Source organism: Peromyscus californicus, unplaced genomic scaffold, assembly GCF_007827085.1.
Source record: "Peromyscus californicus insignis strain IS unplaced genomic scaffold, ASM782708v3 Scaffold_1__1_contigs__length_55948999, whole genome shotgun sequence".
NCBI classification, from domain to species: Eukaryota; Metazoa; Chordata; class Mammalia; order Rodentia; family Cricetidae; genus Peromyscus; species Peromyscus californicus.
Genome location: NW_026294492.1, coordinates 45,918,074 through 46,062,252, shown reverse-complemented (window position 1 = coordinate 46,062,252; position 144,179 = coordinate 45,918,074). Strand labels below are relative to the sequence as shown.

Below are 144,179 nucleotides of genomic sequence, written 5' to 3'. Positions count from 1 at the left end.
TCAGCTTAGTAATGTTATTATTGTTCACGTGGAATTGTTGTTGTTGTGGGGCCCCATCTTCTTCCTGGAGACTTCAGTTGATGTTAGGCCTAGCCGTGATTTCCTGCAGAAAACTGATAAGAGACTTGAACACAAAGACATATATACGCAGCTAATTGAAGCCTTTTTTCTTTTTAGAATTAGTCAGTACTCTTTATGACCATTCATATCTTAACAAAGTTTAAAATGTATATCTATCTATCTATCTATCTTAATCTTGCAAATTTTGATATAAAATTTATACTTTAAGAAAAGTTTAAAGAATCAGAATAGAATCAAAGAGTTGAGATTAGTAGTAGAATAGTCCCTTAATTAATTTGGCTTTTCTCCTGTCCCATAGCAGATGGCTCTTTTCTTCTGGCATGATACAGGGAGTTTGCATTTTCCTTTTAACAACATGATTGGGTTTAAAGAAGGGAAGAGCCATTCTCCAACTCCAAAGTTAGCTTTAGATTTTAATTGAACTGGGACTATTAGAAGACCAATAGTGTTAAATCTTTAGAGAAAAGCAGAAACAAACATTTAGGAAGACTTATAAAATTTTTTAGATGACATACTTATGTGCCATTTGACTCTGTTTCCTGGGATAGATGATTTGTCCCTTTTCTTCAGTTGTCCCATTTGTCCAGTGTTTTTCAGATTCCTTGCTGTGGGATGTTCTGTATGGCAAATGTGTTGTTAATTAGTCAATAAATAAAACACTGATTGGCCGTTGGCTAGGCAGGAAGTGTAGGCGGGACAAGGAGGAGAATAAAGCTGGGAACTGGAAGGCTGAGTCAGAGAGACACTGCCAGCTGCCACGATGAGAAACAGCATGTGAAGATACCGGTAAGCCACGAGCCACGTGGCAAGGTATAGATTAATAGAAATGGGTTAATTTAAGCTGTAAGAACAGTTAGCAAGAAGCCTGCCACGGCCATACAGTTTGTAAGCAAAATAAGCCTCTGTGTTTACTTGGTTGGGTTTGAAAGGCTGTGGGACTGGCAGGTGAGAGAGATTTGTTCTGACTGTGGGCCAGGCAGGAAAACTCTACCTACAATTCCTTAACCTTCACTCTCTTAAAAGACAAAAACAAAAACCTTTCCCCAAGGTTTTTTTTGGGATGTTCCTTTTTGGCAAGTTATTATCTGATTAAATGAAAAGGCATGTGTTACTGGTATAAGTTAGTTTAAATTGGATGTTCATGCTGGTTGATGAACTATCATCTCCTCTAATTAAGCGGTCTTTCTTGTTCAAATCGAACCTTTATCAATTTTGATTGTACCCACAGCTTATCTTCTCCTGTAGAAACAAAAGCAAAACCTTGTTCCCAATGTAACACATATCCTGGTTTCCATTCTGAGGTCAGCACATCCTTAAAGTATATAGGCTGATTTAATTCTGTAGTTGTTTCTATTATCCAATGTCTCTCTGCAGCTGTTGTTCCTTTCTCATTGGCATTGAGAAAATTCAAAGTTAATAGAGCATTATGTAGTCTATTTCTGGGGGTTTTTGTTACCCCTTTCTGTCTATTCAGCATATCCTTTAGAGTTCTGTTTGATCTTTCTATAACTGCTTGACCTGTAGGATTATGTGGTATACCTGTAATATGCTCTATATTGTAATAAGCAAAAAACTGTTTCATTTTAACAGAGACATATGCTGGAGCATTGTCAGTTTTAATTTGTGCATGTATACCCATGATGGCCATAACTTCTAGCAAATGAGTGATTACAGAATCAGCTTTTTCAGAACTCAAAGCAGTTGCCCACTGAAATCCTGAATAAGTATTGATGGTGTGGTGTACATATTTCAGTTTTCCAAATTCTGCAAAGTGAAACACGTCCATCTGCCAGATTTCATTCCTCTAGTACCCTTTGGGTTACATCCTGCTAATAATGGCATTTGATTGTAGAAGGAACAAGTAGAACATTTCTTTACTATCTCTGGCTTGTTGCCAGGTTATGGAAAAATTCTTTTTAAACCTTTACTATTTACATGATGTTTTTTAAAATGAAATTCTGAGGCCTCCAGGACATTTCCTATCAATAATTTATCAATCTCATCATTGCCTTGTGCTAGAGGGCTTGGCAGACCAGTATGGGATCAGATGTGAGTTATATATAAAGGATGACTCCTTTTCCTGATTGTATCTTGTAATTGAATAAACAGTGAAGTTAATTCTGAAGCATCAGGGATAAATTCTGCAGTCTCAATATGTAATACTACTCGGTATTTTACTTGTACTGAAATGTGATTTTAATTGTATGTTAATTAATAAAGTTGCCTGGGGGTCAGAGCTATTAGAGCCATAGCAAGTTCGTGGCAGCGGTGGTGCATGCCTTTAAGGACCTGGAGGGCGGTACATACAGGCAGTGATGAGGCAGTCACGTGTTTGGGTTTACAACCAATGAGAAGGCAGAACAGTTAGACTATATAAAGACATACACACAGGAAGTAGGTCCTTTTCGGAGAGCTCTCTTGGCTGAAGAGGATCGCTGAATCAGGAAGGGTGAGGCTCTTAGCTCTGAGCTCTTGGCTTTCTTCTCTGAATCGGCTCTGTGTTTCTTATTTAATAAGATGGTTGGTTACATCTACATTTGGCACCCAATGTGACAAGAATCCATTAAAAACCGCTTAACTTGGCTTGGCGGCAGGTCCGGTTTCCCGCCAGGGCGGCCTGCTCCCTAACCCGGGCCCAGGTCAGCTTGGCCTCAGGCCGGACTAACCTTGAGCTACTTGCTTACCGGTGCTACAAAAAACTCAGGCCTGCCCTGCCGAACAGGGCCCCTGCCTGTAAAGCCAACGCACATGGTAGGAGCTTAAGGTAGCCAGAGCCAAGGCTTGACTAGGCTCAAGCGGGAACACGTGGCTGGATTCAAGCTCTTAGGCAGAACTTGCAGCTACAGTTCTTGCATGTTCTCTCTCTCTCTCTCTCTCTCTCTCTCTCTCTCTCTCTCTCTCTCTCTCTCTAGATTCACACCTCGGACACTAGGTGGTTCTTTTGAAATTCCCTCGGATTTGTACTGTTCTACTAGGACTTGGTAAGTCACTTAACATATCAGATATTTTAAAGGAAACTATTTAAAAGAGAATTTTTTTCTACATTAAAAAAATGGGTTTTCTGTGTTCATTGGATGAAAATTGGGCTTTGTTTGCAATTTTAGGCAGTCTGACAATGGAACAGCTATATGAGAAGATTAATGTTGATTGAATTATGCATTTTATTACTATGTTTATCCTCATTTTACTATTTAAGAAGATAGTCAATTTAAGTGCCAGGGTGACAGCTTTAGAAAAACTTGTTAAACCTGTAAAAACTCAGACAGAAGAAACTAACAGTGAAGTTGCTTCAAGATTGGATCATAGGGTTACAGAAAGAAAGCCTGTTTTCACACAGTCACCCTTAGTTTGTCCAGTAACCATACAGCAGTTGCCTGATCAAATGACTACACAAAATATTTGGGCTCCAATTGAAATGTTAGATTTACGAAGGTTTAAGGAGGCAATAGTATCTTATGGCATGCATTCCCCATATGTAAAGCAAAGGTTAAACTCTTGGTCAACATATAATAGGATTGTACCACAGGACTGGCAGGAGCTGGCACAAGCTGTTCTTGAACCCAGTCAAAGGCTTCAGTGGCTAACTTGGTTCAAGGATGAAGCTCAAAACATAGAAAAACAGTGGAGGGATAAAGGAATACAAGTCTGCCAGGATCAGCTTATTGGAGAAGGTCAATATGCTTCAGCACAAACACAATGTTTATATGATGTCCAAACCCTAATTTTATGTCGAACAGCAGCCTTGAATGCATGGGACAGAGTTGAGGAACCAGGAAAAAAACTGAGTCATTTACAAAGGTTGTAAAAAGTCCAAAAGAATCTTTCACAGATTTTTTACAAAGACTGGCTTTAGCAGTAAAGAGAATGGTCCCGGATTCAGAAGCTAGTAAGATAATAATTGAATCTTTGGCCTTTGAGAATGCAAATGCAGCATGCAAAACAATAATCAGGCCGTTAAAGGCAAGATCTGCACCTTTGGAAGATTGGATTAGAGACACGGTTAATGTTGAAGCTCATGAGCATGATGATACGTGGGTAGGAGAAGCAATTTCAAAAGGTTTGAGGAATGTTAGATGTTTTGGATGTGGAAAGCAAGGACATTTGGAAAGGGACTGTAAACAGGTCATTCCTAGAAACAATGTTTCTTCAAGGAACACTGACAACAGAATGCCCCTTCCTTCTGGAGTATGCAGAAGGTGTGGTAAGGGAAAACACTGGACCAACGAGTGTAGATCAACAAGGGACAGACAGGGTACTCCTTTGCCTCAGTCTTCGGGAAACTCCCAGAGGGGTCTCATGCAGGCCCCAATAGCAAATCCAGTTCAAACCTTTCCTGCAGTCATAGAGGAAACCCCTACTCAGAGCAATTAAATAACCAAATGCCTATTAGAACAAGTCATGCTGGTCAGGATGATGAAACAGAGAGAATAGAAAATTCAGGAGAAAACATAAAGAAAAATTTTTGGCAAACTTCTATTAATGATCAAAGACCAAAATTATCGATAAAAATAAATGGTGTTTTGTTGTCTGGTCTGGTAGACACAGGTGCGGACGTTACCATAATAGCACCAGAATTTTGGCATCCAACTTGGCCTCTTCAGGAGGTAAACGTTCAACTGTTAGGAATTGGGACATTATCTCAGGTGAAACAGAATGCAAGATGGCTCAAATGTATAGGTCCAGAAGGACAGAGAGGAAAATTAAAACCATATGTGGCTAACATAGCTATAAACCCGTGGGGTCGAGACTTGTTGCAACAATGGAATACTCAGATTAACATCCCTCCAATCTCAGAAAAAAATCATAAATTAGCACACGTTTCTGAGAGAAATATTAGAAGGCATTATTCTGAGTGGTCACCAGCCATCCATATTATACAAGAACAGGGCACAACAACTGATAATCTTCCAAAGTCATCAACAGCTCTACCTTTAAAATGGTCAACAGACAAGCCTGTATGGGTCCAGAAATGGCCTTTAACAACAGAGAAACTCCAGGCTTTAGAAGAGCTGGTAGAAGAACAGTTAAATGCTCAGCATATTGAAGAATCAACCAGCCCTTGGAATTCTCCTGTATTTGTTATTAAAAAGAAATCTGGTAAATGGAGAATGGTAACATACCTTAGAGCAATTAAGAAAGTAATTCAGCCAATGGGCTCTCTACAATCTGGAATTCCTTTGCCTACTCTGTTACCAAAAGGATGGCCTCTCATAGTTATTGATTTAAAAGACTGTTTCTTTTCAATACCCTTACAAGAAAAAGATAGAGAAAGATTTGTTTTCACAGTGCCTACTTAAAATAATTCTCAACCGGTTAAAAGATTTCAGTGGAGGGGACTCCCACAAGGAATGTTGAATAGCCCAACTCTGTGCCAGTATTTTGTACAACAGCCTTTGGAAGTGATACGCAATAAATTTCCTAAATCTATAATTTATCATTATATGGATGATATTTTACTAGCTGACTCAAATGCAGATAGTTTAGAAAGAATGTTTGAACAAGTAAAGAAAATTTTGCCTTGCTGGACATTAAAAATTGCTCCTGAAAAGATACAAAGAGGAGATTCTATTAATTATTTAGGATATAAAATAGAGCTACAAAAAATTAGACCCCAAAAGGTGCAAATGAGGAGAGATAGACTACAGACTCTTGATGAATTTCAAAGATTATTTGGAGATATTTCTCATCTAAGAACTATTGTTGGGGTAAAAAATGATGAACTGCATAATTCGTTCAAAACCTTAGAAGGTGACAAGGACTTAAATAGTCCAAGAGAATTATCACCTGAAGCTGAGAAAGAATTGGCTTTGGTAGAAAAGAAAGTACATGAAGGACACGTGGATCGTATTGATCCAAAGCTGGATTGCATTTTGGTTATTTTACCTTCTAGGCATTCTCCTACAGGAATATTAATGCAGAGGGAAGATATTATATTAGAATGGATATTTTTACCAAATAAACCAAATAAAAAATTAAAAACTTATGTGGAAAAAATCTCTGACTTGATTTGGAAAGGAAAATTGAGACTTCGTCAATTAGCAGCAATAGACCCAGCAGAAATTGTCATACCTTTAACTAAGGAGGACATTGAAAAATTATGGACAGAAAGTGAACCTTGTCAAAGAGCTTGCAGTAATTTTTTGGGAGAAATTAGCAGCAAATATCCCAAAATCGATAGAATTGGTCTTATAAAGAGAGCTGACTGGATCTTGCCTCGAATTGTATGGGAAAAACCCATATCTGGAGTTTGTACATTTTATACAGATGCCAACAAACAAGGAAAGGCAGGTTACAAATCAGAAAATTTAAGTAAAGTGGTTCAAAGTCCTTATAATTCAGTTCAAAAATCAGAATTGTATGCTATTCTGTTGATATTAATGGAATTTTCAGAACCTCTCAACATAGTAACTAACTCTCAGTATGCTGAAAGAGTAGTATTACATATTGAGACTGCAGAATTTATCCCTGATGCTTCAGAATTAACTTCACTATTTATTCAATTACAAGATAGAATCAGAAAAAGGGGTCATCCTTCATATATAACTCACATCTGATCCCATACTGGTCTGCCAGGCCCTCTAGCACAAGGCAATGATGAGATTGATAAATTATTGATAGGAAATGTGCTGGAGGCCTCAGAATTTCATAAAAACATCATGTCAATAGTAAAGGTTTAAAAAAGGATTTTTCCATAACCTGGCAACAAGCCAAAGAAATAGTAAAGAAATGTCCTACTTGTTCCTTCTACAATCAAATGCCATTACCAGCTGGATGTAACCCAAAAGGTACTCAAAGGAATGAAATCTGGCAGATGGACGTGTTTCACTTTGCAGAATTTGGAAAACTGAAATATGCACACCACACTATCGATACTTATTCAGGATTTCAATGGGCAACTGCTTTGAGTTCTGAAAAAGCTGATTCTGTAATCACTCATTTGCTAGAAGTTATGGCCATCATGGGTATACCTGCACAAATCAAAACTGATAATGCTCCATCATATGTCTCTGTTAAAATTAAACAGTTTTTTGCTTATTACAATATAAAGCATATTACAGGCATACCACATAATCCTACAGGTCAAGCAATTGTAGAAAGATCAAACAGAACTCTAAAGGATATGCTAAATAAACAGAAAGGGGTAACAAAAACCCCCAGAAACAGACTGCATAATGCTCTATTAACTTTGAATTTTATTAATGCCAATGGGAAAGGAACAACAGCTGCAGAGAGACATTGGATAATAGTAAAAACTACAGAATTAAATCAGCCTATATACTTTAAGGATGTGCTGACCTCAGAATGGAAACCAGGGTATGTGTTACGTTGGGGACAAGGTTTTGCTTTTGTTTCTACAGGAGAAGATAAGTTGTGGGTACCATCAAAATTGATAAAGGTTCGATTTGAACAAGAGAAACCTCTTAATTAGAGGAGGTGATAGTTCTTTAACAAGCATGAACATCCAATTTAAACTAACTTATACCAGTAACACATGTCTTTTCATTTAATCAGATAATAACTTGCCAAAAAGGAACATCCCCAAAATTAGTCTTGGGGAAAGGTTTTTGTTTTTGTCTTTTAGGAGAATGAAGGTTAAGGAATCTGAAGAACACTGGACTAATGAGACAACTGAAGAAAAGGGACAAATCATCTATCCCAGGAAACAGAGTGAAATGGCGTATGGGTATATATTATCTAAAAAATTTTATGTCTTCCTAAATGTTTGTTTCTGCTTTTCTCTATAAATTTAACACTATTGGTCTTCTAATAGTCCCAGTTCAATTAAAATTTAAAGCTGACTTTGGAGTTGGAGAATGGCTCTCTCCTTCTTTAAACTCAAGCATGTTGTTAAAAGGAAAATACAAACTCCCTGTATCATGCCAGAAGAAAAGAGCCATCTTCTGCTATGGGACAGGAGAAAAGCCAAATTAACTAAGGGACTATTCTATTACTAATCTCAACTCTTTGATTCTATTCTGAATCTTTAAAACTTTTCTTAAAGTATAAATTTTATATCAAAATTTACAAGATTAATATATATAGATATATAGATATATATACATTTTAACCTTTGTTAAGATATGAATGGTCATATAGTGTATTAATTAATTCTAGAAAAAAGGGTTCAATTAGCTGCATATATATGTGTTTGTGTTCGAGTCTCTTATCAGTTTTCTGCAGGAAATCACGGCCAGGCCTAACATCAACTGAAGTCTCCAGGAAGAAGATGGGGCCCCACAACAACATCAATTCCACGTGGACAATAATAACATCACTAAGCTGACAAACATCATCTACAGATCAGCTTTGAACTACAAGGTTCTCAGAGCAATTTTGAGATGACTAGCTGAGATGATCCAGTCTCAAAGACTACTTGAATAAGGACTTGAGATAAACCCTGAACTTTGGCATTATACACAGACTGGATAACGAAGGACATAGTTACCTTTCCTAGAATTTGACAATTAACCTAAAATTTTTCTTTCAGGATAAAGATAACTTTGCCCATACCCAGCAGGAAGCAATTTTAAGAATACGACGCCCACATTCCCAAAGAGGTGGTGTGGGGCGGGTGGTTTTTTTGGTCTTTTTAATGGGTTTTTTGTCTGGGATAATTTTCATTGTTTAGGGGGGTTGGTTACAAGTTTTTGTCAAGGGTTAGGACAAAGGCTAAGCAGATTAGATTTAAGGTTCTTGTTTAAAAAAAAAGAGAAAGAAAGAAGAAGAAAAAGACAATTACTAGTTTTAAATACTTTAGATTGGATTGGATTGTTTTATATTGTATACAAATTATATATATTGAAATTGGTATTGTTAGAAAATGCTATATGTATATTTCTAATTGTACTTATACCGTTCATTTAACAATGCAATTTTTTGATCCTTGAATGTTATTATTACCAACTATTAGGATATAAAGAAATGAAAGTTAGTAGTTAGACATTACAATAGAACTTGTAGTCATATTAGATATGTTTTAAAAATTGAGCAGATATATTTTAGACAGGTCATCTTCAAACCCTTCAGAGATCTACAAAATATGGCATTTAAAATGTTTTAATAACTTAGAAAATTTTTCTTTTTTGTTATGATTATGATACATGTCGGCTCCTGGCAGTACCAATCTACTTCAGAGAAAATATGGGCATTGAAGAAACTGCATATGGAGTTAACTTTCATTGTGGCAAAAGTTAGCCACTGGACAACAAAGTATCCTCGAGTCAACTGCTGACAAAATGGACAGACAGGACATGAAACAAAGGACGACTGATTCTTGTCAAAACAAGTGTGGTTATGGCTTTATCAAAAGGCATCTTCTGAGGCCAGGACAATATGGCACCATCCCTGAAGTGGCCTTCACAATTTGGAAAAGGTACAGTATCCTTTTCTTCGAAGGCAGCTGAACAGGCAGTGGGCCGATGGCTTCTGATGTGCAATGGAACAGCAGCTGAAACAGTTATTCTTGAAGAGTAACTAAGCTCACGCCTCTCAATAGTAGACTGGCATTTGATAGAGGGATGTGGAGAAGAACGGGATGCTGAGATGAAGCCATATATACACAGCCAAGAAGAATGGACAGCTGAATTAAAAAACCATCAACAATTTCCAGAATTTAAAATCCTGAATCATGACATGACACTAGTGGAATTCAGGTGTTTCTGGTACATGGACTGCTCTCACCCAATGTGAGGTTGAACTGTTGATCTTGTGTACATCCTACTTCACAAATGAGTCTGTCAGATACGCTAAGCCTATAGGCTGAAGATGATGCCCCAGCACTGCGGAGAACCCTCAGGTGACTGTCCAGGGAGCTGGCTGTTTCTGTCAACTCACAAATTTTTTGGAAGTTGCTTGTATGCACTTCCTGTTTTTATTTTGTTAGCTAATATTATTTTCTTCTTGGGTCTCTGAGGGAGTTGAAAATTAGTTAGTTATAGTTGAAGGTTATTTAGTTATAGTTGAAGATTAATTAGGATAGAAAGTGAATTAGATACATTTTGGACTTAACAAAATAGGATAGACAATGAAATTATTTTCTCTGAATTTGTCAAATACAAATGGACTAGACATTGTTTAGACATTTATTACTTGTATATATTGTTTATAGTCATTGTACTTTTGTATATAGTTTTTCTTTTGTTAGTTATTACCTTTTTCTTTTTTTTCCTTTTTATTAAAATAGAAAAGGGGAAATGTGGTGGTATTTTACTTGTACTGAAATGTGATTTTAATTGTATGTTAATAAATAAAGTTGCCTGGGGGTCAGAGCTATTAGAGCCATAGCAAGTTTGTGGCAGTGGTGGCGCATGCCTTTAAGAACCTGGAGGGCGGTACATACAGGCAGTGACGAGGCAGTCACGTGTTTGGGTTTACAATCAATGAGAAGGCAGAACAGCTAGACTATATAAAGACATACACACAGGAAGTAGGTCCTTTTCAGAGAGCTCTCTTGGCTGAAGAGGATCGCTGAATCAGAAAGGGTGAGGCTCTTAGCTCTGACCTCTTGGCTTTCTTCTCTGAATTGGCTCTGTGTTTCTTATTTAATAAGACAGTTGGTTACATCTACAGAGAGTCAGTTACTACATTGAGAGGTTCTGAAAAATCCATTAATACTAACAGAATAGCATACAATTCTGATTTTTGAACTGAATTATAAGGACTTTGAACCACTTTACTTAAATTTTCTGATTTGTAACCTGCCTTTCCTTGTTTGTTGGCATCTGTATAAAATGTATGAACTCCAGATATGGGTTTTTCCCATACAATTCGAGGTAAGATCCAATCAGCTCTCTTTATAAGATCAATTCTATCACTTTTGGGATATTTGCTGTTAATTTCTCCCAAAAAATTACTGCAAGCTCTTTGACAAGGTTCACTTTCTGTCCATAATTTTTCAATGCCCTCCTTAGTTAAAGGTACAATTTCTCCTGGGTCTATTGCTGCTAATTGACAAAGTTTCAATTTTCCTTTCCAAATCAAGTCAGAGATTTTTTCCACATAAGTTTTTAATTTTTTATTTGTTTTATTTGGTAAAAATATCCATTCTAATATAATATCTTCCCTCTGCATTAATATTCCTGTAAGATAATGTCTAGAAGGTAAAGTAACCAAAATGCAATCCAGCTTTGGATCAATATGATCCACATGCCCTTCATGTACTTTCTTTTCTACCAAAGCCAATTCTTTCTCAGCTTCAGGTGATAATTCTCTTGGACTATTTAAGTCCTTGTCACCTTCTAAGGTTTTAAACACATTATTCTGCTCATTATTTTTTACCCCAACAATAGTTCTTAGATGAGAAATGTCTCCAAATAATCTTTGAAATTCATCAAGAGTCTGTAGTCTATCTCTCCTAATTTGTACCTTTTGGGGTCTAATTTTTTGTGGCTCTATTTTATATCCTAAATAATTAATAGAATCTCCTCTTTGTATCTTTTCAGGAGCAATTTTTAATGTCCAGCAAGGCAAAATTTTCTTTACTTGTTCAAACATTCTTTCTAAAGTATCTGCATTTGAGTCAGCTAGTAAAGTATCATCCATATAATGATAAATTATAGATTTAGGAAATTTATTGTGTATCACTTCCAAAGGCTGTTGTACAAAATATTGGCACAGAGTTGGGCTATTCAACATTCCTTGTGGGAGGCCCCTCCACTGAAATCTTTTAACCGGTTGAGAATTATTATAAGTAGGCACTGTGAAAGCAAATCTTTCTCTGTCTTTTTCTTGTAAGGGTATTGAAAAGAAACAGTCTTTTAAATCAATAACTATGAGAGGCCATCCTTTTGGTAACAGAGTAGGCAAAGGAATTCCAGATTGTAGAGAGCCCATTGGCTGAATTACTTTGTTAATTGCTCTAAGGTCTGTTACCATTCTCCATTTACCAGATTTCTTTTTAATAACAAATACAGGAGAATTCCAAGGGCTGGTTGATTCTTCAATATGCTGAGCATTTAACTGTTCTTCTACCAGCTCTTCTAAAGCCTGGAGTTTCTCTGTTGTTAAAGGCCATTGCTGAACCCATACAGGCTTGTCTGTTGACCATTTTAAAGGTAGAGCTGTTGGTGATTTTGGAAGATTATCAGTTGTTGTGCCCTGTTTTTTTTAATGATTTTTTTAGATTTATTTATTTATTATGTATACAGCATGTATGACTGCAGGCCAGAAGAGGGCACCAGATCTCATTACAGATGGTTGTGAACCACCATGTGGTTGCTGGGAATTGAACTCAGAACCTCTGGAAGAGCAGTCAGTGTTCTTATCCTCTGAGCTGTCTCTCCAGCCCCAGTTTAATTAAAATTTAAAGCTGACTATGGAGTTGGAGAATGGCTCTCCCCTTCTTTAAACTCAAGCATGTTGTTAAAAGGAAAATGCAAATTCCCTATCATGCCAGAAGATTTACCTTTATATCTGACTCTGCATTTTTATTATTAAGACCAATTAGAATTTGTGCTACATCTGGCATCCAACTTTTGGGACATGAATTCACAAAAATGCTCCTTTCCTGTCACTGGTACATGCCAGAGCTGCATGTGTGGGTTCCCAGTAGAGTCACTACCTCACTAGCTAGGTTCTGCTCTCTTTTTCTCTAAGCCTGTGAGTGGATTTGGGATTTTTCTGTTGTAGCTTCTCTGCAGCAAACTCCATAGGCATTTGGGCTCCTAGTGCCAGAGGAGTTAGCTGCTTTCACATGTTTCCCCATGCAGATGGCTGGGCCTTTGGCTTCTTTTCTCCCAGTGAGTTGTGGGCTTTCCCTGGACCACTCCTTGTACTGCTGCCAAACTAAGTAGCTGCCTTAAAACCCACTCAAGCTTCTACTGTTCTACAAAGAAACAGTAGCCTCACATCTTCATCATCATTGTCAGCAGATTTGGTGTGACATTTGGGAATTTTTAAAGGGAGGAATTACTTAGGAGAGTTTTTTTCTCACATAAAAAAATGGGAAACACTATTATGATGGAAAGAGTTAGGTCTCTGCATAATTATACATGTTAAATTCAGTTCAGTCATTTCTTGACAACATGGAGGAAACTTCTTGCCAGAGCAATCAAAGAACCTAGTGTCTATTGTAAAATACAAAAAACATACTGCTCTGGATGATAGAACAGGTATAGAAGAGAAAACAAAAAACTCAGGAAAAACTATAAAGTCAATATGTTGGCAAACTTCTATAAAGGAACAAAGACCAAAAGTAAAAATATGAATAAATGACATCATCATTTAAAGTCTTGTAAACATAGGTACAAATGTAACAATAATTGCAGCAGAATCTTGAAATCCAAATTGGCCTCTTCAGGAGGTAAATGTTCAGTTTTAAGGGATTGGAACATTATCTCAGGTAAAACAGAGCTTGAGATGTGTTGAATGCATAGGGACAGAAGGACAGAGAGGCAATTTAAAGCCATATGTAGCTAACATAGAAATGAATTTATGAGGATGAGATTTGTTACAGCAATGGAATACTCAGACTAACATTCCTCCCATTTCAGAAACAAACAATAAATTAACATGTCTCTCTGGGAAAATATTATGTGGTATTATAAAGAGCAGTCACTGACCATTCAGGTTGTACAAGAACAGGGCAAAACAGCTGGTGATCTTTCAAAGGCACCAACAGCCTTCTTTGTACAATGGTTGATGGACAAAACTGTAGGGGTTGAGTAATGGCTTTTAACATCAGATAAACTGCCGGCCATAGCAAAGCTGGTACAGGAGTATGCTAATGCTCATCATATTGAAGAATCAACCAGCCCTTGGAATTTTCTTTTTTGTTATTAAAACGAAATCTGGAAAATGGAGAATGGTAACAGATCTAAGAGCTGATAATAAAGTGACTCAGTGAATGGGCTCTCTACAGTTTGAAATCCCTTTGCCTTCTCAGTTATAATTATCAAACTTAAAGAAAGTTTCTTCACTATACATTTACAAGAAAAAGACAGAGAAAAATATGCTTTCACAGTGTCTACTTGTAACAATTACCAGCCTGTTAAGAGATACCAATGTAAGGTTTTTCAACAGGGAATGATAAGTAGCTCTACCCTGTGCCATTATTCCATAAGTAAGCCATTGCAAATGATATAAAAGCAGTTTTCTCAATCTATTGTTTATCATTCCATGAACTTTATCTTACTAGCAGATTCAAATGTAGTTACTTTAGAAAGAATGTCTGTAGAAGTAAAGAAAAATTTTTCCTTTTTTTCAGATTACAAATTGTTCTTGCAAAAATACAAAAAGGAGATTCTATTAATTATTTTGGATATAAAATACATCTACAAAAAATTGGACCCCAAAGGTGCAGATTAGGAGAAATCAATTGTGGACTCTTAATGATGTTCAAAGATTGCTAGGAGACATTTTCAATCTGTGCCCCACTATTTGAGTATCCAAGAACTGAGTAATGTGTTTCAAACCTGAGAAGATAACAAGGACTTAAATAGTCCAAGAGAATTACTAGCTGAAGCAGAGAGAGAATTGGCTTTGGTGGAAAATAAACTACAGAATGAACATGTGGATTGTTTGGATACAGAGCTTGACTGCATTCTGGTTATTTTACCCTCTACACATTCTTCTACAGGAATAGTGAAGCAAAGAGAAAATATTATCTTAGAATGGATATTTTTACCACATAAACAGAGTAAAAAATTAAAAACTTATTCGGAAAATGTCTCTGAGTTGATTCTAAAAGGAAATTGAGACTTGGTCAGTTAGCAGGAATAGACAAGGCAAAAACTGTAGTACCTTTTACTAATAATAAAATTGGCAAATTATGGGCAGAAAATAAACCTTGGTAAAGAGCTTGCAATTTATTTTTTGGGGTAGATTAATAACAAATATCCCAAAAACAAGAGAATTAAATTTATAAAAAGAAATAATTGGATCCTTCCTTATATTGTATGGGGAACTCCAATATCTGAAGCTTCTACATTTGCTGATCCAAATAAATCAGCAAAAGCTGGTTACAAATAGAAACATTTAAGTAAAGTGGCTCAAAGCCTCTATGATTCCCTTCAAAAGTTGAAACTATATGCTATTCTGATGGTATTTCTCAATTGTACAGAACATTTTGAAATAGTTACTGATTCTCAATATGGAGAAAGAGTTGTTTCCCACATTGAAACTGCTGAATTTATTCCTGACTAATGAGAATTAACTTTGTTATTTATACAACTAAAGAAATAATCAGTAATACAAGTCATCCCTTATATATAACACAGATCTGAACCCATACGGGTTGCTAGCCCCTTTAGTACAAGGTAATGTTGAAATTAAACAACTATTGATAGGAAATGAGCTAAAGGTGTCAGAATTTTATAAAAAACACCCTATCAATACTAAAGGCTTGAAAAAGGATTTTTCCATCACTTGGCAACAAGCCAAGGAAATTATAAGGAAATGTCCTACTTGTTCTTTACACAACCAAACTCCACTAACTGCAGGAAATAACCCAAAGAAAACTAAAAAAATGAAATCTGGCAGATGGATAGGTTTCATTTTGTAGAATTTGAAATTTTAAAATATATACATACCACACCATTGATACCTATTCAGGATATCAATGGGCAACTGTTTTGAGTTTTGAAAAGGTTTATTCAGAAAAAATTTTAATCACACATTTGCTAGCAGTTATGACTATCATGGGAATACCTGTATAAGTTAAGACTGATAATGCTCCAGCATATGTCTCTAGTATAATGAAACAGTTTTTCTCTTATTACAATATAAAGTATATTATAGGTATACCACACAATCCTACAGGTAAAGCAGTTACAGAAAAATCAAACTGAATTCTAAAGGATATGCTAATAAACAGAAAGAGGTGATAAACACCCCCAGAAATAGATTGCATAATGCTTTCTTAACTTTAAATTTTTAAAATGTTAATGAGGAAGGAATGACAGCTGTGAAGAGACATTGGATAACAACAACAACAAAAACAACTATAGAATTAAATCCACCTGTATACTTTAAAGATTTGTTGACCTCAGAATGGAAACCAAGATATGTTTTACATTTGGGAAGAGATTTTGCTTTTGTTTTTTTAGGAGAAGAAAAGCTATGGATACTATCAAAATTGATAAAAGTTCAAATTGAATGAGAGACCTTTTTATTAGAAGAGGTGATAGTTCATCAAACAGCATAGTTGTTTATCTAAACTAAATTATAAGATTAACAAATGCTTCTCAATTGATCATATATAATTTGACAAATAAGAACCTCCCAAAAATTAGAGTTGGGGAAGGGTTTTGTTTTTGTCTTTACAGGAGAAGAAGGCATCCAGCCAAGGAATCTGAAGACCAGTGGAAAAATGAGACATCTGAAGAAAAAAGACAAATCATTCAGAAAAAAAAATCTCAAGAAAAAGAGTAAATTGACATATTGATATATAACATATCCAACAGGACAAAATTTCATAAAATTTCCCAAATGTTTTTTCCTACTGTTCTCTACAGATACATAATGTCTGTGTTCTTTTTGTAGTCCCAGTGCAATTAATAATTAAACCTGGCTTTGGAAATGTAGTGTGGCTCTCTCCTTCTCTAAGCCCAAGCATGCTTGTTAAAGGAAAATCCAAAATCTTTTTCTCATGCCAGAAGAGCCACCTGATATGGGACAGAAGAAAAACCAATATTAGGGACTATTCTGTTACCAATTATTGCATAATGCTTTAGTTTATTCTTGACTCTTTAAAACTTTTTCATAACGCATGAATATTATCTCAAAATTTATAAGGTTTACATATATTTTAAAAATTTTGTCATGTTGTTAATGGTCATAAAGAGTACTGACTAAATCTAGAAAAAGAATTCATCTAGCTTCCTGTACATGATTTCAGGATTGAGTATGTATTAGGTAACTAGGAATTCAGTTTTTGTACTCTGGATGTGCATAGCAAATATCAATCCTTTAACCTCTTTAAGATCTGCTGCATGTGATATTTAAAATGTTTAAGTTTTTGCAGTGAACCTACCTTTGGAGTCTACAAAAGAATGATGGGACCCCACAATGATTATTCCACATGGACTATGATAACGCCACTAAGCTGACAAATCCCAACCAAAGATTGACTTTTGACTACAAACTTCTCAAGATAATTTTTTGGTGGCTAGTTGAGATGATCCAGTTACACATACTATTTTAGCCAGAACTTGAAACAAGCCATGCACTTTCCCATTATGCAAAGACTGGACAACAAATGATACAGCTACCTATCCTAGGACTTGTCAATTACCCCAATTTTTTGTTTTTAGGATACCCTAAAAATGCTGTCACCCTCAAACAGCAGGAAGTAAATTCAAGTCCATGATGCCCACATTTCAAAGATGGAAGAGGTGAGCTATATTTTGTTTTGTAATGGGTTATGGATATTTGTCATTGTTTGGGATGGTTGGTTACAAGTTGTCATTGATAATGGTTAAAAAAAGTTGAATAAGGGCTAGAGAGATGTCTTAGAGGTTAAGAACATTGGCCATTCTTCCAGAGGTCCTGAGTTCAATTCCCAGCAACCATATGCTGGCTCACAACCATCAATAATTGGATCTGGGGCCCTTCTGACATGCAGGCAATGCAGGCAGAATGCTGTGTATATAATAAATAAATAAACCTTTAAAATAAAAAAAAAGAAAAAGAAGCTGAACAAAGGAAATTTAGATTCAGTGTTCTAGTTTTGAAAAAAAAAGATGATATGATGAAAGGGTAGATTATTAAATCTACTCTGAAAAGTAGGAGGATATGGGAAAGTTAGGATAAAAGATAGATTGTTAAATCTACTCTGAAAAGCAAAAGTGGGATATAGAAATCATAGGATAAAGGGTAAATTATTGAATCTACTCTGAATAGAAAGAAGGGGGACATAGATATGATAGGATAAAATAGTAGACAATGAATCTACTTTTAAAAAGCAACTACTTGTTTTAAATATTTTACATTGATATTGATCTTTGTATATTGATAAAATTTTGAGATTATTTTTGTTAGAATATACTATACATTTCTAGTCTTATTAAAGTTATCATATCTATGTAACTCATTTAACAATGTAATGTAAATATTTAGTCCCTAAAAGTTATTATTACCAACTAATTAGGACATAAGAAAATGCAAGCTAGTAGTTAGTCATTACAATGAAAAATGTAGTCACATTAGGTATGCTATCAAGGTCAAAAAGAGATATATTTTTGATAGACAAATTGTCTTCAAACACTTCAGAGATCTACAGAATATGGCATTTAATATGTTTTAGTAGCATAGGTTCATTTTTTTTATGACAGTGAGACATGTCTGCTCCTGGAAGCACCAATCTACTTCAGAGAAGATACTGGGCATTGAAGAAACTCCATATGGAATTTACTTTCTCGGTGGTAAAAGTTAGTGGGCAAGAAAGTGCTCTTGCCTTGGCTGCTGACAGTATGCTATCCAAACTGGACAAAAAAAGGACACAAAGAAAGTGACTGCCAAACTTGCCATGACAAGGTAGAAAAGCCCTTTAGAGTATCTTACTTCACAGAAAAGTGTCAGATATGCTAGGGCAGTAGAGTAGGCTAAATACGTATGGCCCAACATTACAGAGGAACCTTGGGTGGCTGGCCAGTCAGCCAGCTGTTTCTGTCATTTCTAAATTTTTTGCAAGTTGCTTGCTTTCACTTCCTTTTTACTCAGGTTATTTCCTTCTTGCTGCTCTCATGAGTTGAAGACTTTATAGTTATAGTTTTCCTTGTTACCAGATTCAGAATAGAAATTCACTAAAGAGTTGTAAAGTGTATAAGGTTGAGAGACATTAAAAGATAGTTTTGGTAATGCAAATTAGGATAGAAAGTGAAAGAAGTGGACTCACCAAGATAGGATAGATAATGGAGTATTTTCTCTGAATTTGTCAAATGTTATTGGATTGGACATTGTTAATGTAATTATTGCTTGTATATATTGTATATAGTTATTTTACTTATTATATATAGTTTTTCTTACATTAGTTGTAACCTCTTTTTATTTTTTGACAAAAAAGGGGAACATGTTGATACTGTTTGTGCTCTAACAAATAAGCTTGCCTGGAGATCAGAGTGCAGAGCTAGCCACTAGATGCCAGGCAGTGGTGGCATACATCTTTAATCCCAACATTTCAGATCTCATGCCTTTGATCCCAGTACTTGGGAGACACACACCTTTAATCCCAGTACTTGGGAGGAGGAAACAGGAATTGATATGGCTGGGTGGAGTTACAAGTGATAAGCAGGCTGGAGACAGGAGCTTGGCCTTTCCAGGCTGAGAAGTCATGGAGGTAAGAAGTGGCTGTGGCTTGCTCCTTTGTCTCTCTGATCTTTCACCATTTACTCCTATATCTGATTCCAGGTTTTTACTATTAAGAACAATTAGAATTTGTGCCACAATCACCCTCATAATGACCCACTTCCTCTAAAAAGGCCATACTCCACAAAGCCATAGCTTTTAGGGTTGCCAATCCCTATGAGTTTATGGTGCCTGATTACATTCAAACTATCACATTTTACTCTCTGGCCCCTATATACTTTTAACAATATCATAATGCAAAATACATTATTTCAACTTCAAAAGTCCCTATAGTCTTTCAGTCTCAACCATGTTTAAAAGTCTAAAGTTCAGATACTCTTCTGAGATTCTCCCATGCAATCTCTTAACTTTTAAATTATAATCCTCTATATAATTAAATTAACAACCAGATCACATACTTATAGCATATAATGTACAAGAATATTCCTTACCATTCCAATACATACCAAACATAATGGGAAATACTGGACAAAAACAAGGCAGAAAAACAGATGGGCAAACTTCAAACTCTGCATCTCCATGGCTGTTGTCAAAATGCTCTTCTGACCTCCAACTCCTTTCAGCTTTGTTGACTGCAACACACTTCTTTTTCTTTGGCTGGTTTCAATCCCTGCTAGCAGCACTCCTTGGCAAGTATCCCATGGCTCTGGCATCTCTAACATGTTGGGATCTCCAAGGCAACCAAGGCTTCAACTTCACACCTTCAAACAATATCTCTAAGCCTTCATTTGTGGGTATCCCTGTTACATGCCTGACCTCTGTGGTTTTCCTATGTCTCAGGGGCAAATTCCAAAACCCCTTTCTTTAATCCTTATCTCCAGAACCATGTAGTCAAAGCTGCCAAGTTCTGCTGCTTACTGGAGCTGGAACATGGTCCTCTGGTGTAATTACATCCTGGATACTTTTCTGTCCTTCACTGTTTAAGCTTGCCTGTCCTGAAACTGAATCTAGGCCAAGCTGGCCTCAAACTCAGAAATCCACCAGCCTCTGCCTTCCAAGTGTTGAGATTAAATGTATGCACAACCACAACTAGCTCTAAGATTTCCTTAGTTCCTTTTCACAACTAGGAAACTTAGCTGGGTGGGAACTTGCACTGAGGTCATCACCCTGCCTTTTATTCCATTTCTTAATCTATGTATCTTATTAAACACAGCATTTAGCTCTATTCCACTTCTTGGTACCACTTTTCTCAATATGTACATTTTGTACTCTTATTTGCTCAGCTTGCTTCTTTTTATTTTTAATCTTCATAAGAGTTAGTGCTAATAACCATATGGCAGAATTTATGCTAGGCTATTTTGAGATTTTCTCTGACAATGGCATTAATTCAAAATTATTCACTTTAGCTTAAGGCAGACTCTTCAGACAAGGGCAAAAGCAGCCACACGTTTCACCAAAATATCACAAGAATGATCTCTAGGCCACATATTAAAATTCTTCTCTTCTGAAATGACTTGAGCCAGCCTCCAAGAGTTCAAATAACTCTTAGTATGACTGTCTTCGATGTTCCTACTAGTATTGCCCATTAATCACTGTTTAAAGCATTCCACTCCTTTCTTAACTCAAAATATTAAAGTACAAATTCCTCCAAACAAAATGATTTTCAGGCATATCACTAGAATAACACAGTCCCTGGTACTAATTTCTGCTTTAGTTATGGTCTCTATTACTAAAAAGAGACATCATGACAATGTCAACACTTATAAGGACAACATTTAATTGTGGTGGCTTACTTACACTTTCAGAGGTTAAGCCCATTATCACTATGGCAGGGAACATGGTGGCATGCAGGCAGATAGGGTGCCAGCTACATCTTGATCAGAAGGCAACAGGAAGTGGAATTAGACACTGGGCAATATCTTGAGCATAAGAAACCTCAAACTCTGCCCCAACACTGAATCACTTCCTCCAACATGTACTCCACATGTACTCCACCAAAACCATACCTCCTAATAGTGCCACACCCTATGAGCATATTAGGGTCAATCACATTCAAATTACCCCACTCCATGATAAAATCCAGGAGAAACTAGGGATACAGGGGTCATATCTCAGCATAATGGAGTTTATTTACAGCGAACACACAGCCAAGACAAACAAATGGACAGAAACTAAAAGTGTTTCAGATAAAATCAGAAACAATAAAATTATGCCCATTCACTTGATATCTATTCAATATAGGACTTGAGTTTTAGATAGGGTAATAAGATAGCTGAAGAAGATCAAGTAGATACAAATAGGAAGGAAAAAAATCAAGTGTCTTTATTTTCAGATGATATGATTGTATACATTATTGACCCTAAAAACTCCCTTGGAAAAATTCTACAGCTGAAAAATATTTTTAGCTAAGTATGAACATCCCAAATTAACACACACAATTAGTAGCCTTTCTATATACAAGTGGAAAATAGAGAAAAACATCAGGGAACTAATTCCTTACACAATACTCTCAAAAACTCCTGGTAACTCCAACCAAATTATTCAAAGACTTGCATAATAAAAACTTTAAAACACTGAGGACATTGAAGAATATATCAGAAGACAGAAAGATCTACAAAGCTTGTGGATCTGTAGGATTAATATAGTAAAAATTGCCATCCTATCAGAAACAGCTACATATTCAATGCAATCAGCATCCAACTTCCTATCCAATTCTTCACAGAAATTGGGAGGACACGTTTCAGCTTCTTATGGAAGCACAAAAAATCTAGGATACCTAAATCTATCATGAATAATAAATATCTGTTGAAGGCATCACCTTCTCTAATTTCAAATTATACTATAGAACTCTATTAAAAAACAGCATGGTCTTGTCATGAAAACAAACTTATGTATCAATGGAAAAAAATTAAAGAACCAGACAAAATCCACAAACCTATGGAAGGCTAACTTTTTTAAAATAAGAAAAGCCAGGAATACACAATGGAAAAAAGACAACATCTCCAAATAATGGTACTGGTCAAACTGGCTGGCTACCTGTAGAAGAAAGTAAATAGATAGATATCACCCCACACAAAACTCAACTCCAAATGGATCAAGACATCAATATGAGTGTAGAGACATTGAATCTGTTAGAGTGTATAATAGTCTTGAATTCATTGGGACATGAAAAATCTTTCTGAACAGGATACAGGCACTAAGATAAAAAATAAATAAGTGGTATCCAATGAGAATGAAAATCTTCTGTATGGTCAAGGGTACCATCATTCAGAAAAAAATGGCAGTCTACAGTGTAGGAATTTTTCTTATCGACCCCACATGCAGTAGTTGGATAATAACTAAATTGTATAAAACCTAAAAGTGAGTGGTTATTAAGGAAACAAAAAACTTAATTTAAAAAATGTGTATAGACATAAACAGAGAATTCTCAAATGATGAGACAAATAGATGGGAAAGAAACACTCAAAAATTGTTCAACAACCTTACTCATCAGGGAAATACAAATCAAAACTATTTTGATATTTTATCTTACACCAGTCAAAATGGCAAAATTCAGCAAACATATGACATCTCATCCTGACATAGATGAAGGTAAAGGGAACATTCATCCATTGCTAGATAAAGTGCAAAGAGTCACTCTGAAAATGAGTGTGGTTGTTCCTCAAGAAGGTGGGACTAAATATATCTCAAGATGCAGTTATTTAACTCTTGGGCATATATATACCAAAAGACTTCTAAGTAACACTTGATATCCATTCTTGCTCTCTTTATTAGTGTTAACCAGAAAGTGGAAATAGACTACTTGTCCATCAGTGGATGAATGGACAAAAAAATGCAGTATATTTACACAGTTGGCTATTAATCAGCTGTTAAAAAAATCATGAAATTTGCAGGTAAATTGATGAAGCTAGAAAGAAAAATAGCCAGACTGATATAATATAGATTCCAATAGACAATACTGCACATTTTCACTTATTTGTGGATGCTAGCTCTTAAATAATTGATAAACAGGATGTAATCCATATAACCACATAGGTGTGTTTCAGAGTAAATGACTTGAGGGAGGGGAGGATCTTCTTTGGAATGGGAAATATAATAGTTATAGAAAGACTGGGAGAAGGACTGCAACAGGAGGACCAAAGGGGGGAAGGGAAGAGAGTAGAGGAGGATAATGGAGGGAATACAGGGAAGGACAGTTTAGGGAACATATGGAAACATACTATAGTAGAAGCTTCTTAAATTTTGTACGTATCTGAAATAAATCTAATGGAATCACAAATAATGGGAGAGACAAAGCCTAACTTGATATATCCTGCCAGCAAACGAAAGCTCCAATACAAGGAATGCCTTTTTTATACTTGATTTGTTGGCCATTGGTGCTGTGGAGCCCCCATGGGACTGGACTAGGCACTCTGGACACGGAAGACGGTTGTTTGGCTCGAACTGCTTGGGGGGCACCCAGACAGGGGGATCGGGATCTGTCCCTGGTGCATGGGCAGGCTTCTGGGAATCCGGTGTCTGTGGTGTGACACCTTACACAGCCTTGGTGCAGTGAGAAGGGACTTGGACCTGCCTAGGCTCAGCGAGCTGGGCTTTGTTGACTCCCCATGGGAGACCTCGATTTGGAGGATGTGGGGATGCTGGATGGCTTGGGAAAGAGGGCTGGGAGGTGGGAGGAGGGAGGAGGGGGGGTCTGTGGATAGCATGAGGAGTGAGTAGAAAATTTCTTAATAAAGAAAAAGAAAAGAAAATTAAAAAAAGAAAACAACTAAATAGTGCAGGCTGTTGGTTGCTCTACATATACTGATGGTAATGCCCTAATGCTGAGAACCATGCCTGGATAAACTGTTAAATAAGGAGAATTCAGGCTAGTGCTTACTTAGAGCCTTCAACCTAATGACTGATATTCATGGTACTTGGAAGGCATTTTGCCTCTTATCAGAGGAGAAAGTTATGTCACCAACCCAGCTACAACCCCTTTGATATGCAATGGGAAACAAACTGCTCTTAAGGGCAGGCTACATTCCCATTAGGAGATGGACAACCCATAAAGAATTCAATGGCATCTTTGGAGGTTCATGTCTCATAATGTTGTGGCAGAAAATCTTTCTTTTTCTTTTTTAAAATTTTACCTTATAGGTACTTTTTGTTTGTTTGTTTTTTAATAAAGACTTTTTTTATTCATTTTACATACCAATCACAGATCTCCCTCGTCCCTCCTCCCAACACTCTAGCCTCCCTGCCTCCCACATTCCCTTCTATATGAAGGTAAGGCCTCCTATGGGGAGTCAGCAGATCCTAGTCCTTTTGGTAGAGGCAGGTCAAAGCCCCTCCCCCCGGTCTCAAGACTGTGCAAGGTATCCCATCATAGGTAGTGGGCTCCAAAAAGCCAGTTCATACAACAGGGATGGATACTGATCCTACTGCTAGGGGGTTCCTTGAGCAGATCAAGGTACACAATGGTCTTGCTTATGCAGAGGGCCTAGTCCAGTCATGAAGAGGCTCCACACATGTTGGTTTAAACTTCATTAGTTCTCACTAGCTTGGTTTTGTTGTCTTGGTAGGTTTCCCCATTATGATCTTGATGCCCCTTGCTAATCGAATCCCTCTTCTCTCTCTTCAACTGGACTCCTGGAGCTTGGCCTGTTGTTTGACTGTGGATTTCTGCATCTGCTTCTATCAGTTACTGGAGAAAGGACCTATGATGATGGTTAGGGTACCCACAGATATGATAACTGGGGTAAGCCAGTTTAGGTACCTTCCCCACTATTGTCTAAACTGGGGTCATCTTTGTGGATTCCTAAGAACTTCCCTAGCATCCAGTTTGTTCCTGGATTGGAGGTTCATGTCTCATAATGTTGTGGCAGAAAATCTTTCTTTTTCTTTTTTAAAAAGAAACAAAGCCTTCTATTATGGTATCTCTTTCTATTATGGTATCTCTTTCATTGATCTCCCACTCCATCCATGTTCTAGCTCAACCATCCCATTCCCTTATGCTCTCATCCCCCACCCCCTACCCTCCATTGGCCCCCCTCATCCTTAGTTTACTCATGGAGATCTCATCTATCTTCCCTTCCCAGGGCTATCCATGGGTCCCTGTTTGGGTCATCCTTGTTAGCTAGCCTCCCTGGAGCTGTTGATTGTAGTTTGGTTATCCTTTGGCTTATATCTAGTAGCTACTTATGAGTGAGTACATACCATGTTTGTCCTTCTGAGCCTGGGTTACCTCACTCAGGATGATATTTTCCAGTTCCATCCATTTGCCTGAAAATTCCATGTTATTGTTTTGTACTACTGAGCAATACTCCATTGTGTGTATATATCAATTTTCTTAATTCATTATTTGGTTGAAAGTCATCTAGGTTATTCCAGGATCTGGCTTTATGAATAATGCTGCTATGAACATAGTTGAGCAAGTGTTCTTGTAGTATGATTGAGGATTCTTTGGATATATGTCCAAGAGTGTTATTGCTGGGTCTTGAAGAAGATTGATTCACAATATTCTGAGAAACCACTATACTGATTTTCAAAGCATCTGTACAAGTTTGCACGTCCTCCAGCAGTGGAAGAATGTCCCCCTTGCTCCACATCCTCTCCCACATAAGCTGTCATCAGTGTTTTTCATTTTAGCCATTATGACAGGTGTAAGATGGAATCTCAGATACATTTTGATTTTCATTTCCTTGATGACTAAGGATGTTGAGCAATTGCCTAGATGTCTTTCAGCCATTTGAGATTCTTTTGTTGAGTATTCTCTGTTTAGCTCTGTAGCCCATTTTTTAATTGCATTGTTTGGTATTTTGATGTCTAGTTTCTTGAATTCTTTTTATATTTTGGAGACTAGTCCTTTGTCAGATGATGGGTTGGTGAAGATCTTTTCCCATTCTGTAGGCTATTGTTTTGTCTTATTGACTGTGTTCTTTGCCTTACAGAAGCCTCTCAGTTTCAGGAGGTCCCACTTATTAATTGTTGCTCTCAATATCTATGCTGCTGGTGTTATATTTAGAAAGCAGTCTCCTGTGCCAATGCATTCTAGACTCCTTCCTACTTTGTCTTCTATCAGGTTCAGTGTAACTGGTTTTATATTGAGGTCTTTGATCCACTTGGACTTGAGCTTTGTACATGGCTATAGACATGGATCTAATTACAATCTTCTACATGTTGACATCCAGTTATGCCACCAACAGGTACTTTTTGTATACATTATGGTATCCAGTTTTGTCTTTTTCTGGGATTCTGAAATATGAGAACTGGTATGTCTCTGCATCTATATGAGTTTTTTTTTTTACTCATTTTCTTTTGTTTGTTTTGTCAAGTTATGTATAGAACACTTTTATTAATTCTTATTGTACTTTAATTTATCATTGTTTATAGGTCTCTGTGTGTTTTCTAATGTGATTGAGAGAAAGAATATCAATTTAGGTGGATAGAGATGTCTGGAGAATCTGTGAGAAGTTCATGTCGAGTAAACTGTAATCTGGACATATTTTATGAAAAAAATTCTATTTTCAATACAAGAAAAAAGAAAATCATACAGAATAAACCAATTACATGATGTGGATATAGAGATTGATCATGACAAATATTCATCCTTGTGTTCATGAAGGAAAATGTACATTACAATAAAAAACAATAAGTCAAATTTCAGAAAAAAGTGTGAGTTGACTTTTTATTGAGCTGGAGTGACTGACTCAAAAATTCATAATCATCATGAACTCCTCAGAGAAGACAAAACACATGAAAGTTTACTGAGATTTTGATATGAGTTTGGTCCTCAGATTTTCATGTGTTGTACAAAAGTTTCCTGCCTCTACTGGACACTGCTTCAGTGTGGCTGCTCCACTTTATGCATGACCTGGGTAGATGTGATACACTAATAATTTTGGCTGAGCCCTGATGTGCAAGGGCCTGCTTTCATTCTTTCATCTACTATCTAACAGGCATCTTCATTTTGAATCATCTTGAAATATTCTCCTGCCGTAGTGTCTCTGCACTAGTTTTAGAAAAAGTGTCCTGGGCTGGAGAGATGGCTCAGAGGTTAAGAGCACTGCTTGCTCTTCCAAAGGTCCTGAGTTCAACTCTCAGCAACCACATGGAGGCTCACAACCATCTGTAATGAGATCTGGCGCCTTCTTCTGACCTGCAGGGATACGTACACACAGAACACTGTGTACATAATAAATAAATAAATCTTAAAGAAAAAAAAAAAGAAAAAGTGTCCTAATGAAAAGATATAACTTATTCTATGTGGTCTTCAATATAGCACGTCACCTAGGAATGAGAATAACAATCCTCAATTGTATCTTTCAACTTGTGATTCCATTTAGAACAAGGTGCTCAGATGCAGAGCCCCAGGGTAGAAAGTGTTCCACATTCCTCTAGAGGATTTTTTTTTCTTTTTTTTTAATTTATTTTAATTTATTTTGCAATACAATTCAGTTCTACATATCGGTCACGGATTCCCTTGTTCTCCCCCCTCCCGTCCCCCTCACCTTCCCCCCAACGCCCCCCCCCATTCCCATCTCCTCCAGGGCAAAGCCTTCCCCACAGACTGAGGTCAACCTGGTAGACTCAGTCCAGGTAGGTCTAGTCCCCTCCTCCCAGGCCGAGCCAAACAATCCTGCATAGGCCCCAGGTTTCAAACAGCCAACTCATGCAATGAGCACAAGATCTGGTCCCACTGCCTGGATGCCTCCCAAACAGATCAAGCCAATCAACTGTCTCACCCATAGGATTTTAACAATGTAAGTAGAAACACATTGGCAGGGGTTTTCAATTGGACTTCTCAGACAAGATAAAAATGTGCACAAATATTGCTACAGACTTAACATGTATTCAAACTTTCCCAAAGTTTCATCTACCAACTTCAACTCCACAAAAGGCTTAGGTCTATTTAGACGTAATAATGATGATCCTGCTAGTTTTTATCTGCCTTATCTTGCTATTTCCTCATCTTATCTACTCTTATGACCCTATTAATTGTGCTTTGAAAAAGAAAGCAACTATAGTTCAAGAAGGGGACATTGTGATTACTGTACTGATCCCTTTATTTGTTTGGCAAAAAAAAATCAATGCCACAGGTCATTATCAGAATGTCAAAAGGTGAGTACCTTCTTTTATTTACTCATTTTCTGCATTGGACATCAAGGATCTGATGATGAATTCATCAATGCTTATTGTAGCCATTCTTCTGAATTCTTTTCCAAATCTATAGAACATTCTAAAATGCATTTTCTCACTATCAATTAGATTTTAAATTAATAAGGGCATTTTTTTCTGACATTTCCTTTCATCAATTGCTTTTCAAGAGTTAATGCTCTCAACTTACTCCAGCATGCCTAATCTTCCCTAGTATAGGATGTAATTGCATAGGGTCATGTAATGTACATTAAAGCATAATCTGAGCCAATTTTCTAAGATCTGTTATGAGAGGTCATAGCTCCTATCCCATCCTCAGAAGTCCAGTATATGATAATGTTCCTTTATTCACATCTTCTATTCCTACAATTTCTTCCAAGAAACCACTGCTATTTCTGATCATATACAATAATAGATTGCATTCTATAGGGTCCATTTATACATTTTATGAAATTCATACCATTGTTTCATGCTGTGCAATTTTCACAGAATCTGAAACAACAATCCAAAAAGGAAAAAGAGAACAGGCATCTGTGAGACCTTTTTATGCCTGAAATTTTTTTCTGTTTTACTTGGATACATTCATATCTATAGGTACTAAATGTACTCAATGCATTTTTGCAACAAAAATTCTAATTTCTAGATGCTGAAGTGTAAATTAATTAGAATCACAGCATTGTGTTTTTGCCTATGTGTGAACAAAGCATTATTGAAAGCAGCAACCAGTGAAGTACTGATCAGATGCTTGACTGACAGGTCTAGCTCAACATTTGTTAGCAGGGAACAGAGTTACAAACTGGAACATCTTTCCAGTTTTAAAAGACTTTCCATCCTCTTATATGAAAATGATCAGATATTTATATGGTTAACTTTATTTAATTTAAGACATTCCTAAGGTTCTATGCTCACTTTATTTCATCATTTTCTGAGATTGACTTTCTTTCTTCCTTCCTTCCTTTCTTTCTTTCTTTCTTTCTTTTGGTTTTTCGAGACAGGATTTCTCTGTGTAGCTTTGCACCTTTCCTGGAACTCACTCTGTAGCCCAGGTTGGCCTCGAACTCACAGAGATCTGCCTGGCTCTGCTTCTTGAGTGCTGGGATTAAAGGTTTGTGCCCACCGCCTGGTGACTTCCATATTTTTATTAACGTTTATCTGTAGCATTTTTATTTTTGGTAGCTATTGTGGAATATTAATGTAAATATTGACAAATTAGTAAGATTTTTAGTTCATTGTCAGAGATGTCTAGTATAAGTTTGATAAGACTAGTTAGTAAGATTTCATAAACCTGTGGTTCATAATAACCATAATGAGGAATAATTTATTTCATCAAGGGCCTATGTGGATATTTAAACTCTTAAAGAGAAAATATCTTCCATGTATGGAACAGATGTATAGGAATCTATATTACATGATGATTGTGGTGTCAGTAGTAGTAAATTTTTTAAAGAATAGACAGGAGTTATTCTCTCTTAACTAAAATTAGAGCGATATTCTAAAAGCCAGTTTGTGTGACCACTTAGTACTCTGTGAAAGATTGTTGAGAGAAATAATTAGAAATAAAATGATATATGGAATATTTTTTATCTAAGACAATTGGTCAAAATTGGACATTTCCAAGACACCAATTGAAATACAAAATTATAGCTATAGTACAGTCCTGGGAAGCATTAAATACTCTCAGAAATAAACTATTTGCCATTGAAGAAGTAAAATATGCCTACTCTATCCTATGATCTTTAAGCACAATTGTTGTTAGAGGGCAAGTTTATTTATATTTGTAGGCAGAGAAGGTACATAGACATTTTTTTTCTACTTTTCAATCTCACTACATTAGAGAGCAATGTACCCCAAGCTACTTGCTTTCTCCAAAAATGCATTGTTGAATCTAAGATGGAAGAGAATAAACTTCCAATTACCCAATAATTGATTCATTATAAATTATTATTGAATGATTTATTCAGTAGAATAGTACCTATTCAAATAATAATTTGAAACTTCAATGTGAGATGTGGCAGGAGAATGCATTGAAACCCCATGAACATTAAAATTATTCTATTCATTGTTAATTGCTAAAAACATTCACATTGTCTCCATATGGAAATTCATTTAAAAGAAACTGTCTTTCTTCCAATTTATATTCCATTATTTAAAATAATAAATATTTCCCTTTTCAGAAATTTGTATACTATATATTTTAGTTTACACAAAAGTATATTCTATAGGAAGGAAAATCATTTACTCCTAAATACAATGTAAAACTTGTGTTTGTCAGATTTTGTAGCTTCTTAAAATCAGTATGATCTTATCATATATTTTGGCTTTTGCATATGATGTTGATATAGCTTCCTTTAGGGAACCTAGAAGAATGGGAATAAAGACATCAAAGTTTAGATGTATACTTTCAAATTTTATTTATTTATCTATTTACTTCAGTCAGGGAGAGATATTATTGTAAATTACATTCTCACAAACATTATGTATCATTTTTCTATTCTGAACATTCTTGCAAGTATTTTCTCATTTTGATAATTATTTTAAAAACTGGCTTATGATGATATGTGGTTTTTATTTGCACATCCCTGACAGGTAATAAGTTTGAGTAATTATTGTCATTAATTTTGTAATCAATTGAATTCACTTACTGTTGGAAATTGATTTTTTCATACATCATATTCTGATAATTTTTTTTTAATAAAAAATAAAATGTTTATATCTTCCAGCCCTACTTCTTTTAGGAATTTTAACATGAAAATGTTGGATTTTGCTAAAGGCTTTGCTTCATCTGTTGAGATGATTATGTACTTTTTTTAAATTGTATTTTTATTTTATAATTAACTTAATTTCACATATCAGCCACGGATTCCGCCGTCCTCCCTCCTCCCACCCCCCAGCACTCCCCCCAAATCCACCCCCCACTCCCACCTCCTTCAAGGCAAGGTCTCCCCTGGAGAGTCAGCCCAGCCTGGCAGATTCAGCCAAGGCAGGTCCAGTCCCCTCCTCCCAACACCAAGGCTGAGCAGTGTCTCAGCATAGTCCCCAAGCTCCAAAAAGTCAGCCCTCCACTGCCTAGGGGCCTCCCAAGCAGTTCAAGTTAATCAACTGTCTCATTTATCCAGTTCCATGGGGGCTCCTCCACCATTGGTTCACAGTTCATGTGCTTCCACTAGTTTGGCTATTTGTCCCTGTGCTTCCTACAACCATGGTCTCAACATCTCTCGCTCATACAATCCCTCCTCTCTTTCACCAATTGGACTCCTGGAGCTCCACCTGGGGCTAGGCCACGTATCTCTGCATCTGCTTCTATCAGATACTGGATGAGAGTTCTATCATGACAGCCAGGGTGTTCAGCCATCCAATCACCAGAGCAGGTCAGCTCAGTCACTCTCTCGACCATTGCCTGTAGTCTACAGTGGAGGAATCTTTGTGGATTTCTGGAGGCCTCTCTAGCTGTCTGCTTTTTCCTATTCCCCTCTCCATTCTCTCACACTGCTCCTGATCCAGCTGGGACCTCCTGCTCCCCTAAGCTCTCTTTCCCCTGACCCTTGCCCTCCATTACTCCCACCCCCAGTTTGCTCATGTAGATCTCATCATCTATTTCTCTGTCTTTGGGTGATCCTTGTGTCTTTCTTAGGGTCCTCTTTACTAGGTAGCTTCCCTGGAGTTGTGAGTTGCAGTCTGGTTATCCTTTGCTTTACATCTAGTATCCACTTCTGAGTGAGTACATACCATGTTTGTCTTTCTGAGTCTGGGTTTACCTTACTCAGGGTGATTTTTTCTAGTTCCATCCATTTGCCTGCAAATCTCATGATGTCATTGTTTTTCTCTGCTGAGTAGTACTCCATTGTGTATATGTACCACATTTTGTTTATCCATTCTTCAGTTGAAGGGCATCAAGGTTGTTTCCAGGTTCTGGCTATTACAATAGTGCTGCTATGAACATAGTTGAGCATGTGTCCTTGTGGTATGATTGAGCATTCCTTGGGTATATGTCCAAGAGTGGTATAGTTGGGTCTTGAGGTAGATTGATTCCCAATTTTCTAAGAAAGCACCATATTGATTTCCAAAGTGGCTGTACAAGTTTGCATTCCCACCAACTGTGGAAGAGAGTTTGCCTTGCTCCCCATCCTCTCCAACATAAGCTGTCTTCAGTGTTTTTGATCTTAGCTATTCTGACGGGTGTACGATGGTATGTAAAAGTCATTTTGATTTGCATTTCCCTGATGATTAAGGATGTTGAGCAAGTTCTTAAATGTCTTTCAGCCATTTGAGCTTCTTCTCTTGAGAATTCTGTTTAGCTCTATAGCCCATTTTTTAATTGGACTGTGGGTATTTTGATGTTTAATTTATTGAGTTCTTTATATATTCTGGATATCAGCTCTCTGTCAGATGTGAGGTTGGTGAAGATCTTTGCCCATTCTGTAGGCTGTTGTTTTGTCTTATTGATCGTGTCCTTCACCCTATAAAAATTTCTCAGTTTCAAAAGGTCCCATTTATTATTTGTTTCTCTCAGTGTCTGTGCTACTGGTATTATATTTAGGAAGCAATCTCCCATGCCAATGTGTTCAAGACTACTTCCTACTTTCTCTTCTATCAGGTTCAGAGTAACTAGATCTATGTTGAGGTCTTTTAACCACTTGGATATAAGTTTTGTGCATGGTGACAGATATGGATCTATTTGCAGTCTTATACATGTTGACATCCAGTTATGCCAGCCCCATTTGTTGAAGATACTTTCTTTTTTCCACTGTACAGTTTTAGCTTCTTTGTCAAAAATCATATGTTCATAGGTGTGCAGTTTTAATGTTGAGGTCTTCATTCTGGTTCCATTGGTCCACATGTCAGTTTTTATGCCAGTACCAAGCTGTTTTTATTACTGTAGCTCTATAGTAGAGCTTGAAGTCAGGGATTGTGATGCCTCCAGAGGTTGTTTTATTATACAGAATTCTTTTGGCTATCCTGGTTTTTTTGTTTTTCCATATGAAACTGAGTATTTTTCTTTCCAGGTCTGTGAAGAATCATGTTTGGATTTTGATGGGGATTGCATTGATTCTCTAGATTGCTTTTGATAAGATTGCCATTTTTATTATGTTAATCCTGCCTATCCATGAGCATGGGAGATCTTTCCATTTTCTGACATCTTCTTCCACTTCTTTCTTCAGGGAAATAAAGTTCTTACCCAAACTAACCAAAAGGCAGAGAAAAAGCATCCAAATTAGCAAAATCAGAAATGAAAAGGGAGACATAACAACTAACATTGAGGAAATCCAGAGAATCATCAGGTCATACTTCAAAAATCTCTACTCCACAAAACTGGAGAATCTAAAAGAAATGGATCATTTTCTGGATAGGCACCATGTACCTAAGTTAAATCAAGACCAGAAAAACTATTTAAATAGACTAATAACCCCTAAGGGAATAGAAATAGTCATTAAACGTCTCCCCCCCCAAAAAAACCCCCAGGATATGGTTTCAGCGCAGAATTCTACCAGATCTTCAAAGAAGAGATAATACCAATACTTTTTAAATTGTTCCACACAATAGAAACAGAAGGAACATTACCAAACTCCTTCCATGAGGCTACAATTATCCTGCTTCCCAAGCCAAACAAAGATGCAACAAAGAAAGAGAAGTACAGAACAATCTCCCTCATGAACATTGATGTAAAAATACTTAATAAAATACTGGCAAACAGTCTCCAAGAACACATCAAAACAATCATCCACCATGATCAAGTAGGCTTCATCCCAGAGACACAAGGTTGGTTCAACATATGAAAGTCTGTCAATGTAATATACCATATAAACAAACTGAAAGAAAAAAAAACACATGATCATCTCAGTAGATGCAGAAAAGGCCTTTGACAGAATCCAACACCCCTTCATAATAAAGGTCTTGGAGAGATCAGGAATACAAGGAACATATATAAACATAATAAAGGCAATTTACAGCAAGCCAACAGCCAACATCAAATAAATGGAGAGAAACTCAAAGCGATTCTACTAAAATCAGGAACAAGACAAGGCTGTCCACTCTCCCCATACTTATTCAATATAGTACTTGAAGTACTAGTCAGAGCAATAAGACAACATAAGGAGATCAAGGGGATACAAATTGGAAAGGAAGAAGTCAAGCTTTCACTATTTGCAGATGATAAGATAGTATACACAAGTGACCCCAAAAATTCGACCAAGGAACTCATACAGCTTATAAACATCTTCAGCAATGTAGCAGGACACAAGATTAACTCAAAAAAATCAGTAGCCCTCCTATATACAAATGAAAAATGGCCTGAGAAAGAAATCAGAGATACATCACCATTTATAATAGCCACAAATGATATAAAATACCTTCGGGTAACACTAACTAAACAAGCGAAGGACCTGTATGACAAGATCATGTACTTTTCAACTCTTTGTTCAATACATGGTTTATTTTTTATTGACTTATGCATGCTTAAATGATGTGGCATTTCTGGAACAAAGCCAACTTGCTCATGGAGTATAACTTTAACATGTGCCTGTGTATGTTTTGCTAGTATTTTATTGAGAATATTTACATTTATGTTCTTCAAAGTTATTGCTCTGTGTTTATTTTCCCATTGCTGATGTTGTGTCTTTACCTGCTTTGAATATTAAAGTAATATGGGCTTTACAGAATGACTTTACGGGTTATCATTCTGTTTCTATTTTTAAAAAACAATTAAAAAGTATTATTTGTAACTCTTCTTTGAAAGTGTGGTATAATTTTGCTGTGAACCCATTTGTTCCTGGTTGTGTTTTTTTTCATGTTGGGCTTTTTTGTTTTGCAAAAGCCTTTTGTTATTGTTTCTGTCTTTTATAATAAAATTATATTAAGTTTTTCTTTTACTGAAAATAAAATCTTGGGGTTGGAGAGATGATAGAGTGGTGAGAGTACTGGTAGCTCTTCTAGAGGACCCAGGTTCAATTCCCAAGACTTACTTGGTGGCTCACAGCTGTCTGTAACTTCAGTTCCAGATGATCCTACATACTTACACAGACATATGTTCAGGCCAAACACAAATTTACATAAAATAAAAGTAAGTCATTCTTCTTAAAAACAAAAAAAAACTGGTTTATTTTCTCATATAACATATCCTGATTATAGTTCCCCCTTCCTCTACTTCTCCTGTTTGTTCATTCCTCCTCTCTTCTCTAGATTGACTCTTTTTCTCTTTCTCATCAGAAAAGAGCTGTATTGTAAGCGATAACAACCATGACAAAATAAGATATAATAGGGTGAAGCAAAACTATCATATGAATATTGGACAGGGCACTCCAACTGGAGAAAAGAGTCCTAAGATCCATCATAAACATCAGAGTCCCACTTTTTCTCATAGTTAACATTCCCTAAAAATAGTAAGTCAATAGCAATAATATATATGCTCAGCACATGGTGAAAATCATGTAGGCTCTGTGCTTGCTGCTTCACTCTCTGGGAACTCATAGGGTCCTTGCTTTGTTGATTCAGAGGGGTTGCTCTTCTGGTATTTTCTATCCCCTCTGACTCTTAGAAATTCTCGAAAAACCAAGAAAAAAAAAAGAAAGAAATTCTCTATTTCCTCTTCCACAGAATCCCTGAACTCTGAGGGGAGAGATTAGATGGAGTTCCCCAATTTAGACTCTTTCCACATAATGTCTAGCCGTGGATCTCTGTATCAGTTTCCATCCAATGCCAGAGGAATCTTTTCTGATGATAATTGGAAAAGACACTAATCTACAAGTATAGCAGAATATTATTAGGAATCATAATATTGATTTTTTTTGACAAATAGCTTGTTTTGCCATAGACTTCTGGGCTATCTAGTCTAAGGTTTTTGGTTACACAAGAAGTGATCAGTGCCATCATTGCTTTAGCACATTTTGCAGTCAATGTAGATGATAGGTCAAAGATTTTGCAGCTGGGTTGATGTGTAGATATCTTGTTTGTTAGCCTGCAAAGTACCTTCCCACACCAAAGAGACTGGAACATAGTGATGAAGGTTCCATGTAAGTACCATCTTGGCTTCTCCTTGTTCAATGAGTTGTATGGGTGTTAATCTTGACAATGGGGCCCCACTGCCAGTTTGAGGAGACCAGCCTTTTATGTTAGCATAAGCTTGGAAATTTGGGGGATTTTCATGGGATGCTCTTGGCCAACAACTCAGTTGGCAAACACTAGCCCAGTCCCACCACTGGAATCTTTACCTGACTACAAGAGATGTCCAGTTGAGACTCAGTATCCCCCATAACTAGGTGTTCTCATTAGGATTTCCTACATAGGTTATGTGAAGTTTTCACTGCCCTTGGTTTCCACAAAGTCTTCCCAGTTCCAGGCTTTTCTTCATATGCTCTCTCCTTCCACTCCATCTCCTCCCAAAGTATTTAACCTACTCCCATCCCCACCCACACCCAGCCTACCCATAAAATCCATCTCTCCCTCCTGGAAGAGCCCTGTGTTTCCCCAAATCCCTCCATTTTACCAAACTTCTCTGGGTCTACTGATTACAGTATAGTTAACATTTCCTTAAGGGCTTATGTTCACTTATAAGTGAATACATGTTATATTAGTTTTTTCTGAGTCTGGGCTAACTCATTTAGGATGAGGTTTTCTAGTTCAATCCACTTGCTTGTAAATTTCATAATGCAATTTTTTCCTTTTCATTTTTTTCTTATTCTTTTTTGTTTTCCAGGCAGAGTTTTTCTGTGTAGCCATTGCTGTCATAGAATTTGCTGTTTAGACCAGGCTGGCCTCAGACTCAGAGATCTGCCTCCAGAATGCTAGGACTAAAAGCATGTGCTATCATGAACCATCTTTGATGTCACTGTTTTTGTAACAATTGAATAATACTCTTATATTTTTGGTAGTGATCCTAGACTTCAAAGGCTGAGTCATCTTTCCAGCCACACCTTTTAAACTTTATTATTTTAGGTATGTGGTATTTTGCCTTCATGCTTATCTGTATAATGACCTTCAAGACCAGAAGTGGGTGTTGGATCCTCTTAAACTGGAGTTACAGATGGCTGCAAACCACTGTGTATTGTAGGAAGTTGAATCCAAGACCTCTGGAAGAGTAACCAGTGCTCTTAACCACTAAGCCATCTCTCAATTCTCTGTATTATTCATTAGGTAAATAAACCATATTTTCTTCATTCATTCTTTAGTTGACAGAACAAGTTGTTTCCAATTTCTGTTTTTTTTTAATATAGCCACAATGAACATAGATGAGCAAGTATCCATGTGGTAGGATGGAATGTCATTTTGCTTTTGGTATAGCTCAGTCTTGAGGTAGATCAGATTCAATTATCTGAGGAACCACCATCTTTATTCCAATAGTGGCTGTATGAGTTTGTACTACCACCAGCAATGGAGGAGTTTTCCTCTTGTTCCACATTATTGCCAGCATGAACATGTGTTATTGATCATAGTTATTCTGACAGGTGTAAGATGGAATCTCAAAATAGTTTTGATTTGCATTTCCTGATGGCTAAGTGTAGCTAGAGTTTTCCTGCCTGCCCACAGTCAGGACAAATCTCTCTCACCTGCCAGTCCCACAGCTGCTCAGACCCAACCAAGTAAACACAGAGACTTATATTGGTTACAAACTGTATGGCCGTGCCAGGCTTCTTGCTAACTGTTCTTACAGCTTAAATTAATCCATTTCTGTAAATCTATACCTTGCCACATGGCTCGTGGCTTACCGGCATCTTCACATGTTGTTTGTCATCGTGGCGGCTGGCAGTGTCTCCTTCTGCCTTCCTGTTCTTTCTTTTCTCCTCTCTGTTAGTCCCGCCTATACTTCCTACCTAGCCACTGTCCAATCAGTGTTTTATTTATTGACCAATTAGAGCAACACATTTGCCATACAGAACATCCCACAGCAGCTAAGGATTTTGATCATTTATTTAAGTGTTTCTCAGCAATTTGAGATTTTTCCATGGTAATTCTCTGTTTAGATTTTCACTGCATTTCATAATTGGATTATTTAATTTTTGAACTTTAACTCTGAGTTATTTATGTATTTTAGATATTAGTCCACTATGAGATGTGTAGTTGGGGAAAATTCCAAAGGCTGCTTCTTTGTCCGTTTGACATTGTCCTTTGTCTTATAGAAGTTTTTCTGTTTAATGAGGTCCCATTAATTAAATATTGATCTTAGTCCCTGCACTATTGATGTTCTGTTCAGAAGGCCATATCAATTGCTAATGAATTCAAGGATATTCCCCAATTTTCCTTTTATTAGGTTCATTGTACATGGTTTTATGTGGAGGTCTTTGATCAATTTGGGCTTGAGTTTTGTAGAATGAATATTTGTAGTGATGAATATTTGCATTCTTTTACATGCAAACATAAAGGTTGACAAGAATCATTGGTTTCAGATGCTTTTTTCAAGTGTGAATTTTTGGCTTCTTTATCAAAAATCATGTGTCTATGTGTCTGTGGATATATATCTCAGTCTTAAGTTCAACTCCATTGATCAATGTGTCAATTTTTATGCCAATCTCATGTGATATATACTGTTATAGTTCTGTAGTACAACTTGAAATCAGGAAGGATGGACCATACAACAGTTATTTTAATGTTTAGAATTGTTTCAGCTATGCAAGATAAATTGCTAAATGATCTTATTAATACAAAAACCAGATATTGGGGGTGAAAATTGAGAGATCAGAGAAGCAGAAAGAAGCCAGCCACATCTTACCTCTAGGAAATCCTGAGCCAAAAAGAGAACTACTGCCTGTATACTCACTTCTATATACTTTTCTGTGTCTTGCCATCTTACTTCCTCTCTCTACCCAGTTACATCACATTCCTCTTTCTGCCCCGATCTATCACTTCTTGTCTATCTGTACAGACCTCCAGTCCTCTATGGTTAACTAGTGCTGGAAATTAAAGGTGTATGCCACCATACCTGGCTATGTTCCCAGTGTGATGTTGAGCTCACAGAGATCCGATGAATCTCTGCCTTCTGAATGCTAAGATTAAAGGCGTGTGCTACTACTGACAGACTTCTATGTTTAACATAGTGGTTGGCTTTTCACTCTGATCCCCAGATAAGCTTTACTGGGATACACAAATAAAATGTCACCACACAGATACCCTGTTTTTTTTCTGTATGAAATTCTGAACTGTCCTTTCATGATCTGTGAACTGTGTTGGCAGTTTAATGGCAATTTTTTGAAGTTATAGGTTGACTTTGGTAGTATGGCCATTTTAACTACATTAATTCTACTGATCCATGAGCATTGGAGATTTTTCTACCTTCAGATATCTTGCTCAATTTATTTCTTAAAAGATTTGAAGTTTTTATCATATATATCTCTCCCTTGCTTCCTTAGACTTTCCACAAGATAGTTTTCATTATTTGAGGCTATTATGAAATACGTTGTTTCCCAGATTTATTTCTCTGTTCATTTATATATAGTAGGATATTTTTTATTTTTTAATCTTGTATTCAGAAACTTTTCTGAAAGTGTTTATCAGATCTAGTAGTTTCCTGATGGATGTTAAGTCATTTATGAATATGATCATATACTTTACAAATAATAATTCTTTGACTACTTTAAAATCTGTATCTTTTTAATCCCCCTCAGCTGTCTTGTTGCTCTACCTAAAACTTCAAGTACTATGTTGAATAGATATGAATAGAGTGGGCAACTTTGTTTCATTCCTAATTTTACTGGAATTGCTTTGTGTTTCTTTCCATTTAATTTGATAATAGTCGCAGGCTTGCTATGACTAATTATTTTTATGTATATCCCTTGTATCCTTACTCTTTCCAGGGCTTTTATAAGGAAGATGGGCTAGAAATTGTCAGAGACCTTTTATCAATGTAATGAGATTATCATATGGTATTTTATTCAGTTTGGTTATATGATGGGATTACATTTACTGACTTTGATTTTCATATATTAAACCATCCATATGTCTCTGAGATGAAGCCTACTTAATCATGATGGATGATCTTTTTGATGTGTTCTTATATTCAATTTTCAAGTATTTTGAAATTGTTCAAATTCATGTTGTTCAAATATGAACAAGCATCAATGTTCATAATTGAATTGGTCTGTAATTCTCATTTTTTGTTTAGTGTTTTTGTGATTTGGTTATTAGTGTAACTGACTTACAAAAATGAATAGGGCAATGTTCCTTCTGTTTCTGTTGTGTGGAATCATTTGAGAAGTATTGGTATTAACTGTTCTTTGAAATTCTGGTAGAATTCTTCACTAAAACATTCTGGCCCTGGGAATTTTTTGAGTCGGAGACTTATATTTTCTGCTTTAGTTTTCTGAGTGGTTATAGGTTATTACAATTATTGATCTGATCTTGATTCATGTATGGTAGGTAGTATCCATTTCTATTATATTTTCAATTTTTGTGAAGTATAGGGTTTTTTAAATTTTTTAATTTTTATTTTGCAATACAATTCAGTTTTACATATCAGCCACAGATTCCCTTGTTCTCCCTGCTCCGGCCCCCCTCACCTTCCCCCCAGCCCACCCTTCATTCCCACCTCCTCCAGGGTAAAGCCTCCCCCACGGACTGAGATCAACCTGGTAGACTCAGTCCAGGCAGGTCCAGTCATATCCCCCCCCCCCCCCCCCCCCCCCGCCCAGGCCGAGCCAAGCGACCCTGCATAGGCCCCAGGTTTCAAACAGCCAACTATGAGCACAGGACCCGGTCCCACTGTCTGGATGCCTCCCAAACAGACCAAGCCAATCAACTGTCTCATCCATTCAGAGGGCCGGATCCAGTTGGTGACCCCTCAGTCATTGGTTCATAGTTCATGTGTTTCCATTCGTTTGGCTACCTGTCCCTGCGCTTTATCCAACCTTGGTCTTGAACAATTCTCGCTCATATAAACCCTCCTCATGCTCGCCAATTGGACTCCCAGAGCTCCACCCAGAGCTCCACCCGGGGCCCAGCCATGGATCTCTGCATCCAGATCCCTCAGTAGTTGGATGGGGTTTCTAGCACGACAATTAGGGTGCTTGGCCATCCCATCACCAGAGCAGGTCAGTCCGAGCTGTCTCTCGACCATTGCCAGCAGTCTGTTGTGGGGGTGTCTTTGTGGATTTGTACTCACTCATAGGAGGATACTAGATGTAGAACAAGGATGACTGGACTGCTGCTCACATCACCAGGGAGGCTACCTGGAAAACAGGACCCCAAGAAAGACATGGGGATCGCCCAGTGACGGAGAAATGGAAGAGATCTACATGAACAGCCTGGACATGAGTGGGGGTAATGAAGGGCGAGGGTCGAGGGAAAGAGAGCTTGGGGGAGTGGGAGATCGCAGCTGGATCAACAACTGAGAGGGAGAACAAGGAATAGGAGACCATGGTAAATGAAGACCACATGAGAATAGGAAGTATAGGTTTTTAAAGAATGTACTTACGCTTTTTCAGAATTCCTCAGTGTCTGTTATTATTTACCCTCTTTCCTTTATGTTTTTGTTAATTTGAATAGACATTCTCAGCATGTTATTTAGTTTGGATAATGGCTTGATTTTCCAAAAGAATTAGCTCTTTGTTTCATTGATATTCGTGTTGTTCTCTTTGTATTTTTATTGATTTCAGCTCTCAGTTTGATTATTAATTACCTTCTACTCCTCTTGGTTTTAAATAATTCTTTTTCTTTGAGAGCTTTCAGGTGTTTTCTTAAATTGCTGGCTGAGTTATATGAATTTTTATTTTATGTAGGCACTTAATGCTAAGAATATTACTCTTATATCCACTTTCAGTGTGTTCCAAAAGTGTGGCTATGTGGTGTCTTCATTTTAAATGAATTCTAAGAAGTCTATAATTTCTTCCTTTCTTTCAGTCTTGACCCATTTTTTATTCAGTAGAGTACTGTTCAGTTTTTATGAGTTCATAAGCTTTCTGTTTTTTCTATTCAGCTTTAATCCATGATGGTCTAATAAAATTCAGGGAGATATTTAAATTTTCTTGTATCCATTGAGACATATTTTGTGACTTAGTGTGTTAACAATATGTATTGTTATATATGTGTTATATATATATATATATATATATGTGCTGATAACAATATGTATTCCTTTGTGTTTTGTGAAATGTTCTGCAAATATTATTTATTAGTACCATTTGGTTTATAATGTCTGTAAGCAACTGTGCTGCAGCTCTGGGGGAATGGTATCCTAAATGTTCAAAAATCAGGTAAAATCTTGAGCTGCTAGGACAGTTCTGCCAGCTGGTATCCCAGACATCTTGAGCTGCTAGGACAGCTCTAATAGCTGGAGCTACATTTGGACAGGTCAGCACTGGAGGGAAATGTATCTCAGATACATCAAGCTGTTAGAACAGCTCAGATCTGGATGAAATGGTATCGTGATTGCTTGGCAAAGTAAGGCCAGGATCTGTTAGGACAGCTCATCAGGGAAAGGTATCCTGACTGGGTGTCAGGCTGTACCTGGTGAGATGGGGAATGGTCAACTTGCAAGATATAGCAATCCTGCCCCTCTCCCGGAGGGTCCCTACAGCTGAGCTTTGCTCAACCTCCACTTAAAAGAGCTCCTCTTCTCCAGCCTAAGATGCTGCTTCTTTTGTTTCACTCTGCTAAAGGGGAAACCCCTACAGAAATGCAGCAATCTCGTGGCACTGGCAAAAAAACCATTGCTTTTTCTGCTCCCCCTTGCTCAGTTACCTAAGGGATATCTCATCAAGGTTCTTCTGTTCAGCTTCCCCTTGCTCAGCCCCCTAAGGGATGTCTCAGCAATCTTCTCTGCACCAAAGAATGAAGATCTTCACACCCAAGATTCTTTTGAGAAAGTGATTTATTTGGGAAGGAAGAAGCCAGGAGAGTGACTGCCTTTACCAGGGTGGAGAGAACAGTCCAGAACTCACCAGGCAGGGTGGTTTATATAGGATGTCTTGTGGGCAGAGTTTCTCCTGGGAGAAGACTTTCTGTCCAAGGACCGGTTAGTTTTTTCTGCTCAGGGATTGGTTAGTTTTGTGGGTTGGGGCACAGACGGCCCTGATCTCAGAGCCAAACTCTGTTTATTTCACTGGCCTTTCTTAGCTTTTTGGCTCTCCTTCTTAAGCCAGGGCACATTTCTTCCACTATCTCTGATGCTAGGGACAAAGAGTGTTTCTTGGTTACTGGTCTCAGAGTCAGGGCATGTTTCTTTGGTTCTGGGTTTTGGGATAAACTGTTTCTTTCTCTGGCTCAGGTCCCAGATCCAGTTTGTGTTTCTTTCCCTGGTTCTGGGCTCTAGAGTCAGGGTACTTACTTTTCTGTTCTGTGGTTGGTTGGTTTCACTGGTCAGTTGGCCAATAGCAGAGATGGCTCTGATCTCAGAGCTAAACTATGTTTCTTTCACTGGCCTTTCTTAGCTTTGGGGCTCTAACTCTAAGGCCAGAGCATATTTCTTTTACTTGCTCTGATTCTACAGACAAAGCATATTTCTTTGGTACTGGTTTCAGAGTCAGGGCACGTTTCTTTGTTTCTGGGTTTGGGGATAAAGTGTTTCTTCCTTTGGCTCAGATCCCAGATCCAGGCTGTTTCTTTCTCTGGTTCTGGGCTTCAAAGTCGTGGTAATAACTTTCCTGCTCTGTGATTGGTTGCTTTCACTTGTCCCTTTCACTGGAGGAAGATCATGATTGTCCCAAGAATCTTGATGTGCCAATTCAGCCGGAAGTAATCTAATGATAACTTTGCCCCATTTCCAAGTCCAAGTTGCTTATTACCAAACAAAAAAAGGGGTGGGGGATGTAGGGGAAAGGGGCTGACTCACTCTTACACTGGGGCCCAGAATCAGGGAAAGAAACACAGCCTGGATCTGGGACCTAAGCTGGAGAAAGAAACACTTTATCCCCAATCCCAGAACCAAAGAAACATGCCCTGACTCTGAGACCAGTAACCAAGAAACACTCTTTGTCCCTAGCATCAGAGATAGTGGAAGAAATGTGCCCTGGCTTAAGAAGGAGAGCCAAAAAGCTAAGAAAGGCCAGTGAAATAAACAGAGTTTGGCTCTGAGATCAGGGCCGTCTGTGCCCCTAACCCACAAAACTAACCAATCCCTGAGCAGAGAAAAACTAACCAATCCCTGGACAGTAATATTCTCCCTAGAGAAACTGCCCACAAGAAATCCTATATAAACTGCCTTGTCTGGTCAGTTGTGGGTTGTTCTCTCCACCCTGGTAGAGGCAGCCACTCTCCTGGAGTCCTCCTTCCCAAATAAAATCTCTTCTCAAAAGATCCTTGGGTGTGAAGATTTTCATTTCTTGGTGCAGAGAAGATTGCTGAGACATCTCTTAGGGGGCTGAGCAAGGGGGAAGCTGAAGAAAAGAACCTTGCTGAGACATTCCTTAGGGGGCTGGGAAAAAGGGAACAGAAAAAGTAACAACTTTTTCCCAGAGCCGAGGAGACTGCTACGTATCTACAGGGGTTTCCCCTTTAGCAGAGTGAAACAAAAAAAAGCAATATCTTAGGCTAGAGAAGAAATGAAACTCTACTAGGAAGCCCCCTTAAGTGGGGGCTGAGCAAAACTCAGCTGTAGGGGCCCTCCAGGAGAGGAGAAGGATTGCTATATCTTGCAAGTCGACCATTGCCCATTACACCAGGTATAGCCTGACTCCTGAACAGTCAAGATACCTTTCCCTGCTGAGCTGTCCTAATAGCTCCAGGACTGGCTTTGACAAGCAGTCAGGATACCATTCCCTCCAGAGCTGAGCTGTCTTAGCAATTCTAAGCCTGACTCTCCCAAGCAGTCCAGTTACCTTTCCCTCCAGAGTTGAGAGGTCCCATGGCAGTTCTGGCTGCCAGAGCTGTCCTAGCAATTCAAGCTATCTGGGATATCTTTCCCTCCAGGGCTGAGCTGTTCCATTTCATCTGCAGCTGTCAGAGCTATTCTAGCAGCTTGAGGTATCCAGGATACCTTTCCCTCCAGGGCTGAGCTGTCCCATTTCAGTTCCAGCTATCAGGTGTTCTAGCATCTCAAGGTATCCAGGATACCTTTCCCTCCAGGGTTGAGCTGTTCCATTGAAGCTCCATTTGCCAGAACTGTGCTAGCGGCTCAAGGTGTCACCTGACTGCTGATGAGGATACCTTTCCCCCTAGTTTCAACACAGTTGCTTACAATGTCTGTTAGATTCAGTATTACTCTGTTTAGTTTTTGTCAGAATGACCTCTCCATTGGTTACAGTAGGATATTTAATCTCCCACTATCAGTGTGTGAGGGACAATGAGGTTGCCTGTGTGTTTGAGCACATAGATGTTAATAATTGATAAGCCATCTTGGTGAATTTCCTTTGATGAGTATGTCATGTCCTTTCCCATCTCTCTTTAGTGTTTTGGCTTGAAGTCTAGTTTTGTAGATATTAAAATGGACACATCATCTAGCTTCTTAGGTCCATTTACTTGGAATAGTATTTTTAAAGTCCAGTACCCTGAGGTAATATTTATCCATGAGGTTGAGTTTTGGTTTTTGGATGTAAGATAAGGATGGATCTTATTTTCCCATCCATTCTGTTAGTCTTCATTGGGGGAATTGAGACCATTAATATTGAGAGATATCAATGACCAATGATTGTTGGGTCCTACTATTTTTGTTTTTGTTGTTTTTTTGGGGTTTGTATGTATGTTCTTCTCTTTTATTTGATTTTGTTGGGGTGAAATTATTTACTTCCTGTCATTTTATGGATGTACTTAAACTCTATAGTAAGAAGTTTTTATTTTCATACCATCTGTAAGGCTAGAAATGTAGAGTTATATTATTTACATTGGATTTAACATGGAATGTCTTAGTTTTCCCATTTATGGTGAATGAAAACTTTGCTGTGTGTAGTAGTGTGGGCTGGCATCTGTAGTCTCTTAAAATCTGCAGTACTTCTTTCCAGGCTGATTGTGCTGGCTTTTAGAGTCTCCAATGAGAAAGCAGGTATAAATTTAGTATGTCCATCTTATAGAGTATTGCTCTTTTTCCATTGCAGCTCTTAATAGTCTATTTTGTTTCTGTACATTTAGTGTCATATTATTATGTAGTGAGGAGGCTTTCTTTTCTGGTCCAATTTATTTTGTGGTATTAATGCTTCTTGTATCTTCATAGGTACCTTTTTATTTAGGTTAGGAAGGAAAATTTTCTTGTATGATTATTTTGAAAACAAATTTCTGGTCTTTTCAGCTGTGTTTCTTCTCCTCCTCTGTACATAATATTCTTAGATTTGGTATTTTCATAGTACCCCAGATTCCCTAGATGTTTTGTTTCTGGGGGTCTTTGGATTTAACTGATATACCCATTTTTCTATCATCTTTTTTGATGTCTGAGATTTTCTCTTTCATCTCTTGTGTTGTATTGATGAAGTTTGTGTTTGTAGTTTCTGTTTGAATTTCTAAAATTTTTAGTTCCAGAATTCCCTCAATCTGGGTTTTCTTTGTTGATCCTATTTACAATTTCAGGTCTTAAATAATTTTATTTATTTCTCTACTCTGTTTTTATTTTTCCTGGGTTTCTTTTTTCTTTAAAATTTTTATTGCATGTATGTATTTATTTTGCAGAGTTTGAGAGAACCATATCTGTGGATGACAGAAGGCAACTTGTAGGAGTCAGTTATGTCCTTCTGATACTTGAGTTCTGCTGATCCAACTTGAGCTGTCAGGCTTGTTGATGAGCATCTTCACTTTCTGGGCCATCTTGCTGGACCAGAAATGCAAATTCTTGAACATCATCCAAACTTCCAAAAATAGAATTGATGATAATGTCTAGTATATTTAGTACAGTTGTAACAGGTCCTTCAAAGATTCCAGTTTGAACTGAATTTGGAAACTCATAGAGTTATACATCTAATAATTAAAAGATGTAGAACCTATCTAACATATTTCTTATTGTTTCTTGATACACTGATTTTAGCTACCAAAACAGCTACCTAATTGTTGGAGCCAGTTGACGAGTTGACTAGGGTAGCTGAGTAGGGCATGAGGCTGAGGAAAAAACAGAGACAGAATAGATGGAGATAGAAAATCAGTGTCAGAAGGGTTTCTGGTCAACACGAAGAAAGCCCTGAGTTTATTTCACAGTCAGCTTATATACACACTAAAAGACTAAAGTAGAACAAAGCACAGATTAGACAGTCTATCCTGTCCTTGAATCAAGATACAGACAGTTTTGTTATCTCAAAAACATGCCACCTGCTAACATCAGCAGTCTGTCTAGAATTGAGCATTTGCTAAATAATTAGTCCTCCCACAAGCTAATCAGGACTTTCTCAAAGCCCCCTATACTTTTCCCAGGATCCTTATCAGAGCTTTCTCATAGGTTCTGAAGAAATTAAGGAAACAAGTTTTGAACTCTTTTGGGTCAAAATGGGCTTCAGCTTCAAGCTGAGTCACTGTGGGAAACTGAGTCAATATGGGCTCCCACACCAAATAATTTTGCATTTTCTTTTAACATACTAACCAAGAACTTCTAGAGTTCAAAATTACCATCGTACCTAATTAAAAATGAGAAATATCTGAAAAAATGTTGAAGTTTTCTCAGAATAATAAACTCTATTTAACTTGAATGTCACGTAGTAGAAGTTTTATTTGATTGCTTTAGTGACATATTAGCAGTTTAATAGTTGTCTAATTCCAAGTTCACTTTCACAGGAAAGAAACCTACAGCGATGGTATCTTTGGAGACTGCTTTGCTTTGTGTATTGAAGCAAAATGACTCCGTATATATCATATGGTCCACTGTGGAAATGATAAAGTAACAAGGAAGTCTGTTGAACTCAATGGGAGCCATGGATATAAAGGAGTTCTAAATTCCTTATTTTTTGGTCTCCCAATATTTAATTGATTTGAATACCCTTGCCTCACTTCCTTATAGGTTATGGATTCATTTCTTAGAAGGAAATCTATTGTGTTTTTGAAAAACAAGAGTAAATGAAATATTGGAACACACAATATTTCTATATTAAAGACTGGCTTTATTTGGTCCTAGATGGAAATTATTACTATTTATATGCTCGGTTTCAGTACATACATGTTTATTAACATTCTTATAGGGACTGTGGAACCTAGGTAATAAATAACACTATATATTACAGTTGCTAAAACATAACCCTGGCTGCCCTTGATTTTAGCATAGGGCTTAAAAATCAGCTGATTGGCAATAAATAAATAAAAATAAAAGTCTGAGAAGAAACATTAAAATTAAGACTCAAAATGCTCTTATAAAATTAACTGTGTTCAGTTCACCTAGTCCCTAAGTACAGTCATTAAAGCTATATTCAAGTACTCTCCTCCTGCAGGCTGACTTCATGGATAAACTAGATCAAAAGTGAAAACTTTGAGATTTAAGTTGGTATTCTGCAGTGCATAAGCTGGTCACAAGCCAATACTCAGTAACAACTTTGTCTATATTGGAGAAATGTGTTGCTACTTGAAAGTAGTTACAACTTTTCTCAATGAATACATGGCTCCAAGCAGTCTTCCTAGGATATCCCCTTTTATTTATCTCTAAGGTAAATTACTTAACCTTAAATAGCTGTGAGTTAGAGAGCTACCCATTCAACCACTTGTGTAGTCCAGTACAGGTGAAACAATAGACTTACCACATGAGGTTAGTTAATATATATAATTAGGGATACTGTGGGAGACAGTTAAATTATGTAGGAAAAAAACTGGTTTATCAATCAAATACATTAATAGTAGCTTTCATGTTGTGTTTTCAAATAACATAAAAAATAAGGCAAAAGGATAAAATGCCTCTTTATGCTTTGCAACTGAGATGTTTTTCATATGAGACAAGAAATAGTTGCACTAGATATTATTGATAACTAAAGAATATACTAAGAGGCTTCCTAAAGGAGCTTGTCTTCTGACATGCTGAAATGCCCCTAGGTGATTGACAGCTTAATAAAATCTGTGAGTGTTCAGCATGAAGCTGTTAGGTTATTTATTCCACTTCTATGCTACATGCATGAACTGCCACAGTCTGATGAATCACTGAAGAAAATGAGAAATGACGCACACCTCTTCCTTTAGCAGCTGGTGACACTGACAACATCAATAGAAAAATACATCAGCTGGGCGGTGGTGGTGCACGCCTTTAATCCCAGCACTTGGGAGGCAGAGGCAGTCGTATCTTTGTAAGTTCGAGGCCAGCCTGGTCTACAGAGCGAGATCCAGGAAAAGTGCAAAGCTACACAGAGAAACCCTGTCTCGAAAAACGAAAAAAAAAATACATTATGGGTTCTAAAATGCCACATGTTGGGCATTTAGATTGAATAAAACATAAAACTACTTAAAGAAAGCAGTAGAATGTGGTCATTAGGGGCAGCTGACAAAGACCTGCATGTTCTTTGAACTCTACCTAGTCATCATTCTTAATTTCATCTCTTCTTAGATGGAAAGCCCACCCACATGGGCTCAGAGCAAGGCTGGTGCTATTGCACATTTTAAAATACCATTGGTAGATTGATTTCATCAACACCCATCCTGGCTCCTGCCCATTGGGAGGAGCTCCTGTTCTCATTAGGGTCCTATAATTTCTGTGGCTAACATTGTTCTCATTCAAATAGAATGACACAGAAGATAACTGCCATGAAAATTCAGTTTTCCCTGACCATCATTTCCTCTTTTGTTTTAGTTATTCCCATTCAAATCTACAGAATGTGTACAATCTGCTGGTAATTCTCCAAGATGATTACTACTTTTGGGTATTGAATTTCCTAGCACTAGGGGGTGTTTTTGCAGGTTCCCTGGTTTACCTAATATGTACTTGGCAGCACTCCTTACTCATCCTTTGCCCAGTGGATTTTCACTCTGGGGATGTATTATTACTAGAACTTGTATCCCATACTTTTTCTTCTTTAATCGCCATTAGCCCATTTGAGATAGAACAGATAATTTGCTCAATGCTGTCTGAAATATAAATCAAGATTCTTGTCTACTTATCCAAATCAAAGGAGAAAACCCATGCAAAAATTTATAATCTCTCTAAATATTCTTTTCATTTATTTATTTATTTATTTATTTAAAAATAAGTGTTTTTTAAAATTTTACATACCAATCCCAGGTACCCTTCTATCCTCTTCTCCTGTACCTCCATCTCCTCCTATCTCAGCCCCACATCCAGTTCTCAGAGATTATAAGGCCTCCCTGTGGAGTAAACAATGTCTGGCATACTAAGTTCAGGGAGGACCAAGTCCCTCAACTCTGATCAAGGTATTCCGCACTAGGGAATATGTCCAAAAAGCCAGTTCTTGTACCCAGAATAAGTCCTGGTCTCACTGCCAGGGATTTCCCCCAAGCAGATCAAGCCACATAACTATCACCCACATTCAGACGGCCTAGTTCAGTCCCATGCATTGTCCCCAGTTGACAGACCAGAGTCCATGAGCTCCCTCCAGCTTGGGCCAGCTGTCTATGTGGATTTCCTCATCATGGTATTGACCTCACTTGCTCCTATAATCCCTCTTCTCTCTCTTCAACTGAAGTCTAGGAGCTCAGCCCGTTACTTAGCTGTAGATCATTGCATCTACTTCCATCAGTTACTGAATATGGGTACTATGATATTAATTAAGGTAGTCACTAATCTGATTATAGGGGAAGGTAAGTTAAAATATCCTCTCCATTATTGCTAGGAATCTTAGATGGTGTCATCCTTGTGAATTCCCCTAGCACCAGATTTCTCTCTCACCTCCTAATGGTTCCATCTACCAAGATATGCCCTTCATTGCTCTCTCTCTCTCAGTCTCTCCCTCCACTTGGCTATCTCAGTTCCTCCTGTTCCCATTCTCATCCCCTCCCTTCTACCTCCCCTTTTAGTTTATGTAGGAGATCTAAATTATTTTTTCTTCCTGGGGCCCTCCATTTGTTTCCCTCTTAGGGTCCTCCTTTTTACCTCGCTTCTGTGGGGTTGTGAATTGTAGCTCAATTTTCCTTAATTTGCATCTAATATAGCCTAGTTATTATTTTGTTTGCATCTAATGTCCATTTAAGATTGAGTACATACCATGTTTGTCTGTCTGGGTCTGGGTTACCTCATTCAGGATAATTCTTTCTAGTTCTATTGATTTGTTTACAAATTTCATGATGTCACTGTTTTTTTTTTTACTGTGGAATAATACTCCATTGTGTAAATGTAACACATTTTCATAATCCATTCCTTGGTTGAAGGTATCATCGTGGTTTCCAGGATCTGACTATTATGAATAATGCTGCTATGCACATGGTTAAGCAAGTGACCTTGCGGTGTGTTTGAGCATCTTTTGGGTATTTTCCCAGTAGTGGTATTGCTGGGTCTTGAGGTAGGTTTATTCCCAACTTTCTGATAAACCACCATACTGATTTCCAGAGTGGCTGTACAAATTTGCACTCCCACCAGCAGTGGAGGGGTGTTCTCCTTACTCCACATCCTCTCCAACATAAACTGTCATCAGTGGTTTTGACCTTAGTCATTCTGACATGTGTGAGATGGTATTTCAGTGTTGTTTTGATTTGCATTTCTCTGATGGCTAAGGATGTTGACCAATTCCTTAAACACTTTTAATCATTTGAGATTCTTCTGTTGAGAATTTTGTTTAGCTCTGTACTCCATTTCAATCAGATGATTTGGTATTTTGATGTCTAGTTTCTTGTATATTTTGGAGATCAGTCCTCTGTCAGATGTGGGGTTGGTGAAGATCTTTTCCCATTTTGTAAGCTGCTGTTTTGACTTGTTGACCATGTTCTTTACCTTACAGAAGCTTCTAGGTTTCAGAAGGTCCCATTTATTAATTCTTGCTCTCAGTGTCTGTGCTGCTGGTATTGTATTTAGGAAGTTGTCTCATGGGCTAATGCATTCAAGGCTACTTCCCATTTTCTTCTATCAGGTTCAGTATAGCTGGATTTATGTTGAGGTCTTTGATCCACTTGGACTTGAGATTCATGCATTATGATAGATATGGATCTATTTGCTTTTTTTCTACATGTCGACATCCAGTTATACCAGCACCATTGTTTAAGGATGGTTTCATTTTTTCCATTATATAATTTTAGCTTCTTTGTCAAAAATCAGGTGTTCATACATGTTTTGATTAATGTCAGGGTGCTTGATTTGATTCCATTGATTCATGTGTTTATTTTTTATGCCAATACCAACTTATTTTTATCACTATAGCTCTATAGTAGACCTTGAAGTCAGGAATAGTGATGCTTCCAGAAGTTCCTTTATCATACAGAATTGTTTTGGCTGTCCTGAGATTTTCATTTTTCCATATGAAGTTGATTATTGTTCTTTCAAGGTCTGTGAAGAATTGTGGTGAGATATTGATGGGGATTATATTTAATCTGTAGATTGCCTTAAGTAAGATGGCCATTTTTCCTATGTTGATCTTACCTATCCAAGAACATGGGAGATCTTCCCATTTTCTGATATTTTCTTTCTTTAAAGACTTAAAGTTCTCATCATACAGGTCTTTCACTTGTTTGGTTATAGTTACCCAAAGATATTTTCTGTTGTTTGTGGCTACTGTAAATGGTGATGTTTTTGTGATTACTTTCTCAGTCCACTTATTATTTGTATATAGGAGGGCTATTGATTTTTCTAAGTAAATCTTGTATCCTGACACAATACTGAAGGTGTTTATATCAGTTGTAGGAATTCTCTGGTAGAATTTTTGGGGTCACTTATGTAGACTATCATGTCATCTGCAAATCACGAAAGTTTGACTTCTTCCTTTCCAATTTGTATCCCTGTGATCTCATTTTGTTGTCTTATTGCTCTAGCTAGAACTTTGAGTACTATACTGAATAGATATGGAGAGAGTGGACAGCCTTGTCTTGTTCCTGATTTTCATGAAATCACTTTGAGTTTCTCTCAATTTAACTTGATGTTGGTTGTTGGCTTGCTGTATATATATTGTCTTTATTATGTTTAGGTATGTTCCTTGTATTCCTAATCTCTCCAAGACCTTTATGATGAGGGGGTATTGGGTTTTGATCATTTTTTCTTTCAGTTTGTTTTTATTGTGGATTATATTGACAGATTTTTGTATGTTGAGCCATCCCTAAATCTCTACTTGATCATGGTGAATGATTTTTTTCTGATGTGTTCTTGGATTTTGTATGCCAGTATTTTTGTATCAATGTTCCTGAGGGAGATTGGTCTATAATTCTCTTTCTTAGTTGTGTCTTTATGTGGTTTGGGAATCAGGGTATCTGTACCTTGTAAAAAGAGTTTGAAAATGTTCCTTCTGTTTCTCTTGTACGGAACAACTTGAGGAGTATTTGAATTAGCTCTTCTTTGAAATTCCTCTAGAATTCTGCACTGAACCTCTATCCAAACTAACCAAAAGGCAGAGAGAGATTGTCCAAATTAATAAAATCAGAATTGAAAGGGGGACTTAACAACAGATACTGAGGAGATCCACAGAATCATTAGGTCATATCTGAAAAAAATTGGAAAACCTAAGAGAAATGAGACAATTTTCTGGATAGGTACCACTTTATAAAATTAAATTAAGACCAGATAAACAGCTTAAACAGATTTTCAAGCCCTAAGGAATTGCAGGCAGTCATCAAATTCTCCCAACCAAAAAAATCCTAGGGCGTGATGGTTTCAGGGAAGAATTATACCAGGATTTCAAAGAAGAGCTAAAACTAGTACTCCTCAAATTGTTTCACATAATAGAAACAGAAGGAACATTTCCTGGGTTTCTTTAAGGGATTTATTCATTTCCTCTCTCTGGACCTTTATAATATTCATAAAGGCTGTTTTAAAGTCTTTTTATTTTTCTTCAGCTATGTTGTAATGTTCACAGTCTGCTTTTGGGAGGGTAGCTGGGCTCTAGTGGCAACATATTACCTGTTTGGTATTGACTGTGTTTTCACACTGGAATCGCTGGCTTCTGGATTTGGGATAATTTTTAGGTCTTGATGCTGACACCTGGATTTGTCTTTCTTGGGTAGATGTTTTGTTCCTTGGTTTCTGTTTCCTCTCTGGATATTTCAGGGAGTGTTTTGGTCGTCTCTTCCCTGATTTCCCAGCCTGTTCAACTGGCGTGTTCACAGGAATGGCTGCTGGTGTGAGAGGCTGGCACACTGAGATGATTTGGGGGAAGCATGTTTGAAGGGAATGGTATTTGTGATGCACTGGGTATGGGATCAGAGAGGAAAGTGAAAGCACATTAGTTTTCCTGCTATAAAGCTAGGGATGAGGCTGAGGAGATCAGATATCAGGAAATATAGGAAATGTATGGGTCCTGCCTTCAACCTACTTGTTGCCTTGGCTGAAGTTCCCCTTGGGAGAGTAATGGATTTCTGCCAGATTTGGGGTATCAGAAAAAGCAACAAGTTGGAGGAGGGATAATAGGAAGGGATATTCTGTGGGATCCACAAAAGATGTGGGAAGTGGGGAAATAAGGCTGCAGCTGGTATTCTGTTTGCTGTTCCAGGAACAAGACTTGGGGAGTTGGGTCTGGAGAAAGTGACAAAGAAGAGAAGGTCTGTGGGCAGCCTACCTGGTTTACTGGGCTATGGTTTCCATCTTAACTAGATCTAGATCCATTACTCTATATTTGAGTACTGATATTCTATCTTCTGATTGAGTCATTCTAATTTCAAAGCTTTTCTGTCAGCTTTTAAACTGGGATACTGAGTTTTCAATTCCACCTTCTTTCAGCTAATTTCCTCTTCAATATGTATTTTAAATTCAGTTTTTATATCCCAAATTTTCTGTCATTTCATTTATTCATTCATTCATTCATTCATTCATTCATTCATTCATTCATGTATTTTTATGTTCTTGGATGTCATTCAGTCATTACTATTATGCTCTTGGAGTTCAATGAATTGTTTGCTAGTATCCTCTTTAAAATCTTTGAATTCTTTGAATAGTTTACTACTGCTGCTTTAAATTCTTTGTCCTCTGGTTTAGCTAGGTACTTCTCACTAGAGAACACTTATATACTACTACTTAATTTGATGGTTCTTAGTACTTATTTCTCCTCCTCCTCCTCCTCCTCCTGCTCCTCCTCTTTCTTCCTTTTCCTCCTTCTTCCTCTCCCTTCCTATTCTTTGCCACTGGCATATGTACTTCTTTTCTTGTTTGTCTTAGAATGGACCAGTGCAAGAGATCTATGAACTGAGATATTCTAGATGAGGCTGGTATGTGAGCTGTTTAATTGGACTAGGCAAAAGTGGCACCCAACACATGTGTCTGAAGCTGGGTCTGTGTTTTAAGAGATGTCAGAGGGTAGAGAGAAGGATGAGGAAGAAAAGGAACTTCTCACTAGCCAATGGTGGCTCCTGAACTAAGTGAGTTCAAAAGCCATGTATATTTAATGAGGCTTGTGTGTGTGGAAATGGCTGTATGAAAAATGGAAATGGGAGAGGATGGAAGGAGAATGGGTAATGGAAGAAGGTACTTATGCAATAATATCAGCTCACAAATAATAACCAATATATATAATATTATTTTTTGGTTTCTATATTTCTCTACAAGTTTTTTCTTAAAATAGGCACAGTAATAATATTTAATATTTTTGATAGCAATTAAAATTCCCAATGTTGTTTGTTAGATTATTGAGAAACTAGCCAGGTGGTGGTGGCGCACGCCTTTAATCCCAGCACTCGGGAGGCAGAGCCAGGCGGATCTCTGTGAGTTCGAGGCCAGCCTGGGCTACCAAGTGAGTTCCAGGAAAGGCTCAAAGCTACACAGAGAAACCCTGTCTCGAAAAACCAAAAAAACAAAAAAAAACAAAAAACAAAAAACAAAAAAAAAACAAAACAAAAAAAGAGAAACTATGAGAGAGACTTTACAAATGAACAATTTCTTGGCAGTTCTAGTATGTTATTGATTTTATCACCATTCCGTAGTTCCTGTTGACATCCCACGGAAAGAGTCTCATTTTCTCAAAAGTAAGGCATTCCGCATAGCCATGTGTATTCTTTAGGCCATGATTTCACTGCATATCTTGAGGCTGGGGAAGTTCAGAAACATAATAAACAGTAATAATGTTACAAAATATTCTTCAGTGTCATTATTTTGTGTTGACTACCGAAATAAAGATTCTTTATCCACATTGAACTCATGTGGAATTCCAGTGACACTACATCAGTAGTGTGCATCATAGAGTACATAATGCCAGATCTCTTAGGTGCTAAGGAATCCAGAGCAGGGAAATTCCTGATAGGACAACAACTTTGCTATCCATCTCACCAACTTAGTATGATTTTGTCTCAGTATTTTAATTTATTATTGAATATAACTTTTTTTGCACTCTTTTTTACTTTTTTTTAAAAATTTTTCATATTAAGAAACTTTCTACTCACTCTACATACCACCCACAGATCCCATCTCCTCCCTCCTCCCATCCCCCCAGCCCTCCCTCCCAAGCCACCCCACATCCCCACATCCCCCAAATCAAGGTGTCCTATGGCGAGTCAGCAGAGCCTGGCACACTGAGCCTAGGCAGGTCCAAGCCCCTTCCCACTGTACCAAGTCTATGCAAGGCGCCACACCACAGGCATCGGATTCCCAAAAGCATTCCCATGCACCAGGGATGGATCCCAATCCCCCTGCCTAGGTGTTCCCCAAACGGTTCAAGCCAAACAACCATCTTCCATATCCAGAGGGCCTACCTAGTCCAGCCCCCTGGGGGCTTCACAGTCACTAGTCTAAAGTTCATGGGCCCCCAATAGTGTAGCTGGTCATCTCTGCGCTCCTTCTAGTCATGATCTCGACATTCCATGATAGATGAGGACATCATGGGAAAAGGAAGAGGCAGGGTGCTGGGGAGGCTCTCAGGAACCCACAAGGAACCACCTTGGACTGCTGGCAATGGTCCAGAGGGTGCCTGGACTGGTCTACTCTGGTGACTGGTCTAGCGGATACCCTATCATCACAGAGCCTTTGTCCAGTGACTGATGGAGGCCGATGCAGAGATCCATGCCCAGACACCAGGCTGAGCTCTGGAAATCCAATCGATGAGAGAGAGGAGGGATTCTGAATATAACTTTTAATACAATATATTCTGATAATGGCTTTCCCTCCCCCATCTTTTCCCAGTTCCTGTCTACAACCTTCACACACATCTGAAATCCATCCTATCTATCTATCTATCTATCTATCTATCTATCTATCTATCTATTGATCATCTCTTTAGAAAACTAATAGACATATGAAAATACAAATGAGGTTAAAATAAACAAATAGAAAAAATACAAAGAAGAAACACAAGGAAGACATACACATGAAGAGACAAATACATGATTGCAGAATCATAAAAATCAGAAAACATTATATATAAACATAAGTCCAGTAAGGTCAAAAATGCCCTAAGAAATAATTTTCCAACAAAAGAAATCTTTAAATTTATCAGAGCTTATATTGTTTTGGTCATCTCCTTCTGGCCATGGGCCTGCCTACAAGTGTGGTTTGTATACCAAGTGAGACTCCATTGGAAAAAAATATTAATTTTTCTTTTTGAGTGGTTATCAAATGGAAATAACTCCTGGGTAAAGAATGGGGGCTCAGATACCCTCTTAGTGCTGGGATCTCATCTGTACAGGACCTGTGCATGCTGTCACATATGTTCATCAGTCCTGTTGTGTGTGGAAGACAATTTTATTAGGTGGCTTGCATCTCCACTGGACCTTACAATCCTTTATCTGTTCTTTTGCATACTTCTTTGAGCCCTAATAAAAGGAATTGATGATGATATCCCATTTATGTCTGAATGCTCTAATATTTCCCCCTCTCTGAACATTGTCTAGTTATAATTCTCTGTATTTGATCCCATCTAGTGCAGCAGGAAACTTCTGTGATGATGTCTGAAACATTGATCTATGGGTATAGTGTAGTGTCTTTAGGAGTCATTTATTGTTATTTTCCTTTAGCAGAACAACAGTATTGGGTTTTCTCCTAGTTCCAGGTCCTATTTAGCATCAGTTCTTAGCTACACAAGCAGTGCCAGGAATGGATTCCATCTCATGAAGGAGAACTGGAATATAATAAGACAATATTTGGCTACTGTAGTTTTTTTTTTAATGATAATGGCTCCTATAGTATCATATATTTAAATGATTGGTCCCCATGGAACTGGTTTGGAAGGACTAGGATTTATGGCCTGGCTATATTCGGTGTGGCCTTGATGGAGGTAAAGCATTTTTGGAGGGGTTGTGTCACTGGTTCTGGGCTTTGAAGTTTCAAAAGCCCTTGCCAGGCCCAGTCTCTCACTCCCTTGGAACAATATGTGTCTTTCAGCTACTGTTCCAGTACCATACTGCCTGCCTGAGGCCATACTGCCCAACATCATGATAATGGACTAACATTATGAAGCTGTAAACTTTAAAATGTTAAATCCTACAATTAAATACTTTATACTATAGGTTGTGTTGGTCACGGGGTATCCTCATGGCAAGTAACTAAGAAAATTACTTCAACAATACTTGTGCTAATATTACACAACCATACCATGCAGGCAGCTCACCTTTGTAGATATATGTTTGTAACTGGGTTTGTATTTTTTCCTCTTCTGTTGACATACAGAGTTCTGTCTGGTGTTATAAACATTAATCAGTAGGGCTGAAGGCTCTAGGTAGGCACCAACTTGCCTTCCCTCTAATTTAAGAAGCTTCTACTATACTAGTTTTCCATACAGTCACCACAATGTTCCTTAGTTCTTCCTGCCCCTCTCTCCATTTTTTAATTCCAATTTCCTTTCCCCCTCTGCCCTTTGTATATTCTTGTTCCAGTCTCCCCAAATGTTTCTCCATAACTGTATTCTATTTCTCCTTACTTAGGAGATGGTTTACCGCTTATCTCTGTGGTCTTACATATTCCTGTGGTTACAGTATGCCTTCAGAAGGCTTAAAATCTAACATATACAGTAACTGATACATACAATATTTGTCCTTCATGCCAAGTTACATTACACAGGATTTTTGTAGCTCCTTCTATTTACCTGTTCCAGGCCCCCAACTCTCTCCCCCAGACCAACTGCTCCTCCATTTCCCTTCAGAAAAGAGCAGTCTTCCCCATGATATCAACCTAACATAACATAACAACATAAACTAACATAACAAGATGCAGTAAGAGTAAGCATAGAACCTCATATCAAGGCTGGATGAAGAAACCCAGTAGGAGCAAAATGGTCCCATAAACAGGCAAAAGAGTCTGAGACAATCTGACTCCCATTGTTAGGAGTCCAACAAAAACTGCAAGCTAACCTAATGTAACATGTATGCAGAGGGCCTTGTGTAGATTCATTCAGGTTCTGTGATTGCTGCTTCAGTCTCTGGGAAGCTGGTATGAGCACTGTTTAGTTGATCCTGTGGGCCATGTTCTCCTGGTGTTCTTGATCCCTCTGGCTCTTACTATCCTCCCTCCTTTTCTTCTGCAGGGTTCCCTAGGCTATGCTTGATGTTTGGCTGTGGGTTTCTGTATCTTATCCATATGCTTCTGGTAAAAGCCTCTTATTTCATTTGGGCTAGGCAATGATCCTATGAGTATGGGAAAATATCATCAGAAATCATTTCATTGCCTTTTTTGTCAATTGTGTTTAGTTCTACCCTAGGTCTGTTAGCCATGCAGCTTCTAAATCTTGCCCATCTAGTCAGTCTTGAGCATGGGCTTCCTGTTCTGCTGTGAGCCTCCATTTAGACCAGTCATTTGTTGGTGACTCCCTCAAACTCTGAGCCACAATTGCCCCAGACCATCTTGCAGGGAAAAACATGTTGTGGGTCATAGGTTTGGTGGTTGGGTTGATGTCCTAGTCTCACCACTGGTTGCAGAGTCTGGTTACAGAAAATACCCTGCTTCAGGCTTTATTTTCTCCAATACTAAATATCCACACTAGGATCTTCCATCCTCTGATACATGTATGTATTACCAATGAGTTCAATGTGGTTGCTACCTCCTGCCAACTTGATCCAATCAGCATACTGTCATCCATATAGTGTACTAGTGTGATATTTTGTGGAAAAGAGTGATGATCAAGATTCCTTCTAACTAAGTTATGCAAAGGGTAGACCAGTTAATAAACCCTTGAGGTAAAACTGTAAAGGTATACTGCTGCCCTTGCCAACTGAAAGCAAATAGCTTCTGATGGTCCTTACGGACAGGTACAGAGACACAGGCATTTTATAGATGAGTACCTGTATACCATGTACTAGGAAATATCTTAATTTGCTTAAGAAAGTACACTATATCTGATACAACACCTGCAATCAGAGTTACTACATGATTGAGTGTTTGATTGTTAACTGTCCTCCATCTGTCTGTCTTTCTGTGCTGGCCAGAGAGGAGAGTTAAAATAGGTGCATGCTGGGAAATACCACCCCTGCAGCTTTTGAGTCCTTGATGGTGGCACTAATTTCTGCAGTATCTCCAGGGATGTGACACTTCTTTGATTTGCTACTGTGCAGATGCAACTTTAAAGGCTTCCATTTAGCCTTTCCAATGATAGCAACCCTCACTCTACAGGTCAGAGAACCATGTGAGAATTTTGAAAACTTCTAAGAATATCTATCACAGTTACACATTCTGGACTGGGGGAAGCAACCATAGGATGACTTCAGAGATGTACTGGAACTACTGTGAGTCAGACCTCAGCTAAAACCACACTAATCACCTCCATGAGTTATGGTGGTATTTTACTTGTACTGAAAAATGATTTTAATTGTATGTTAATAAATAAAGTTGCCTGGGGGTCAGAGCTATTAGAGCCATAGCAAGAGTGTGGCGGTGGTGGCACACACCTTTAATCCCAGCACTTGGTAGACAGAGCTAGGTAGATCTCTGTGTGTTCAAGGATACAGCCAACATTGGAGACACACGCCTTTAATCTCAATACCATAGAGGACCTGGAAGGCTGTACATAAAGGCAGTGATGAAGCAGTCATGTGTTTGGGTTTACAACCAATAAGAAGGCAGAACAGACAGTCTATATAAAGACGAACAGACAGGAAGTAGCCCCCTTTTCAGACAGCTCTCTTGACTGAAGAGGATCGCTGAAGCAGGAAGGGTGAGGATCTTAGCTCTGACCTCTCGGCTTTCTTCTCTGAATCGGCTCTGTGTTTCTTATTTAATAAGATGGTTGGTTACATCTACAATGAGCCCCTATTTCAACTGGAGGGTCACAGTGTTTCTTGGGATCTCCTTCAAACAGCATCAATTCAGATCCAGTATCCAATAGATTCCATAAAGTATGATTGCTTCATTTCCTCAATATATAACTACCCTTGTAAATAGCTGTAGGTCCCTTGGCAGAATAAATGAAGAAAGGCTAACAGTAAAACTTTTAGGTATCTTTATAGATCTTATGCTGGGGGTCTGCCCCAGCAGTTGACAGGTGAGAAAGAAGGCAAAGAATAGGTGTGGAAGTATTGAGTCAAATGCAGTGGTTGGGAGAATCTTGTAGCCTTGACTGACTCATAACCAGGGTGCTTCTTTTTACATAACTCAATAAGCAGGGATAAATTTATTGTCCAATATCTGGCATAATACAATGTTTACATTGTATTTTTATAAAATTACTTCTAGAAGGGGATTGGACCTGACTCAACTAAATGTACCAGGCTCTGCTGACTCCCCATGGGAGGCCTTACCTTGTCAGAGGAGAGAATAGGAGGTGGATTGTGGGGGCAATGCTGGCAAGTGAGAGGGGAGGAAGAGAGGGAAATCTGTGGTTTGTATATAAAATTTTAAAAAAAGAAAAAAAATTTCTATGTTTAATCCTGGCATTCTCTTGTTCCTTGGTCATAATATACCACAATGGCTCTGCACCTGGTAGCTTTTCTAAGAAAGGGAGATCCTGACAGCTCATCCTTTAATCATTTTTACATACCATTTTTCATCCCCAATATAAATTGCTATGTAGAACAGTGGTAACATCAGTCATTATAACTTTGTTACTGTCTCTTTCACTTGAGGGGGATACCATATGCAGCCCTTAATCTTCTTTGCCATATAATACCTGAGCACATAGTAGGAAGAGTCTTGTAATTTTATCTACTGCCAACTCCTCTAGTCTGCCAAAACATTATCTTGGTCCAGAGTAAGTTCAGGGCCAGATGTTCCAAGAATATCTCTAAGCTTCATTAAAATATGTCTGGCCATTTTATCTGTGTGACAACCTCTAGGGCACAAGAGAGATATTCAAGTAGACCCCTAAAAGTAGAAGCAGTACTATGCTCAGGACCTTCTCATTTCTCATCAATCTGACATCCCCAAGTTTTACAAATATTAAAAGCTCCCCAAGCATTCAGCATTCAGAGATCTAAATCAAAAGTGAAACATGACATGACAACAATTATGCGGCTAAGCTTTGCTGGATTCTTGTCAAGAAGCTGTGCTGATTTTATAATGTTCACCATTCCCATCATATATGACTGTGTCAGGTTAGCTTTAGGGGAACTTGCCTACCCCTTTATTCAAGGGTTTCTGAGTCTGAAAACTGGCATAAATTTGGAAATTGATACACTGGCTGAGATTGTCTTTTGCCATGATACAATGTAGCCTTTCTTTTATTTGTTTGATAATTTTTCTGGTTATTCAAATCAAACAAAAATGCAGTAGATTTCTTATCTATTTCATGGTTAGAAACATCATGATTTTCCACTACCAAAGGTGCACCTTGCCTATCATGACAATTATGGGTTGTTCTTTTGAACATTACTTTTGTCTATGCTGCCTATTATGATAACATCACCTTTGGTGATTCAGTGCTCCCAACTGGTCCCTTCTACCTTGGGTCCCTATTAAACCCATTGCATTTAATTCATCCAATTGAGCAGCAGTATTTCTAACCCTAACGTCTGGCACAAGGAAATGTTTGACAAAAAAACTTTTCAAATTTGCTGGTGCCTCTCTCACCATTTTCATCTTATATGATTAGTGAATAGTATGTCTTCTGGGCCCTTCTGTTGTGGAGGAATAAGTTTTACACAGTATACCACCGTAGCATTGCAATTACCCTAAGCATTAAAATCCCTTCATCAACACTAAGCCAAGGGATATCAGGCATCTCCAACTCCTTTTCAGTAGGCCATCTTTGAATAAATGCCTCAGCTAGCCATTCAAAATAGTTCTTGACACCATTTTTAACTGTGTGAGCTTTCATATTAAACCTAGAGTCTCTATTCTGAGGGCCCATATCAATAAACTCAGCCTGATATATTTTTATGTACCTCCCACCATTATCCCATATCATGAAAGTTCATTCCTGTACAAATTACCCAGACTTCTGCTTGAATGAAGTAGCAAACTCATTAAGCTCTTTAGAAGTAGAGCACATGTCCCCAAGGACTACACTTTCTACCTTTCCCTTAGGAGGCTACATTACCTTGATTCTGGTTATAGGTCTAGAGGCAACTATTATTGGGACTTGAGAGACATCAGTATTGTTTTTCCAGGTATTTTCTTTTTTTTTCATTTTTCTTTATTAAGAAATTTTCTACTCACTCCACATGCTATCCACAGACCCCACCTCCTCCCTCCTCCCACTCTCCAGCCCTCTTTCCCAAGCCACCCCGCATCCCCACATCCCCCAAATCGAGGTCTCCCATGGGGAGTCAGCAGAGCCCAGCTCACTGAGCCTAAGGAGGTCCAAGCCCCTTCCCACTGCACCAAGGCTGTGCAAGGTGTCACACCACGACACCGGATTCCAGAATCCAGGCATTTTCTTAAAAGAAAAAAAGCACTGCTGGTTAGCACACAAGAAATTATTAAGTTTCTCTGTGAAAGGTGAAAGGGGCTCTATTTCAAGATGTATAGCTGAGGGTACTACTTTCTCGGGTGAGATTAACCCTTGAAAATTTGCAGGTTCAGGGACTCAACTTCAGTAGGGCCCTCCCATACATCCCCATCTCAAGTTATAGGATCCTGTTCTTTATCAACCAATGCCCTGCATATATCCACTGACACCCTGTGATGCTGGTACTTGAATTTTCTCTGTAACTAAGCCAAATATATAATGAAAGGTTCAGTTTGAAACAAATCTGTAGCTGCTAAGGAGAGGATTCTCTTCCAAGGCAAACATAGAAACCTTTAAATTGTTTATGCACATCTGGAGCTGATCAATTTTATCACTAAGTAGTTTGATGTCCTTCACCTTATTCTGAAGGTGGATATCACAGAACTCATTTAACATTTTATGCAGAGATGATTAGAGCAACCAACCAGCAGCATAGTTTTCTTTATTTTTCTCTAAACTGTCAAAAGTTTCAATTACAGGATCACCAAATCCATTGCCACTCACAATTGATGAAGCAAGATAGTCAAATGCATTTATCTCTTTAAGTTAGTGGCATAGTTCACACAATGGGCTTTCTTTACTCTCTGAACTCTTAGGAGAGGGCATGACTGGAAAGGCTTCAGTAACTGAAGGTGCTAGTGAAATTGAAGTTGGTGGCGAATTGAAAAGCCAATTCCAGATTCTTAAAAAATTCATCTTATACTTCTGTTTCTCTAGAACCACTTCTAGTATCAACATTTGTATTAGTCACAGTTATCTAGATTCACAGATACTATTGAATGAATCTCCCTCCTTCCCTCCTTCTCCTTCCCTCTCTCCCATCCTCTCTCTCCCCGCCTCTCTCTCTATAATATATATATATATATATATATATATATATATATATATATATATATATATTATGGAATTTATTGGAATGACTTAAAGGCTGCAGTTCAACTATCTGACTGACTAGTTGTGAATATAAAGCTTAAGAATCCAGTAGTTCGTCAGTCCCACAAGGCTGGCTGTCACTCTGGGTCTACCGTGTATACTGAAATCCCAAAGAAATAGGGTTCAATGACAATGAAAGAATGAATGTGCTAAGAAATTGAAGGCAAGCAGGCAAAGAACAAAGCCTTCCTTCTTCCATGCCCTTATATAGGTTTCCAGCATAAAATGTGTCCCAAATTATAGGTCTGTCTTCCTGCCTCAAGATCTGGAACACAAGTATGTCTTCCTACTTTAAAAATCTGGAGTAGAAATGGATTCACCCACTTTCAATCATGCTGAGTATCTCTCACATGTGGGCCCTCCATTCCAGATATAGTTAAGTTGACAACCAAGAATAGCCATCACTAGTGTTAATTCATACCGTTGTGTTCCTATTCAGTAATTGTTCACTTTTATAAGTGAATTATACTCTCAATTATTTGAATTGGAGATTATTTGGTCACCAATTTGATGAGCATTGAAGTCCTGCTTTTTGATTATTAGAAGGAATGATGTAGTTTTGGGCATTAATATACATTTTTATGTGAACAGGCTTGTCCAAGTTTGTTGAGTAATAAGATAGATTGGAAAGGCTGTCAAAAGCTAATTTTATATTTTCTATTGTAAGAAAATGTTGTCAAATGATTTTTGATAATGGCAGCTATTCTGTTATACCTTTACACCAACAATTTATCAAAGTTCCAACTTTTCTATATCATTGATAGCTCCTAATGTTGTCTGTATTCTCCTATCACTACATCTGTGGATCTGAAATATTTCCTTGTGGTTTGACTTGCATTTCCATAGTGATGAAAGATAAATTGAGATTTTTCTGCCTGATATCTACTCAAATTCTTAGCTGAGGATGGCCTTGAGTTCTGGGACTTCTGCCTCCACCTACCTATTACATTGCTATGATTACTAGCACATGCAACTACACTCATATATATGCAGTGTTGAGAATCATAGGCTTTTTTGTGTGATATACTAGCAGTCTATCAGTAGAGTTACATCATCATATTCAAGTTATTGCCTCAGTTTTAATTTTTCATTGTCTGTTTCATACTAAGTGTTCTCTAATATGTTTTCTGAGTTTTAATTTTAATGAGTTCTATTTATGTGTGTTCTATGAATTTGAATTCAGTGTTATATATAAGGATCCACTACTTAATCTAATACCATGAAGACATACTTAGGTGTTTTCTTCCAAGAGTTTTATAGTGTTACATATTACAGTTAGGTCCATAATGCTTTTAGAAAGAATCGTTTGTAGACATTATAGATTACACCTCATATTTCATGTAGGAATATCACATTATCCAAGTATCTTTTGTTAACAACCATTATTTCTCCAATTGAATATTTGGCATGCTTTTGGATAACCATAAGTGGCTTGTCTCAAACAATATTTTTAAGAAGTATGAAGAGAGACACTGCCAGCCGCCATGATGAGAAACAGCATGTGAAGATGCCGAAATCCTTCTGTTCCAGGATATGCTTTCTGTTTTAATTTCTGTTGAGTGCTGTGGTCTCCTAAGCATGCTCCCTTCAGGTTGCTGTTGAAGTGAATGCTTCTTCGAAGTCATCATGTTTCTGAAGAAGGGCTTCTACACTGCCCACTGAGTTTCCCAGGTCCTCATTTTCTAGGAAGGCCTGTAGAAGACAGAAAGACACATCCTAGATTTCCTCACTGGTAAGACCCTTTCCTCTTGGAGTTTCCAGAGACAAGGACAAAGGAAGGAGTCTAGGGACCTGCAGAGCAAGAGCAGGCAGGAGAACTGAGAGTCCTTTCACCCTTTCTGTTTTGGGACCCCCTGGAAGAGGTAGAACAAGATGTGCAATTTCTGACCCATAAGAAGCCTTCAGCTTTGCATATCTGTTAGTGGCCAAGGCACGAATGCATTCCCAGTTGGAAACCAGATCCCCTTTCATCTGTTGGATCTGAGATGCATCTGCAGAATGGGAAATCATCAGCTTATCTGCTTTGGCACATAACTCCTTCACCTTTGGAATAAGAAAGAAACCTACTAAAAAAATCAAGCACTGTGACTCCTGGCAGAATTTTATGGGAGAGAGCATAACAAAAACAATCACATGAATAGTAATAACTAATAAGTATATTTATATGAACATACTTTACTAATATAAAATATCCTATGTTAATGACAATTTTTTAAATCCTTATTATCCATACTATGTTCCATACTCTATAGGCATTTTCTCATATTATGTTTGTTCATTCAATAATATCATCAGAAATATTCTTTTCTCTTTTTTTTGGAGAAATTATTCTTATTCTTATGTTACATGAGTAACAACAGACAAATACTATTTTATTCACTCAGTAATTCTGCTCGTTGTCTGAAGCAAGGTTTGGAACAAAGTTTATCTCTCGCCATCTCTCTATGATGTCTCTGTAGATGTTATTGTACAGTCATAAAGGACACTTTTGTAAGAAAACCACATGACTCCTTTTGAGCTTTAGGCCAGGTATACTATAGTATAATATAGACATGGGTGACTTTCCACATGTCATCATTATTTCTTTAATTATTTAAACATAATCAGATATTGTTGAGAGTTTGAAGTTTCGTTACCATAACACATTAAATCCTATAGTTTCAGCATTTATTACTAGAGGAAAATAGACCAGCAATAACAACAACAACAAAAATCCAAGAAATGAACAATAGTGGAAGAGGACACTGGAAATGGACCTGGAGACAGGGCTTTATTCAGAGCAAGCACGTGTGATCTTTCTGTACTCTGCCTCTTCGTTGGAAACATATGAGTTTCTGCCTTAATTGTAGCTAAAGTTGTAAAATGGAGTATAATGGTAAGTTTTGATTGCCAACATGATTGGGTTAATAAATGCCTAACCTAGTAAAGCATTTCTCTGTCTGTGAGAACAGTGTTTCTAGAGACACCTAGAGCTCTAATTACTCAATCTCTTGATGGATTTATAATCTGGTATTGTGTGTAGGGGTATAGGGTAATAGAAGGTAAGAGACTAGGTGTAGCTGAAGGAAGCAGGTCAAGGAAGCCATGTTCTTGAGAATTCTATTTAACTCCACACGTTTCCCATATTCCTGTCTCTACATCTTGGTCAACCATTAAGTGAACAGCTGTCCTCCACCACTTTTCCATCACCACGATGCCCTTCCAAAGCACATGAGGCCAAGGAATGGTAGACTGAAATCTCTAGAATCATGAGCTAAAACAAGCATGTCTACACTTACATAGTTTCTGCTGGACATTGTGGTCACAGTGGCAGAAATGTCAGTAACAAGGGAAGAAATAAAAGACAGAAATTGTCCAGAAATATACGCTTGCTCTGAGTTCTAGTGTGTCTATGTCTGTTCCTCTAGACATAAAAATGAGAGCTTTTCAGTGTTTAGAAGGGAGTGAAAAGATAGATTTAGATTTTAATGTCTCTCAGTTTATTATGAAAAAAGAAAATTCATTCCTGATTTACAGTATGAAGGACAAAAACCAGGATCTAGCTGCAACAGAAGAAAATGTGCTCAGAGGGAAGACTCTAGTCCCAAGGTGTTTTATTGAGAGCAATTAATGAGTTTCTTGGAGGTATTTTCTTTAGTTGCAAAGTATACCACAAATATGAAACAGATGTGTGTATTAAAATAAAAGCAGTTTGAATAAAAAGTAAAAAAAAGAAGTATGAGATACCATTTATCACATTTTATTCACAATTTTTTGAATATTAATTTTATAACAACTCCAAAATTATATATATTTCAAATATTATTTATCTTCCCTAGAAACATTTTGAAACTGTTCATGTCTTTAGTCCATATACAAACAACTTGGAAGATCAAGGATATGGGCCTATACTAACCATCTCATATGACATCCACTACTATCATGAAAATATTAAATATCTTGTGGCCTGCCTTTTTATATTTAACTGTCTTGCACATTATTCCAGCTCTCTCAATTTGTTGATTTTTTTGTTTCTATGTTTGTTTGCTTTTTTCTAGAAATGTATGTGGTGAGAAAATTAAAAATTATAGCAAGCATGAGAAATTTATTTGATTGCAGCTATGAAAACTTTGAGGCATGTTAAACATATAGATATTTTGACAGAACTCTCCATATAAAATTTATAGTTATAAAGTGAGGAATGGTGTTACAAATCAGAAAAAAAAAATCTCAAAGTTTTAACTCTGTTGAGTTGTGGGCATTCACATCTCTCCCAGAGTACATGCAGCTTGTGCGCCATGAATGAAAACAAAAATATAATATTAAGAAATGTATTTAATGATAGTTAATATTTATGCTTGATAATTTGGTACTAATTTAAATTCACTGACTTTTCTTTTAGTGATATTAATACATTAAAGCTCTTTTGACACTATCTAGAAATATTTCACTCCTTTCATTTGCCATCTGAGCCACTGATTTTTTTTTATCAAATATGACCAATTTTCACCTCTATCAATGTCATGACTTTAAATTTGCTCAGCATCTATTTATTTCACCACTTGTGGTACTGTTTTTTTGTCTCTAACTCAGTTATACAATATTTTATTATTTCTTTAAGAATTTCATGCAAAATTGTTTGACCATGTATTACCCCTCTTTTCCCAACTTTTCCCAGATCCACCCTCCTTCCCTATCTAGCATGTTTGTGTTCTTCATTTTAACCCACCAGGAACAATCATGTGCTCCCAGAATATTTATTGGACTGTGTATCCTTCCAATGGATCATGGTTAAATTACCATTGCTTTTTAACTTTATTTTATTTCATTGTTTAATGTGTATTGATGTTCTGTCTGCTTCCATGACTCTGTACCATAAGTATACCTGTGGAGGTAAGAAGAGGGAATTGGATACCCTGAAACAGGCATCACACACAGTTGTGAGGTGCCTTATGTGTGCCTTGAATTGGTCCTGCATCCTCTGATGGAGAAACCAGTGCTTCTAATTGCTGAGCCATCTTTCCACACTCCAGAGGCTACACTCCTAAACATAATTTCCATTTCCTCACCTTTCCCAGGAGCTATCACTTCTCAAATGATTCTCCTTTATGGATTTTGCTTCATGTCCAAACCCTTCTCTGTGGCAGGATTTTGTCTAGGTGATCTACATCATTTTTGTATGTTGCCAAAATTTTTATGATTTAATATCTGGAGCTGCCCTCTTGTGTTCAGAAGACACTATTTTCTTGTAGTCCTCTAACACATCTAGCTTTTAGATTGCTTTTCTCCCATGTTTTACACTGATCCTCAAAGTTCAGAGGAGGGCATGTGGTATATTTAGGCCAGAGTATTCGACAATTTCTTATTCTTTTCATTTGGGCAATTGCAGATATTACTGATAATCACTATTTACCACAGATTATAGCTTCTACAATGAGGGTTGACAGATGCATTACTCTGACAGTATCACCAGAAGTTCTTAAGAGTTTGTTTGAGCAGGGTGAGGGTGGCACATGCCTTTAAACCCAGCATGCAGGAAGCAGACGCAGGTGAATCTCTGTGAGTTCAAGGCCAGCCTGGGCTACAGAGTGAGTTCCAGGAAAGACTCCAAAAGCTACACAGAGAAACCCTGTCTTGAAAAAGCCAAAAAAAGGAGTTTGTTTAATGCTTTGGACATTTAGACAAGAAAACATTGTTTTTCCCTAAGACATGTAACCTATCTACCTACAGGTGGTGCTTTTTATTTTTATTTTTGGGTTTTTTTTTGCCTCATTTAAAGTGCATGGTATGGTTTTTACATTTTGGCATAGGATCAAGTCTATTCCAAAATTTATTGTTTACTGTCACTATGTTCGTGTCACTAATGCACTAGTAGGCATGTATTGCCAGGACAATTACTGTGTATTTTTGCAATGTTATTATTGTTACTGTTCTCATTTGTTAGTGTATGGACATTCAGAGCAGTGGATAGTTACCCAGTGTGGATAAAGATTCCATGTCAGTTCAAACCTGATTTCTCCATGTTCTATGACTCAAATGTGTGTGTGTGTGTGTGTGTGTGTGTGTGTGTGTGTGTGTGTGTGTGTGTATGTTTTAGCATTAGGATCTTACTATTGTGTAATAGAGAGCAATAAAGAGCATTGGTAGTAGCCTGTAATATTTAGGGGTCTATGGGACATTATGTCCATAGACCAGGGAGCCAGATAATGGGGTGAATTCTAAAAGATTAGAGAAGCAGAACAAGCCATAGCTAACCTCTCCTTGCCAACTCCTCAGCAGATCTTGTTTTCTCAAACTGGAAGGCTCTGAGTCTTCATCTGAAATGGATCTCAGCTGAAAAGCTGCTAAAAGCCTCAAAGCTTAAAGAGGCTCTAGTTCCTGGTCCTCATGCCTTATATGTCTTTCTGCTTTCTGCCATCCTTCCTGGGATTAAAGTTGTATGTCACCAGGCCTGGCTGATTCCAATGTGGCTTTGAACTCACAGAGATCTGAATGGATCTCTGCCTCCAGAATGGTAGGTTTAAAGGTGTGTGTGTGTGTGTGTGTGTTTGTGTGTGTGTGTGTGCCACCATTTTCTGGCCTCTATGTCTATCTAGTGGCTGTTCTGTTCTCTGACCCCAGATAAGTTTATTAGGGTGTACAATATATTGGGGGACACAATATCACCACACCTAAGGTGTCTACTGATTCCACTGTTGCCTGTTGCTTGAATTTTAAAAGATCTTTTAATAAAAATCCCAGAACCAGATATTGGGGTAAATGCTGAAAGATTGGAGAGATAAAGGAATAAACCACAGCTCTTTCTCACCTCACCAACTCCATGAATCTTCTGACTGAATGTCTCTGAGTCCTCAGTTGAAAGGGGACTAGCCAAAAAGGGCTTCAGAAAAAAAAATGCTTAATTCCTGTCTTCTCATGTCTTATATACCTTTTTCCACCCAGCCATATTACTTCCTTCCTAGTGCTGGGATTAAAGGTATGTGATTCCCAAGAACTGAGATTAAAGGTGTGTGCTACCACTGCCTGGCTCTGTTTCTCTCCTAGACTGAATCAATCTCAGGTATTCCAGTGTGGCTTTGAACTCACAGAGATCCAGACAGATCTTTGCTTACTCAGTGCTAGGATTAAAGTTGTGTGCCACCATTGCTTGGCCTCTATGTTTAATCTACTGGCTTGTTATGTTCTCTGATCTTCAGGCAAATTTTATTAGGGTGCACAATATATCACCACATTTCCCCCTTTTTGTCTAAAATCATAAAAGAGGGTGCTGTGGAATGTTCTGTACACTGTGAATGTGTTGCTCTGACTGATTGATAAATAAAACACTGATTGGCCAGTAGCCAGGCAGGAAGTATAGTATAGGCAGGATAAGCAAAGAGGAGAATTCTGGGAACAGGAAGGCTGAGTCAGGAGTCACCAGCCAGAGACAAAGGAAGCATGGTGTGAAAGTATTTTTAAGCCACAAGCCACATGGCAACTTATAGGTTGATAGAAGTGGGTTAATTTAACATATAAGAACTGGATATATAATATATAATGGCCTGAGCCATTAGGCCAAACAGTATAAATAATATAAGTGTCTGTATGTTTATTTGGATCTGAGTGGCTACAGGCCCTGGTGGGACTAGAGAAATCTCCAGCTACAAGAAGGTTATAACCTATATAATAAATCTATATACATAAGTACAATAACTGTATACAATATATACAGTCAAGAATTACATTAACAATGTCCAGTCCATTAACATTTGACAGATTCAGAGAAAATACTCCATTATTTATCCTATTTCAGTGAGTCCAAAATGTTGTACCTAATTCACTTTCTTTTTTTTTTTTTTTTTAAAGATTTATTTACTATGTATACAGCATGTATGACTTCAGGCCAGAAGAGGGCACCAGATCTCATCACAGATGGTTGTGAGCCACCATGTGGTCGCTGGGAATTGAACTCAGGACCTCCGGAAGAGCAGCCAGTGCTCTCAACCTCTGAGCCATCTCTCCAGCCCCTAATTCACTTTCTATCCTAACTTATATTACCAACCCAAAACTCTATTTTGATGTCTTTCAAACTTACACACTTTATACCCTTTTAGTAAGTTTCTTTTCTGAATTTGTTAACGAGGAAAACTATAAATATCTAGGCTTCAACTCCATCAAAGACCCAAGAAGGAAATAATATTACCTAAGTAAGCAGGAAGTGCAAACAAGCAACTTCCAAAAAATGTCAGAAATGACAGAAATAGCTGGCTGCCTGTATCATCCTCCAAGGTTCCTCTGGAACACTGGGGCATCCATCTTTGGCCTATAGGCTTAGCATATCTGACAGACTTTTCTATGAAGCAGGATTTTCTGAAGGGCTATCCTACTTTGTCTTGTCAATGTTTGTATCAGCAGTCCTTTCTTTTGTATCCTGTTTGTCCCATTAGGACAGCATAGTGTTAGCCATCAAGGCAAGGGCATTTTTTTTTGCCCAGTGGATACATTTTCCCACAAAGAATGTAAACTCCATAAGGAATTTCTTTGACATCCATCATCTTCTCTGAAGTAGGTTGGAGTTGCCAAGAGTTTTATCATTGTCCCAATTAAAAAAACCTATGTTATTAAAACATCTTAAACACTATATTCTGTAGATCATGAAGTGTTTGAAGTTGACCTGTCTACCTAAAATATATTTTTGTTTTACATAGAAAACATAACTAATATGACTACAAGTTCAATTGTAATAGGTGACTAACTACTAACTTGCATTTCTTTATATCATAATTAGTTGGTAATAACTTTTAAAGACTAAAAAAATTGCGTAATATTGTTAAATTACCTATATAGGTACAATACCTTGAATAAGATAAGAAATGTATGTATAGCATGTTCTAACAAAAATAATCTCAAATTTGTATATACAAATATTTGTATATACAAATATACAAAATTTGTTGCAATATACAAAAATCCAATCCAATGTAAAATATTTAAAACTTGTAGTTGTATTTTAAAAACAGATTCAATAATCTACCTTTTATCTTATCATATCTATACCCTCCCCTTTTTCTTTTCAGAGTAGATTCTATAATCTACCCTTTTATCCTATTATTTCTATATCTCTCCTTTTTCCAGAGTAGATTCAACAATCTTTCCTTTTATCCTATCATTTCTATATAATATGTTTCTGTATCATATCCTTCTTTCTTCTTTTAGAAAGAGGTAGACTATGACAAATAACAATTTTTAAACAACCCCTAAACAAAGGCAAACACCCATAATCTATTTTTTTGGAATGTAGGTGTAGTTTTCTAGTCTACTTCTTGCTGATTTGGGGTGCTAGTAGTCTTCTGGGGACAGAAAGAAAATTTAGGATTATGTTTAAGTCCTGATTGGAGAAGTCTGTGAGGCTTTATTTCAGCTAGCCATCTTGATCTTGTCCTGAGCACTTTATAGTCCAAAGCCAATCTTTGGGTGGTGTTTGTCAGCTTAAGGGTGTGATCATTTTCCTGATGGGATCATCATTGTGGTGTCCCATTGTAGCAGGGTCCTGTCCTGTTGTTCCCTTTTGGGCACGGGGCCAAGTAGGCACAGAGTCAATGACACAGACTCTGGGAGAATGTTGAAAGGACAAGCTCAGTTTATTCAGTAAGAGGCAATCCTTATTTACTCTGCACCCAACCCTGGGGGGAGGTCTGATAAATATGCATCTGTTGGTGTGACATGGATGCTTCTCATTGGTCTAGGTCATCTCCAGATTATGTTTCAGTTGCTGTTGATAAGGTCCTTAGGCAGACCCAGGTTGGCTCTCAGAAAGTATCTTTTTTACTTGTTTGGTCAGGCTGGCCCTCAAGCCTGTTAGGGATGAGTCATCCCACATTCCATTATCTTTTTGGAGATTTCAAAGTCACTGTTAGGCATGGTCATGGTTCACTGCAGGAAATCTTTTTTGTGGGACATTTTTTTCTGTATGATTTGTTTTTTTCTTCAGATGTCTCATTTGTCCACTCTTCTTCAGATTCCTTAGCCATTATTCTCCTGAAAGACAAAAAACCCTTCCACAACCCTAACTTTGAGGAGATTCCAACCTAATCTTTATTAATTTTGATTTATAGTTTCTTCTAATTTTTGTTCTCTCTTCTATAACTGTTCTATCATCCAGAGCAATGTGGTTTTCTACAATAGGCATTTCATTCATTAATTGCTCTGGGAGGGAGATTCTTCTATGGTGACAGGAAAGGACTGAACCAAATTTGACATGAGGGCCTGTGAGAGACCCCTCAGGTCATTTCTCATTGGCAAAAGATTATCTTGACTGTCGCTTGTTGATCCTTCTGATTTTCAGGCAAATTTTATTAGGGTATACAATATGTCATCACAATTGCCCTATTAGGATAACTCCATGTCAAGTTTTTTCTTTCTAATGTGTCTAACTATATCTTTATCTAGATTACTATATATTTCTAAATATGAATAAATATTATCAGAAATACATAAATATATCAGGGATACACCCCATACATACAAATTCAGACACACATACATATGTCAAAAATCTTTTGCGATATTAGGTTTCTTCTTGTATTTTTTCAAAACACCTTAAAAGTTATTTATCCCAATCCATATTCCCACCTCCTTGTTACTCTAATTTAAGTGTTCCTACTATATTATTAACTTTGAAACTTTCGTATCAGTGAATTTTATGTCACCTTTCTTAAAATCATATCTTTTCATATGGCCAGTTCTTTATTCCCTGACCTCAGTGTATATTCCATTTGAGCCATACACTTCTTTAAATTCAAATGTAGTATGTACCAAGGAAAGAATACATGAAATTTTTGTCTTTCTGGATCTAAGTTCCCACAAACAATAGCGGGTTTCACGCTCTACATTTACATATGAATTTTAAATTTCATTTTTCTTGACAATGAATAACATTCAGTTGTGTGAATGTACCCCACTTTCATTATCCAATCATCAGTTGATGAACACCTAGGCTGTTTTCATTTGAAGCTGTGAATAGAACAAAGAACACAAATAATAGAATGTTCTAATTCAATATTTAAAATTAGTTTTGTAAAAATGCAAGTTTTACAACCATTCTTTCTGAAGAATTAATTGTGTTTATTACTTCTGTCACATTTGGAAGGTGTTTTGTATTGTTACTAGATTTTTATATGTTCTCTCATTTTAAATCATTGTAGATGTGTTTTAGATAAACTTTGTCTTTTTTAGCTGAAATCTCAAATCTCTGACTACATTTTAACCTGTAATTTATGCCAGATGCTACTTGATTTCCAGATTTTCTTCTATATATATTATAGAAAAGAAATATATATTACTCTCAGATTAAACTTATTCATCATTTCAGTCACTGATTTAGGTGTTGTATAAGTTATTTAGGAGACATCAATATTTTATGCCACTTTTTAGTCCTTGCCTATTTCAACTCTTCTTGCCAATGTATTTAGCTACAGCTTACTGTTGTTAAGTATAAACAAAAGATATTTCTACATTGATTGCTTCAGTGATGCAACATAATGGATCCAGTATTTTGGAGTTTGTGTCCTCTACATCCAACCTATTAATGCAGTTACTCATTTATTGCTACTTTTCCTGGGCCAGTTTTTATATGCTATGCTCATATGGGAATCTGGTTCATCAACTTAAAATATGCCTCCATTAGATCACCTGTAGGTAAAACTGAAGGACTTCTTTATAAATTATTGATATAGGAGGGCCTATACAAACAGAAGCATTACCAAATCTGGATAGATGGTCCTGAATTATACAATAAAGCAGGTTAGTCAAGTCATGCAGAGCAATACAATTAACAGAATTCTGCCATGGTCTCTGTTTCACGTCTTGCCTCCAATTCCTGCCTGAAGTTCCTGTCTTGACTTTGTCAACATAACCTGAGAGTTCTGAGCTGAAATAAACCCTTTCTAGCCAAGTTGCTTTTGCCATGGTCTTTTATCACAGAGATAGCAATCTTAATTTAGCGGCAGCTGATTTTGATGTTGTTGACATCAATAAGAGGTGGGATATAATAGCACATTTATTATCATTGCGGGCAAAGTCTTGAAAGTGACTATGGGATATTTTATTCTTTCTACTCTCTTGTCATGTATATGGTGTTGTTCTAACAAAGGATCTTGCCATTATGTACTGTATTATAGAAGGCATAAAAGAAATAAAGAATGCCAATTAAACAATGAAACCTCTGAAACTGTGAGCTGAAACACGTCTTTTCTCTAGATAATTTGACAATATGTTAGGCATATATTATGGTAGTGGACAGATGAATTACACAGAAAAATTTCACCAAGAAGAAAGCTCTCTTTGTCATCAATACATGCATAATGCCAGGTGAAGACAGCATGAGAAAAGCAGACTAGGAAATATTGAAGAGATTGAACAGGGAAGTTGAGAGTGGTTCAATAAGTAAATAATTCTTCCCTGGCAATTCCATTTTTTTTTAAGTTAGTAAGAAATAAATAAGTATTTGGTGGATAATTGGGAACATTTCCAGTGAAAAATCAAGCATATTCTTAGTACTTTCCTAAATTTCATGATAGATTTTACTCTATATTTGTGTAAAAAAAATCTAAATTTTACCTTAAATTCAAATTTAGAATGTCTCTTTATAATTATTGCTTTTGGGTAATACTATCTTTAAATCTTTGTTTCTCCTTTTATATTATTGCTGTGAATTTTATAATCTCCTTCAACATATTGTCTTAGTGTATTTGAAAACATTTTATCATGTTTTCACATATTTATATTTTGTGATATTATTTTTGTATTTTAAAATCTGTTCTGAATTATTATTATAGTACACCTTAACAACATTTTTCATGTTTTTGCATATACATTATTCATGTGTTCTTGTTTCTTTTAACTTTATTATTAATTCTGAGAGTTTACCATGAATCACAATCAGTTGGAGGGCTTATTGAAACTATTGGACTACTGAGATTAAGAAACATCTTTTCTGATTTCTTACATTGTGTTGGTAGAAATAATTATAACTTCCCCTTGGTGATAGAAATCTAATTTTCTATCCTGTTTTCAACCTCATATTTCCTAAAATAGTACAAAATTTTACAATTTGAGGAATCCTTCTCTCTCCTATCTCTCCTCACTCTCCTCACTTCCATTCTCTTTCTATTGATTTAAATCACAATGTAAGCTCACTATAAGTTAGTTCACACTTCAAGCAGTGCCACTGAGAAAGTCTTCAGTTGTAGAAATAAAAGAATTACTTACTGTAAAATGTGATCAACACAGATCTAGTTGAAATTACAGAGATCCATCATCCAAATACATTGTATGGCATTAAACAGAGTTTGACTTAGCAAAATTAAACATATCTAAATTATGTAACTCAAACAGAGGCAGAATGGAACAACAAAACCAAAATGTGTTCTTCAAAGCAGCATTCAATATTTGTTGTTTTCCTTTTTCCCATTTGTTCACATGTCCTTGCTTATCTTAGTGTCTTGATTTTTCATGTTGATTGATAACTATATGCATCCCTCTTTGGATCCTCCTTGTTAGGTAGCTTCTCTGGAGCTGTGGGTTGTAGTCTGGTTATCCTTTGCTTTGCTTTACATCTAGTATCCACTTATGAGTGAGTACATACCATGTTTGTCCTTCTGAGTCTGGGTAACCTCACTCATAGTGATATCTTCAAGTTCCATCCATTTGCCTGCAAATTTTATGATGTCAATTTTTTGCTGCTGAGTAATTGCTCCATTGTGTATATGTGCCTCATTTTCTTTATCCATTCTTTGGTTGAGGGGCTTCTAGGTTGTTTCCAGTTTCTGGCTATTATGAATAATGCTGCTATGAATATAGTAGAGCAAGTATCCTTGTATGATTGAGCAAGAGTGGTATAGCTGGGTTTTGAGGTAGATTTATTCCCAATTTTTGAGGAATTGTCATCCTGATTAACAAAGTGGCTTTACAAGTTTGCACTCCCACCAACAGTGGAGGAATGTTCCCTTTGTTCCACATCCTCTCCAACATAAGCTATTATCAATGATTTTGATCTTAGCTATTCTGAGAGGTGTAAGGTGGTATCTCAGAGTCATGTTGATTTTCATTTCCTTGATGACTAAGGTTGTTGAGTAATTCCTTAAATGTCTTTTGGATATTTGAGATTCTTCTGTTGAGAATTCTCTGTTTTACTTTGTAGCCCATTTTTTAAATTGGATTTTTAAATATTTTGATGTCTAGTTTCTTGAGTTCTTTATATATTTTGAAGATCAGCCCTCTGTCAGTTGTGGGCTGGTGAAGATCTTTTCATGTTCTGTAGGCTCTCATTTTGTCTTATTTACCATGTCCTTTGTCTTATGGAAGCGTCTCAGTTTCAGAAAGTCCCATTATATATATATATATATATATATATATATATATATATATATATATATATATATATATATATATAATAAAAATAATTAACCAATATTTATATTGCTGGCAGTGTCTGTGCTGCTGGTGTTATATTTAGGAAGTGGTCTCCTGTGCCAGTGCATTCAAGGCTACTCTCTCTTCTATCAGATTTAGTGTAACTGGATTTATGTTCAGGACTTGGATCTACTTGGCCATGAATTTTGTGCATCATGATAGATATGGATCTGTTTGCAATCTTTTGCATGTTGACAGCCAGTTGTGCCAGAATGCTTTCTTTTTTCCACTGTACGATTTTGGCTTCTTTGTCAAAAATAAAGTGTTCATAGGTATGCAGATTTCTGTCAGGATCTTCAATTCTTTTCCATTGGTCCACATTTTAGTTTTTATGCCAAATGCAAGATGTTTTTATTACTATAGCTGTATAGTAGAGCTTAAAGTCAGGGATGATGATGCCTCCAGAAGTTACTTTATTATACAGGATTGTTTTAGTTACCCTAAGTTTTTTTTCCATATGAAGTTGAATATTGTCCTCTTGATATCTTTGAAGAATTATGCTGAGATTTTGATGAGGATTGCATTGAATGTGTAGATTGCCTTTGGTAAGATTGCCATTTTCACTATGCTAATCCTATCTATCCATGAGCATGGAAGATCTTTCCATTTTCTGATAACTTCTTCAAATTCTTTCTTCAGGGACTTAAAATTCTTGTCATACAGGTCTTTCACTTGCTTAGTTAGAATTACCCCAAGATATGTTACATTGTTTGTGGCTATTGTAAAGGGTGATGTTTCTCTGATCTTATTCTTGGCCCATTTATCATTTGTATATAGGAGAGCTACTAATTTTTTTGAGTTAATCTTGTATCCTGCCACATTACTAGTGCTGTTTATCAGCTGTAGGAGTTCCCTCATAGAATATTTGGGGTCATTTATGTATATTATCATATCAATTGCAAATAGCAAAAGTTTGACTTCTTCCTTTGCAATTTGTTTCCCTTTGATCTATTTTTGTTGTCTTATTGCTATAGCTAGTACTTTGAGTACTATAATGAATAAATATGTGGAAAGTGTAGAGCCTTGTCTTGTTCCTGATTTTAGTGGAATTGCTTTGAGTTTCTCTTCATTTAATTTGATGTTGTCTGTCAGCTTGCTGTAAATTGCCTTAATTATGTTTAGGTATGTTCCTAGTATTTTTGATCTCTCCAAGTCCTTTACCATGAAGAAGTGTTGAATTTTGTTGGAGGCTTTTTTAGCATCTAATGAGATGATCCTGTGGTTTTTTTTTCTTTCAGTTTGTATATATGGTGTATTACATTGACAGATTTTTATATGTTGTACCATCTTTACATTTCTGGGATGAAGCCTACTTGGTTGTGGTGGGTAATTTGTTTGATGTGTTCTTAGATTCAGTTTGCCAGTATTTTATTGAGTAATGTGTGCATCAATGTTCATGAAGGAGATTGGTCTGTAATTCTCTTTCTTTGTTGCATCTTTGTGTGGTTTTGGGTATCTGGGTAAGTGTAGCCCCATTAAAAAAAAGTTTGGCAATAGTTTTTCTCTTTCTATTGTGTGGAACAATTTGAAGAGTATTTGTATTAGCTATTCTTTTAAAATTTGATAGAATTCTGTGCTGAAACCATCTGGTCCTGGGTTTTTCTGGTTGGGTGGCTTTTAATAAATTTTTATTTCCTTAGTGTTTAGGTGTCTATTTAAATAGTTAATCTGGTCCTGATTTATGGTACCTTTCCAGAAAATGGTCCTTTTTTTTTTTTTTTTTTTTTTTTTTTTTTGTGTGTGTGTGTGTGTTTTTGGTTCTTTTTTTTATTTTTTATTTTGCAATACAATTCAGTTCTACATATCAGCCACGGATTCCCTTGTTCTCCCTCCTCCCGACCCCCTCACCTTCCCCCCAGCCCCCCCCATTCCCATCTCCTCCAGGGCAAAGCCTTCCCCACAGACTGAGATCAACCTGGTAGACTCAGTCCAGGTAGGTCCAGTACCCTCCTCCCAGGCCGAGCCAAGCAATCCTGCATAGGCCCCAGGTTTCAAACAGCCAACTCATGCAATGAGCACAGGACCCGGTCCCACTGCCTGGATGCCCCCCAAACAGATCAAGCCAATCAACTGTCTCACCCATTCAGAGGGCCTGATGCAGTGGGGACCCCTCAGCCATTGGTTCATAGTTCATGTGTTTCCATTCATTTGGCTATTTGTCCCTGTGCTTTATCCAACCTTGCTCTCAACAATTCTCGTTCATATAAACCCTCCTCATTCTCACTAATTGGACTCCCAGAGATCCACCCAGGGCCTAGTCATGGATCTCTGCATCCAGATCCCTCAGTAGTTGGATGAGGTTTCTAGCATGACAATTAGGGTGTTTGGCCATCCCATCACCAGAGTAGGTCAGTTCGGGCTGTCTCTCGACCATGGCCAGCAGTCTGTTGTGTGGGTATCTTTGTGGATTTCTGTGGGCCTCTCTAGCACTTTGCTTCTTCCTATTCTCATGTGGTCTTCATTTATCATGGTCTCCTATTCCTTGTTCTCCCTCTCTGTTGTTGATCCAGCAGGGATCTCCCGCTCCCCCAAGCTCTCTTTCCCTCAACCCTCGCGTTTCACTACCCCCACTCATGTCCAGGCTGCTCATGTAGATCTCATTCCATTTCTCTGTCATTGGGCAATCCCTGTGTCTTTCTTGGGGTCCTGTTTTCCAGGTAGCCTCCCTGGTGATGTGAGTAGAAGACAAGTCATCCTTGTTCCACATCTAGTATCCTGCTATGAGTGAGTATATACCATGTTTGTCTTTCTGAGTCTGGGTTACCTCACTCAGGATGATTTTTTCTAGATCCATCCATTTGTCTGCAAACCTCATGATGTCATTGTTTTTCTCTGCTGAGTAGTATTCCATTGTGTATATGTACCACATTTTGTTTATCCATTCTTCAGTTGAAGGGCATCTAGGTTGTTTCCATGTTCTGGCTATTACAAACAATGCTGATATGAACATAGCTGAACAAGTGCTCTTATGGTGTGGTTGAGCATTCCTTGGGTATATGCCCAAGAGTGGTATAGCTGGATCTTGGGGGAGATGGATTCCCAATTTTCTAAGAAAGCGCCATATTGATTTCCAAAGTGGTTGTACAAGCTTGCATTCCCACCAGCAGTGGAGGAGAGTTCCCCTAGCTCCACATCCTCTCCAGCATAAGGTGTCTTCAGTGTTTTTGATCTTAGCCACTCTGACAGGCGTAAGGTGGTATCTCAGAGTTGTTTTGATTTGCATTTCCCTGATGATTAGGGATGTTGAGCAATTCCTTACATGTCTTTTGGCCATTTGAGTTTCCTCTGTTGAGAATTCTGTTTAGTTCTATAGCCCATTTTTAAATCAGATTGTTAGTTATTTTGATGTCATGTTTCTTGAATTCTTTATATATTCTGAATATCAGCCCTTTGTCAGATGTGGAGTTGGTGAAGATCTTTTGCCATTCTGTAGGCTGTTGTTTTGTCTTATTGACCATGTCCTTTGCCCTACAAAAACTTCTCAGTTTCAAAAGGTCCCATTTATTAATTGTTGCTCACAGTGTCTGTGCTAGTGGTGTTATATTTAGGAGGTGATCTCCAGTGCCAATGCATTCAGGACTACTTCCTACTTTCTATTCTATCAGTTTCAGAGTAACTGGATTTATGTTGAGGTCTTTGATCCACCTGGACTTAAGTTTTGTGCATGGTGACAGATATGGATCTATTTGCAATCTTCTACAAGTTGACATCCAGTTATGCCAGCACCATTTGTTGAAGATGTTTTCTGTTTTCCATTGTGCACTTTTGGCTTCTTTGTCAAAAATTATATGTTCATAGGTGTGCAGATTAATGTCAGGGTCTTCAATTCGATTCCATTTGTCCACATGTTGGTTTTTATGCCAGTACCAAGCTGTTTTTATTACTGTAGCTCTATAGTAGAGCTTGAAGTCAGGGATTGTGATGCCTCCAGAGGTTGTGTTATTGTACAAGATTCCTTTGGCTATCCTGGGTTTTTTGTTTTTCCATATGAAGTTGAGTATTATTCTTTCCAGGTCTGTGAAGAATTGTGTTGGTATTTTGATGGGGATTGCATTGAATCTGTAGATTGCTTTTGGTAAGATTGCCATTTTTACTATGTTAGTCCTGCCTATCCATGAGCATGGGAGATCTTTCCATTTTCTGACATCTTCTTCAATTTCTTTTTTCAGGGGCTTAAAGTTCTTGTCATATAGGTCCTTCACTTGCTTGGTTAGTGTTACCCCAAGGTATTTTATGTCATTTGTGGCTATTGTAAAGGGTGATGTATCTCTGATTTTCTTCTCAGCTTCTTTGTCCATTGTATATAGGAGGGCTACTGATTTTTTTGAGTTGATCTTGTATCCTGCTATGTTGCTGAAGGTGTTTATAAGCTGTATCAGTTCCTTGGTGGAATCTTTGGGGTCGCTCAAGTATACTATCATGTCATCTGCAAATAGGGAAAGCTTGACTTCTTCCTTTCCAATTTGTATCCCCTTAATCTCCTTATGTTGTCTTATTGCTCTGGCTAGAACTTCAGGTACTATATTGAATAAGTATGGGGAGAGCGGACAGCCTTGCCTCATTCCTGATTTTAGTGGAATTGCTTTGAGTTTCTTTCCATTTAATTTGATGTTGGCTGTTGGCTTGCTGTAAATTGCCTTTATTATGTTTAGGTATGTTCCCTGTATTCCTGATCGCTCCAAGACCTTTATCATGAAGGGGTGTTGGATTTTGTCAAATGCCTTTTCTGCATCCAGTGAGATGATCATGTGGTTTTTTTTTTTTAAGTTTGTTTATATAGTGTATTACATTGACGGACTTTCATATGTTGAACCACCCTTGCATCCCTGGAATGAAGCCTACTTGATCATGGTGGATAATTGTTTTGATGTGTCCTTGGAGTCTGTTTGCCAGTATTTTATTGAGTATTTTTGCATCAATGTTCATGAGGGAGATCGGTCTGTAGTTCTCTTTCTTTGTTGTATCCCTGTTTGGTTTAGGACTCAGGGTAATTGTAGCCTTGTAGAAGGAGTTTGGTAATGTTCCTTCTGTTTCTATTGTGTGGAACAATTTAGAGAGTATTGGTATTAACTCTTCTTTGAAGATCTGGTATAATTCTGTGCTGAAACCATCTGGTCCTGGGCTTTTTTTGTTTGGGAGACTTTTAATGACTGTTTCTATTTTGTTAGGGGTTATTGGACTATTTAAATAGTTTATCTGGTCTTGATTTAATTTAGGTATGTGGCACCTATCCAGAAAGTTATCCATTTCTTTTAGGTTTTCCAGTTTTGTCGAATAGAGGTTTTTGAAGTATGACCTGATGATTCTCTGGATTTCCTCAATGTCTGTTGTTATGTCCCCCTTTTCGTTTCTGATTTTGTTGATTTGGATGCTCTCTCTCTGTCTTTTGGTTAGTTTGGATAAGGGCTTGTCTATCTTGTTGATTTTCTCAAAGAACCAACTCTTTGTTTCATTAATTTTTTGTATTGTTCTCTTTGTTTCTATTTTATTGATTTCAGCTCTCACTTTGATAATTTCCTGGCATCTATTTTTCCTGCGAGACTTTGCTTCTTCTTGTTCTAGAGCTTTCAGGTATGCTGTTCAGTCACTAGTGTGAGATTTCTCCAACTTATTTATGTGGGCATTTAGTGCTATGAATTTCCCTCTTAGTACTGCTTTCATAGTGTCCCATAGGTTTGGATATGTGGTGTCTTCATTTTCATTGATCTCTAGGAAGTCTTTAATTTCTTTCTTTATTTCTTCCTTAACCCATTGGTGATTCAGTTGAGTATTATTCAGTTTCTATGAGATTGTAGGTTTTCTGTAGTTTCTGTTGTTGAAATCCAACTTTAGATAGAACACAGGAGGTTATTCCAATTGTTTTGTATCTGTTTAGATTTGTTTTGTGGCCAAGTATGTGGTCGATTTTAGAGAAGGTTCCATGGGATGCTGAGAAGAAGGTATATTCTTTTTTGTTAGGATGGAATGTTCTGTAGATACCGATTAAGTCCATTTGAGTCATGACATCAGTTAAGTCCTTTATTTCTCTGTTAAGTTTCAATTTGGGAGATCTGTCCAGTGGTGAAAGTGGGGTGTTGAGTTCTCCCACTATTAATGTGTGGGGTTTTGTATGTGATTTAAGCTTTAGTAATGTTTCTTTTACATATGTGGGTGCCCTTGTGTTTGGGGCATAAATGTTATGAATTGAGACTTCATATTGGTGGATCTTTCCTGTGATGAGTATATAATGCCCTTCTTGATCTCTTTTGATTGATTTTAGTTTGAAGTCTATTTTGCTGGATATCAGGATGGCTACACCCTCTTGTTTCTTAAGACCGTTTGATTGGAAAGTCTTTTCCCAGCCTTTTATTTTTAGGTAGTGTCTATCTTTGGATTTGAGATGTGTTTCTTGTATGCAGCAGAAAGATGGGTCCTGCTTTTGTATCCATTCTGTAAGCCTATGTCTTTTTATAGGTGAATTAAGTCCATTGATATTGAGGGAAATTAATGACCAGTAATTGTTCATTCCTGTTATTTTTTGGTGGTGATGTGTGTGTACTTCTATACGTTGGGGTTTACTGCTGTGGCTTTATCTGTTGCCTGTGTTTTCTAGGGTGTATCTGACTTCCTTAGGTTGGAATTTTCCTTCTAGTGCTTTCTGTAGACCTGGGTTTGTGGATAAGTATTGTTTAAATTTGGCTTTGTCATGGAATGTCTTGTTCACTCCATCTATGGTGATTGAAAGTTTTGCTGGGTAGATTAGTCTAGGCTGACATCCATGGTCTCTTAGTGTCTGCATTACATCTGTCCAGGTCCTTCTGGCTTTCAAAGTCTCCATTGAGAAATCGGGTGTTATTCTGATGGGTTTGCCTTTATATGTCACTTGGTCTTTTTCCTTTGCTGCTCTTAATATTCTTTCTTTATTCTGTACGTTTAGTTGTTTAATTATTATGTGGTGAGGGGACTTTTTTTCGGGGTCTAGTCTGTTTGGTGTTCTATAAGCTTCTTGTATCTTCATAGGCATTTCCTTCTTTAAGTTGGGAAAGTTTTCTTCTATGATCTTGTTGAATATATTTTCTGTGCCCTTGAGTTGGTATTCTTCTCCTTCTTCGACCCCTATTATTCGTAGGTTTGGTCTTTTCATGGTGTCCCAAATTTCTTGGACATTTTGGTTCATGACTTTGTTGGCTTTAGTGTTTTCTTTGAGTGATGAATCTATTTCTTCTACTGTATCTTCAACGCTAGAGATCCTCTCTTCCATCTCTTGCATTCTGTTGATTATACTTGCATCTGAAGTTCCCAATCATTTACTCAGATTTTCTATTTCCAGCATTCCCTCTGTTTGTGTCTTCTTCATTTTTTCTATTTCCCTTTTCAGGTCTTGGACTGTTTCCTTCATTTGTTTCATTGATTTTTCTTGATTTTCTCTCAGTACTTTATTGTTTTCTTCCAGGGCTTTATTGATTTCTTCTAATTTGTTTGCCCTTTCCTCTAGTTGTTTACAGCGTTCTTCACATTTTTTTGTCTTTTCCTCTATACAAGCCTCTAGCTTCTTCATGATGTCATTCATAAGGCTGTTTTCTTCTGCTTCTTCCAATTTCTGATGTTCAGGTCTAGGTGTTGGAGGAGGGCTAGGTCCTGGTGATGCTGTATTGCTATTCATTTTGTTGTATATGTTTCTGCCTTGACGTCTGTCCATCTCCTTGTGGTTCGTTCTTGGCCTTATCCGCACACTTGGTTCAGACAGAGCTGACAGATTCAGGAAGTCTCTCTCTCTTGTCCAGATGGGAGCTCTCTTGTCCAAATTGGAAGTCTGGGGCAGGATGGGAGCTCTTCTCTCTCTCTCTCCTCTCTCTCTCTCTCTCTCTCTCTCTCTCTCTCTCTCTCTCTCCTGCTCCAGAAGGGAAGTCCGGGGCAGGATGGGAGCTGGGGGCTGGCCTTTAAGTCTCAGGAAGAGGCTTGGGGCTCGGGCGGATGGGTGTGGGGGCAGGGCGTGGAGACTGCAGGGTCTGCCAGGGGTCTTGGAGAAGGGGATCCTTCCTGGTGGGGCTAGAAGGGAACCTGCCCGGCGGCCAGAACCTGGGACCAAGTTGGGCAGGTCTTCCCCAGAGTGGCTGGTGCCCAGGGATGGGGTCCAGGGCAAGCAAGGGCACTCACCTGTGCTCCAAAAGGGAAGTCCAGGGCAAGATGGGAGCTGGGGGCTGGCCTTTAAGCCTCAGGAAGAGGCTTGGGGCTCAGGCGGATGGGCGTGGGGGCAGGGCGTGGAGACTGCAGGGTCTGCCAGGGGTAGTGGAGAAGGGGATCCTTCCCAGTGGGGTTAGAAGGGAACCTGCCCGGTGGCCAGAACCTGGGGTCAAGTTTGGCAGGTCTTCCCGGGAGTGGTTGGTGCCCAGGGATGGGGTCGGGGGCAAGCTAGGGCATTCACCTGTGCTCCAAAAGAGAAGTCCGGGGCAAGATGGGAGCTGGGGACCGGCCTCTAAGTCTCAGGAAGAGGTTTGGGGCTCCGGAAGATGGACGTGGGGGGCAGGACGTGGAGACTGCAGGGTCTGCCAGGGGTCTTGGAGAAGGGGATCCTTCCCGGTGGGGCTAGAAGGGAACCTGCCCAGTGGCCAGAACCTGTGGCCAAGTTGGGCAGGTCTTCTCCGGAGTGTCTGGTGCCCAGGGATGGGGTCTAGGACAAGCTAGGGCATCACTCACCTGTGCTCCAAAAGGGAAGTCCGGGGCAAGATGGGAGCTGGGGGCTGGCCTCTAAGTCTCAGGAAGAGGTTTGGGGCTCGGGCACATGGGTGTGGGGGCAGGGCGTGGAGACTGCAGGGTCTGCCAGGGGTCTTGGAGAAGGGGATCCTTCCCGGTGGGGCTAGAAGGGAACCTGCCTGGTGGCCAGAACCTGTGGCCAAGTTGGGCAGGTCTTCCCCGGAGTGGATGGTGCCCAGGGATGGGGTCCGGGGCAAGCTAGGGCACCACTCACCTGTGCTCCAAAAGGGAAGTCCGGGGCAAGATGGGAGCTGGGGGCCAGCCTCTAAGTCTCAGGAAGAGGCTTGGGGTTCGGGATGGGCATGGGGGCAGGGCGTGGAGACTGCAGGGTCTGCCAGGGGTTTTGGAGAAGGGGATCCTTCCCGGTGGGGCTAGAAGGGAACCTGCCCGGTGGCCAGATCCTGGGTCCAAGTTGGGCAGGTCTTCTCCGGAGTGGCTGATGCCCAGGGATGGGGTCTTTTTTTTTTTTTAGATTTTCCAATTTTATGGAGTGCTGGTTTTTGAAGTATGACCTGATGATTTTCTGGATTTCCTCGATGTCTGTTGTTATGTCTCCCTTTTCCTTTCCAGTTTTATTAATTTGGATATTCTTTCTCAGCCTTTTGGTTAGCACAGCTAGGGGTTTATCTATCTTGTTCACTTTCTAAAAGAACCAACTCTTTGTTTCATTGATTCTTTGTTTTGTTCTCTTTGTTTCTATTTTATTGATATCAGCTCTCCATTTGAATATTTCCTGGTGTCTATTCCTCCTGGGTGAGTTTGCTTTTTTTCTTCTAGAGCTTTTATGCATGCTGTTAAGTCGCTAGTGGGAGATTTCTCCATCTTCCTTATGTGGGCATTTAGTTCTATGAGTTTTCCTCTTAGCACTTTTTCATAGTGTCCCATAAGTTTGGGTTTGTAGTACAACCATTTTCATTGAACTCTAGGAAGTCTTTCTTTCTTTATTTCTTTTTTGACACATTATTGATTCACTTGAGCTTTATTCAGTTTCCATATGATGATAGGCTTTCTGTAATTTTTGTTGTTGTTGAAATATAACTCAAAAACATGGTGGTCTGATGAAATATAGGAGGTTATTCCAATTTTTTGTATCTATTGAGATTTGCTTTGTGACCAAATATGTCGTCAATTTTAGAGAAGTTTCCATGTGATGCTGAGAAGGTATATTCTTTTTTGTTAGGGTGGAATGTTCAGTAGATATCCATTAAGATCATTTGAGTCATAACATCTGGTAGATCCCTTATTTCTCTGTTAAGTTTCTTTCAGTCTGGCAGATCTGTCCATTGGTGAAAGTGGGGTGGTGAAGACTCCCACTACTAATGTGTAGGGTTTGATGTGCGAATCAAGTTTAGAAATGTTTCTTTTACATATGTGGGTGCCCTTGTATTGGGGCATAAATGTACAGGATTGAGACTTCATCTTAGTCAAATTTTCCTGTGATGAATATGTAATGTCCATCCCAGTCTCTTTTGATTGGTTTTAGTTTGAAGTCCATATTTTTAGATATTAGAATAGCTACACCAGCTTGCTTCTTAAGTCTATTTGTTTGGAAAATGTTTTTTCAGCCTTTCACTGTGAGGTAGCATCTGTCTGTGAAGTTGAGGTGTGTTTCTTGCATGCAGCAGAATCATGGATCATATTTTCATATCCATTCTGTTAGCCTGTGTCTTTTTATAGGTGAATTGAGTCCATTGATATTAAGGGATATTAATGATGAATGATTGTTAATTCTTGTTATTTGTTGGTAGTAATGTCTGTGTATTTTCTTTCTCTGGAATTTGAATGCTCTGGGGTTATCTTACCTCTTGTTCTAATTGATGTTTGTCATGGGTCTTATGGATTGCAGGGTACGATGGAGATTTTTGGTGAGGAGTTGTGCCTGCTTGTGTCTTCCCTGCTTACCTGCAATTGGGACAGCATTGGGTACATGTGGGTAGTATGGATTGTGACCCAGGGCCTAGGCCCTAAAGGCTGGCATCTCTGTATTCCTATTTTTCTTAAGTTTGGGCTTTCCATAGTGTTCCAAACTTTCTGAAATTTTTTTTAAGGAATTCTTTTGATTTAACAATTTCTGTAATCAATAAATCTGATTCTTCTTTTGTAACTTCAATGCTTAAGATTCTCTCTTTAACCTCTTGTATTCTGTTGATGATGCTTGCATCTGTAGTTCCTTTTCACTTATGCAGATTTTGCATTTTCAGAATTCCCTGTTTTGTTTTCTTTATTGTTTCACTTTCCATTTTCAGGTCTTGAACAGTTTACTTTATCTGTTTTTTTCTTGACTTCCTTGGCATTCTTTAAGGGATTTATCTATTTCCTCCAGGTTATTTTTTTGTGCTGTTGTTGTTATCTTTTCCTCCTTTTTCTTAGGGGAATGTTTTTTCATTTCTTCTTTGAGGAACTCTACCATCTTCATGAAGTTATTTTTTTTTTTTTTGGTTTTTCGAGACAGGGTTTCTCTGTGTAGCTTTGTGCCTTTCCTGGAACTCACTTGGTAGTCCAGGCTGGCCTCGAACTCACAGAGATCCACCTGGCTCTGCCTCCCAAGTGCTGGGATTAAAGGCGTGCGCCACCACCGCCCGGCGTCATGAAGTTATTTTTAAGGTTATTTTCTTGTGTTTCAGTTGTTTTGCAATGTTCATTTCTTGCTGTCCTAGAATAGCTGGGCTCTGGTGATGCCATAGTGCCCTTTGGGTTGTTAATTTTGTTCCTATACTGATAGGCATCTGGATTTGGCGTGATTATATGTCTAAATGTAGATTCATGAGTTTGTCTTTAATGGATGCTTATTTTGTTCCTTGGTTTCTGTTTCTTTTCTGGACTTCTGACCTAAGTAGCCAAGGGTTCTGGTGACTGTAGGGTAAAAGGGCCAGGCAAGAAATACACCCTGACTCTGAAACCAGAGCCAGTGAAAGAAACACACTTTGGCCCTAAATCCAGAGAAGAAAAAAACATAACCTGACCCTGAAACTAGAACCAAAGAAGAACACATTGTCACTGAAACCAGAGTCAGTGAAAAAAACACACCCTGGCCCTGAAACTAGAGCCAAAAGTTTTGAAAATGGCCATTGAAAGAAACACAGCTTTGCCCTAAAACCAGAGAGAAAAAAACATAGCCTGATTCTGAAACTAGAGCCAAAAAAGTACACATTGTCACTGAAACCAGTCAGTGAAAAAAACATACCTTGTCCCTGAAACTAGAGTCAAAAGGTTAAAAATACCCATTGAAAGAAATATACCTTGTCCCTGAAACAAGAGCCAAAGAAACACATTCTGCCCTTCACCAACTAAACATGAAAGCAACCAATCTCTGAGTATGAAAACAAACCAATCCTTGAACAAAACCAACCAATCTCTGAGCATGAAATCCAGCCAGTCTCTGAACTTGTCCAGGCTCAGGGACTGAAATCTGACCAATTCCTTTTCCAAAAATCTTCACTCTGGAAAACTCTATCCCTAAGGTGACCTATATATGCCCTGTGTCTGTTCAGCTGGAAGCTTCCTTTTTCCACCCTGGCAGAGGCCAGTCATTCTCCTGGATTCCTCCCTCTCAATAAATCTTTTGAATGAGTTTTGGATGAAGAGCTTCTTTTGTCAGAGTGGAGCAGAGGAGCAATGGACATCTCTATGAGAAACTCCCTTAGTGGAATGGCTCAGAGAAGTAACAACTTTTCCTGGAGTAGGGGAAGATTGCTACATTTCTGCAGCCCCCCCTCCCGCAAAGAAGAAACAGATTTCACCAGAGCAGAAAAGAAATGGACTTCTGTGCTGGGAAACTCCCTTAGTGGAGTGGAGCAGTAATGCAAAGGACATCTCTGCTGGGAACTACCTTAGCAGAGTAGAGCAGAGCTGAAATGTAATGTCTTTCTTGGAAAGGAGCAAGTTTGCCACAACCTGTAAGGAGATCATCCCCCATCAGAACACAACTATAGGTATTCTTTGGCTTCTGGCAGTCAGGATATTTTTTTCTTTAGAGCTGTAATCTTCCAGTATACCTCCACTTCATTGCTGTAGGTATAGTCTGACTTACAACACTCAGGATATCTTTCCTTCCAAAGGTATAACACTTTCAGTGACTAGTGAGTCTTCAGGTTCAGTAGTGTGTTTCTGCTGTTGTTTTGTGGCCTGCAAGGCCTCTGGCGTTTGGGATGCCAATTTTGCCACTGCAGTTCCAAGTATTTGTGTGGTCTCTGGGGTTCTGGGTACATGCTAGGTCTCTGAGATTTCTGGAATGCTATGTCTTCCAGTAAAGCAGAAGTTTTCTCCCAAAGTTGTGGGCTGGAATTTGTAGCTCAGGAGAGGAAGTACAGTTATAGGCTGTAGAGCCAGCTTTACAGAATGTTATCTGTCAGTAGTCAGTGACTGACCTAAGGTCCCTTGAATTGGCTTTTTCTTGTGTTAGGCAGATATTTTCTGCTAAAGTTGTGGGAGAGATTATGGAGCCAAGGGGAGGAGATGCAGTCTGGAACTGTTGGGTAGGCTTTAAGGAGTGCTAACAGGCAGTGGGTAGTGTAAGAACCTTGGTCCCATAGAACCAGCCTAGCCCATGGTAAAGCAGCTGAAGTTGTGAGCAGGAACATTGAGCCCAGGAGAGAAGGTTCAGTCTGGAGCTGTGGTTCTTAGGACTAGCCACCCTCTGGCAAAGCAGTTAGAGTTGTGCGCCCGAATATGAAGCACAAGGGAAGGAGTTACCACTTTCTCAAACCAGTATTTCTAAGTACAATCTAAATACTTATCCTTATACTTGCAGATAAATATAGCATTCACTCTTCATCAAAGAAAACTCTTTTTGCAATAGATAGAGAAAATCAAATTTCAGAAAGCCATAGCTTGTTGGTATACAATAAACAAGCAACAATGGGGTGCCTAACCCAAATGGATACATATACCCTCAATTCTTACAACTATGTCTGGGAAACATCATGGAAGAGGGGTTAGAAATATTCTAGAAGACAGTGGATGAGGACATCTCCTATGAGATTATGTTCTCTACACAGGACAGGAAAGCTGTTCAAGTGAATTCTTGATGGTGTGGTAGTCTTGAGTAGTAGTAGCACTAGTAGATAAAGCCACATGAATGGAGGAAATATCATAAATACCTAGTCCTTTTCCTACAGGGTATTAGGAATACCAAGAGAAGGATAATCAATCTTCAACAAGAATGAGCAGTATAATTGTTTAAATTGTTTATCCAATATCAAATATATACTAATAATACCTAATATATATATATATTTATGAGCAAAACTAAATGGAATCAGCATGTTGTAGCCATATAGTTATAAGTATGTATACATGTAACATTAATGATTAAATTTAATATAATAGAGATAATACAGCACAGTATAAAGAGAACTTACAGTAGATGAAATGGAACCATAGGACAGGAACCAGTATTTTGCTAATAACAGGATGAAAATGATCAAATTATATTAGAAATACATATGATCTCTAATGATAAAATCCATTGTTTTGTATAATTAATAAATGTCAGTAATTAAAAATTCAGTATAGTAAATTGGTAGATTGATGAGTATAAACTTATTAAATGAAATCATGACTTGTTCCTTCCTCTAAATTATTTCTTCTCATCTTCATAGGTTCAAGGCCAAGACCTATCTGTTTTTCCTGTCTTTCCTCTTTGCCATTGAAGAGATCAACAGAAGCCCCCATATTTTACCCAACATAACTTTGGGATTTGATGTCCATAATGTCCCTTTTCTTGATGTAAACACAACATATATTTCTTTAAAGTGGCTATCAGGTATTGACACAATGATTCCTAATTACAACTGTAGGAAAGAGAGAAAATCTGTAATAATGTTTACAGGACCATCATGGACAACCTCTGCTCTTATTGGATCATTGCTTGAGCTGTACAAATTTCCACAGGTGAGTATTGTAGGCATAGAGTGAAATGAATTGATTACTCATTCAGTGATAATGACATATTCATGAGGAAAATGAAAAATAGAGACTGAATTCATGCATCATGCAAAAATTATGTTTAAAGTTACTTGCTCAGTGGTCTTTATTAGGAATAGACTGGTGGTAGAGGTTGTAAAAGACAATGTATGTTTCAGAATATGAGTCTACTTATTAATATTCCAAAAAAAGCTGAGGAATAGGAAGGTCACTATAACTGTGAGGTAAGTCAATCTTCCTTCCCAAAACAGCTATTGTGTAGTGCAAATAAGATCTCATAATTGTATAAGACTCATCTTCATATTATTATTAACTTATTATTATTAAGTTATAATTAATTATAATTAACATATTATTATTCTCTTAGCTCACCTTTGGGCGTCATGACCCCATCCTTAGTGGCAATATCCATTTAACTTCTTTATATCAGATGGCACCAAAAGACACATTTCTGGCCCATGCTATGATCTCTTTACTGATTCATTTCCACTGGAACTGGGTGGGGCTGTATATCTCAGAAGATGAAAGAAGCATTCAGTTTTGGTCAGACTTTAGAACAGAAATGGACATGAACAGTATCTGTGTGGCCTTTGTGGAAATTATATCAATCAGTGAATTGTCAGTATCTCCAAATTCCTGGTCGTATCATCATCAGATCTTGAAATCATCAGTAAATGTGATTATAGTCTATTTTGACTCTGATTCTCTGATCACATTCTTTCACGTGGTAGAAAAATCTTTAACGACACAAAAAGTTTGGGTCATGGCCTCACCATATCATTCTTCCAAAATACAATGGAGTATATTTCTTCACCCATCTCATGGTTCTCTCATGTTTTCACACCACCATAAGGAAATCTCAGGTTTTAGAAAATTTATCCATACTGTTAACCCCTCTAAATACCCTAATGACATTTACTTAGCTATATTCTGGTTTTTCTTTTTTTGCCTGCTCATTTTCTAAGTATGACTGTACTATGCTGGAGAACTGTCCACTCAATTCTTCCTTGGAAATGTTATCTTATCCAGTTATTGATATGGCCATAAGTGAGGAGAGTTACAACCTATACAATGCTGTGTATGCAGTGGCTCATATTCTTCATGAGATATTACTTCACCAAGTAGAATTTCAGGGATTAGATGGTGTAAAGGAACTGGTTCATTTCCCCTGGAAGGTAATGGACATTTTTTGGATGGCATAAATTATAAGAACAATAATTTTCTAAAGAAAGAATTCATGGGACAGAAAGTCAGCAGTTTAGGATATGTTTTTATAGAAACCTTAGAAAAAAACTCCTTTTTCACTTTGCAGTAAGTCAGAATAAGACTGCTAATGATATCATATTGAAGAACAAAGGACCAGCATGAGACAGAAAATGCATTTTAAGTCAACATTCTCATTTTGTTTTTTGTAAAATTTACATGTGTGTGTTTTTTGTGTGTCTGTGTATGTGACTTCACCAATGTACATATGGAACTGGGTTTTTACAGCACTCACAAGGAAATCAGATGCCAAATTGTGAGAGTCATTTCTTCCTTTACTTTGTGGGTTCTGAGAATTGAATTAATCTTTCCTAGCATGGTGTCATCATCCACATCCGTTGTTCTTTGCCCCCTCCAACATAGTATGGTTTAGTTATTTAATTTAAATAAGTTCTATATCTTCCACAGAAAATATTTTCTACATAAAAATGATGATTTGACTAGGAATTCCTTAAGAGATGACAATATACAACCTAACTGTAGGAATGACTAAATGTTGCTGAGAAAACATGGGTATTGTATATAAATTATCTTTTAAAATGGACTTTATGTAATAATAACTATGTGAGCATACTTATGGCATTATGTATATCAAGATCATCTTTGGATATATGAAGCTTTCACTACACTATTGAGGACTGGATGAACAACAGTTAATTTTGTTCTGATTCATAGTATATTTTGTCTCATCTTACAGAACTTAAAATATTATGATATTTTGGTTTCTCATACCATTGAACCTATTGAACTTGATATGTTTTATTTATTGCTATGCTAAATCTATATTGTGATATAATGAATATAAGAGATGAAAAGCTTTCACACATGATGCTTTCTGTGTTAACCTGAACCATTCATCTCTCCTAGCTGCACTTCTTTATAAGAAATATTCAGTCTTACCATTTGGATTCTAACCAACTGATTTTGGATGAGAAAAGAAAATCTGCAGCAGAATACGATATCCTCAACTATTGCCATGTTCCAACAAATTTTGTACACATATTGAAAGTGGGAAAATTTTCTCCATTTGCTCTACCTGGTCAGCAGTTGTCCTTACATGAGGACATGATAGAATGGGCCTTAGGATTTACAGAGGTTGGTGGAAGCTAACATAACATTTTCAATTACTACAAACAAGTAACTAGCATCATATTCTTGGTCTTATTATTCTTGATTTCTGGTTGCTCTGTTTAGGCCTACAAGGTACATTTTTCAATTATAATTTAAGCAATTTTTGTTCATACTGATAGAATTGATCTTGTGCATTTGTCAATCTTTGCATAAGATTTATGTTTTTCATAAAATCCATGTACATTTTCTTCATTAACATTTATCACTATAAAATTGTTCAAAGAACTGAACCTGTAAGAACATGCATAGTGTAGGTGGGTTCTGTCCCATAGTTATTTATTGATGTTTTTCATGTATGGTAGGTGGTATTACAGTGGAAGTATGTCAGAGGAGATTATTCTCCACATGATAGTCAAGTAGCAAGTGAAAAACATCTGGTACCAGGTTCAAAATATCCACACCCAAAGCATCAATTTAATGAAAACTTGCATTTATCAGGATCCAAATCTTACAGTTTCCACCAGTTCTCAGAGAGTATCATGATTAGAGCACTGTCTTTAGGCCATGAACAAGAACAGCCTTTAATGAATCAGTGTTACTGAAAAACACAATGCTATATTGAAGAGTTGCTGTTCATTGAGTCATAATATTTATTGTTAGTTGCATGAATAATGGAGAAATTACTAGTGTATCTCTGATTTTCTTCAGACCCCGCAATCACTATGCAGTGAGAGTTGTCATCCTGGATTCAGGAAATCACATGTGGAAGGAAAGGCTATTTGTTGCTTTGATTGTACCCCTTGCCCAGAAAATGAAATTTCTAATGAAACAAGTAAGTATAAACATTATGGACACAATTATCTGATCTAATTATTATTCCTCTTGAAATCTAAGAAATGGAGAAGTATTAGAAAATATCTGCAAAACCAAATAACTTTACCTGTATTTAGTTATTTATTTTAAAAATCTATAATTAAGATGAGAGAACAAAAATGCATGATGTACAAAACAGAAGCACAACTCTGTATTGATAATTATATTTTTGGAGAAGATACCATTGTGTTTGCCAGGAGACTAGAATTCTTGTGTTGTCTTGTTTGTTTAAAAATTAGTTGAATCTCCCACCTGCATTTAATTCTTTAACTCCTTTAATTCTTTGATGGTATTTGTGATTGTTCTTTCAAATTCTTTGTCCCGTGTTTCATCTGGTTAATCCTTGTGGGAGACCATTTCTGTTAGGATGATGAATTCACAGAAAGTGAAATACTCTTTTGATCTTTTTATTTTATTTATATTTTTATGATGAGATCAGTATATGTAGAATAATTTTGTCATTTCACTGACTGATATAGACACGGTAGGATGGAAGAGAATATAAGATATGCAGTTTGGGTTGGCCATAAAGGTTGGAGATGGCTTAAGTGAAGTGAAATGAGATCGGTACAGTACATTGGGCTGGCATTTGGAATATATGTACTTATCTGTGGACAGAGTATGGATATAGTGCCAAGCAGTGTTCTCCAGTCTAGGCCAGGACAATGGATTTTATGTGAAGGGGAGGATCAAGCAGTCTCATATGTCCAGAAATGGAAACAAGATGTGTAGGATCTATCTGGGCAAAGAGTTTTGGTGTGGTATTCAAGATTAAATATATATATTTATTAAATATATATTTATAAATATATAAATATATAATTATAAATTATATATATTATAAAAATATAAATTTATAATTAAATATATACATATAATTAGAGAGAGAGAGAGAGAGAGTCTGTGGGAAGGAAGTGTGGGTTGTGTTTAGACAATGAACATTGGAGTAACATAGATGGGTTGTCTAGAATAGGCCAGGACAATGGATGCTGGGCTTTATCTGGATCTGGGGGCTAAGAAAGTCATGTGGAGGAAGGTATAAGGTGGACTTATTTGGTTAGAATCTGCTATAAGGTATCCAAAACATGAATTGGAATAGTGGTTTTATATAGCTGGAGGTTTTCCTCTGTCCTGCCTTGCCTGTGGTTAGGACAAATCTCTGTCACCTGCTAGTTCCAAAGCCATTTGGACACAAGTAAACACATAGAGGCTTATATTAATTAAAACTGCTCAGCCATTAGCTCAGGCCTACCACTGACTAGCTGTTCCATTTAAACTCAGCCCATTTCCATTCATCTATATATTGCCATGTGTTCCTCAGCTTACTTGCATACCATTAAATGCTGCTCCCTGGACAGTGGACAGGCATCTCCTGCTCTGCCTTCAACTTCCCAGAATTCTTCTTGTCTGCTGATCCCACTTATACTTCCTGCCTGGCTACTGGTCAATCAGCATTTTATTAAACCAGTATACAAAAGCATTATCCCACAGCATTTCCCCTTTTCTGTTTAATTAAAAAGGAAAGTTTTAGTTTTAACGTAGTAAAATTATATAACAAAACAGTTATCAAGAAAGAACTACATTTACAATATCTAGTCTCTTTATATTTGGCAAGCATAAAGAAATTATTTTATTTATCCTATATTTGTGAGTCCAAGGTTTCATATCTACCTTATCTCTTATCATACCCAAGGAAAACCATAATTATAACTATCTAGTCTTCAACTACATCAAAGACCCCAGAAGGATACAATATTGCCTAAGTAAACAGGAAGAGCATTGTAAGCAACTTTCCAAAATCTTGAATGACAGAGACAGATGGCTGCCAGGATAGTCACCCAAAGTACTTCTGCAATGTTGGGGCATCCATCTTCAGCCCATAAGTCTATAGTCTCTCAGTCACTTCTCTCTGTGTCCTACAGAATATCTGACTGTTTTTTCTGCGAAGCAGGAACTTGAAGGACCATTTTGCCTTGCAAAGGTCAGTGGTTACCTTTCTATGGGTCCTTCATGTCCAGTCAATGCAACATTTTGTCAAGCAGTCCAGGCAAGAACAGTTTTTTGCCCAAATGGCTATCTTTGCCAAGAAAAAGACAAACACCACATGGAGTGTCTTTGATACCCATCCTCCCCTCTGAAGTAAATCAGTCCTGCCAGGAGCAGATACATCTCATTGTCCAGGAAAGTCTAAGTTTTTAAAACATTTCAAATGCCGTATTCTATAGGTCTTTGAAGTATTTGAAGATTACCTACCTAATTGAATTATATCTATGTATGCCTAGGAAACTTAACTAACATGACTGTAAGTTTGATTATCATAGAAGACTAATTATTAATCTGTATTTATTTATATTTATTTATTTATATTTTTTATTAAGATGTTTTCTACTCATTTTACACACCAACCACAGATTCCCTTGTCCTTCCTCCTTCCACCCTCCAGCACTCCCCCACAAATCACCCCAATTCCCACTTTCTCCAAGGCAAGGTCTCCCATGGTGAGTCAGCAGAGCCTGGTACACTCAGGTGAGGCAGATCCAAGCCCCTCCTCCCTGCACCAAGGCTGGGCAAAGTGTCCCACAATAGGCACTAAGCTCCAAAAGCCAGCTAATGAAATAGGGATGGGTCCCATTCCCACTGCCTGGGAGCCCCTTAAACATTTCAAGCTAAACAACTGTCTCACTTATCCAGTGGGCTTAGTACAGTACCATGGGGGCTCCTCAGCTATTGGTCCACAGTTCATGTGATTCCACTAGTTTGGCTAGTTGTCTCTGTACTTTTTCCAATCATGGTCTCAATATCTCTTGCTCAAAGAATCCTTCCTCTTTCTTGTTGATTGGACTCCTGGAGCTCCACCTGGGATCATGACTGAGGCCGTGGATCTCTGAATCTGCTTCTTTCAGTAACTGGATGGGGGATCTATGATGACAGTTAGTGTATTCAGCCATCTGATTGCCAGAGTAGGTCAGCTCAGGCATCCTCTCAACCATTGCCAGTAGTCTATGGTGAAGTCATCTTTGTGGATTTCTGGGAACCTCCCTAGCACTCTGCTTCTCCATACCCCCATGGTGCCATCATTTTTCATGGTATCTCTTTCCTTGTTCTCCCACTCTGTTCCCATTCTAACTTGAATCACTCATTTGCCTAGGCTCTCATTCCCCTATCTGTTGCCCTCCATTACCCCCCCTTCCTCCCAGTTTGCCCATGTAGATCTCATTCACTTCTCCATTGCTGGACAATCCTGGCATCATTCCTAGGGTCCTCCTTACTAGCTAGCCTCCCAGGAGCTGTGGGTTGCAGTCTGGTTATCTTTTGCTTTGCATCTAGTATCCACTTATGAGAGAGTACATACTATATTTGTACTTCTAAGTCTGGGTTATATCACTTAGGTGATATTTTCTAGTTCCATACATTTGCCTGCTGCAAACTTCATGATGTCACTGTTTTTCTCTGCTGAGTAGTACTCCATTGTGTATATATACCACATTTTCTTTATTCATTCATCAGTTGAGGGGCATATAGGCTGTTTCCAGGTTCTGACTATTACAAATAATGCTGCTATGCATATAGTTGAGCATGTGTTCCTGTTGTATGATTGAGCAATTTTTGGTCATATGCCCAAAAGTGGTGTAGCTGGATCTTGAGGAAGAATGATTTCCAATTTTCTGAGAAACCAACAAACTGATTTCCAAAGTGGTTTACAAGTTTGTATTCCCACCAACAGTGTAGGAGTGTCCCCATTGCTCCACATCCTCTCCAGCATAAGCTGTCTTCAGTGTTTTTGATCTTATCCATTCTGACAGGTGTAATGGTATACCAGAGTAATTGTGATTTGCATTTCCCTGATGACTAAGGATTATCTGAGCAATTCCTTAAATGTCTTTTGGCCATTTGAAATTCTTCTGTTGAGAATTCCCTGTTTAGTTCTATAGCCCATTTTTAAATCACATTGTTAGTTATTTTGATGTCTTGTTTCTTGAGTTCTTTATATATTCTGAATATCAGCCCTTTGTCAGATGTGGAGTTGGTGAAGATCTTTTGCCATTCTGCAGGCTGTTGTTTTATCTTATTGACCATGTCCTTTGCCCTACAAAAACTTCTCAGTTTCAAAAGGTCCCATTTATTAATTGTTGCTCACAGTGTCTGTGCTAGTGGTGTTATATTTAGGAGGTGATCTCCAGTGCCAATGCATTCAGGACTACTTCCTACTTTCTATTCTATCAGTTTCAGAGTAACTGGATTTATGTTGAGGTCTTTGATCCACCTGGACTTAAGTTTTGTGCATGGTGACAGATATGGATCTATTTGCAATCTTCTACAAGTTGACATCCAGTTATGCCAGCACCATTTGTTGAAGATGTTTTCTGTTTTCCATTGTGCACTTTTGGCTTCTTTGTCAAAAATTATATGTTCATAGGTGTGCAGATTAATGTCAGGGTCTTCAATTTGATTCCATTTGTCCACATGTTGGTTTTTATGCCAGTACCAAGCTGTTTTTATTACTGTAGCTCTATAGTAGAGCTTGAAGTCAGGGATCGTGATGCCTCCAGAGGTTGTGTTATTGTACAAGATTCCTTTGGCTATCCTGGGTTTTTTGTTTTTCCATATGAAGTTGAGTATTATTCTTTCCAGGTCTGTGAAGAATTGTGTTGGTATTTTGATGGGGATTGCATTGAATCTGCAGATTGCTTTTGGTAAGATTGCCATTTTTACTATGTTAGTCCTGCCTATCCATGAGCATGGGAGATCTTTCCATTTTCTGACATCTTCTTCAATTTCTTTTTTCAGGGACTTAAAGTTCTTGTCATATAGGTCCTTCACTTGCTTGGTTAGTGTTACCCCAAGGTATTTTATGTCATTTGTGGCTATTGTAAAGGGTGATGTATCTCTGATTTCCTTCTCAGCTTCTTTATCCATTGTATATAGGAGGGCTACTGATTTTTTTGACTTGATCTTGTATCCTGCTATGTTGCTGAAGGTGTTTATAAGCTGTATCAGTTCCCTGGTGGAATCTTTGGAGTCGCTCAAGTATACTATTGTGTCATCTGCAAATAGGGAAAGCTTGACTTCTTCCTTTCCAATTTGTATCCCCTTAATCTCCTTATGTTGTCTTATTGCTCTGGCTAGAACTTCAGGTACTATATTGAATAAGTATGGGGAGAGCGGACAGCCTTGCCTCATTCCTGATTTTAGTGGAATTGCTTTGAGTTTCTTTCCATTTAATTTGATGTTGGCTGTTGGCTTGCTGTAAATTGCCTTTATTATGTTTAGGTATGTTCCCTGTATTCCTGATCGCTCCAAGACCTTTATCATGAAGGGGTGTTGGATTTTGTCAAATGCCTTTTCTGCATCCAGTGAGATGATCATGTGGTTTTTTCTTTGAGTTTGTTTATATGGTGTATTACATTGACGGACTTTCGTATGTTGAACCACCCTTGCATCCCTGGAATGAAGCCTACTTGATCATGGTGGATAATTGTTTTGATGTGTTCTTGGAGTCTGTTTGCCAGTATTTTATTGAGTATTTTTGCATCAATGTTCATGAGGGAGATCGGTCTGTAGTTCTCTTCCTTTGTTGTATCCTTGTTTGGTTTAGGAGTCAGGATAATTGTAGCCTCATAGAAGGAGTTTGGTAATGTTCCTTCTGTTTCTATTGTGTGGAACAATTTAGAGAGTATTGGTATTAACTCTTGCTTGAAGATCTGGTAGAATTCTGCGCTGAAACCATCTGGTCCTGGACTTTTTTTGGTTGGGAGACTTTTAATGACTGTTTCTATTTCCTTAGGGGTTATTGGACTATATAAACAGTTTATCTGCTCTTGATTTAACTTAGGTATGTGGCACCTATCCAGAAAGTTATCCATTTCTTTTAGGTTTTCCAGTTTTGTGGAGTAGAGGTTTTTGAAGTATGACCTGATGATTCTCTGGATTTCTTCAATGTCTGTTGTTATGTCCCTCTTTTTGTTTCTGATTTTGTTGATTTGGATGCTCTCTCTCTGTCTTTTGGTTAGTTTGGATAAGGACTTGTCTATCTTGTTGATTTTCTCAAAGAACCAACTCTTTTTTTCATTAATTTTTCGTATTGTTCTCTTTGATTCTATTTTATTGATTTCAGCTCTCACTTTGATAATTTCCTGGTATCTATTTTTCCTGGGAGACTTTGCTTCTTCTTGTCCTAGAGCTTTCAGGTGTGCTGTTAAGTCACTAGTGTGAGATTTCTCCAACTTATTTATGTGGGCATTTAGTGCTATGAATTTTCCTCTAAGTACTGCTTTCATAGTGTCTCATAGGTTTGGGTATGTGGTATCTTCATTTTCGTTGATCTCTAGGAAGTCTTTAATTTCTTTCTTTATTTCTTCCTTAACCCATTGGTGATTCAGTTGAGTATTATTCAGTTTCCATGAGATTGTAGGTTTTCTGCAGTTTTTGTTGCTGTTGAAGTCTAATTTTAGACCATGGTGGTCTGATAGAACACAGGAGGTTATTCCAATTGTTTTGTATCTGTTTAGATTTGTTTTGTGGCCAAGTATGTTGTTGACTTTAGAGAAGGTTCCATGGGGAGCTGAGAAGAAGGTATATTTTTTTTTCTTAGGATGGAATGTTCTGTAGATATCGATTAAGTCCATTTGAGTCATGACATCAGTTAAGTCCTTTATTTCTCTGTTAAGTTTTGATTTGGGAGATCTGTCCTGTGGTGAAAGTGGGGTGTTGAGGTCTCCCACTATTAATGTGTGGGGTTTTATATGTGATTTAAGCTTTAGTAATGTTTCTTTTACATATGTGGGTGCCTTTGTGTTTGGGGCATAAATGTTCATAATTGAGACACAATTTTGGTGGATCTTTCCTGTGATGAGTATATAATACCCTTCTTGATCTCTTTTGATTGATTTTAGTTTGAAGTCTATTTTGCTGGATATCAGGATGGCTACACCTGCTTGTTTCTTAAGACCGTTTGATTGGAAAATCTTTTCCCAGCCTTTTATTTTTAGGTAGTGTCTATCTTTGAATTTGAGATGTGTTTCTTGTATGCAGCAGAAAGACGGGTCCTGCTTTCATATCCATTCTGTAAGCCTATGTCTTTTTATAGGTGAATTAAGTCCATTGATATTGAGGGATATTAATGACCAGTGATTGTTCATTTCTGTTATTTTTTGGTGGTAATGTGTTTGTCCTTCTCTTTGTTGGGGTTTACTGCTGTGCCTTTATCTATTGCCTGTGTTTCGAGGGTGTATCTGACTTCCTTAGGTTGGAATTTTCCTTCTATTGCTTTCTGTATGGATGGGTGTGTATGCTTTTCTGTTTCCAGAAACTTAACTTTCCATGTTGTTTACTTTTTAACACATTTTTCTTCGTGTATAATAGAACCTCTAACAGTTTACATAATTTCTAGATGTTCTTTTGCTGTTTGTTTCAAAATTTATATTATGAACAGAGTCAATGGAGTTATTGAAATTTTATTTTATTATTGGCTTTTTTTGTGTTATAAATATATGTGAATTGTCATCTCTTTCATAGAAAGTTCTATGGGCTGCTGGATGCAATGTATATTCTTTAGTGTTTGGTTGGAGTATATGTGAGATACATTTGATGTATAGTGTCATTTAGTTCTTGTGTCTCTCCATTTATTTTTGCCTAGATGATCTTGTGTTTGACAAGGCAAAATATTGAAACCAATAATACTGAATTGGAGTTAATCAGCATCTTGATTTATAGTAAAATGTTATTTTAGAAATTGGTTGTGTCAGTGTATGGATATCATATGCATAGGACTGTAATGAATTCTTGGCTTATTGTTCCTGTGACTAGAATGAAGTATTCTATTTAATGTATTCTGATTAAATTTGTTTGAAAGCCATTTTGTCAGATTTTAAAAGAGTGACACCAGCTTGTTTCCTGGTCTCATTTGATTGGAATTGTTTTTTAAATCATTTAATTCTATGGTGATGTCCAATTTGAAGACAAGTTGAATTTCTTCTTGATAAATGAAAGTATGTCTTTTGTTTCTTAATGGATTTAACTTTCCCGTGTCTATTGGTTGGGGAATTGAATCTTTTAACATTTAAAGTTACAGAAAAATGTGAGTGGATCACTGTAGTGTTCATGATTTTGTACTATTTATGTCCTTAGTCATACTTTTTTACTTCAATAATTATAAATTTACTTTATTGTATACCCTCTTTAATATGCTAATTAGTTTCTTCAGCCTACAACATTAATTCTAATATTCTCTATAGAACAGGCTAAAGATTTCATGCACACTAAGACTGTTAATATTTTGAAAAGTTTTTTCTTTGTCCTTCAAATACGCAGATAGTTTTGCATGGCAACTGTGGTGTTTTGAAAGTTAAAGTATATGGCTCCAGAATCTTTTGTATTTAAAAGATTCCATTGAAATTTTTCTCTAGTTCTAATTTTGTTATGATTTTTGTTGGGTTTTGGTTGTGGCTTGGGAGGGAGGACTGGGAGATCGGAGGAGGTGGGATCTGTGGGTAGTATATAGAGTGAGGAGAAAATTTCTTAATAAGAAAAAATGGAAAAAATATATATAATATTCTGAAACTGTAAAATTCAATGTGAAACTATTCAGTTTCTCTTTCCAATATAAATTCTAACAGTATTTAGTTTCATTAATTGCATAAGCTAATTGTTTGCTTAATTTTGGTATGTAATTTTTATATTGATTTTCAGCCCTTTTAGATTAAAAATTACAAAAGTAAAGTTCACTGTATTGGAAATATATTTTTTCAGGCAATAAATTCTGATTGTGTTTTTTTTCCTCTTCCAACTCCTTTCAGATCCTCTCCACTTCTCTACTCATCAAATTTACACTTTTCTTTTTCTCTTTCATTAGAAAATAAAGAGGAATAGAAAATAAAATAAAATACAACAGAAGAAAAAAACTAAAGAAAACAGAGTAAGACAGAACAAACAAATAAATAGAAAAATGGAGTCATAAAAATGCCCAAGAACATGTAGAGACACACATATTCACACACTGATAAATTCCATAAAGGAACTGAATCAGAAACCATGATATACAAGCAAAATACCTATGAGACAAAAATAAAAAATGAAAAAGATAAAACCCCAGAAAAAGCATTGTGAGATTAAAAAAAAAAACAACAAAGCAAAACAAAAATTTAAATAAAACAAAAGCTAAAAAATACATTGTTTTGTGTTATTCATTTATTGATGGGCATAAGACCTGCACTTAAATATGGTGTGTATACTCAATAAGACTCTGTTTAAGAAAATTAATTTTTCCTTCATGAGAAATTATTAATTGAAGATAACTTCTAGACTATGTATGGATGCTTGTGTCCACTTCCCCTATCATCATGGAACCCGATCTTGCTTAAAGTCATGTCAGTCTTATACATACAACAACAGAGTGAGTTCTTATATGTGAAAGTTCTACTGTGCTTATAAGGCATTGTTCCCTTTGTGCCTTCCATCAGCAATGGCTTTTAGACACTTTCAGCTTCCTCTTCATCAGAGATCATTGAGCCCTGAGGGGAGGATTTGATGGACATTTTCTTAGGACTGAGCATTCTAAGTTTTCTCACTCTCTGCAAAGTGTTTAGTTAAGGGTCCTTGTATTTGTTCAAATCCACTGAAAGATGAGGCATTTCTGATGATTGTTGAACAGGATAGTAATATATAAGTATAGCGGAATGCTTACTGTCATTTTACTGCTGCATTGCATTAACAAAACTATAGTGCAGTGCTTGGTATTCTAAAACTATGGCCTATCTAATCTTTTGTTCATGGGCACATATATGAGTAGTGTCAGACATAGGTTCCCTCTTATTGAGTTGACCTTAAATATGAATAAAAATGGTAGATTATTACCACAACATTTTTGCCAACTATGTATCTTGCAGACAGGTTACCATTTTGGATGAAAGGGTTTATAGCTAGGGTACTGTTTACCATCATCCTTTGGTAGACTCAGTAATTTGCAGTATCATTAATATTAGTTAGTAATAGGACTGAAGGCTCTAGTTAGGCAATACATCATTTTCTCAAATTTTATCAAGTTTCCTAGGCAGTGTGTCTTCAGCAATAGGACCTTGCTATTAGTTTGTAGAGTGTAAGAAATATGGTAGGTAGGCCTGTATTGTTTGGTGTTTTCACAGGGGCCCCTCAGGACAGTTCCATTAGATGAAAACCATTCCAAGCACTGTAGGTTTCCTTTGGTGACAAGAGATGTCTATTGAGAAATCTCTTCATTTCCTAGTCTCTTACTAATAAACATCCCTCAAACCTTTTTATTTCACAACAGATATGGAGCAGTGTTTAAGGTGTGGAGTTAATCAATATGCCAATACACAGAGAATTCACTGCATTAAAAAAAGTGTGACCTTCCTATCCTATGAAGATGCCTTGGGGATGATTTTAACCTCCTTGTCCTTGTGCTTCTCTGGACTGACACTTTCTGTTCTTGGTGTCTTTGTGAAACACAGAGCCACTCCAATTGTGAAAGCTAATAATCTAACACTTAGTTATATTCTGCTTACCTCCCTCACTTTCTGTTTTCTTAGTTCTTTGATCTTTATTGGTCGTCCCAACACAGTCACTTGCATTCTGCAGCAGACTGTATTTGCAGTTATGTTCACTGTAGCTCTTTCTGCTGTCTTAGCCAAAACTATTACTGTGGTTCTGGCCTTCAGAGTTACCTCTCCAGGAAGAAAGATGAGGTGGTTCCTGATATCAAGAGTACCTAACTTCATAGTGCCCATCTGCACTCTGATCCTACTTATTCCCTTCGGCATCTGGCTGGGAACATCACCTCCTTTTACTGACATAGATGAACACTCAGAATATGATCACATCATCATTGTGTGCAACAAGGGCTCAGTCACTGCCTTTTATTGTGTCTTGGGATACTTGGGCTGCCTGGCAATGGGGAGCTTCACCCTGGCTTTCCTGGTGAGAAACCTGCCAGATACTTTTAATGAAGCCAAGTTTATAACATTTAGCATGCTGGTGTTTTGTAGTGTCTGGGTCACCTTCCTTCTTGTCTACCAAAGCACCAGGGGCAAGGCTGTGGTGGCCACTGAGGTATTTTCTATCTTGGCTTCTGGTGCTGGCCTACTAGGATGCATTTTTCTCCCCAAGTGCTACATTATTTTGTTAAGGCCAGAAAGAATTTATAGTTATCAGTGTAGGAATAAAAAACATTTTGGAACTAAAATGTCTTCTGAAAATTGAATGTGTTAGTTTCCTAAATTGAGGATCTTGGGCCAATTACAATGCAGCTCAATCATCAAATTGCACTCTTGGTTTTGCTTTTACAAACATATGGCTCTTGGATTGTTCTAGTATTTAAAGCACTATAAAGTGTAATCATTAGCCCCTTCCTTTTTATTCCCCCCAATTTATTTTCATAAATAATGTGATTCTTGCCTCAAATATGTACCTTGTCATCTTAGAAGATAAAACAGGTATCCTGTTTATTCAGTCCAGATATTTTACTTTCTGACATTATATCATCCAAACCAAACTTTAAATGTCTGCACTTCATTATCTCATATTACATGTAGCAAAATTCCTATTGTTACATTGTATTTTTTTATCTTCCAATGTATTAAATTCTACATGTATTTGCATATTTTCTAAATTACATTGAATAAATCCACATACTCCCTTCATATACTAACTTTAACCTTATCATTTAACAGCAGTTTTTGAATCATCTTTAATTTTTCTAACAGTTTTAAACTTTGGCTTTTTATGAGTCTTTACCTATTAAACTCGGCATAATTTGCTATATTGATGTTTTTGGAGACTAATCATTTGTAACTTTATTTGCCATCATTTAACATTTGAAAAAATATCTAATTTCAGTCAATGCCAGCAACAAATCCTAGGGTAATCCCAAAAAGTATGTCTAAATGAAGAAAAGGTACAGCTGTTATCAAGCTACGTGTATCTGCAGCTTTGTAGCTTCTGTACTCTGAAGACTTCCTGTGTGCTCACTTCCCCTGAGAAGTTCACTGTTTTAAAAGAACTGAGACTTTAAAAATCAATCTACATCTTTGAATAAGAAATTACACTTTATTTCCAGTGATTACTCACATCTTTCTCAATCTTTGTAATGGGAGTCTATAGCCCCATGAACCTACCTATTTCTTGGAATTTTCACTTTTAAACAGAAAGCCTATGTAATTCTTAATATATTAGGTATCATCTATGTTGAAATATGTCAAGAAACATACTATGTTTTATTCGTTTGGCTAAAATGTGTTAACCCAACTTGTCTGGCACTCACACTTTTCCTCCATAATAAAATGTTGTAATACAGGTGCATGTCTTTGAGAATAGTTTCATAGTAACAGAATGCATGAAGAAAATAATGTTACAATTAGACAGTGGTATTTCAGTTCTTTTCTCTACAAGTTTTTGAAAAGGGGGGTAAAAAATTTCTACAAGATTGAGCAATTGTTTGCCTAGGCGGTGGTGGCACATGCCTTTAATCCCAGCACTTGGGAAACAGAGCCAGGTAGATCTCTGTGAGTTTGAGGCCAGCCTGGTCTACAGAATGAGATCCAGGAGAGGCACCAAAAGTACACAGGGAAACCTTGTCTCAAAAAAAAGGTTGAGCAATTGGAACATGTACACAATGGGCAAACAGATCGTCTTTGGCCATTGAGCTGTTTGAGAGGAGTGGCTCCAAATGAAGAAAGAAAACTGCAAGCAGGTGAACATCCAAAGTAGTGGCTTATATGTTGGCAGTTTTGCTATTTTCCATGCACAATACTTACTGATGAATGAGAGGTTGTGAGAAGAGATAAACCATATGAGATTCTCTACATATTTCAGGTTTGTAAAATATCTTCCTTGTGCATCTGACAATAGGAATTAAAATTTGTTCTTCAAATGATCTGATTTACTGCATTTGCATTTTTTGAGTTATATCCACCAAAATACAATATTTTGAGAGATATTCCCTCATGAAAATTAAGGAATCTTCATTAAAGTTTTATTAAAATAGTCAGTACTGAAAACTCTGTTTAGAATAACACTGTAAATGTGGTACCTATTTCCATATATGGTGTGCTTTGTTTTAGAGATACTTTATTTCTCCAAGGATTGCATTTTGGAGATTTAGTTGCTAGGAGTTCCATGTCCAACTAGTACAGCTGTTAACAGGTAGGACTTCAAAGTTTTCTATCAGCCCAATTCATCTTTACTCATCCTTATCCACACCCTTCAACCATTAAAACTATGATATTTATTGTGATAGTTAATCTTTATTTTTAAGTTGATAGGATCTAGAATCTAATAGGAAACAATCTTCTGAATGTATCTGTGATATACTCATATTTGAGTTTGATTTTTAACCTAGACTTTGATATGTCTTTGTCTCCCTTTTAATAAAGGAAGCTAAACTAGGGGTGCAGTTAGACCAGAAACCTTGGATCACTGCTCATAGATGACAGTCTATAATTAGGTGCTGGGTGCTTCTATGTATGAATTTCTTTGTACAGCTTGGGAACATGACACCTAGAACACTTAATAATTTCAGGTCTCTAAATTATAGCCTTGTTTTCTCCTTCCCTGGCATATTTCTGGATTTGACTTGTGATGTTGTTGACAAGCTCTTCCACATGTTGCCTGTGGATAACACTTCATTTCCTGAGTCATAAAGACCCCTTTTAATCCTGACTTCTAACTTATTCCACAATACCATCATTTCTAGAGGCACCTTGTTGTCATCATGTTTTCTGATGACACTGAATATGTAAACCCGTGAACCAAAGGATTTTCTAGATGATTATCTAGAGATAGTAACACACTGTTACTGGCAATGTGTAGCTAATATTATGCTTACTGACAAGGCTCACCTCTTCACTGAGCAGCCCAGCTTCGTATGCTCTCCATCTTTCTTACACAAGATTCCTCCAAACCCATCAGACAACTCACCATGCCTTCATATCTTAGGCTACTATTACTTCTCATTTACTCCTGGACTCCGAAAATGTCTATGAGAAGCCACACATATTGAGATTCACTCTTGGCCTTAGAGAGCTCACCTTTTCCTATTCTTCTAAGCTCTATCTTAAGTGCTGCTCCCTGAACAATACTGTGATCTCATTAAAAGTTCCACAAGTTCAGCAACACTTCCTCGGTGGTCACAGCATTCTGAACCACCTGCCCTATCTGCACAAATATTCTAAATCTCTCCATACTGAGAATTTTCAAACATACCAACACTCTCTACCATAACCACATTTTCTCACACAAAACATGTCTTTTACTTAGAGTGGGCATCTCCAGGCTATATGGCACCTGCAGTGCACCAAGAGTCTTCTCAGTTTTCGTCAATGCCTAAGGTGAATCTTAGAATCTTCACTACACATTGATCATGCTGTTCCATCATTTTGCTGTAATAGAGATCTCTGTATGTATTGTGAACTGGACAACTTAGGAGTAAGAAGAAGACATGACAGTGACAAGATAAATAAGGGTCAAATTTCTTTCATATGTATTTGTGTATCTGTGTCTGACTATATCTGTCTCTATGGAAGCAATGATTCCCACACAGTGTATTTTAAAATAGGAACTTATTATCCATTTTATTTAAAAATAAAACACATAATGATCATAATAAAATAAAATTGTTAATGAAAATCACCACCCAGTACTGAGGTATCTATCTGGCTTCTTGGGCACATCAAACTATTTTGTTTAAATGGATTAAACACAAAGACACAATTAAAATTAAACTTATTGCTAGATTTTCTTAACTCAGCTATTTGAAAATAACTGATAATTTTAGGCCTAGTTTTTGGTTTTAAATGTTTGTTCTGTCTTTGAATGACAGAGAATTGAAATATGACATTTCTGGAATTCAAAATGCTTGACACTAACTGTATTCTTGGACCTCATCAACATGTCTATTGCAAATAATTGCCCAAGAATCCCTTGCTCTAACATCATGATACTTGTTCATATGATTTCAATTATGACATTGTTTAACCTGAATATTTAGGACATGGTAGCCACTGCATTGTATTTGGAAATAATCATTCTAGGACTGTTTTTCTTAATAACCCCTTTCCTGCCTATGTAGGGTACATTCAAAGAACAAATTTTATCAACTGTCTTGTTTTTGACATTGAGAATATAAACAATAAACTCTACATTTTGCCTAACTTGACTAAGGTATTTGAAGTCTATAATGTCCTCAATAATGTTAATAATATGCTGCAAATGTTTCTGAAATAGTTATTAGGAAAGACCATGAAGTTACATAATCACAACTGTAGGTGAGCTTGTAAGTCTGTCTCAGTAATTGCCAGATTTTTGTGGATAATATACATAAAACCAGATGAAGACACTGCTTGAATTCTACATATTTCTGTAGATGAAATGTAAAGGGAAAGGATAAAAATCACTTCTTTGAAGCCAACATGGAGCACTTGAACCATGAAAAACAAGTCCCTGAAAATGTGTATCTGAAAGAAGCCTACTTTTAGTTAATTCAAAGCCATATGGCTAGTCAATGTGCTGAGAGTTCATAGTTGACTGCAGTGTGTTCTATTCTTGTGAAAAATACAGTGTAAATCCTTGCTTGACTGAAGAAACATTATTAAAGTGGAACTGTTTTAGAATGCAAAAGATCAATGAAGGGGAGAAAGATTATTAAATGTTGTCTTCTGGCTATGGCACAGCTTATACAATAATGAAATCATAGAAACTATTTTTCACAAGACTGTACATGTCAATATTTAGTCATAGATTGGAGGGGAAATAATGGGTATTGCTGTGGGATGTGTTTCTTACATTTGATAAATAAAGCTATTTGGCCAATAGCAAGGTAGAATAAGGTAAGGAAGTACATTCAAACTGAAGACAGAGATGAAGAAGGGTGGAGTCAGGAGAGTTGCCAGCCCAAGGAGCAACAAGATGTCAGCAGACTGGTAATGCCACGGCAATGTGGCAGCATATAGATGAATAGAAATAGGTTGGATTAAGTTATAAGAGCTAGTATAATAAACCTGAGCCATAGGTCCTAGAGTTTGTAATTAATATAAGCCTCTGAGTGATTACTTTATAAGCAGCTGTAAGAGCTCAGGTGTGAGATATTCATCCAGTCTCTGGGACTAAGCAGGACTGAGAAACTTCCTCCTACAGCATATTGTCTACTTTCTTGGCAGCCATTGGTTGTTTGTGGTAGAGAGGGAAAGGAAGTAATTGTCTTAAGTTTTGTAGCTGTAGGTAATTTTTCATTCTCCAGTGGATACATCAACTCCCAAGTCACCATATTTGGACTTAGTTTCCTTCAGTGAGTCACAAAGCAAAAACAAAATAAAGAGATGTTAAAGCGAAAGAGGTACTTATTGGAAGAAAAAGTTTATTGTAGATAAGAATTATTAGAGAACATGGTGGACTTATTTGGACTAAAATATATTAACTTTTATAAATTTGTCAATTAATAAATAAATTAATGTTAAATAAAAGAATATACGAGGGTCTCTTACAATGGATCAATATATGAATATGCTGTCTCAGTTACTTTTATGTTGTGATTTAAACACCATCACCTAGGCATTGACTTGTTTGTGACTTACAGTTCAAGACAGAGTCTCTGATGGCAGAGCAGATGAAAGAACCTAGAGCTGGAACAGAAGGTGACAGCCTATATCTGATCTACAAGCAGAAGGCATGAGTAGTACACTAGGAAGAGCAGAGTGCTTTTGAAGCCTCAAGCTTGCTGCCAGTGAAACACCACCTACAATGAGGACTAATCTCATTATTTCTCAAAATTTCCACTGATTGTGAACTAAGTATTCAAATATATGAGTCCACCATGGCCATTCTCATTCAAATCAGTATAAATTCTTTCTACACAAGCCTTATAATGTGATTTCGTTTTCTGAATCAAGTTAGAAGAGAAAAAAGATAACTTACTCCACAGAGTTGTCCTTTGATTTTCTCATTGCACTGGGGCTCACAAGCCCACACACCCAAATAATGTGTGAGCAAAATAATAAAAGATGCTTTTACAAGATGATATTGTATATACAGAAATCCTCACAATTTAATTTATTTCAGAGATGACTGTATTTAAGGATAATAGACTGAACTTTAGGAAAGGGTTTTATAAATGACATCTACATTATTCAAAAAGTATGAGTTGTCTAGAACAATTTAATGATAATTGTGAGAGACTTCTGTCTCTACAATTCACAAAAGTGAAACATTAAAAAAAAACATGAAATAAATATGTGTGGGAAGACTAAGGACCATAAAGACATCAAGACTTTCAAAACCAATCTATTTTTTTTTTAAGAATGTGCCATCAAAATCAAAGAGACAATCAATAAGAAATTCTGTAGGGGAATAAGGAATCCTAATTCATTGTTTATGGGACTGCAAAGTGATCCATCTATTCTGGAAATTAGTTTGAAGAATTCTCAAAAAGCTAAAAATAAATCTAGCATATGGCCCAGCTATACCACTCCTTGACATATGTCCAAAGAACTCAACATCATATTCTACAGATACTTGCTCTGCCATGTTCATTACCATATTTGCAATAGTTAAAAATATAAGTAATCTATAATTTCTACAATCACCTAATGGATTGTGTAAATGTTGCACATATACACTGTAGAATATTATTCAGTGGTAATGAAAAACAAAATCATGAACTTTGCAAATATGTGTAGTCTTTTTTCCACATGAAGGAAACATCTTTTCATGACAGACAAAAGTGTTACTATTTAATTTACTTCGGTGATGCCTATATAGAGAATAATAGATGGAAATGTCCTTTTATACTTACTGATATTTTTATATTTGGATAGGGACTTACAGACAATATGTATTATGCTTAAAAAGTGTGAGTTGCTGGTGGGAATGGGACCTCATGAAATTTAAATCAACAATTGTGGAGCCTGCATGGGACTGGACTAGGCCCTCTGCTTAAGAGAGACAGTTGTGTAGCTTGATGTGCTTCAAGGACCCAGGTTGTCATTTTTCTTATTTACTATGTACTTTGCTTTACAGAAGCTTCTCAGTTTCAGGAGGTCCCATTTACTAAATGTTGCTCTCAATGTCTGTGCTGGTATTAGATTTAGGAAGTAGTCTCCTGTGCCAATGCACTTAAGATAACTTCCTACTTTCTCTTCTATCAGTGTAACTGGATTTATGTTGAGGTCTTTGATCCACTTGGACTTGAGTTTGTGCATGGTGATCGATATGGATCAATTTGCAATCTTCTGCATGTTGACATCCAGTTATGGCAGTACCATTTGTTAAAGATCCTTTCTTTTTTCCATTGTAGTTTTGGCTTCTTTGTCAAAAATCAGGTGTTCATAGGTTTGCAGACTATTGTCAGGGTCTTCAATTTGATTCCATTGGTCCAAATTTCAGTTTTTATGTCAATTGCAAGCTGTTTTCATTACTATAGTTCTCTAGTAGAGCTTGAAGTCAAGGATGATGATTCCTTCAGAAGTCATTTTATTGTACAGGATTGTTTTAGCTATCCTAGATTTTTTTTTCAGTACAAAGTTGAATATTGCTCAAGCAAGTTTCAAGACAGCTACTTAGTGTGGTATCAGCCTGAGATGGGGATCCAGAGAGAGCTCATAACACACCAGTAGAGAAGAAGTCAAAGAGACTCTGGCCCATGTGGGTTGGAGACTATGGCTGAGTACAGGCTGGGCATGACCCCCAGGCAAGCAGCTTTTTCATGAATTCATGCCACCAACCTTGGGTCTCCAGATGTGAGATGATTTGCTAAATGGTCTTATTAATAAAAAAAATCCAGAGCCAGATATTGGGGTAAAAACACAGAGACCAGAGGAATAGGACAAGCCACAGCCAACCTTACCTTACCAACTGCTCAGTCTCTGGAGAGAGCTACTTCCTGTATACTTATGCCTGTATCTTTTCTGTGCCTTGACATCTCACTTCCTCTCTCCACCCAGCTACATCACCTCCTCTTTCTGCCCAGCTCTATCACTTCCTGTCTGTCTGTAAAGACCTACAGACCTCTATGATTAACTAGTGCTGGGAATTAAAGGCATGTGCCACCATCCCTGGCTCTGTTTACAGTGTGGTCTTGAACTCACAGAGATCCAGATGAATCTCTGCCTCCTGAATGCTAGGATTAAGGGCATGTGCTACCACTGCCTGACTTCTATGTTTAAAATAGTGTCTGGCTTTTTCCTCTGATTCTCAGGTAAGCTTTATTGGGGTGCACAAATAAAATACCACCACAGCTGTCATCAGTGTTTTTCATCTAAGACATTCTGACAGGCATAGGATGGAATTTCCCAGGTGGCTGAGGATGTTAAGCAATTCATTGAATGTCTTTTGACCATTTGAATTCTGTTGAGAATTCTCTGTTTAGATCTGTTCCCCATTTTAATTGGATTATTTGGTATTTTGAGTTTTTTATTTCAAACAGTAATATAATTTGTATTATTATTTAGTTGAAAAATACATCTACTGAGTATATTTATAACCAAGAAATTAAATTATATATTCAAGAAAAATGTCATCTACTATATGTTATGTACATATAGTAGATTGTGTTATTGTGTTATGCTACATAAATTCAATAGTGGCCACCAAAATGAAAACAATATTTTATACATTTTGAGCAGTGGAATATGTGTCTATGTGTACAAGAAGAAGACAAAACAGGATGTATGACAGGTAAAGTCATTTTTTGAAAACTTTAAAGTACTAATTTCAGGAACCATTACCACATTTCTGAGCAGTGAATTATGCAGATGTTCAAATGAAACACATCTGTCTGTCAGATTTCATTTCTCTGAGTACCATTTGGGTTACATCCTAAAGTAGTGAAGTTTAGTATTGTTCTTTCAAGTTCTGTGAAGTATTGTGTTGTGATTTTGATAGGGATTGCCTTTAACCTATAGATTGCTTTTGGCACATTTGCCATTTTTACTATGTTGATCCTACTTATTCAGGAGTATGGGAGATCTTTCTGTTTTCTGATATCTACTTAAATTTCTTTCTTCAAAGACTTAAACTTCTTGTCATACAGGTCTTTCACTTGTTTGGTTAGAGTTACCTGCAAAATATTTTATCTTATTTATGGATAATGTGAAGGGTTATATTTCTCTGATTTCTTTCTCAACCTTTATATTATTTGTATATAGGAGGGCTACTGATTATTTTTAGTTAATCTTGTATCCTGTCACATTACTGAAGGTATTTATCAGCTGTAGGTGTTCCCTGGTAGAATTTTTGGGGTCACTTATGTATACTACCCTATCATCTGCAAATAGCGCAAGTTTGACTTCTTCCTTTCCAAATTGTATCCCCTTGATCTCCATTTGTTGTCTTATTGCTCTAGCTAGAACTTTGAGTACTATACTGAATAGATATGAAGAGAGTGGACAGCCTTGTCTTATTCCTAATTTTAGTGGAATTGCATTGAATTTCCCTCTATTTAGTTTGATGTTGGCTGTTGGCTTGCTGTATATTGTCTTTATTATTTTTAATATATTTCTTATATTCCTGATCTCTCCAAGACCTTTATCTTGAAGGGGTATTGGAATTTGTCAAAGTGTAGATGTAACCAACGGTCTTATTAAATAAGAAACACAGAGCCGATTCAGAGAAGAAAGTCAAGAGGTCAGAGCTAAGAGCCTCACCCTTCCTGATTCAGGGATCCTCTTCAGCCAAGAGAGCTCTCCGAAAGGGGACCTACTTCCTGTGTGTATGTCTTTATAGTCTTTCTGTTCTGCCTTCTCATTGGTTGTAAACCCAAACATGTGACTGCCTCATCACTGCCTGTATGTACCGCACTCCAGGTCCTTAAAGGCGTGCGCCACCGCCGCCACACACTTGCTGTGGCTCTAATACCCCTGAACCCAGACAACTTTATTTATTAACATACAATTAAAATCACATTTCAGTACAAGTAAAATACCACCACATTTCCCTTTTTCTATTTTAATAAAAAGGGAAAAAAAGAAAAAGGTTATAACTAACAAAAGAAAAACTATATACAAAAGTACAATGACTATATACAATATATACAAGTAATAAATGTCTAAACAATGTCTAGTCCATTTGTATTTGACAAATTCAGAGAAAATAATTTCATTATCTATCCTATTTTGTTAAGTCCAAAATGTATCTAATTCACTTTCTATCCTAATTAATCTTCAACTATAACTAACTAACCTTCAACTATAACTACCTAATCTTCAACTCCCTCAGAGACCCAAGAAGGAAATAATATTAGCTAACAAAAATAAAAACAGAAAGTGCATGCAAGCAACTTCCAAAAAATTTGTGAGTTGACAGAAACAGCAAGCTGCCTGGACAGTCACCTGAGGTTTCTCCACAGTGTTGGGGCATCATCTTCAGCCTATAGGCTTAGCGTATCTGACAGACTCATTTGTGAAGTAGGATGTACACAAGGTCATCAGTTCAACCTCACATTGGGTGAGAGCAGTCCATGTACCAGAAACACCTGAATTCCACTAGTGGCATGTCATGATTCAGGATTTTAAAATCTGGAAATTGTTGATGGTTTTTTAATTCAGCTGTCCATTCTTCTTGGCTGGGTATATATGGCTTCATCTCAGCATCCCGTTCTTCTCCACATCCCTCTATCAAATGCCAGTCTACTATTGAGAGGCATGAGCTTAGTTACTCTTCAAGAATAACTGTTTCAGCTGCTGTTCCATTGCACATCAGAAGCCATCGGCCCACTGCCTGTTCATCTGCCTTCAAAGAAACGGGCACTGTACCTTTTCCGAATTGCGAAGGCCACTTCAGGGATGGTGCCATATTGTCCTGGCCTCAGAAGATGCCTTTTGATAAAGCCATAACCACACTTGTTTTGGCAAGAATCAGTAGTCTGCTGTGGGATGGTCTGTATGTCAAATGTGTTGCTGATTGGTCAATGAATAAATCACTGATTGGCAGTGGCCAGGCAGGAAGTATAGGCGGGACTAACAGAGAGGAAAATTGAGAGAACAGGAAGCTGGAGGGGGAGACACTGCCAGCTGCCATCAGGATAAGGAAGATGTAAAGTACCGGTAAGCCACAAGCCACGTGGCAAGGTATAGATTAATAGAAATGGATTAATTTAAGCTGTAAGAACAGTTAGCAAGAAGCCTGCCACGGCCATACAGTTTGTAACCAATATAAGTGTCTGTGTTTACTTGATCAGGTTTGAGCGGCTTGGGACTGGCGGGTGAGAGAGATTTGTCCTGACTGTGGGCCAGGCAGGAAAACTCTAGCAACAAATGGCGTCCAACGTGGTGGCAAGAGTTTCCACCTAAAACCTGAGAAAAAAGATTCTAAAATGGAGCTAAAAACAGCTTCCTAATTGTCTCTCTCAAATGAGCGGCAGCTGCCGGTTTGAGCTACTGGCGGGTTCCTGGCGTGCGCGCTCGACCTGCAGTATGGCGGGAATGAGGCCTCTGCAAGTGGCACATTAAGCTACATTGTGGATTTAGCCTTTGCTAGTACAAAACAAAAAAAAAGAGGTTTCTGGGCTACATGCTGCTTGGATAAAAGCATAGACCCACGATAGCTCCCAGAGCTGGTGGTAAGCATACTGCCGCCATGTTGGGAAACTGAGGTGGGCGGAGCCAGCAGCCACAGATGCTGCAGCTTAAAGCAACAGATTCACAATAAGACAGATTCAGATGTAATAGTTTAAAATGTGTGTAAAATATACGTAGGCTTGAAAGAGACAAAAAAAGGTGATATATACAGTATAAAAACAAATACATGGTTTTAAAAAATAAAGTCTTTAAAGAGACAGTAAAATTAATATAAAAAATAAGCCACGTAGAGATGACTATTACACAGAGAGTCTGGATTGTGTTGTCTTTGGGATTCTTAACTACAGAGAGATGTTTGATTGTAAAGGAAGCTGAGTTAAACCAGTACGTATATTTTAAAGATACTTTGACTTCAAAATTTGGATGTAAGGATATGTTGCTTTGGAAAAGAGTCTCTTTTGTTTCCACAGAAAGCAAGAGGCTATGGATTTGTTCCAGAGTAAGATACATCAGGTTTGACCAGCCAAGACCCCCTGAAAGGTCTCCGATGACACCATGGCCCAGATGATCCAACATCCAGAACTGTTTCAAGACAACTGGCTCAGATGATACAGCCTCACGGACTACTCCATGATCCTAAAATTTTCTTTGTTTCCCCAGAAGATACAGCGCCCCCCTCCAGCAGGAAGTAGTAAGAGAAGCTACGCCCAAATTCCCAAATATACCAAGCTGACTTTGGAGATGTGTAAAGGTTAAAACCTTCCTTTTTAAGAAAAGAAAAGGGGAGGTGCTGTGGGATGGTCTGTATGTCAAATGTGTTGCTGATTGGTCAATGAATAAATCACTGATTGGCAGTGGCCAGGCAGGAAGTATAGGCGGGACTAACAGAGAGGAAAATTGAGAGAACAGGAAGCTGGAGGGGGAGACACTGCCAGCCGCCATCAGGATAAGGAAGATGTAAAGTACCGGTAAGCCACAAGCCACGTGGCAAGGTATAGATTAATAGAAATGGATTAATTTAAGCTGTAAGAACAGTTAGCAAGAAGCCTGCCACGGCCATACAGTTTGTAACCAATATAAGTGTCTGTGTTTACTTGATCAGGTTTGAGCGGCTTGGGACTGGCGGGTGAGAGAGATTTGTCCTGACTGTGGGCCAGGCAGGAAAACTCTAGCAACAGTAGTCCTTTGTTTCATGTCCTGTCTGTCCATTTTGTCAGCAGTTGATTCAAGGATACTTTGTTGTCCAGTGGCTAACTTTTGCCACAATGAAAGTTAACTCCATATGCAGTTTCTTCAATGCCCATATTTTCTCTGAAGTAGATTGGTACTGCCAGGAGCTGACATGTCTCATAATCATAACAAAAAAGAAAAATTTTCTAAGTTATTAAAACATTTTAAATGCCATATTCTGTAGATCTCTGAAGGGTTTGAAGATGACCTGTCTAAAATATATCTGCTCAATTTTTAAAACATATCTAATATGACTACAAGTTCTATTGTAATGTCTAACTACTAACATTCATTTCTTTATATCCTAATAGTTGGTAATAATAACATTCAAGGATCAGAAAATTGCATTGTTAAATGAACGGTATAAGTACAATTAGAGATTTACATATAGCATTTTCTAACAATATCAATTTCAATATATATAATTTGTATACAATATAAAACAATCCAATCCAATGTAAAGTATTTAAAACTAGTAATTGTCTTTTTCTTCTTCTTTCTTTCTCTTTTTTTTTAAACAAGAACTTTAAATCTAATCTCCTTTGCTTAGCCTTTTTCCTAACCCTTGACAACAACTTGTAACCAACCCCCCTAAACAATGAAAATTATCCCAGACCCAAAACCCATTAAAAAGACCAAAAAAACGACCCGCCCCACACCACCTCTTTGGGAATGTGGGCGTCGTATTCTTAAAATTGCTTCCTGCTGGGTATGGGCGAAGTTATCTTTACCCTGAAAGAAAAATTTTAGGTTAATTGTCAAATTCTAGGAAAGGTAACTATGTCCTTCATTATCCAGTCTGTGTATAATGCCAAAGTTCAGGGTTTATCTCAAGTCCTTATTCAAGTAGTCTTTGAGACTGGATCATCTCAGCTAGTCATCTCAAAATTGCTCTGAGAACCTTGTAGTTCAAAGCTGATCTGTAGATTATGTTTGTCAGCTTAGTGATGTTATTATTGTCCACGTGGAATTGTTGTTGTTGTGGGACCCCAACTTTTTCTGGAGACTTCAGTTGATGTTAAGCCTGGCCATGATTTCCTGCAGAAAACTGATAAGAGACTCAAACACAAACACATATATATGCAGCTAATTGAAGCCTTTTTTCTAGAATTAATTAATACTCTATATGACCATTCATATCTTAACAAAGGTTAAAATGTATATATATCTATATATTTATATATATTAATCTTGTAAATTTTGATATAAAATTTATACTTTAAGAAAAGTTTTAAAGAATCAGAATAGAATCAAAGAGTTGAGATTAGTAATAGAATAGTCCCTTAATTAATTTGGCTTTTCTCCTGTCCCATAGCAGAAGATGGCTCTTTTATTCTGGCATGATACAGGAAGTTTGCATTTTCCTTTTAACAACATGCTTGAGTTTAAAGAAGGAGAGAGCCATTCCCCAACTCCAAAGTCAGCTTTAAATTTTAATTGAACTGGGACTATTAGAAGACCAATAGTGTTAAATTTTTAGAGAAAAGCAGAAACAAACATTTAGGAAGACATAAAATTTTTTAGATAATATATACCCATACGCCATTTCACTCTGTTTCCTGGGATAGATGATTTGTCCCTTTTCTTCAATTGTCTCATTTGTCCAGTGTTCTTCAGATTCCTTAACCTTCATTCTCCTAAAAGAAAAAAACAGAAACCTTTCCCCAAGGTTTTTTGGGGATGTTCCTTTTTGGCAAGTTATTATCTGATTAAATGAAAAGGCATGTGTTACTGGTGTAAGTTAGTTTAAATTGGATGTTTAGGATAGTTGATGAACTATCACCTCCTCTAATTAAGAGGTTTCTCTTGTTTAAATCAAACCTTTATCAATTTTGATGGTACCCACAACTTATCTTCTCCTGTAGAAACAAAAGCAAAACCTTGTCCCCAACATAACACATACCCTGGTTTCCATTCTGAGGTCAGCACATCCTTAAAGTATATAGGCTGATTTAATTCTGTAGTTTTTTCTATTATCCAATGTCTCTCTGCAGCTGTTGTTCCTTTCTCATTGGCATTAAGAAAATTCAAAGTTAATAGAGCATTATGCAGTCTGTTTCTGGGGGTTTTTGTTACCCCTTTCTGTTTATTTAGCATATCCTTTAGAGTTCTGTTTGATCTTTTTACAATTGCTTGACCTGTAGGATTATGTGGTATGCCTGTAATATGCTTTATATTGTAATAAGCAAAAAAACTGTTTCATTTTAACAGAGAGATATGATGGAGCATTATCAGTTTTGATTTGTGCAGGTATACCCATGATGGCCATAACTTCTAGCAAATGAGTGATTACAGAATCAGCTTTTTCAGAACTCAAAGCAGTTGCCCACTGAAATCCTGAATAAGTATCGATAGTGTGGTGTACATATTTCAGTTTTCCAAATTCTGCAAAGTGAAATACGTCCATCTGCCAGATTTCATTCCTTTGAGTACCTTTTGGGTTACATCCAGCTGGTAATGGCGTTTGATTGTAGAACGAACAAGTAGGACATTTCTTTACTATTTCTTTGGCTTGTTGCCAGGTTATGGAAAAATCCTTTTTCAAACCTTTACTATTGACATGATGTTTTTTATGAAATTCTGAGGCCTCCAGCACATTTCCTATCAATAATTTATCAATCTCATCATTGCCTTGTGCTAGAGGGCCTGGCAGACCAGTATGGGATCAGATGTGAGTTATATATGAAGGATGACTCCTTTTTCTGATTCTATCTTGTAATTGAATAAATAGTGAAGTTAATTCTGAAGCATCAGGGATAAATTCTGCAGTCTCAATATGTAATACTACTCTTTCAGCATACTGAGAGTTAGTTACTATGTTGAGAGGTTCTGAAAAATCCATTAATACCAACAGAATAGCATACAATTCTGATTTTTGAACTGAATTATAAGGACTTTGAACCACTTTACTTAAATTTTCTGATTTGTAACCTGCCTTTCCTTGTTTGTTGGCATCTGTATAAAATGTACGAACTCCAGATATGGGTTTTTCCCATACATTTCGAGGCAAGATACAGTCAGCTCTGTTTATAAGATCAATTCTATCACTTTTGGGATATTTGCTGTTAATTTCTCCCAAAAAATTACTGCAAGATCTTTGCCAAGGTTCACTTTCTGTCCATAATTTTTCAATGTCCTCCTTAGTTAAAGGTATGACAATTTCTGCTGGGTCTATTCCTGCTAATTGACGAAGTCTCAATTTTCCTTTCCAAATGAAGTCAGAGATTTTTTCCACATAAGTTTTTAATTTTTTATTTGGTTTATTTGGTAAAAATATCCATTCTAATATAATATCTTCCCACTGCATTAATATTCCTGTAGGAGAATGCCTAGAAGGTAAAATAACCAAAATGCAATCCAGCTTTGGATCAATACGATCCACGTGCCCTTCATGTACTTTCTTTTCTACCAAGGCCAATTCTTTCTCAGCTTCAGGTGATAATTCTCTTGGACTATTTAAGTCCTTGTCACCTTCTAAGGTTTTAAACAAATTATGCAGTTCATCATTTTTTACCCCAACAATAGTTCTTAGATGAGAAATATCTCCAAATAATCTTTGAAAGTCATTAAGAGTCTGTAGTCGATCTCTCCTAGTTTGCACCTTTTGGGGTCTGATTTTTTGTAGCTCTATTTTATATCCTAAATAATTAATACAATCTCCTCTTTGTATCTTTTCAGGAGCAATTTGTAATCCCCAGCAAGGCAAAATTTTCTTTACTTCTTCAAACATTCTTTCTAAAGTATCTGCATTTGAGTCAGCTAGTAAAATATCATCCATATAATGATAAATTATAGATTTAGGAAATTTTTTACGTATCATTTCCAATGGCTGTTGTACAAAATATTGGCACAGAGTTGGGCTATTCAACATTCCTTGTGGGAGGACCCTCCACTGAAATCTTTTAACCAGTTAAGAATTATTATAAGTAGGCACTGTGAAAGCAAATGTTTCTCTGTCTTTTTCTTGTAAGGGTATTGAAAAGAAACAGTCTTTTAAATCAATAATTATGAGAAGCCATCCTTTTGGTAACAGAGCAGGCAAAGGAATTCCAGATTGTAGAGAGCCCATTGGCTGAATTACTTTGTTAATTGCTCTAAGGTCTGTTACCATTCTCCATTTACCAGATTTCTTCTTAATAACAAATACAGGAGATTTCCAAGGGCTGGTTGATTCTTCAATATGCTGAGCATTTAACTGTTCTTCTACCAGCTCTTCTAAAGCCTGTAGTTTCTCAGTTGTTAAAGGCCATTGCTGGACCCATACAGGCTTGTCTGTTAACCATTTTAAAGGTAGAGCTGTTGTTGTTTTTGGAAGATCATCAGTTGTTGTGCCCTGTTCTTGTATAATATGGATGGCTGGTGACCACTCAGAATAATGCCTTCTAATATTTCTCTCAGAAACATGTGCTAGTTTATGATTTGTTTCTGAGATTGGAGGGATGTTAATCTGAGTATTCCATTGTTGCAACAAGTCTTGACCCCACAGGTTCATAGCTATGTTAGCCACATATGGTTTAAATTTTGCTCTCTGTCCTTCTGGACCTATACATTCGAGCCATCTTGCACTCTGTTTCACCTGAGATAATGTCCCAATTCCTAACAGTTGAATGTTTACCTCCTGAAGAGGCCAAGTTGGATGCCAAAATTCTGGTGCAATTATGGTAACGTCCGCACCTGTGTCTACCAGACCAAACAAAACACCATTTATTTTTATCGATAATTTTGGTCTTTGTTCATTAATAGAAGTTTGCCAAAAAATTTTCTTTATGTTTTCTCTTGAATTTTCTATTCTCTCTGTTTCATCATCCTGACCAGCATGACTTATTCCAATAGGCATTTGGTTATTTAATTGTTCTGAGTAGGGGTTTCCTCTACGACTGCAGGAAAGGTTTGAACTGGATTTGCTATTGGGGCCTGCATGAGGCCCCTCTGGGAGTTTCCCGAAGACTGAGGCAAAGGATTACCCTGTCTGTCCCTTGTTGATCTACATTTGTTGGTCCAGTGTTTTCCCTTACCACACCTTCTGCATACTCCAGAAGGAAGGGGCAGTCTGTTGCCATTGTTCCTTGAAGAAACATTGTTTCTAGGAATGACCTGTTTACAGTCCCTTTTCAAATGTCCTTGCTTTCCACATCCAAAACATCTAACATTCCTCAAACCTTTTGAAATTGCTTCTCCTACCCACGTATCATCATGCTCATGAGCTTCAAAATTAACCGTGTCTCTAATCCAATCTTCCAAAGGTGCAGATCTTGCCTTTAACAGCCTGATTATTGTTTTGCATGCTGCATTCGCATTCTCAAAGGCCAAAGATTCAATTATTATCTTACTAGCTTCTGAATCCGGGACCATTCTCTTTACTGCTGAAGCCAGTCTTTGTAAAAAATCTGTGAAAGATTCTTTTGGGCCTTGTACAACCTTTGTAAATGACTCAGTTTTTTTTCCTGGTTCCTCAACTCCGTCCCATGCATTCAAGGCTGCTGTTCGACATAAAATTAGGGTTTGGACATCATGTAAACATTGTGCTTGTGCTGAAGCATATTGACCTTCTCCAGTAAGCTGATCCTGGCAGACTTGTATTCCTTTTTCCCTCCACTGTTTTTCTATGTTTTTAGCTTCATCCTTGAACCAAGTTAGCCACTGAAGCCTTTGACTGGGTTCAAGAACAGCTTGTGCCAGCTCCTGCCAGTCCTGTGGTACAATCCTATTATATGTTGACCAAGAGTTTAACATTTGCTTTACATATGGGGAATGCATGCCATAAGATACTATTGCCTCCTTAAACCTTCATAAATCTAACATTTCCATTGGAGCCCAAATATTTTGTGTAGTCATTTGATCAGGCAACTGCTGTACGTTTACTGGACAAACTAAGGGTGACTGTGTGAAAACAGGCTTTCTTTCTGTAACCCTATGATCCAATCTTGAAGCAACTTCACTGTTAGTTTCTTCTGTCTGAGTTTTTACAGGTTTATCAAGTTTTTCTAAAGCTGTCACCCTGGCACTTAAATTGACTATCTTTTTAAATAGTAAAATGAGAATAAGCATAGTAACAAAACGCATAATTCAATCAACATTAATCTTCTCATATAGCTGTTCCATTGTCAGACTGCTTAAAATTGCAAACAAAGCCCAATTTTCTTCCAATGAACACAGAAAACCCATTTTTTTTTAATGTGGAAAAATTTCTCTTTTAAATAGTTTCCTTTAAAATATCTGATATGTTAAGTGACTTACCAAGTCCTCGTAGAACAGTACCAATCCGAGGGAATTTCAAAACAGCCACCTAGTGTCCGAGGTGTGAATCCAGAGAGAGAGAGAGAGAGAGAGAGAGAGAGAGAGAGAGAGAGAGAGAGAGAGAGAGGAGAGGAGAGGAGAGGAGAGAGAGAGAGAGAGAGAGAGAGAGAGAGAGAGAGAGAGAGAGAGAGAGAACACACAAGAACCGTAGCTGCAAGTTCTGCCTAAGAGCTTGAATCCAGCCACGTGTTCCTGCTTGAGCCTAGTCAAGCCTTGGCTCTGGCTACCTTAAGCTCCAACCACATACATTAGCTTTACAGGCAGGGGCCCTGTTCGTCAGGGCAGACCTGAGTTGTTTGTAGCACCAGCTTTAAGCAAGTAGCTCAAGGTTAGTCCGGCCTGAGGCCAAGCCGACCTGGGCCCGGCCGGCCTAGGGAGCCGGCCGCCCTGGCAGGAAACCGGACCTGCAGGTCAACCTGGTAGACTCAGTCCAGGTAGGTCTAGTCCCCTCCTCCCAGGCCAAGCCAAACAATCCTGCATAGGCCCCAGGTTTCAAACAGCCAACTCATGCAATGAGCACAGGACCCGGTCCCACTGCCTGGATGCCCCCCAAACAGATCAAGCCAATCAACTGTCTCACCCATTCAGAGGGCCTGATGCAGTGGGGACCCCTCAGCCATTGGTTCATAGTTCATGTGTTTCCATTCATTTGGCTATTTGTCCCTGTGCTTTATCCAACCTTGGTCTCAACAATTCTCGTTCATATAAACCCTCCTCATTCTCACTAATTGGACTCCCAGAGATCCACCTGGGGCCTAGCCATGGATCTCTGCATCCAGATCCCTCAGTAGTTGGATGGGATTTCTAGCCCAACAATTAGGATGTTTGGCCATCCCATCACCAGAGTAGGTCAGTTCAGGCTGTCTCTCGACCATTGCCAGCAGTCTGTTGTGTGGGTATCTTTGTGGATTTCTGTGGGCCTCTCTAGCACTTTGCTTCTTCCTATTATCATGTGGTCTTCATTTACCATGGTCTCCTATTCCTTGTTCTCCCTCTCTGTTGTTGATCCAGCTGGGATCTCCCGCTCCCCCAAGTTCTCTTTCCCTCGACTCTCGCGTTTCACTACCCCCACTCATGTCCAGGCTGTTCATGTAGATCTCATTCCATTTCTCTGTCATTGGGCAACCCCTGTGTCTTTCTTGAGGTCCTGTTTTCCAGGTAGCCTCCCTGGTGATGTGAGTAGCAGACAAGTCATCCTTGTTCCACATCTAGTATCCTGCTATGGGTGAGTACATACCATGTTTGTCTTTCTGAGTATGGGTTACCTCACTCAGGATGATTTTTTCTAGATCCATCCATTTGTCTACAAACCTCATGATGTCATTGTTTTTCTCTGCTGAGTAGTATTCCATTGTGTATATGTACCACATTTTGTTTATCCATTTAAGGAATTGCTCAACATCCCTAATCATCAGGGAAATGCAAATCAAAACAACTCTGAGATACCACCTTACGTCTGTCAGAATGTCTAAGATAAAAATCACTGAAGACACCTTATGATGGAGAGGATGTGGAGCTAGGGGAACACTCCTCCACTGCTGGTGGGAATGCAAGCTTGTACAACCACTTTGGAAATCAATATGGTGCTTTCTTAGAAAATTGGCAATCCATCTCCCCCAAGATCTAGCTATACCACTCTTGGGCATATACCCAAGGAATGCTCAATCACACCATAAGAGCACTTGTTCAGCTATGTTCATATCAGCACTGTTTGTAATAGCCAGAACATGGAGTTTATATGTTTATTTAAATTGTTTATCTGGTCTTGGTTTAATTTTGCTATATTGTTGCTTGATTTGAGCTGGGGTCCCACTATATCTGATCCCAGGAGAAGGGGGTGAATAGATGCAGAACCAGATGACACAGGCTCTGGGAGGTTATAAGCAATCTCATTTTTTAAACAAAGGACTGAGGTATATATGTGTGTACTTTTTGGCAGGCTCTGCTTCCAACTGCCATGGTGTTTCCTGGTTGGCTCTGGGTCATACGTCAGCAGTGGCCCTCTTAAGGGTCCAGTTTCAGGGTCCTCTAGGTCAAGATACTACTGTGCATGTCAGAGCTCTTTGTTAACTTAAGGCATGGCCCAGTGCTTTTGGCCTTATCCACCTCATATCACCCTTTTTATTTTATTTTGTGGCCACTAGTGGGAATTAGAGTTCTTTGCTCTAATCCTGTTGTCCCCACCGCAGGGGTCCCCCATCATGGTGACTTTGTCTGTCTTAGGTTGACCTGCCTAACAGGCTCTTACCTGTCTCTGGCTACCAGCCTTCAGAGGGTGGTTCCCCTAGAAAGAGCCTAGGGTGCAAGAGCATTAGACAGAGGCATCACTAATTTCTGTGAGCCAAGCTCTTATTACTTCCTTATGGCGGGCAATGATTGGGGTGTACCAGAGCCATTAGCAGTTTCAGGGTCATTATATTGATGCAGCACTGCCAGGAAACATGAACTTAAGCAACAGAATTATTAAGATTATCATTCCCCCTATCATTTCCCATGCTATAATTTTTGAAGGGTCTAGAATTGATTTTATATCATCTCAAATTTGTGAAAGAATGTTGCAGGCACCTCCAGTGGTTTCACATGTACGGCATTCAGGCTTAAGATTTCATTAGAGAGTTGTACTGAAAGGTTTAAGAACTGTTTGCTCCACGATCCCAATGTAATCCCTTATTTGACTCCTGGCTTTTCTTATATTTGAGACTGAGTAAGGGGTTAAACAAAAGGAGGAAAATTGGGAATCACAGTTTCCTCTTTCCAGCCATCTTAATGTCTGAATTTCTTCATCCAATAAATCTGGTTGTTGCTGTAAATTGAGTATAGCTGACTGGAAATGGAAATTAATCAGCTGTTGAGTGCTTCATGCTCAAGCTGATTCTTCTATGGCCTTATTAAGTGTCGAAGCGGTGGCTCCCATTTGAACCAGGGAAGCTGTGGCTGCTGTGTCACCTGACACAGCAAGCAGAATAGTGACCATTATAGCTGCTGTTATTCCAAAGTCTCTTTTTATTCTGGAACTTGTGAAGAGTTGCCTACAATCACGTGCCCAATGAATGCCTTTTTGGTATTTGGGGCATTTAATTTTGGGTCTGGCTTTGGGACAGTCTTTATGAAAGTGACCTGACTGAACACAGCCCCAGAAAGAATGGTCAGGTGGGTGGGGGGAGGACTTCTCACAATCATTATCTTTGGAAGCTAATAGTGCATTGAGGAAGGCTGTAAGGGCAGCTATGGGTCCTGCCTGAGGGTCCAGATCATGAGTAGTGATCACCCATTTATGGCTGTCCTCATTACACACATCTGCAATTGCATTGCGGGTAGAAGAATTAAGCCCTCCCCATGTTAATTGCTTAATGGTCATTTCCCTGCTTGGGCCAGAATTGACCCATTTCTCCACTACCTTGTTGACTCGGGCTAAGAAGTTAGTAAATATTTCCCATGACTGCTGTATTAGATTACAAAAGTACACAGTTGGATCCCGAAGAGTACAGGATTTCAAAGATTTAAATGCAAGGTGAGAGACTTGCTGAAAATGGGCATGCAGGTCAATTTGGGCTTGGGTCATATGACTAGCATATTGGCCCCTGCCAGTCAGCATGTCTAGGGATATAGCAATATTATATTGACTATTTAGGCATGCCTGTGTTTAAGTTTGTTCTTCACTGAGCCAATTAAGAAAAACTGTGGGGTCTAATACAGCTTTCATTAAAACCAATCATAATAGTTTTGTAAATGTGTTGTCCATTGTCATAGCACCTGTTCAAAATGTGTCAAGTCAGGATCTGATTCATTAGTGGCTTCATGAATCAAACATAGATCCATAGAGGGGTGGGTACCCAGGGCTGGGTGGCAGAATTAGATCCTAAATTAACTGGGAAGGATAAAGGATTAGTAGATTGATACTTTATTGTTGGAGCTTGCATGAGGGGCTCAGGTACTGGACTGGGGCAGGCCTTAGTTACTGAGGTTGGTTTTGCCTTAAGGGAATCACAGTGATGCTCTTCAGGGCATGAGGATGAAGGTACGTCTGACCAAGGACAAAGACTTTCCTCTTTGGTAGGTGAGGCAGGAGGGGATTTTATAGGAGGTTTGTTTGATGGGTTGTCCTCATCCTCAGAATCTAGATCTACATCTGGAGGTGGGAAGTCAAGCGAGAGGGTATCCATCTTTTGTGTTTTACAGTGGTCATTAAAAGCTTTAACATCATCAATGGTACCTTCTTTTATACAAGCTATAATACCTAATAAAATAGGAATAAATGATGCGTGAGGAGATTTACCTTCTCGAACTTCTGTTTTTCTTGGTAGGAATAAGATATGCATCCAAAGGGCTCGGTCCCAGATATTATCAGGAGATATTCCAGGGTGCTACGGCAGAGGCGTCAGCCCAGAAGCTAGCTAGGTTTGCATGATTGGTATGAATATCCCTGGTCTGTAGGAGAGCTTTAAGTGCAAATATCTGAGGTTCTTTTGCAGTAACAGGGAAATTACCCATTGTTAAAGAGAGGGTAAAATTATACTCTCCTGGGGATACTTGAGAAAGCTGTCATCAGGAGTTAAAAGCTGCAGCCCTTTTCTGATCAGAACTGCAGCCACTGAATGGGGCTGGGTGCTTCTGAGGCGCGGGCATGAAAGGCTGCAGAAGCTTGGGGCCAAAAAGCCCATTAGTGACTGCAGCTGCAGCCACAGCCACCTGATGCCTGGAGACCAGACAGAAGGGACCCATCTTCTCTCCTGCCCATAGACCAGATGGGCACAAGAGAGTACTCAGATTTTAGGAGGACGAGTCCTCTCTGCCTCTGCAACCAGGTGGGGGGAGAAAGTGCTCAGGATTCAGGTAGACCCTCCTCTCCACCTCAGGACTCGTGGGTAGAAGAAAGCCCTTGGGGTTCAGGTGGACACGCCCTCTCCTTAGCAGAGGGGAACAGCTCATGGGCTTATGGGGGGGGGCAAGGGAGAAAGGACAGGTTAGCTTGCATTTGGTTTGGCCTTAGAGGCAGGCTTATCTCAAAATAAGTGGGCATAGGACAGTGCTTGTCAGCCGCTGCCTGATGGGCAAGGTGGGACAGCGCATTTCTGCTGCCTTTGTTATGCCTGACCCTTGCCATCCTCCTCAGCTATCGCCTGAGTCACCTTTTCTCTGGGGCACTCAGGTCGTGGCTCTGACTCCCTGATCGAGGTGCATGGCCCCACCACCGTTCAAATACTCAGACAGCTACTGTGGCTCACCACAGCAGCTGTGTCTTGCCTGGACAAGCCACCGTGGGTGGGGCAGCTGCACAGGGCCCGGGCAACCTGCCAAGGACTGGGCAGCCATGTGGTGCCAGGACAAGTTGCCACAGATGAGGTAGTTGCTGTGTGTGCCACCAGGGCAGCCTAATCCAGGAGCAGGGCTTCCCTTGGCTCAGGGCATAGCCAAGCCACTATGCAGATACCTTGCACTCACTCACTGCAGCAAAGACAGGTTGGCAAGCAAAGCCCTGGCTGGGCAAAAGCTTCTCCCTGCACTCGCTGGGGGCAGCCAGGACAGGTTGAGGCACTACTGCAAGGCAGAGCCTTAGGCAGCCAGCCAGGACAGCCAGTGAAAGCCTCTTCCTGTGCTCACTGAGGGCACCAGGGACAAGAAGGGATGCTGCTGCTGGGTGTGGACCGCAAGCAGCCAGCTTCAGCAGCTTCAGCAGCTCCCTGCGCTCAAGGGCTATGGGACCAGGGCAGACCTGTATGGGGACAAAGCCTGGCGGGACAAGGGCGGGATGAGGATGGGCAGGAAAGGTGGGAGAGGACAGACAGATGAACAACAGAACTAAAAGAACTGGCATACCATGAGAGGAGCATTCCCACTCCTCCCAGGGGGAAGGAGCAGGAGACTCCTGCAGGGAGTAGCCAGAACGTCTCTCCGTGAATTTCAGATAATGGTCACCGCCCTTACGGCTTTCAACTGGTGATCATGTAACCGGATTCAAGGATGGAATAATAGACTAATAACCTTCGACCATACCCCAAAGGGGCTGTCAGGGTCCCTCCAGTGGGAAGAGAGCCCTTCAGTTTCTCCTGGAGAGTAGCCCCAGGCAAGAAACTTCAGTTGGTTCAGAGCCATGGAGGGTCCCTCATGAAGTCTTGGGCCAGAAATGAAAGAAAAGGCTTGTGTTTGTGGTACGTAGTGTAAATGCTTTGTGGGGGGCTTCCCAACACAGTGTCTATGAACGGAAAAGACCATTCGAGAGGTCAGTTCTTGATTCTGTTCCCTGGGTGGCCAGCCCTTATATGGAAATGCTGGGATGAATCGAAAATAAACAGTATGTAACCTAAAGATGAGTGAGGGGAGGGAATGAAGAGAGACGGGGGAGGGAAGGAGACCCGAACACTCACCAGTTTAGGAAGAAGAACAAAGAACTGAGAAGGAGGGGGTCTATTCATGGAGAATCAGCTGTAGGGGTTGTATCATAACAGAGTCATAATTGGAATCAGGACAGCAAGCTGGTCAGCAAAAAATAAAGAATGTCCAAAAAAGGTAGTTAAAGAGGACCCATAGAGCAAGCTCTAGGAATGGGTCCATATTGTCCATGTTGGCACCAGAATATTGCTTGCTCTGCAGCTGGGGCCCCACTGTATCTGATCCCAGGGAAAGGGGGTGAATAAATGCAGACACAGAACAAAATGATACAGGCTCTGGAAGGTTATAAGCAATCTTGTTTATTAAACAAAGGACTGAGGTATTTATGTGCTTACTTTTTGATAGGCTCTGCTTCCAGCTGCTGCGGTGATTCATGGTTGGCTGTGGGTCATATGTCAGCAGTGGTCATCTTAAAGATATGGTTTCAGGGTCCTCTGGGTCAGGATACTACTGTGCATGTCAGAAGCTCTTTGTTAGCTTAAGAAGTGACCCAGTTCTTTCGGCCTTATCTGCCTCAATATATAATACCTCTTCAGAAAATTGTCCATTTCTGTTAGATTTTCCAATTTTGTGGAGTACAGGTTCTTGAAGTATGACTTGATGATTGTCTGGATTTCCTCTTAGTATGTTGTTATGTCCCCCTGTTCATTTCTGATTTTGTTAATTTGGATATTCTCTCTCTGTGTCTTTTGGTTAGTTTGGGCAAGGGTCTTTCAATCTTATGATTTCTCAGAGAACCAACTCTTTGTTTTATTGATTCTTTGTATTGTTCTCTGTGTTTCTATTTTATTGATATCAACACTAAATTTGATTATTTCCTGTCATCTACTCCTTCTGAGTGAGTTTGCTTCTTTTTGTTCTAGAACTTTCAGGTGTGCTAAGTCACTAGTGTGAGATTTCTCCACTTTCTTTATGTAGGCACTTAGTGCTAGGAACTTTCCTTTTAGCACCGTGTTCATGGTTTCCCATAAGTGTGGGTATGTTGTGGTACATTCATTTTCATTGAATTCTAAGACATTCTTAATTCCCTTCTTTGTTTCTTCCTTGACCCAGTGATGATTCTGTTGAGTGTTGTTCAGTTTCCATGAGTTTGTAGGCTTTCTGCAATTTGTGTTATGGTGATATTTTATTTGCACTGAAATGTGATTTTATTTGTATGTTAATAAATAAAGTTGCCTGGGTGTCAGATCTAATAGCAAGCCATAGCAGAGCTGGGCATTCGTGGCACACGCCTTTAATCCCAGCACTTTGTAGGCAGAGCTAGGTAGATCTCTGTGTGGTCTAGGATACAGCCAGCATTGGAAACACTCGCCTTTAATCTCAATACCAACCATAGAAAATCTGGAGGTCTGTATAAACAGGCAGTGATGAGGCAGTCATGTGGTTGGGTTTAGAACCAATGAGAAGGCAGAACAGAAAGTTTATATAAAGACAAACACACAGGAAGTAGGTCTCTCTTGGCTGAAGTGGCTAGCTGCAGCAGACGTGTAAGGCTCTTAGCTCTGATCTCTTGGCTTTCTTCTTTGCATTGGTTCTGTGTTTCTTATTTTAATAAGATGGTTGGTTACATCTACATTTGGCACCCAACGTGACAAGAATCCATTAAAAACTGGTTGACTTGGCTTGGTGGCAGGTCCGGTTTCCCGCCTGGGCAGCCGGCTCCCTAGCCCAGGCGGCCGGTTCCCTAGCCCAGACCCAGGTCGGCTTGGCCTCAGGCCAGACTGACTGTAGCCCCAAGCGGTTAACTTGCTTAAAGCCGGTGATACAAACAACTGAGGTCTGCCCGGCAGAACAGGGCCCCTGCCTGTAAAGCCAACGCACATGGTCAGAGCTTAAGGAAGCCAGAGCCAAGGCTTGACTCAGTTCAAGAGGGAACACATGGCTGAATTTAAGCTTTAGCCACAACTTCTGGCTACGCTTTCTTGCTCTCTCTCTCTCTCTCTCTCTCTCTCTCTCTCTCTCTCTCTCTCTCTCTCTTTCTCTCTGGATTCACACCTCGGACACCAGGTGGCTGTTTTGAAATTCCCTCAGATTTCTACTGTTCTACGCAGACTTGGTAAGTCAAATAAGATATCAAATATTTTAAAGGAAACTATTTAAAAGAGAATTTTTTCCACATTAAAAAAATGGGTTTTATGTGTACATTGGAAGAAAATTGGGCTTTGTTTGAAATTTTAGGCAGTCTGACAATGGAACAACTATATGAGAAGATTAATGTTGATCGAAATATGCAGTTTATTACTATGCTTATCCTCATTTAACTATTTAAAAAGATAGTCAATTTAAGTGCCAGGATAACAGTTTTAGAAAAACTTGTTAAACCTGTAAAAATAAATCATAGAGTAATTCAAATTCAGACAGAAGAAATAAATAGTGAAGTTGTTTCAAGATTGGATCATAAGGTTACAGAAAGAAAGCCTGTTTTCACACAGTCACCCTTAATTTATCTAGTAACCATACAGCAGTTGCCTAAACAAATGACTACACAAAATATTTGGCTCCAATTGAAATGTTAGATTTATGAAGGTTTAAGGAGGCAATAGGGTCTTATGGCATGCATTCCCCATATGTAAAGCAAATGTTAAACTCTTGGTCAACAGATAATAGGATTATACCACAGGACTGGGACAACCTGGTGCAGGCTGTTCTGGAACCCAGTCAAAGGCTCCAGTGGCAAATGTGGTTCAGGGATGAGGCTAAAAACATAGAAAAACAATGGAGGGATAAAAGAATACAAGTCTTCCAGGATCAAGTTATTGGAGTAGGCCAATATGCTTCAGTACAAACACAATGTTTATATGATGTCCAAACCCTAATTCTATGTCGAACGGCAGCCTTGAATGCATGGGACAGAGTTGAGGAACCAGGAAAAAAACTGAGACATTTACAAAGTTTATACAGGGCCCAAAAGAATCTTTCACAGATTTCTTACAAAGATTGACTTCAGCAGTACAGAGAATGGTCCCAAATTCAGAAGCCAGTCAGATAATAATCGAATCTTTAGCTTTTGAGAATGCAAATGCAGCGTGCAAGAAAATAATCAGGCTGTTAAAGGCAAGATCTGCACCTTTGGAAGATTGGATTAGAGACATGGATAATGTTGAGGCTCATGACCATGATGATATGTGGGTAGGAGAAGCAATTTCAAAAGGTTTGAGGAATGTTAGATGTTTGGGATGTGGAAAGCAAGGACATTTGAAAAGGGACTGTAAACAGGTCATTCCTAGAAACAATGTTTCTTCAAGGAACAATAGCAACAGACTGTCCCTTCCTTCTGGAGTATGCAGAAGGTGTGGTAAGGGAAAACACTGGACCAACGAATGTAGATCAACAAAGGACAAGCAAGGTAATCCTGTGCCTCACTCTTCAGGAAACTCCCAGAGGGGCCTCATGCAGGCCCCCATAGCAAATCCAGTTCAAACCTTTCCTGCAGTTGTAGAGGAAACAACTACTCAGAGCAATTAAATAACCAAATGCCTATTGGAATAAATAATGCTGGTCAGGATGATGAAACAGAGAGAATAGAAAATTCAGGAGAAAACACAAAGAAATATTTTTAGCTAACTTCTATTAATGAACAAAGACAAAAACTAACAATAAAAATACACGGTGTTTTGTTGTCTGGTCTGGTAGACACAGGTGCAGACGTTACCATAATTGCACCAGAATTTTGGCATCCAATTGGCCCCTTCAAGAGGTAAATGTTCAACTGTTAGGAATTGGGACATTATCTCAAGTGAAACAGAGTGCAAGATGGCTTGAATGTATAGGTCCAGAAGGACAGAGAGCAAAATTTAAACCATATGTGGCTAACATAGCTATGAACCTGTGGGGTCGAGACTTGTTGCAACAATGGAATACTCAGATTAATATCCCTCCAGTCTCAGAAACAAATCATAAACTAGCACATGTTGTAGATGTAACCAACCTTCTTATTAAATAAGAAACACAGAACCAATGCAAAGAAGAAAGCCAAGAGGTCAGAGCTAAGAGCTAAAACCTTACCCTTCCTCCTGCAGTGGTCCTAACTCCCCAAACCAGAGCTACCCCTGTGTTAAAGTCTTTATATAGAGTTCCTGTCCTGCCTTCTCATTGTGTAAACCCAACCACAGGACTGCCTCCTCACGGCCAGTCGGTATAGGCCTCCAGGTTTTCCATGATTGGTATTGAGATTAAAGGCATGTGTATCCAATAATGGCTGTATCCCTGAACACACAGAGACTTACCCAGCTCTGCCTACCAAGTGCTGGGATTACAAGCGTATGCCACCACTGCCCTGCTTTCCTATGACTTGCTAATAGCTCTGACCCCCGGGCAACTTTATTTATTAACATACAAATAACATTTTAATACAAATAAAATATCACCATATTTCCCCTTTTCTATTTTAATAAAAAGGAAAAAAAAGAAAAAGCTTATAACTAATATAAGAAAAACTATATACAAAAGTACAATAACTATATACAATATATACAAGTAATAAATACCTAAACAATGTCTAGTTCATTTGTATTTGACAAATTCAGAGAAAATAATTCCATTATCTATCCTATTGTATCTAATTCACTTTCTATCCTAATTCATCTTCAGCTATAACTAACTAATCTTCAACTCCCTCAGAGACCCAAGAAGGAAATAATATTAGCTAACAAAAAATAAAAACAGAAAGTATATGCAAGCCACTTCCAAAAAATTGTGAGTTGACAGAAACAGCCAGCTGCCTGGACAATCATCTGAGGTTTCTCCGCAGTGTTGGGGCATCATCTTCAGCCTATAGGCTTAGTGTATCTGACAGACTCATGTGTGAAGTAGGATGTACACAAGGTCATCAGTTCAACCTCACATTGGGTGAGAGCAGTCTATATACCAGAAACACCTGAATTCCACTAGTGTCATGTCATGATTCAGGATTTTAAATTCTGGAAATTGTTGAATTTTTTATTCAGCTGTCCATTCTTCTTGGCTATGTGTGTATGTGGCTTCCTTTCAGCATCCCGTTCTCCACATCCCTCTATTAAATGTCATTCTACTGTTGAGAGGTGTAAGCTTAATTACTCTTCAAAAATAACTGTTTCAACTACCTTCCCATTGCACATCAGAAGCCATCGGCCCACTGCCTGTTCAGCTGCCTTCAAAGAAAAGGGCCTTGTACCTTTCCTGGATTGCGAAGACTACCTCAGGGATGGTGCCATATTGTCCTGGACTCAGAAGATGCCTTTTGATAAAGCCATAACCACACTTGTTTTGACAAGAATCAGTAGTCCTTTGTTTCGTGTCCTGTCTGTCCTGTTTGTCAGCAGTTGATTCGAGGATACTTTGTTGTCCAGTGGCTAACTTTTGCCACAATGAAAGTTAACTCCAATTGCAGTTTTTTCAATGCCCATATTTTCTCTGAAGTAGATTGGTACTGCCAGGAGCTGACATGTCTCATAGTCATAACAAAAAAGAAAAATTTTCTAAGTTATTAAAACATTTTTTTTTTTTTTGGTTTTTCGAGACAGGGTTTCTCTGTGTAGCTTTGCGCCTTTCCTGGAACTCGCTTTGGAGACCAGGCTGGCCTCGAACTCACAGAGATCTGCCTGGCTCTGCCTCCCGAGTGCTGGGATTAAAGGCGTGCGCCACCACCGCCCGGCTGCCATATTCTGTAGATCTCTGAAGGGTTTGAAGATAACCTGTCTATCTAAAATATATCTACTCAATCTTGAAAACATACCTAATATAACTACAAGTTCTATTATAACGTCTAACTACTAACTTTCATTTCTTTATATCCTAATAGTTGGTAATAACATTCAAGGATCAGAAATTTGCATTACATTGTTAGATGAGCGGTACAATTAGAAATATACATATAACAATTTCTAATAATATCAATTTCAATATATATATTTTGTATACAATATAAAACAATCCATTCCAATGTAAAGTATTTACATTTTTCTTTTCTTTTCTTTCTTTCTTTTTTTTAATAAGAACCTTAAATCTAATCTCCTTTGCTGAGCCCTTTTCCTCACCCTTGACAACAACTTCTAACCAACCCCCCTAAACAATGAAAATTATCCCAGACCCAAAACCCATTAAACGCCAAAAAAACTAACTGCCCCACACCACCTCTTTGGGAATGTGGGTGTCGTATTCTTGAAATTGATTCCTGCTGGGTATGGGTGAAGGTATCTTTATCCTGAAAGAAAAATTTTAGGTCAATTGTCAAATTCTAGGAAAGGTAACTATATCCTTCATTATCCAGTCTGTGTATAACTGTTGGTGTCTTTGGAAGATCATCAGTTGTTGTGCCCTGTTCTGGTATAACATGGATGGCTGGTGACCACTCATTAGAATAATATCTTCTAATATTTCTCTCAGAAACATGTTATGGTGATACTTTATTTGTATTAAAATGTTATTTGTATGTTAATAAATAAAGTTGCCCGGGGTCAGAGCTATTAGCAAGCCATAGGAAAGCAGGGCAGTGGTGGCATACGCTTGTAATCCCAGCACTTGGTAGGCAGAGCTGGGTAAGTCTCTGTGTGTTCAGGGATACAGCCATTATTGGATACACATGCCTTTAATCTCAATACCAATCATGGAAAACCTGGAGGCCTATACAGACAGGCCATGAGGAGGCGGTCCTGTGGTTGGGTTTACAACCAATGAGAAGGCAGGACAGGAACTCTAAATAAAGACTTTAACACAGGGGTAGCTCTGGTTCGGGGAGGTAGGAACACTGCAGGAGGAAGGGTATGGTTTTAGCTCTTAGCTCTGACCTCTTGGCTTTCTTCTTTGCATTGGTTCTGTGTTTCTTATTTAATAAGAAGATTGGTTACATCTACATTTGGTGCCCAACGTGACAAGAATCCATTAAAAACCGCTTGGCTTGGCTTGGCGGCAGGTCCGGTTTCCGGCCTGGGCGGCCCAGCTGCCTAGCTCGGGCCCAGGCCTGACTGACCCGCAGCTGGAGCTACTTGCAACTGCTACAAACAACTCAGGCCTGCCCTGCCGAATAGGGCCCCTGCCTGTAAAGCCAAGGCTTGACTCGGCTCAAGAAGCTATGCTTTCTCTCTCTCTCTCTCTCTCTCTCTCTCTCTCTCTCTCTGGATTCACACCTCGAACACCAGGTGGTTGTTTTGAAATTCCCTGGGATTCTACTGTTCTACCCAGACTTGGTAAGTCAATTAACGTATCTATTTAAAAGAGAATTTTTTTCTAGATTAAAAAAATGGGCTTTAGGTGCACATTGGAAGAAAATTGGGCTTTGTTTGAAATTTTAGGCACTCTGACAATGGAACAACTATATGAAAAGGTTAATATTGATCGAATTATTCAGTTTATTACTTTTCTTATCCTCATTTTACTATTTAAAAAGATAGCCAACTTAAGTGCCAGGATAACAGTCTTAGAAAAACCTGTTAAACCGGTAAAAATGAATTATAGAGAAATTCAAATTCAGACAGAAGAAATAAATAGTGAAGTTGTTTCAAAATTGGATCATAAGGTTACAGAAAGAAAGCCAGTTTTCACACAATCACCCTTAATTTATCCGGTAGCCGTACAGCAGCTACCTGATGAAGAGAATGAAAAAAAATACTTGGGTTCCAGTTAAAATGTTAGACTTATGAAGATTTAAAGAGGCAATAGCATCTTATGGCATGCACTCCCCATATGTAAAGCAAATGTTAAACACCTGGTCAACTTGTAATAGGATTCTACCAAAGGACTGGCGGGAATTGGCACAGGCTGTTCTTGAACCCAGACAAAATCTCCAGTGGAAAATGTGGTTCAATAATGAAGCTAAAAATATAGAAAAACAATGGAGGGATAGCAGAATACAAGTCTGCCAGGATCAGTTTATTGGAGAAAGCCAATATGCTTCAGTACAAACACAATATTCATATGATGTCCAAACCCTAGCTCTATGTCAAACGGCACCTTTGAATGCATGGGACAGAGTTGAAGAACCAGGAAAAAAACTGAGACATTTACAAAGGTTATACAGGGCCCAAAAGAATCTTTCACAGATTTCTTACAAAGATTGACTTCAGCAGTACGAAAAATGGTCCTGAATTCAGAGGCTACTCAGATAACAATTGAATCTTTAGCCTTTGAGAATGCAAATGCAGCATGCAAAAGAATAATCAGGCCATTAAAGGCAAGATCTGCACCTTTGGAAGATTGGATTAGAGATACAGTTAATGTTGAGGCTTATGACCATGATGATATGTGGATAGGAAAAGCAATTTCAAAAGGTTTGAGCAATGTTAGATGTTTTGGATGTGGAAAGCAAGGACATTTGAAAAGGGATTGTAAACAGGTAATTCCCTAGAAATAATGTTTCTTCAAGGAACACTGGCAACAGAATGCCCCTTCCTTCTGGAGTATGCAGAAGGTGTGGTAAGGGAAAACACTGGACCAACGAATGTAGAACAAAAAGGGACAGACAGGGTAATCCTCTGCCTCAAGCTTCGGGAAACTCCCAGAGGGGCCTCAGGCAGGCCCCCACAGTAAATCCAGTTCAAACCTTTCCTGCAGTTGTAAAGGAAACACCTACCCAAAGCAACTAAATAACCAAATGTCTATTGGAATAAATCATGTTAGTCGAGATGATGAAACAGAGAAAATAGGATGTTCAGGAAAAAACATAAAGAAATTTTTTTGGCAAACTTCTATTAATGAGCAAAGACCAAAACTAACAATAAAGATAAATGGTGTTTTGTTGTCTGGTCTGGTAGACACAGGTGCTGACATTACCATAATTGCACCAGAATTTTGGCATCCAATTTGGCTTCTTCAGGAGGTAAACGTTCAACTGTTAGGAATTGGGACATTATCTCGAGTGAAACAAGATGGCTTGAATGTATAGGTCCAGAAGGACAGAAAGGAAAATGAAAACCATATGTGGCTAACATAGCTATGAACCTGTGGGGTCGAGACTTGTTACAACAATGGAATACTCAGATTAACATCCCTCCAATCTCAGAAACAAATCATAAATTAGTACATGTTTCTGAGAGAAATATTAAAAGATACTATTCTAATGTGTGCTCACCAGTCATCCATGTTATACAAGAACAGGGCACAACAACTGATAATTTTCCAAAAACACCAACAGCTCTACCTTTAAAATGGTCAACAGACAAGCCTGTATGGGTTCAGCAATGGCCTTTAACAATAGAGAAACTCCAGGCTTTACAAGAGCTGGTGGAAGAACAGTTAAATGCTCAGCATATTGAAGAATCAACCAGCCCTTGGAATTCTCCTGTATTTGCTATTAAAAAGAAATCTGGTAAATGGAGAATGGTAACAGAAATTAGAGCAATTAACAAAGTAACTCAGCCAATGGGCTCTCTACATTCTGGAATTCCTTTGCCTACTCTGTTACCAGAAGGATGGCCTCTCATAGTTATTGATTTAAAAGACTGTTTCTTTTCAATACCCTTACAAGAAAAAGACAGAGAAACATTTGCTTTCACAGTGCCTACTTATAATAGTTCTCAACCAGTTAAAAGATTTCAATGGAGGGTCCTCCCACAGGGAATGTTGAATAGCCCAACTCTGTGCCAATATTTTGTACAACAGCCATTAGAAGTGGTATGTAAAAAATTTCTTAAATCTATAATTTATCATTATATGGATGATATTTTATTATATGACTCAAATGCAGATACTTTAGAATGTTTGAAGAAGTAAAGAAAATTTTGCCTTGCTGGGGATTACAAATTGCTCCTGAAAAGATACAAAGAGGAGATTCTATTAATTATTTAGGATATAAAATAGGTCTACAAAAAATTAAACCCCAAAAGGTGCAAATTAGGAGAGATCGACTACAGACTCTTAATGACTTTCAAAGATTATTTGGAGATATTTCTCATCTAAGAACTATTGTTGGGGTAAAAAATGATGAACTAAATAATTTGTTTAAAACCTTAGAAGGTGACAAGGACTTAAATAGTCCAAGAGATTTATTACCTGAAGCTGAGAAAGAATTGGCCTTGGTAGAAAAGAAAGTACATGAAGGGTACATGGATTGTACTGATCCAAAGCTGGATTACATTTTGGTTATTTTACCTTCTAGGCATTCTCCTACAGGAATATTAATGCAGAAGGAAGATATTATATTGGAATGGATATTTTTACCAAATAAACCAAATAAAAAATTAAAAACTTATGTGGAAAAATTCTCTGACTTGATTTGGAAAGGAAAATTGAGACTTCGTCAATTAGCAGAAATAGACACAGCAGAAATTGTCATACCTTTAACTAAGGAGGACATTAAATAATTATGGACAGAAAGTGAACCTTGGCAAAGAGCTTGTAGTAATTTTTTGGGAGAAATTAACAGCAAATATCCCCAAAACAATAGAATTGATCTTATAAAGAG

At 38.0% G+C, this 144,179-nt stretch overlaps 1 pseudogene; it reads left to right on the top strand.

Moving 5' to 3' along the window:
* The first annotated feature begins 28,228 nt into the window (after nt 1-28,228).
* Nucleotides 28,229-108,584, top strand: LOC128116081 (vomeronasal type-2 receptor 116-like; annotated as a pseudogene).
* The last annotated feature ends 35,595 nt before the right edge of the window (nt 108,585-144,179 follow it).